Here is a 144,179-nt window from a genome sequence, read left to right as displayed (position 1 = left end):
CTCAGTATTTCATTAATGGTAAAATCAAACACAGCGCTAATTAGCGACATCTTGTGATTTCAGAAGGTATAGGCAGGTTTTGTCTTAGAGGTTCTAGGCAGGTGAATCTTAGAGGTTTATAGGCAGGAATGTATTAAAAGGTTTATTGACAAATTCAACAGTGGGGGCTCATCCGTTTATCACGTTATCTGATACACGGTAACACTCGGTCAGTTCTCTCTCAGCAAAAGGGTGGAGGCGCCTTTTGAGAGACACATTAGTCTTTCATTACCACAGTGTTGCTGAGAGCGTACTGCCGGTTATTGTGTAGAGGAAGCGCTGATCAGAATCCAGGGACAAGAGAGGAAAAAAAAAGTTTTTTTTCTCTGTTGATAGAACCTTACGTTTAAAGGGGTGCCGCAGTATTGAGTATGCGGCTGAGACGCATTTTTGCGTATGCAGTTAAAAAGTCATTATACGCTTGTGTGGTAGTCGCATAATTGTGTATGCGGCCGGTCGCACAATAGCGTATACGCACTTCCGGTTCTGCTGCCACGTGTTTGAACAAAGCCATTAAGGTTTACATTTTTTTCTATCTACCAATATCTGGGTTAAACGTTTATTTTCTGCGCAGAGAAAAAGTGTGTAACAGTGAGTGTATTGTTGGTAGGGGTAATTTATTCCCTAAAGTTAAGGGTACCGTATGATCCTTAAGGGCTAGGTGCAAGGGTTAGCCTAGTCGCTCGGTAAGCAGCTTTACCGTTCTAAACACAGTAGCAGGTGTACATGTTGTCTTTGTTGTATAGAGGTGCGTGAGAGTGGCCGACATATAAACTCTCATAGGTCTGGAAGTTACCTTACTAAAGCTTATCCGGGTCTGGAAGTTGCCTGTTTCAAAACTTATCTAGGCGTGGAAGTTGCCTTATCAAATCTTATCCAGGTGTGTGGACGCCGCCGACTTAAATTGTTCACAGGTAAGTGAAAGTATCTTGATTGTCTTTCACCAGCTTAAGGTAAGTGAAAGTATCTTGATTGTCTTTCACCAGCTTAAATTTTTATTGAAAAGCATAGGAGTTGTCTCAGAATGGGAGCCACGCAAACAATAGAAATGTTAGGCAATGATGCGCTGCTAATGGAGGCGCCGATCAGATCGGCCCGTCATATCATGCATACTAAGTACGGTACTTATGCAATAAGGTATTGTGATATATGGTTTAATATGACGAGAATGAGTGTTAGTCCGTTCCCCAGAATTGGTGGTTTTGATAAAAATGTGTTAGACAATGTCCAGGATCACATCAGTATGGTGCGATCCCGAGAGAAAAAGATTAAGTATTTTGTTTAAAACTGTGGCAGCATGAAGGGGATGTGTGGCTTAACAATGTGCAAACGACGCAAACTAGCGTCGTGAGCACATTACCAGAGAATAAACCCGCAGCGTTGAATTGCAATGCGTGCGAGCTGCGAAATAGTGCGCACATGCGGCACGGTAGCGTTGTGGATGGTAGTACAGATGGTTCACGCGCACCACCACCGTCATATGCGGATGGGGGTGTAGGTACAGTCAATGTGAAAACCCATAAAAATTTAATGAACCACTTATACCCTCTCTTAAGCTAAAAAAAAGAGAGATCCAGAGAGAGGTAGCTTAACTATTGTTTATTTTCTCCCTCCCATACCCCAACTGCCAGTGCCCTCTTGCTTCCATATAAGGGAGAGGTACACTGCACATAGACACAAAAGCCTCAGGGTCCCAGGGACTAACCCAGTATTGTTTGTCAAAGCTTTATAGAACTGTTTAAAATCTTTTCAGCCCGTATGTTTAAATGATATTAAACTGTTGTGCTTTATCTTTCACATACAGGACGCAAGGCTGCCAAAGACATACGACAGCCATACCCGGCTAAGGTTAAGTACTTGAAGTACTGCCCTACCCAGGGGCCAAGGAAACAATAGAACCGTAGACATTTATAACAGAATTTTTTTTATTGCAGGAATTTTTGTATCAATACAGTATCCTTAGAATTAGTGATGGAAGGGATACTCATTTCACAAGTAATATCTTTTACAACATGTGTAAGGTGATAGGTACTAGTATCAAGATCATCCCAGATCACCTGTCTGTCTCCCGTTGAGATACTGTTTGCCAGGTAGCCTCAGGTGAAAATATTATGAGGTTACTGTGCAGGTTCTCATGACAATGTGTAAGAACAACAGGAATTGAAGTGTTATTTACTAACAGGCCTGAAGCAAACTGTAATGATGTTAAACCTGGAGAAAAATTCATTTGATCTAATAATTTCTTGTGTTCAGATTGCCTGATTGATCGGGGGATAGAACCATATCCGACGTGTTAACAAAATTCTACATCCTCAAAGGGTGGCCGACTAAGATACCAGAGTCCATTCCACCAAATACAGGGAGGATTAATCTACCGGGGGAGATACAAGGCGGAGACGAGGCCGATAGCATGGACCTGTCGATCGCGAGCTTGTGCCGGGAAGATTAAAAGGTGATTGTGAGCTATCTGAGCTAAAGAAATTGCAGATCAGTGTTGCAGCAATGGACCAGTCCGCTGTGTTCATTTTTGTATTCTTTTTCAGAGTTTTCACCAACCCCGGTTGCTCGGGGATTCCTGGTTTCGGTGATGGGGGACTGATACAGACAATGGGAGCTGATGTCGGCATTGATGCAGAGGAGTCGAAAGGAGGAGTGCTATACCAAACCAGGGGAGTGCCGGTCCAATTTCAGTACAGTAAATTGTTGTGAAAATATGAATAACAATAATAAGGAAGAACTGTATTACAATCCTGAGTTATGAAGTAGTGTATAACAATGTAACCTGAGTTTGAGTGGTCATGCATGGATATAACGTTTATGTTGTTTTAAGTCATCTTAGGTAATGCAGTCCCAACCCCTTCCAAGGCTCCCCTTATAGGATAGGTGCATCCCCACATCTTTCCCATGATCCCTTAAGGATCCGCGGTGTGCGTATAAGGGCAGTTTTATGTCCCTCCCAGAGACGCATTATCTGAATGGTTCAAATGACCACACTGTGTCATACTATAATAACATTGAACTATATATTCTCATGCATGGCTAAACAGATTCAGAATAGGTTGTGATAGCGCATGATTGGCTATCAAAGGGTGGACTGTCGAAACCGGATAATTGGGTAAGACAGAATCTGTTTGCAATCAGGAAAACCTGCACGACGCCATCTTGTGAATGGCAGCAAGACTCCATTTTAGAAAAGAAAGCTTACACAAGCGCCATTTTGTCAAAAATACATAGTACACAAACCACAGTGCAAAGTTGCTAAAAGTAGCACGAACAGCTTTTTCAGAATACATAAAATAACTTTCCAACACATTAAAATCACCACAGACTTATATTTGAGCAACAGCAAGGCAGTGGTGTTTTCCCCGCATACATACATTTAAAAGCAATGGTCCCGTAACGCAAAAAGGATAATTATTACTTCGTTTAAACGCAATGTCAGTATATAAAGAAATGAATGTTTTCTGTAACTATGGCTTAGTAAATGACAATTGGACTGTGTGTGGAGCCGTACTGATCTACTCTGTTTCCACAGCGTTCCGGTGACATCAATATGAAGATCAGAACATGCGGCTATGAAATATGAATGTTAGAGAGAATAACTATTTGAAATGTTGTTTGCCATAGCAGCTTAGTTTTGCATGTGGGGGATGCAAAGGGAGGTTGGAGACCTTTTGTATCCATTTGGAATTGTCCAATAAATGCCCTGTAACAGATTTCTAACCCTTACCAAAGAACAATGACATTGTGTAGGCTTGTTTACATTTTTGTCCAAAGGACTGGTTATTCCAGTCTAATCAATAGAGATAGCTAACTGGGACTAGGATTTTATTAGCAGTAGTTCAGGTAACCAAAAGGATACTCCCTTTCTGATGACCTCACAGGTAAAAGGGGGCGGGAACATAGCATGCACATCCTGAGAACACACAGCCAGCAGACACACTTGCAGATCTTTGGAAGAGAGAGGTTCGCTCCCTCACAAGACAACGGAAAATGGGTCTCAGTTCCCCTGGGTTATAGCTAAGTATAAATTGTGCAATATTTAGCCTATTTGGGTGTCTGTAGCTATTTTTGGTGTTAATCTGTTATTAGCTTAGCATGGTTTGTGGTTTATAGTTTTCTAAGGATATTCATGAGTCTGTGTTAGCATACAGTGGATGATATGTTATCTAATCTGTACTTTTCATCTACACTGTAGGGTACAATAGTCTGTTATCAGCATGCAGGAAAGGGATTGATTATGGAGTTTTTGTAATATTTGTAAATGATTGATGCTGGTTGATTGAGATCCTCTGGTGAGCTGTGTTAGGGCCTTCCCATGTGCTCTGTGTTAGGGCCTTCCCATGTGCTCTGTGTTAGGGCCTTCCCATGTGCTCTGTGTTAGGGCCTTCCCATGTGCTTGAACAATATCTCTGCTTGGGAGAGATAGGCTTGGTATGTGTTGTGTACTCATGAATGTAATCATAGGGTGGTATCAGTTATATATTATGGAAGTTGAATTAATAACAGCTTTGAATGGTCATAAGTAATTGCCGTGTGGGTCAGATAGGTATATTGTCTGCAGTTTATTAGAGATGGCTACTTCCATGTGGGGTGAACAAAGGAAATTATAATTCTACCCAGTTATGGTGTTGTATGGGTCAGATAGGTATATTGTCTTTATTATAATTGTGGTCATTTATGGATGTATGATTTACAGAGTTACAACTTAATGTGAGTTTTCAAATTGGAGTTTGCCTAGGGATCATGAGGCTTGCAAACAAAGGAAGAGCATGTGCTTCAGCCCTTCCCCCTCCCCACGGTCTAGTGGGTACTGGATGAGGTCTGTTGTAGGATGGTATTGTTGTATATTGGAATCAGCTTGTGTTGTACATGTTGGAATATTAAATGGTGCAGTGTTTGCCTGATGTGTTGGCATATGATATCCAGCTTGCATATTTAATAAACTATGGCATTATGGGAGATTTCAATGAGGTAGCTTCATAATGGAGTTTGTTTGTAGACCATGCGGTTTGAACAATAGGTAGGAAGCATTCCTAAACCCCCCCTCACACACAAACACAAACACACACACACACACACACACCATCACCAGCCATCTTGAACATGTGCTCCCAGCAGACATTGATATCTCTCTCATTGTATTTTGATGTGTCTCTTTTTTCTCTCTTTCTCTCTCTCTCTCTCTGTCTCTCTGTCTCATATTGCTCATTGTATTTTGATCTTTAATAACCGTTTCATGTATTTTAACTGTACCTTATGACCTAATGTTTGTACAATTTATTTGCGCTCATTATTAGATCATAGCATTGTAACATCTGTACTTTTACCTGAATAATAATCTTTAGCGCGTTAGACCGCTATTCAACTGTCTCAGTATTTCATTAATGGTATAATCAAACACAGCGCTAATTAGCCACATCTTGTGGTTTCAGAAGGTATAGGCAGGTTTTGTCTTAGAGGTTCTAGGCAGGTGAATCTTAGAGGTTTATAGGCAGGAATGTATTAAAAGGTTTATTGACAAATTCAACACAGCATGCAGCTGCTTGTGCCAGTGAATTGGAGCGATTTCGAACCCATTAAGCTGTGCCTTGTGGGGTGCAGAAATGACCTAGTCATGTAATGTAACCTGGCTGTGCCAGCCTTAGTGGCACGCCAGTTTCAGCAATGAGAGACTGATAGTGTGTCCAACTGGGTGGCTGGTCATCATCATTCTGTCATAATGATGGCCCTTTTTGTTTTGTGGAAGCCAGTCCCATTCACACCATTCTTAATCCGGCCCTGAGATATAATGCTGACAGTTCTATAACAAGCAGTGACTCTCTCCTTATGTCTCTCTTTCTTTATTTCTATCTCTCTGTCTTTCTCTCTCTACATATACATGTATTTTTATCTATCTAGCTAGCTCTATCTTTATTCATGTCACTATTGCTCTCTATGTATCTCTCTCACTTTCTCTTTATCAATCTCTCTTTATCTTTTGATAACTATATATCAATCTATCTAGTTTTTTTATAAGTCTTTATAAATGTAACATTATTTTCATCTAATAATAGTAATAATCTTTATTTTAAAAAAGTGCTATTCACCGATAGGACTTAAAGCACTTTACCTAGACAACAAAAGAGGCAGCCATCTTTAGAGCACTACAAAGGTTACCCTCGTTGGAATAACCTATATGTGGAGACATCAGGGGCGGGCTGGGCGACATTTGCCCCCCGGGCCGCTACAAGTTTAAAGTTAAGGGGCCGCCGGGTGGCTGCAGCTGCACGCTGCATCACATACTCTGCGGCCGGGAGACAGAGAGAAGATGCTCCCCGACCGCTCCATTTAAGTTATTCACACAGTCAGAGCGGCCGGGGAGCAACTTCTCTCTGTCTCCCGGCCGCCTGTGTCACATACCTGTGATCATAATGCAGCCGCACTGTGTCCGTCAGTATTTGTCAGAATGCTGATTAGTGGATGGCTCTAGTCCCATCCACCAATCACAGTGGTGGGCTGTATTTCCACATTGATTGGTGGATGGCTGGAGCTATCCACCAATCAGAATTCAGAAGGCTGCAGGAGGGCTACGCAGGTAAGAGTGGCTGGGCAGAGTCATTGTCTGTGGGCATAGTGTATGAGTCTCCCCCGGCTGTCGGTCAAAGTGGGGGTTGGTGGGGATGGGATGGTGACTGGGGCACGTTGTTTTTGGACTTATTTTATTCAACTACTGGCAAGAGCGCTGCGCACTTCCTGCATGCATGTACCTCTCCAATCCTGTCCCAAGCATGTGGCCCCACGTTCTGCACAGCTCAGCATGGTGCATGTCACATACATGCAGCAGCTGCTCCCAGTGTCCCATGTGAGCACTGCTGGAATAACTCGGAGAGCAAAATCTATCAGACGATGGTTCGGGGGCTGGGCTGTGATCGGGGGCAGTATATATATATATATATATATATTTTTTTTTTTTTTAATACGTTTAAAAGAAACCGAACTAGGCACTGAAGTGGTTTTGCAATAATCCACTCAAGTACCCCATACCATAATTCTAGCATATTTACTCTGGAGAAGGGGTCACCTTATAATTTGATGCCTGCCCCTGATCTCTTATCATCTACTCCTCCACCAGCCTGTGATGTCCCCTGCTTCTCCTCCCTCCTGCAAGAATACTAAGAACTGAAGGAAAAAAGTATCTTCCTGACCCTTTTTCTTTATCATTCTCCTCTTTGTGTTCCTGTCTATATCAGCATTATGTGCTATGAGGTTGGGAGGACATACAGATTTGTGGTATCATCTTTAATAAAAATGGGGTGTCAATTTTGGAGTATGATTTTTAATGTGAAAGAAGAGACAGAAGTTGGGTCTGTTTTATTTAGTGAGAGTGCTTCAGATATGGGGTATTATTTTCAATAAGATAGGTGTGTGAGTGTATTGAATACGATTTTTAAGAAAGTAGGTTGGAGTCTGTAAAATCTGGGGTCTAATTTAAAAAGGGGGGGAAGATCTGGCATCTGATTTTTAATGAGCAAGGAGAGGCGTCATATTGTGGATCTGATTTTAAGTCTAATTATTCTATATTGGTCACTGTATTCAACAGAGGACACTAATATAGGTTTTTATTTATTACCAGTTATTTATATAGCGCACACATATTCCGCAGCGCTGTACAGAGAATAGTTAGCCATTCACATCTGTCCCTGCCCCAGTGGAGCTTACAATCTAAGTTCCCTATCACATGCTCACACACACACACACACACACACACACACACACACACACACACACACACACTAGGGTTAATTTTTGATGGGAGTCAATTAACCTACCAGTATATTTTTGGAGTGTGGGAGGAAACCGGAGCACATGGAGGAAACCCACGCAAGCACAGGGAGAATATACAAACTCTACACAGTTAGGGTCATAGTGGGAATCGAAACCACGACCTCAGTGCTGTGAGGCAGTAACGCTAACCATTATACGTCTGTGTTTTTGCTTTGTTAGATACGGCTGGTAGGTTATGTGTTTGTTTTTAGCTCTTTGGCATAACAAGAAATTTCTATGATTATTGAAACCACACCCACATTAGATATAGCACGCCGACGAGAAGATTATTATGCTATTTTTTCCATCGCAGTTATTTGGTAGACTATTAAGGGCCACATGCTAGTGTTTGCCCCCCAGGCCTAAAGTTGCCAGCCAGCCCCTGGGAGACATGATCATTCTTTGGGGAGATGCAAAATAAAAAAAACATATATCACCAAAGAAGATACCCACAGAGTCTTCAGTTTTACAGATTGTTTATCCTGCCAATGAAAGTATCTGTTAGGACAGCAATCTTGGATGCACTATATAGGTTACAATGGTTGGTATAAGGAATACCTGGAGATGTGATGCACACTAGGGAAACTTCAAAATTCAGAAAGTGAAATACTAAGTAAAAGATACCCATAGATACATCAGATCCAGGGATTCTTCATCCAATCCACAAATGCATTAGGCAAGACAGCCGTTACAATGTAAGTTAGTAAGTTAAAATGGCTGGCAGAAGCAACAGCTGGAAATGTGATACATATTGGGAAATATAAAATACAGAAAGTGAGATACTGGTTAACATTAAGGCTAAAATAAGTGTAAGTTACTAACAAATACACCTAATAAATGACAGTTCTATACAAAGCAGTAACATTTATACCAAAGCTGAGTGACATCAGGAATGCAGTTTATGATGGTAGAAAGTCACAAGATCAGTCTTCAGAGGTGATAAATCTCAGCCTGCATGCATTAAGCAACTCAGATCTATCTCTCTATCTAAGTGAGAGCTCTATGGGCCTGATTCAGAGCTGAACGCTCTGAATCAGGGCCATCCTACCTTTTTTTGGAGCGTCCTCATGGACGCTCACATAGCTGTGGGTTACCACCCTCAGCTATAGCGAGCGTCTATGATGATGGTTGTGATGGTCTTGACCATCGCGACCATCGGGCTTGCGACAGAGACCCTGCGGTAGGGTCTCGGTGCTGCAAGCCCTGGAGTGATTTTGGCTATATCAGAGCCAAAATCACTCCCACTGACATCACTAGTGATGTCAGTGGGGCCGGCTTCAGACGGTAGGCGTTCCCTTGGGAACGCCTCCGTCTGGCAGGCACGCCCACCAAAGGGGGCGTGCTGTCAATCAACATCGACAGCACGCCCCCTTTGGTGCGAGACCCGGAGCGTCAGCTTGGCTGTCGTAGTCCGGGTCTCGCGCATGCATACGACGGAGCTCCCTCCGTTGTGTGCATGCGCAGTGGAGCAACATCGACCCGTTTGCGAGCGTCCTTTGCTCGCGAACGGGTCTGACTGACCCCCTATGTCCAGCAGTGTCTTTAAACTAAAGCTGAGCAACATCACACAGATGTTTTATGATGGAAGACAGTCAAATTATCAGCCTTTTATCCTGCATGCATCTCACCATTAAGAACTATGGGCCTGACTCAGAGCCGCTCGTAAGCGGCTGCTCGTTCGCTCCGAGCGATGTTCGCACATCTGCGCATGTGTATGGGTCGTAATGCGCATGCGCCAACCAGTCATTGCGGTCAGAAATCGTGTGTTCGCAAAATAGCGAGGGCCTGCTAATTTGAGTGACAGGATGAGGCGTTTGTGGGTGGTAACAGGGGAAGGTGCTTGAAAACGGGGAGTGGAGATCCGAGCGCAGGCGTGCCAAACGGTCAAAACGGGCGTTTTAAGGGTGTGCATAATTAACAAAGCAGCGTCATCGGCCACGTCACTTGGTTGTTTCTTAGCCTGAACTGTTTGCATGATTGCGGTAGGAAAATCCAACCATAAGCACTGCGAGCAGTTCAGACGCCTTTCGATGTACTTGATTAATCTAATAAATAGCGGAGATGACGTATGATGCGAACGGCCAGGGGGCGTTTTTACAAAATAGCGAGCGCATATTTCGTTCGCTCGCTCAGACATAGAGGCGTCAACAGACCGCATAGAGGCAGCTCTCTATTTAAATATCCGGCCCCTTTTTCTGAACGAGCGAGCGCAAATAGCGTCCGGCTCTGAATCAGGCGCTATGGTCGGAATTCAATGCGAATTGAATAGCGCTGGGAGGGAGCTCCCGGAGCTATTCAATTCAGCGCACTGTTATGTCGGAGAATGCTGGTTCTCGCGACTTAACATGAGTGTTTAGGCTCGAGAACCGGCATTCTCTGAATAAAGTGCCGGGCGTGCGGCTGTTAGCGCCGTGCTAAGCAGGAAAACAGCTACGCGCCCGGCACTTTTGGCATTCTCCTCAGATCCCTAGGGGGGTGCGAGAAGAAATCCTTAGCCTGCCCAAATACCGCGTTGAATTAAATAGCTTCGGGAGCTCCCTCCCGCAGCTATTCAACATCGCATTGAATTGAATTCCCCCCTCCTATATAACTACAGTATCTCTATTATAGAAACATAGAATTTGATGGCAGATAAGACCCACTTGGCCCATCTAGTCTGCCTTAAACATGCACACACTTACAAACTGTGGTTACTTTTTTGTTGGGAGCCATTTAACATACTAGAATATTTTTGACTTGTGAGAGGAAATCAGAGTACCCATAGGAAACCCACGCAAGTACGGAGAGAATATACAAACTCCACACTGTTTGGCACATGGTGGGAATCAAACCCATGACATTAGTGCTGTGAAGCAATAATGCTAACCATTACACCATCCGTACTGCCTATCCGCTAACATTATTTTCATACAGTATGGATGGGGCTGAGCTAAATTACATGAAATCGCGTAACTTAACCCCACCCCTTCATCAGGTTCCCGCGATTCGGGGCAATTTGCCGTGACGGGGGCGGGGCCTAATGACTTAGTAAGCCGGCCCAGCCTAAGCGGTCACCAGTGACTGCTTCCCGGGCATCTCCCAGGGAGCAGATAAATAAAGTAGGTAAGTATGGTGTGTATGAGTGTTGGCCAGGGTCGGACTGGCCCACAGGGGTACAGGGGAATCCCCTGGTGGGCCCCACTGTCTGAGGGCCCACCCCCTCCTCTAGGGATCAGGTTCCTGACTGTGCAGTTGAATTATACATATGCTAAAATGTGCTGCACAGGACTTTGGTGTATTTTATACAATGCATTGCTGTTATTAATCTGGTACATTATCATGCATTCAGTATTTACTATATACTGTATATATATTTTTAAAGGGGCCCAGACCATGCACTTTCTAATGGTTAGCCAAGCATCTGTGGAGGCTGGCCACACCCCCTCTGGAGGCTGGCCACACCTCTAAGTATGGGCCCCTATCACTGCATTCCCCTGGCGGGCTCTTCATGCCCCAGTCCGACACTGGTGTTGGCAGAGGGAGTGTGTGTGGGTGGACTAAGGAGACCTGGCAGAGTGAGTGTATTTACTAACCCCATATTCATGCCCTTGGCACTTGCTGATTATCTACAGTATGTTGACCAATTCTATCTGAATACATATGGGATCAGAATGGCCATTTGAACTCGACTATTAGGAGTACATAATTATAAGTAAGGCACTACAGCCTCTGCGACAGTGCACATTTTCTTCTGAATGTAGTGGGTATTAAGAACTCACATATGCTAACTAATATGAAATAAGGGAAACCAACTAACACTAATTGATATATTTTCACCTAGCTGAGTGCATATTTTGCACATGATATTGACATAGGTACTTATTTTTGGACGATTTTTTCCTTCTTTTATACTTTCTACCAGTACACTTAGGATTGTAATTTTTATGGGTATAATATAAGTTCATTTTTATTAATTGTTTATTGATATTAATGTCAAAGAGTGTCCCAGAAACAGTTTTTGTTTGTCTTTCTGCCTCAGCTCACCTATATAGTTCATGTCTACAAAACATCCACTGGCAGGATCCCGATGTCAGAATCCCGACCCGGGACTAAAGATAGGCGTCGAAATCCCGACGCCTACCTTTATCCTGTCGATGAAATCCTGACAGTTGGCATCCTGAACGAAAGTAAGCAGGGCCCTGTAAGCTGTTAGCCGCAGTTTTAGGGGCCCCAAGGGGAGATTAGGGTTAAGGTTAGGCACCCCTGGGGAGGGTTAGGGTTAGAATACAGAAATGGGGGTTACGCTTTGGCATCCCATGGGGGAAGGTTAGGGTTAGGCACCCCCCAGGAGGGTTAGGTTTAGGGTGTGGGAAGGGGGATTTAGGGTTAGGCACCACTGGGGGGAGGCTATGGTTAGGCACCACCGGGGGGAGGTTAGGGTTGGGCACCACTAAGGGAGGTTAGGGAGGGAAAAGGGGTAGTGTTAGCATACTTACCATCCCTGTCGGCATCTTCATCCTTTGGGCTTCCAGCGTCGGGATATGAACTGGCGGCTATTCAGCCGCGGGGACTTCATACCTGTCACGGCCAGGGTTTCTCGGCATGGTGGTCAACGGGTAATACTTGTGAGGTCACTGTGGTGGGGGGTGTCTGGCGGCGGCGCTGGTGTTTGGCGAGGGGCATTGGCTGCGTGTGGTTCTGTGCAGGCACATTGTCACTAGGGGCTGGTGAGGCCTGGCGGTGTTTCTGTTCCGCTCAGCATGGGCACTGCCATCTTGCCTCCGGCCATGTGATTCAGTTGTCCAATCCTGGTGGGTCATGAGCTCTCTCCAGCCAGTCATAGCATGGCACTTGGTATTTAGGAAGGTCCAGAGCCTTCCTTCCTTGCCAGTGCAACATGTTTCTCAGCTACAGCTGAGAGAGAGTACCTGTGCCTTACCTGCCTCCTTGGAAATGCTACCTAGCCTATTACCTTGCCTGCTCCAACCCGCTGGACTTACCCTGCACCCTCCATTAACCATAAATTCTATTTGAACTGTCAGGTTAGTAAAAAATAACAGTTAAGGCCCCCATACATCAGCAATCTAAAAATCACAATTGAACAATTTGAAGATTTATTGCTCGATTTTAGGATTTCCCAATCCAGCAATCTGCACCCATACATTACGGGGTAAATTTACTAAAGTGAGAGTTTTTAGAAGTGAGTTTTAGAAGAGATGTTGCCCATAGCAACCAATCAGATTCTACTTAACATATAACTAGCACCTTCTAGAAGATAATAGCTAGAATCTGATTTGTTGCTATGGGCAACATCTCTTCTAAAACACACTTCTAAAAACTCTCACTTTAGTAAATTTACCCCTACAGATCTGTTTCAGTGATTTGCAGATCGATTACAGCAAATACAGATCTGCCAATCTTGAAAGGCCCATCATTTTAAGGCCCCCATACATCAGAGATTGATTGCAGCAATCGTGCAATTTGCAATCGATTGTGTATAAAAATCTTTCCCTTTTTCAAACGATTGCTGATTGCAGAGATGTCACAATCGATTGAAAAAGGGAAAGATTTTTATATGCAATCGATTGCAAATTGCACGATTGCTCCAATCAATCTCTGATGTATGGGGGCCTTTACTAGTAACGGTCTGCAAATCTGCTGTCCATACACTAGCAATCTACAGCCCCAACTGATCTGTGAAATCCAACATGTTGGACAATCTGATTTAACAATTCCAATCACTTTTTGGTTCAATCTGCGATCTGTTAAGCCCATACATTGCAGATTTTTATACACAATGGATTGCAAATTGCAGAATTGCCACAATCGATTGTTGATGTATGGCCGCAGATTGCTAAATTGGGAAATCCTAAGATCGGGCAAAAAATCTTCTAATTGTTAGATTGTGGTTTTCAGATTGCTGATGTATGGGGGCCTTTAGTATTGATTATAGTAACAAGGCTTATATCCTTTAGAAAAGATGTTACTTCCTTTTTAGAAAGATTTGGGAAACAATCTCAATGTTCCAGTTCAACAACTGTAACAATGTATCCTTGTATTTATACTAGCTCAGGCAGGTATAGTTGGTAAGAACATGTTTGAAAAAGTACACTGCATTTCAATAGCTCAATCAGGCCAAAAAAGAAAAGAAAAAAATCCAGTGTTAAGGTGCCCACACATCTGCGATGGATCGTCGCAACGCAGGACTGCGATCGGAAATTTCCGATCGCCATCGGATATTTCTGATTGCCCACCATCGATGTTCTGCGATCCGTTGCCAGATTGCAGACATTTGACATTATAAATGTCCCCGATTTGACGATTGCGATTATTTTTTTATAATCCACTTGATCAAACGCAAACCCTACTCTTCATTGGTAGCTCACCTCAGATGGGCAACAATTTACGCGTTTCTCTGCCTCTCGGGCCCGTCAGCGGCTTCCTCAAAAGTATGTCATCCGATCGCGTCAGCCTCCATAACTACTGCTGTGCCGGTAATTGGAAACAGCTGTTTTTATCTAGCTCCATATTGCGCACGCGTTTTGCATGTGCGCTACATGCCTCACTCGGGTGATTCTGTATAGATGTCCTAATTTACCTCTATAGTGCCAGCTGATATAATTAGGTTCCACGTTCACTATGCATTAGTCCTGCAACTCACTCTGATTGTTTCATCTTTACTTGTTACAGCTATGTGCCGCTGCCTGTCCGTGACACCTTTCTATCTTACAAAAAGCTATCAATGTTTATTGCTTGTATATATAACCGGATCTTTATCACTAGACCATAGATGAAGAAGAAAAGGATTCTTTAGCTAATAGGATAATCCTACTTACACAAAAGAAAGGTGAAAGATATATATTAGCTATGGGTTACCCTAATTCCGCAAAGAGAAGGTGGAAGCTATATAATGGATATAACTTATCCAATATTATTGAGTTCCACAGTGTCATTAAGACATTGTGGATTCATGGCTTTTAAATGAACGATCCAGTAAGCCTCGCGTTTGCATAAGGCATTAAACCTGTTCCACCCCTCCCCCACCCCCCTTTTGGTTGGTTTGACATATTCTCAAGCTTCTATATAGTGATTCTCCCTGACAGTGGGCTATGTGCTTCAAAAGTGAGTGTGTTCCTAGCTTTTTCAGGATATTTCTCCTGTGCTCCATAAACCAGGCGCGAGCTGCTGGTGCTAACGGAGGTGATGGATAGGCGGATCACCAGCCAGCCTCCACCCATCACCAATCGCGAAAAGCGTTCCGCATATGCAGAGGTACGGGGCCGCCTGCGCTCCTTCGGCTCACGCCGCCAGATCGGGCAGCTGGAGCGCAGGTGGTCGGACCTGCAACGGCGGACGCCCCGCTTGCTGGCATGCTTTCGCATGCAGATCGCTGAAAGTAAGTTTTAGGGACTGTGGTTTTCATGTTTATCTTTGTGGCCCTAACTGCGTGTGCATGTTTTCATGTATGGCATATTGATTAATTGTACTCATATCTGCATGGCCATGTTTTCATGTATGTCATATTTATTCATTGTACTCATATCTGCATGGCCATGTTTTCATGTATGTCATATTTATTCATTGTACTCATATCTGCATGGCCATGTTTTCATGTATGTCATATTTATTCATTGTACTCATATCTGCATGGCCATGTTTTCATGTATGTCATATTTATTCATTGTACTCATATCAGCATGGCCATGTTTTTCGATTTTTTGTGTCATAAAATAGTGTTTTTCTCGGATTTGGGTTGAAACTAACCACAATTTGTTCCACATCTTTTAGGGACCCGGCGAAGACTACGGCGTCATCGTCATCCCAGATGGCGCTCACGCCCACTCTCCCCAACCCCCAGCCAACCCTCCACAACCCCAAATTCCCCTATTTCCCACTCCTCCCCAACCTGCCAAGACCCTGTGGCGGATATTTCGGGGCTCCTTCCCCTCCGTCCCAATTCCCCCTCTCCTCCAACCACCCCTCTTCGAACTACCCCCTCCCCGGATTCTGAAATCACCCCGCCCAGATCGTTGGGGAATGGAGTCACCTCCGAGGAGGACGACGGAGTGCCTTCTGGAGCTGCCGTTTTTTCTAACGGTATGTTTTTGATTTTGTTTTTTTTTCGCCACAAACTGTTTGTATGTAATCATGTGTCGTTCCCTTTTTTTGTGTTTTTTGGTAGACTTTTGGGGAATTTTCGGGTTGCCTTTACCTGTTACTGCTGATTTCACCATACACATATCACACCTGGCGGAATTTGTTTTTTGGACTTGTATTTTTGGGCTACACCATTTTGGGGGGCTGGGTTTTAATGGTGTAATTATGCTTTGTTTCAAAATATTTTTAGTTTTGGTTTGTTTGTTTTGGCTTGTTTTTAATGTGGTTTCATTATTGTTGTATTAATCCCCACACTTTTCTAACCCACAGAGGAACAGAGGCGTAGGGCTGAATTAGCCAGCTGTGTGGCCCGTATGCGGGAACCTATAATCGGTCTGCTGGTGGTCCTTGACCATATGTCGGTCCTCCTTAGGGACTAGTTTTTTTTTGTTTTTTTGCTAAATGTAAATAAATTAATATTTTCAAATTAACGTTCTGTCTCATTCGTTGTTTCAAAATCAGAGATTGTTTACACTGACATAAGTAGACTCTTCCAGCAAGGATTTGCAATTTTTGTCACTAAGATTGTGTGTTGTGTTTTTAAGGAAAACAGGCACAAGAAACACCTAACAGTAACAATCTCATTTCCCTTTTTTGGTGTAGTCAAAATTAGATATTACTACATTTTACAGGTTCCTATTTGGGGTGCAAGCTGCTTAGGCCGATATTACGAAGCCAACTGATTGTACAGGATTCCTTTGGGTGTTGGTTTGGACCCTGAAAACATATTACATTTTAGCTCAACTTGCGTCATTACTGGATTACCCCTTAGGCAAATGTAACGTGTGTGAACCTGGTTACACTTGCTTGTAACGTTCAAAAAAAGGTACCAAATTACACTCTCAAGACATTTATTCACAACATAACTCCAAAATCAAAGTGGTCACTCACAAACAAAACACACAGTGATAATCATAAATACAACACATACCAAAAACTCAAAAAAAACCCACAACAAATCAAGAACTGGTTGACGAAGGACCATGCCAACATGATTCCACAAATATGGCGTTGCAATATGGGTTCCATAATATATCCCCAAAATTGCCACATAAAGGTTTTTTAAGGGTAGCAGGAAGTAGTCATCGTTGGAGTCCCAAAGATTTTTGAAAAAAACAGAAGATGGAGAAAAAAAAAAGAATTAATTAGATGTTCTCAAACAAACCGTACCACATTGGGTATAAACACTGTTGTTTTGACAATAATTACCTAAAATATCTGGCCACCACATCATCGCGTATGGTCCCCCCACATACTGACCTCCGACCAACCTCGGCGGGGCCATCCTCAGGTAAGGCATCCTCTGGCTGCATTGGGACACCACTCCTTATGGCGATGTTGTGAAATATCCCACACAGGACCACAATTTTCGAAACCATATCCGGCAAATACATGAGCTCGCCACCAGAGCGGTGGAGGCATCTGAATCGGCCTTTTAAAAGGCCGATACAGCACTCCACCACTTGCCTGGTGGCTGTAAGTGCGGCATTAAACTCACTTTGTGGCCCTGGTGTGGGAGCCAAATAAGGAGTGAGCAGCCAGGGCGTGCAAGGGTAGCAACTGTCTCCTGTGAAAAAGAATAGACAACATCAGGATCACTCTGTATGAAGCTTAACATTGTTATGTACTAAAGGTCTCCACTTACCCAGAAGCCACGCATCACCAGCTTGTAGGTTGGTTAATTTGTGCCATATCCCTGATTGCCGGATGACGAAGGAGTCATGTGCACTTCCTGGTAATTTTGCATGCAGGGACAGGATCTGGAGGGAGGCATCACATACCACCATTACATTCAGGGAGTGATAGTGTTTCCTGTTTCGAAATATGGCCTCCAGCCGTGCTGGAGGCTGAAGTGGTATGTGAGTACCATCCACAACCCCTATGATGTGTGGGAAGCCAGCTATTTGGTAAAAATTGGCCTTGGCCACACTAAGGGCACCCATATCCAAAGGCATTTGAATAAAATGATGGAGGTGCTTGAAAAGTGAGGTTGGTCGGCTTCCGGGAGCATGGCCAGAACAATCCGACCCAGATCAACCTGAAATGGCAAGATTTGAATGTAAGGCTTTTTAACCCCCCCCCCCAAAAAATAACTTAGCTTGATGATACCATCCATTGATGCTTACATGCCGGGGTATTGTCATGATACGTGCAAACTGGAAATAATCACAAAATAAAAATACATCATTTTATGCTGGGCATTTCTGTTTCCAAATTTTGTGCAAGAAAAAACATAAAAGGGGAGAAACATACATTTGCCCAAAGAGCAAAACGACATTGCGCACACTACGTCAAATTGGGGACAAATGTAAGCAACAAATGCTAAAGGGAAAACACAAACAATTTAACGGGATGAATAAGCATTTCAAAATGCGCTAATTAGTTCGCAAATACAAGTCACAATAGAAACTGATAAAAATGCGCTAATTAGTTCGCAAATAGAAGTCACAATAAAAACTGCTAAAAATGCGCTAATTAGTTCGCAAATACAAGTTAAAAAATACGCAGCTACAAAAAAAATACATTTTTAAAACATTTCTGAGTAAGAAAAACAAAGGCCACACAAAGTTGCGGAAAGACAAACATGAACATTTACAAAACAATTAAACAAATGAACTTACCAAGAGATAATATATAAGATTCCGGATCAAAAGGTCTTTGGGGCAGAGCCAAAAAAAACCTAAGAGAGATGAAATGACACCAAAAAAACGTTAGAAAAATCAGAAACAGAAGGAGACACAAATTGAACCAAAGTTAGACTAACAAAAACTTACCAAAACAAGAAACGCCAAAAAGAAATCCAACAGAAAAAATGCGAACGGAAAAAAAAAATGAAAATATATATAAAAAAAACTACTTCCACCAACGCAAACTCCAAAACCCGCCAACAATCAACTCCGACCAACGTAACCTCCAACAATCCAAAAACGCCACCTCGACTCGAGACGCACCAAGCCATAGTGTTTAGTTTCCCGCACAAATTAAGGAGGAATCATAGGAACGCACAATCAATGATGCGGCCGAAAAATAAGGACGCATGTATAAATACGTCACGAGCCAAACCAAACATTCTGGTGTATTTCTTGTTTGGAGCTCAGACGTGGCTACAGACCAGGGAAACAATGGACAACAGTCTGGCGGTAAGTATTTCAGGCATTTTGACTCAATGATTAATTAGAAACATAATATTGTGCAAGTTGTGAAGTTGACAATTCTCAAAATTTAAACAAATAGGTGAGGAGGATGACATGGAAGAGGCTGCCGGGCCCAGTATTCCGGGCAAAGCTGGCAAAAAGAAAAGGCAGCCACAATTCACAAGAAAGGAGATGGAGGTTTTGATTCAGAAGTGTGTGGACATCCTGCCACAGGCAGACAGGAATATGAGTGCAAGCCAGAAGTGGAGAATGTGGGAAGAGGTAGCCGTTGCTGTCTATAGGGTGGGTGATTATGTCCGTCTAGCCCGGGATGTCAAACGGCGGTAAGTAAACACTTGACCCCCCCTAAAACCAAAACCCATTTTAAACAAAAGGATAATGGTTCCAATTTCACCCACAGATGGGCCGACTTCAAATATCGCCTGAAGCAAAAACTGGCGGACAGGGCTAGGGATGCAAGGGGAACAGGTGGGGGTCCCACCCCTGTGTCATTGGAGTTGAATGATTTAGAAGAGCTGGCACAGGGGTGTGTGCAGCCTGTGGAGGTGTTTGGCGTGTCCAACATGGATACGGACATGCCAGACTTTGCGGCTCCTCATGTTGTCCCAGGTAAATATTGTGATGTCATCAACTCTGAAATGTTATTGTGCCAATATGTAGATTCTAATGTGACTCTTTTCTCATTTTTCCAACAGAGACACAGGCGGATGAGTCTGCTCCAGAGGGGAGCCTTGGCCGCAGAATTTCTGCTGGCTCTGCAGGGGAGGAACCAGTACATCCGGCTGAGGACCCTGCAGAAGCCAGTCCAGGGCAATCCCCCTCGCAGGCAGTGTCCCTCCTCACAGAACTCAATTTTAAATCGGATTTCCATACGGAGATTCTGCAGAGGATGGACGCCAGTCTGGTACGGGTGGCTGAGGCCCTGGAGCAAAATGCTGCGGCCAACGTGACCATTGGTCAGGCCCTGGCGGAAAATACCAGGGCCAACATCCGCATCGCCAATGCCCTGGAGCAGCTCGTTCGCCAGCACATGGTGGAGCCGACCTCCCTTCCTGCCGGAACATCAGGATCCTCCACCTCTGGCACAACATCAGCCAATCCTCCAAATGTGCCTAGTCCAGAGGCCACAACATCTGCCTCTGGACGGGCCAGCCCGATGACATCCCGGACCCGGTCTGGCGCCCTCCCTCCCCCAGCCAAACGGGGGAAAAACCGTTGACAGCATTGGCTACTTTTCCCACACTCCTTCTGTGCTTGCCTCATATTCCTTTCTGGCCAAAACTTCCCTCTCCTTTCTTGTGAATTGTTTTTAATTTTTTGCTTTATGTTTACCAAAAATTTTATGTTTGCACAATTATTAAATATTGTGGAATGAACACTGCAAAAAATGTTTGTGTTAAATATGTGCATGTTTTTTTTTTTGCATAGCAATAAATTTACATAAAATGTACTACTTTGTATTCTGACATTATTGTCAAAATGGGTTACATTTAATCCGGGCCCACAAGGCAACAACGTTCAACAAAAACATTTTACATGGAAAAAAAAGGGCTCTTTAAGGAACGTTTAAAAATTTACCTAAGGATGCAAATTCACGTGGCAAAAACAAAATGGCAAAAAAAACCTAAACATGATGACATTATTGTTACAATAGTCCAAAAACCAAAAATTGAGCCCAAAATAAACCCCCACAAATGCACGCAAATTGATTGTGTAATCCTGACATTAGCAGCTATGATTTCCACCTGCGTTCGGTTTTGTGCTAACCCAAAAAACTGATTTCCAAACACATACCAAGCCGGTTTTCAATCCAACACTAATTGATTTTCTGACAAGCCGTGATTAATCGATGCTACATCGAGGAGTGCCGGGACGGAGGTGAAGGCCATCGCCAATGTGGTAGAGTAATCCAGACCCTAAGCTGTGCGAGCATTTTGAAGGGAAAGAGGATCATCCAGTGACGTATGAGTTGGTACGAACACATTTGACGTTCGCATTTGTTAATGTATGTACGCCCCAAAAACGCCTCGCCACGCCTGCGTTTTTCCATCTCCTCCCCCGTCAACACCCAAAAACGCCCTGTTCTGTCAATCACATTTGACATGTCACTTCCTGTATGCTATTTGACGAACGAGACAAAAAAACTCGCAATCTGCCGTACGCACATGCGCAGTGTAACACCGACGCATGCGCGGTTAGTCAACATCGGAACGCAACGAGCGTTCTGCTGTTAACGAACGGCTCTGAATCAGGGCCAGTATTTGCAGATATTTATGAATCTATTTTTTGGAGATGCACGAATAGGGTCATATGAGTGCAAAAATCTATTAGAGTAGGGTTATTCCCGGTGCAATATATATACAGTCAGGTGCATAAATATTGGGACAGTGACAGAATTTTCAGATTTTGGACTCTACTCACCACCACAATGGCTTTGAAATGAAACAAACAAGATGTGCTTTAAATGCAGACTTTCAGATTTAATTTGAGGGTAATTACATCCAAATCATGTGAACGGTGTAGGAATTACAACGGTTTCTATAAGTGCCTCCCACTTTTTAAGGGGCCAAAAGTAATGGGACTATCAACTCAAAAGCTATTTCATGGACAGATGTGGGCTATTCCCTCATTATTTCATTATCAGTTAAGCAGGTAAAAGGTCTGGAGCAGATTCTAGGTGTGACATTTGCATTTGGAATCAGTTGCTGTCGACTCTCAATATGAGATCCAAAGAGCTGTCACTATCAGTGAAGCAAGCCATCATTAGGCTGAAAAATCGAAACAAACCCATCAGAGAGATAGCAAAAACATTAGGTGTGGCCAAATCAACTGTTTGGAACATTCTTAAATAGAAAGAACGCACCGGAGAGCTCAGAAACACCAAAAGACTCGGAAGACCACGGAAAACAACTGTGGTGGATGACAGAAGAATTATTTCCCTGGTGAAGAAAAACCCCTTCACAACAGTTGGCCAAATCAAGAACACTCTCCAGGAGGTAGGTGTATATGTGCCAGTGTCAACAATCAAGAGAAGACTTCACAAGGGTGAATATAAAGGGTTCACTACAAGATGTAAACCATTGGTGAGCCACAAAAACAGGAAGACCAGATTACAGTTTGCCAAACAACATCTAAAAAAGCCATTACAGTTCTGGAACAACATCCTATGGACAGATGAGACAAAGATCAACTTGTACCAGAGTGATGGGAAGAGAAGAGTATGGAGAAGGAAAGGAACTGCTCATGATCCAAAACATACCACCTTATCAGTGAAGCATGGTGGTGGTAGTGTCATGGCGTGGGTATGTATGGCTGCCAATGGAACTGGTTCCCTTGTATTTATTGATGATGTGACTGCTGACAAAAGCAGCAGAATGAATTCTGAGGTGTTTCGGGCAATATTAGATGCTCATATTCAGTCAAATGCTTCAGAACTCATTGGACGGCGCTTCACAGTGCAGATGGACAATGACCCGAAGCATACTGCAAAAGCAACCAAAGAGTTTTTTAAGGCTAAAAAGTGGAATGTTATGCAATGGCCAAGTCAATCCCCTGACCTGAATACGATTGAGCATGCATTTCACTTGATGAAGACAAAACTGAAGGGAAAATGCCCCAAGAACAAGCAGGAACTGAAGACATTTGCAGTAGAGGCCTGGCAGAGCATCACCAGGGATGAAACCCAGCGTCTGGTGATGTCTATGCGTTCCAGACTTCAGGCTGTAATTGCCTGCAAAGGATTTGCAACAAAGTATTAAAAAGTGAAAGTTAGATTTAGGATTTTTAGTTTGTCCCATTACTTTTCGCCTCTTAAAAAGTGGGAGGCACATATAGAAACCGTTGTAATTCCTACACCGTTCACCTGATTTGGATGTAATTACCCTCAAATTAAATCTGAAAGTCTGCAGTTAAAGCACATCTTGTTTGTTTCATTCCAAAGCCATTGTGGTGGTGAATAGAGGCCAAAATATGAAAATTCTGTCAATGACCCAATATTTATGCACCTGACTGTATATATACATATATATTTCCAGAGAAGCCCGGCTCTCACCAGTCCTTAAATTTTAACAGGCTCCGGTGCCCTCCTAAGGGGTGTTCCTCCCCCACAAATAGTCCACAATTGCAAGAGGCGGCACTCGGAGGTTTCGGTACGAGGTGAACAAAGACCCTCTCCGGGGTAACTTTATTGTGTCATACAAAGTCGATGTTTCGGGGATCGTGTCCCCTTTCTCAAGACAATATATATATATAGATACCCTAGGTTGATTTTATCTATTGTACTGTAGGTTGTTTTTCTGTGTATAGATATGTGAATAAAGTCTGTTTCTTATTGACCAGGGCCACACACACATCTTAGTATGTTTTTGGTTATGATTTTTGGGGCATCCAGTATTCCCTAATTTGTGTAGGGGCAGCTGTCAATTTGATTGTGCCACTTAGCTGTGATAGATATAAGTTATACAAAAGGTCAGCGTATGTGTGTTTTGTGCTTTTTATTGGCTTCAAAAATGCTGGTGTAGTGAGGCTCTGCAAATTCATACGCAGCTGCCGGGGCCCGACGTCTTAGGGGAGATTTACAATGCTGGGACACCATAGGGTTGATCAGATGTTCCATGTGCGACCGATGTTCCCGATATTTCGTCTTTTGCATGCAAGAGGCAGATGTGAGACGCTGGAGGTGGGCGTCTCTGTGCACAGGACATCAGCTAAATCATTAGCATTTTTGAAGCAACACTGCGTATGGAATCACAGTCGCGTCAGCTTTTGTGTACACCTCTGGATCAGGCCATTAGTTATGTGTCTAAAACTGAATAACGTATTGTTGATAGCACTCAAGGCGGATGCTGGTATCAATGGAACAGTTTGTTTAACTAATAGATATTACATCAATGGCAGACTGATGATAGTTTGGGATTAATGTAATACACAATGATTTGTTTCATGTAAACTAGACAACACAGCATTGTTTAGTACAATGACAAACATTAAAACACTGTAGCAATGTTCAGATCTTGATGTCAGTGAATGGTACACCCTGATCCAAATATAATTAAGTCCCTTTGTTGTGTCATGACCAACAAATAGAATCCCTCTTCGGAATATCAACAAAGACGTCATCCATCATTTACAATACCTGTGCACTTTGCTTAGGTTTTTATATTGCAACTTTCTATAACCATTTATTTTATTTCAAATGCTCCTTCAATATAATAAACCATAATATGAACAGTGCAAAATCCAATGTACAGAATAGTGTTTGTGTATGTATATTGTAAATGTATAGTATATATATATATATATATATATAGTGTGTAACTGTTTACTTATACATTGTTTATGCAATATAATCATGTTTAAAAGCACACATAGCCCAAATGTAATAGAGTGCAAGATTTGTAAAGTGCTGAGATTCCACTTATTTAGCACTAAGATTTACAGACACATTTATTAATATTATATTTACTAAACTAATGTGAAAACGGGTGTTTTCACACCCTTTTCACATTATTTTAGTATCACATAAATGTATTAAGGGCTTTTGGAGCAGTTTCCTTAAAAAAAACTACTCCAAGCTCTTATATTTACATTATTTCTTGCAATATTCTTGCAATGGGAAGTGCGTTCTGTTACAGATTTACTAAAATAAAATTGTAAAGAAATAATGGGGGGAGCCCTGTGATAATAACGTCACCTGGAGATGGCTTTATTAGGGCTTTCCTCTGTTTCAACAACTCCTGCAGAGCAGAGCCGGGAGCCAGTACCTGTTATCAGCTTCTAAACAGACCACAAGCTGATTATAGTGAAAAAAACAATATTTAAAGAAAACACAGGGACCGGAGATCGGTGATCCGGTGAGCTCCTCTGTCAGCTGATCGCCGGGCTCCTGCTCTGTGACATCAGTTATCTGATTTGTGCCAGCCACTCAGTTTACAGAACAGAGTAACTGACCAGGGGCCACGGAGCAGGAGCCCGGTGATCAGCTTGCTGGAGTAACAGAGGAGCTCGCCGGGTCATCGATCACCAGTCCCTGGTTGCAGGTAAATGTAAGTCTAGTGGAGGGGAAATCTCACTGCAGTCGCAGGGGTGGTAGCAGGCGACGCATGCGCGGTCACTCACTCAGGGTATTTTTTGTGAAAATTACTTTTAAATTACTTTATATAGTGCCATAATGGCGTTCTATGAAGGGAATCCTTAACTATCACAAAAACTGCAGGGACAGTGTATGCCCATCTCCAACCTCCCAAAATTGTCTAAATGCATTCAAATGTGCACATAGTCTTCATATTAGTCTGTATACATTTATATTTATGTGTTTATATATAAAATATAAAGCCTATGTACACATTTTAATCAATTGAGACAATTTGGGGGGGCTGGAGCTGGACATACACTTGCCGGTCGCCACACTGCAGGGAAGGAGACTATACGCAGTGTGCAGTAAGCACATGACTGACCATACGCAGAACAAGAAAAGGGTTTTTTTTCGGACTTCAGGAACTTAGTGTTAACGCAACTGCTGTCCCTGTGAAGCTTATTGCTGAATAGCAGGGGAAAAAGATGATAATATAAAAATAATCATGTCGATGTTGCCCGAAAATATTTGGGACACCATTGGAACTAACGCTGTATAGACCCACCTGTGTCAGCACATTTTCTCATTACCCTGCCCTGTGCCTGATAACAAATGGTATCGGTATACAAATAATGCACATTTACCTTAGTTACAGCTGATTTAATGGTGTTGTAATCAGGATAAAGTACTGCTTAGTACCAACATAAAATGTAAGCACCATTGTTGGTTTGGAGGATCGATTGCATCAGATGATATCCCATGGGAATGAGCTTATCCCTCTTTCTCATTAAGTAGTCTGTCGACAAACACCTGTCACATTAGCACTGATACACTGTATGAATGCTGGGGCAGTATTCACAGACCGTGTAAGCACTTGCCTGAGCAAACTTGTCGTTTACACTGTTTACAATGTGCAGTCCAATAGCTCGTCTCAGCTCTGAGATATCAGAGTCAAGGTACATGGATACTCAAAATACCCATGAGCCACAGTTATGATGTCGGCATTGTTGAAATGTCGGCATCGACATCTGCTGATTGTCAACAGGTTTGCAATGCCGACATGTGAATTTGGGTTATGCTGCGGAAGGGGAAAGTTGGCTGATAAATGTCAACAAGATCAATTTCGACATGCTGCATGTCAATATTACACCTATGTCGACAGTCTCATGTAGACAAAACACACACAATCCCATTTTCCTAATATTAATTATTGAATCCAGTTTACTGCAATTGAAGAACACACAAAGGACCTCATTCAGTGTCGATCGTTGCGGCCACTCGGTTGTACGCAACCGATGTTCGCTAAACTGCGCATGCGTAAAATTCGCAATGAGCGTGCGCAAACTAGCTGTTACGATCAGAAATTGCTCTCTCCTTGAACACAGCCAGGTCGTTAGTTTGAGTGACAGAATGAGCCGTTTGTGGGTGGTAACAGGGGAAGGTGCTTGTGAACAGGGGTGTGGAGATCCGAACGCAGGCGTGTCTGACTATGCGAGGGGAGTTTAATGGGAGTGCATAATTAACAAAGTAGTGTCATGGCACATGTGACATGGGAGGTTTTTACACTGACTAGATCGTAGTGCTTAAGAGATGGTATGGTCAGCCTTTAGCTCTGCGATCAGCTCCGATGGTCTCGATTAATACTTATATCCCCGGAGATGACGTGTGTTGTGATCGAGAAGGGGGCGTGTATTTAGTCTTACGACCGCTTCTTACCCTCGGTCGTTCAGCTAAGGAACCCATCTTAGCAACACAACTTGCGATCGCTTCATTTGCATGTCCGTCCCCTTTCCCCTACGACCGAGCGGCCGCAACGACCGACTATGAATGAGGTCCAAAGTGCCTTGTGCCTCAATGATGTCATTAATTCCTAATGGGACAGATAGCCTTAATATTACTACACTTCACACACTTGCTACTTTCCACATAAGCAGGTGATGAGTTCACTACAATGAGCACTGCCACTACATCCTTTCATAGATACTGAATCCTGCAGCAGTAGTCCTATCATCTGTAGGATTTATCAGTGGTTTGGTGACTTCTCAGCAGCCTGACAGCAAGTTACTTAGGCCCTGATTCAGAGGTGCTCGCTATTTGTGAGCGCTCGCTCTGGATCAGGGCGGGCCGTTTTTTTTTTTGACCGGCCTCCAGGCCACTGGCATAGCTGTGGGTGACCACCACAGCGTGTGCGGGCGGCCTGGCGATGGTCGCAATTATCGCGACCATCGGGCTTGCAACGAGACCCTTGTGGTAGGGTCTCGTCCACTTTATCTCTCTACAAGGCTTAGTAGCATGGTCTGTTAGCAGGGCCGGATTAAGGCTTGTTGGGGCCCATGGGCAACTAAGTTGTGGGGGCCCCCACCAAGCCAAACGGAGCCTACCCCCCCTCCCCCTCCACACGGAGCCTACCCCTACCCTTCCTGATTACTTACTTTCTGGCTCTGTGTTGTGAATACAGCAGCACACTCAGCGCTGCTGCATAGAGCGCAGAGCGGCTCCTGTCACGTGATGCTGATGAGGGGACTCGGGAGGCGCTCTGCGCTGTATGTGGCAGCGCTGACTGTGCTGCTGCATACAGAACACAGAACAACGGCAGCTCAGCCCCCATCCGGGAACAGGGACCACATACACATACTGTATATACACAAACACATACATACACATATATACACATACATACACATATACACACATAAACACATACATAAACATATATAAACAATAAAACAGTACATATACACTTACATTTTATGCAGCTGCTGTTCCCTTCATTAGGCTCCGCCCTCTCACGCCGTAATTCAGCGATTCGCGGGTCATATGGGGGTGGGGCTTACCGTATTGGCCACGCCCCCACTTCGGCCACAATAGCAGCAGGAGATGTTCCGTAAGCGTGAGCTAGTTGTGGGGGCCCTCAGTGTGTGGGGGTCCTGGGACGACCACCCCTGTGCCCCCCCCCTTAATCCGGCCCTGTCTGTTAGTATGCCTTGAGGACCACGTTTGAGGAACACTAATACCCCTTTTACACCAGAACTAAAACCCGGGTTATTGCAGGGTTAACCCGGGTAGCTCCTTGGTGTAAAAGAGGAAAGTGTTGGATTGCCAGGTCAAGTGACCCGGCAATCCAACCCAGGTAACTAGCAGGGTTTAACAAGGGAATAACCCGTGAAACCCTGCAGTGTAAATGGCGTGATCCGGGTCACAGTGACCTGGATCGTGCCGCATGCCTGCCGATTGGCCGGCCTCAGTGGCACTTGGAGATGATGTCATCCCCAAGCATGCAGACCCGGCTCTGGTGTGAACGGCGCCGGATTGGGAAAATCCTGGGTTGGCGCCACCTAAATTCCGGTTCTGATCATGCGCATGCGCGAGACCCGGCTCCGTCATGCGCATGCGCGAGACCCGGCTAGCGACGGGCACTCCGTCGCTCCGGGGCTCGCACCAAAGGGGGCGAGGTGTTGATGTTGAGTGACAGCTCGCCCCTTTTGGTGGGCGGGCCGGGGCAGTGGTTGCCCAAACTGAGGCGTTCCCATGAGAACAAAAAATAGATATGTAGTTTACAAACTACAATACCTGGCGCTCTGTAGTAATTTATAACATAAATGATACACCTGCTGGCTAGTAGCAATCTTGGTCTAGTTAAGACCAAAAATTGTGACAACCAAAAGACAAACCATGTAGCTACTGCGCAAGGTGGAAAGTGATACTAAAATATCTATATAAAATTGTATATTCTGCTCTCTGATGGAATGTATAGGAGACTTGTTGAATGTAAAATCTCTATTTAATGAACAATAAAACACACATGTATTATAAAACAAAAAAGACCACAATCAGATTAACATGCGATAATTGTAATTATATATCTATATATCAGTATCTGTTAGATACTAAAACTTGTTAACATGTATCACCTGAATTGGGATCACAATTACTGAGTATATATTGAAACAAAAATAAATAAAGAAATATATGAATGCTGAAAAGATGCTGGCGTCCCAGCTCCGATTCATATGAATGTATAGAATAACTCTGTCTCTGAGTAACCAATGTATATAAATACAATGAGCATGGCCACGCTACTAATATACATACGGTCCAGTGGAAAGATGTTAAAAGTCACGGCAGGCAGTTTCCAAGTAGGTATGCACGTGGATATAGCGGGATGCGGTGGTAGCTGCTAACTGTGCAAACCGTGAGTGCTGAGTGGTGAGTTCTCCTATTCCTCCAGCATCAGCTGGGAACAAGCAGCTGATCAGCAAATCACCGCTGAGTGTGTGATGTATAGGGCTTGCTGGGCAATAAGTGCTCCAGTGACTCCTGTCCCAGACACATCTAGGGTGTAGCGGCTCCGGCCGCTGACTGAGTAATGAACAGGGCTAGCTGGGCAAGTTGTGCTTCAGCTTCTCCAGTGGTAAAACTTGCCTTTATTAGCCGTTGCTGCGTCCTCATGTAACAGGACAATTCCCAAGGTGATGAATGGATGAACTTGAGGTATGTCTCCAGTCTTGAAAAAGTCCTAATCAAGTATAAGACAAAACGCGTTGACCAGTGCCTTTTCAGTGCATTCCAGAAGATCCAGGAAATCGTTAATAGATGTACCATCTTTAGCCCAAGTTCATCCATTCATCACCTTGGGAATTGTCCTGTTACATGAGGACACAGCAACGGCTAATAGAGGCAAGTTTTACCACTGGAGAAGCTGAAGCACAACTTGCCCAGCTAGCCCTGTTCATTACTCAGTCAGCGGCCGGAGCCGCTACACCCTAGATGTGTCTGGGACAGGAGTCACTGGAGCACTTATTGCCCAGCAAGCCCTATACATCACACACTCAGCGGTGATTTGCTGATCAGCTGCTCGTCCCCAGCTGATGCTGGAGGAATAGGAGAACTCACCACTCAGCACTCCCGGTTTGCACAGTTAGCAGCCACCACCGCATCCCGCTATATCCACGTGCATACCTACTTGGAAACTGCCTGCCGTGACTTTTAACATCTTTCCACTGGACCGTATGTATATTAGTAGCGTGGCCATGCTCATTGTATTTATATACATTGGTTACTCAGAGACAGAGTTATTCTATACATTCATATGAATCGGAGCTGGGACGCCAGCATCTTTTCAGCATTCATTTATTTCTTTATTTATTTTTGTTTCAATATATACTCAGTAATTGTGATCCCAATTCAGGTGATACATGTTAACAAGTTAAACAAGATATATAGATATATAGTTACAATTATCGCATGTTAATCTGATTGTGGTCATTTTTTGTTTTATAATACATGTGTGTTTTATTGTTCATTAAATAGAGATTTTACATTTTACATTCAACAAGTCTCCTATACATTCCATCAGAGAGCAGAATATACAATTTTATATAGATATTTTAGTATCACTTTCCACCTTGCGCAGTAGCTACATGGTTTGTCTTTTGGTTGTCACAATTTTTGGTCTTAACTAGACCAAGATTGCTACTAGCCAGCAGGTGTATCATTTATGTTATAAATTACTACAGAGCGCCAGGTATTGTAGTTTGATATTTAGTATCAATTTCCACCTTGCGCAGTAGCTACATGGTTTGTCTTTTGGTTCCCATGAGAACGCCTGCCATATGGGGGCGGCTCCACTGACATCACCACAGCTTATGCGAGCGTCCATGATGATGGTCGCGATGGTCAAGACCATCGCGACCATCGGGCTTGCGACGAGACCCTGCGGTAGGGTCTCGGTGACCGCAAGCCCTGGAGTGATTTTGGCTCTATCAGAGCCAAAATCACTCCCACTGACATCAAAATCACTCCCACTGACATCACTAGTGATGTCAGTGGGGCCGGACTCAGCGCTCGCGAGCGGGTCTGAATCAGGCCCTGTGTGTGTGATAGTTGAATAGCAGAGATTTATGCTGGGAATAGCGTGGGTACACATCAGACAATATGACGTCCAATCCCGCGTACCCATGTTGGCATGCTCCTGCCCGTCATCTGTTTACACCTGTTTGTGGAGAGTATCTTACGTGTTTTCACTTTTTGCATATTCCAGAAGCAAGCACACTTGTCACCAAAGAGGCCCCAGCTGGGCTGTAAGTTCAGAGAGTTGGATGGAATCTTTGGCACCAACATTAGGCTGGAGCCAGCACACCCTGACGCTGATAACTATCACACTAAGAGTACGGATAGTGGACGGGTGCACCAAAGAGAAGCGTATGAGTCTTCATACAGGTTACTGTACGCATTTATTACCATGCACACAATGTCATAGCAATGAAAGCTGCCTCGCAGGCAGCACTGCATCAGGCCCTCTGTTGTAACCAATTTGTCCACTACTGCTGAGCAGGGGCGGATTGGGATGGAAAACCAGCCCAGGAAATTTCTGGAAGCAGCCCTAATGACGGCGGGTCTGTTAAGGGGGCGAGTTCTGTTGATGGGGGCGTGATACTCCCTGTCCATAGGGCCTGATTCTGAGTCAGAAGCAGTCGCAGCCTTACTTGTATCTTTTGCTGCAGTTGCGTCTGACTTTATGCTAATGGAGCTACAAAAAGCTGGCATATCAGGGGTAAACAAGCCGGTTAGTAGAAAGCGCTATGCAGGGCCGTAGCTAGGGTAGTGCGGCCGGTGCCATCGCGTCAGGGTGCGCTGTTTGGGCCTGTCAAATTTCTGTTTATTATCATTCTTGCTTGTAGCTTCCTCTTATTTCATCCCCAGCATCTCCTGGCCTCTCCTAACTTTTCCCTGGCCCTTCCCCATGAACCATTCCCCTTTTTTGGGTGCATTATGTCCCTTTGAAAAATGAGGGGGGCGCCAATGCTCTTTCTGACACATTGCACCAAAAAGTCTAGTTATGGCTCTGACGCTATGGCTCCATTTTCAAACCAGGAACCAGCTTTCAATATCCTCTGGATACACTTTTTACTAACTGGCATGTTTGCCCCTGATATGCCAGTTTTTAACTTCTGTGATGTATATGATTTAACCTAAGTAACACATTGTGCTTTTAACATACACTATCTATACTAGATTATGTATTTTTACTGACTGTGTCACTATTAACTGTGTGACACAGTCAGAACAGCTGCCCCTCCTATGTTGCTGCTGATAACGTGAGAAGTGACTCACAGCAGCTTCCCCTTGGGCATTTCACTCATAATGTTCAATGAGGTTCCCGCCCCCATGTCCTTGGCAGGTTGTAGGCTTGCCAAATAATCCAATTAATAAGGGACACATATAAATTATACAGGTGATGTGACTGCTTAAAACCAGGTGAAATGGAGACTTGAAGTCAGCCAATCACAGAATCTGTGTAATTCATATGTTTCCCACCCCTAGGCACAGGCCAGTTGGCTTGAGAGTCAACCTTACCTATATGGTGGTTTCTCTTCTACAGAGTGTCTCTGAAGAAATTGATCCTCTCTGGACAGGTAGTGTCTTGAGTCTGTGAGCACTATTCATATAGAAGATCACATGGTCCGGGAACTGCCTGTTTGAACTGGAATAAAGCCAATGGGACTTATGTAATAGGATATGAGCTTGTGACGCTGCGGGAATACATGCGACTTTTCCCGTAGTTTTAAAGCTGCAATCATTTTACAGGCAAAACCAGCTTGGTTTTGCCTTTAAAATGATTGTTGCTTTAAAAATCCGGAAACACTTGCATGTATTCCCAAAGCGCACAAGCTCACACCCTATTACATAAGTCCCAATGTCATCATCATGCAACAGAGGTTCAACCAGATAATACATGTCTCTCCAGTGCCATCCCCCTGTGTCTCTCCAGTACCATCCCCCTGTGTCTCTCCAGTGCCATCTCCTCTGTCTCCAGCACCATCTCCTCTGTGTCCCCAGCACCATATCCTGTGTCCCCAGCACCATCTCCTCTGTGTCCCCAGCACCATATCCTGTGTCCCCAGCACCATCTCATCTGTGTCCCCAGCACCATCTCCTCTGTGTCCCCAGCACCATATCCTGTGTCCCCAGCACCATCTCCTCTGTGTCCCCAGCACCATCTCCTCTGTGTCCCCAGCACCATATCCTGTGTCCCCAGCACCATCTCCTCTGTGTCCCCAGCACCATATCCTGTGTCCCCAGCACCATCTCCTCTGTGTCCCCAACACCATCTCCTCTGTGTCCCCAGCACCATATGCTATGTTCCCAGCACCATCTCCTCTGAGCCCCCAGTGCGCTATTATATTATACTGTGACCTATAGTCACCTGTCTCTGTCTCACCCTATTATGCAGTAACCTCCCCTGGCTTCACCACAGTATATTAGGTTGTGATTCACAGTAATCTGTCCCTGTATCTCCCTATTATATGACACTGTAACCTTTGGTAACCTGACCCTGTATTACCCCCAGTAAGTGCCCCACATTCACCCACAGTAAGTACCCCTGTGTTACCCATAGTAAGTGCCCTCTGCCCATGTCACCCACAGTAAATGCCTCCTGCCCCTATGGTAGCATCTAAATGCCCTTCACGGAATGAACCCTGACATCATCAGTTACTATCCATGTGGCCATAGAGGGGGAATAGTAACTTGTGGCAAACTAAGCGAGCCACCATGCCTGAAGCGTGGCGAGCCTGCGAGGGTACAAATTTCTACTATCTGTGGCCACATACACCAGCTGAGACTAAATAACAGCGCTGTGAGGGCATGGAACCGCACTTCCGCCCTCTCTCTACATCACGTCTGGGTCCTTAGGATGAAGGTGAAATAGGATCAACCCTGCCCCTATGTCACCCATAGTAAGTGCCCCCTTCCTCTATATTTCCTGCAGTAAGTACTCCTTGCCGCTGTATCAATAGCAGTGGGTCATTACCTCCTCAGGGGTCCGCAGGAGCTGCTTGTTCCAGTTGATGGTGCTGGTGCTCGGGGTACTGAGGAGGTAAAGCAAGATCACAGTCTAGAAGAGCTTGTCCAGCTGGGGCAATTTGAGATTGGTGCAGCTGAGCTGAGTTCCTGCACGCTGGTCCCACAGCTCCTCGCATTGCACTGTGGGAGACGTTGTGACACCGTAATGTCTCAGGGCCTGATTCAGACCCGCTCGCAAGCGCACAGCACTCGCAAGTGGGTTGATGTTTGCTCCCTGCGCCGCATCTGGCATGCGCATGCACAAGCCCCAGCGAGCGACTGAATTTCAGTCGCTCCGGGGCTCGCTACAAGACGGGGCGGATGTTGATTGACAGCCACCCCCCGTTTTGTAGGTGGGTGGGGGAGTGGTTGAGCAAACTCAGGCGTTCCCAAAGGAACGCCTGGCGTTTGCGGGTGGCCCTAATGACATCACTCGTCTATTAGAGCAGGAAGTCCACTCGGGCTTGCGGGAGCCGAGACCCTACCTCAGGATCTCGACCATCTCCAGGCCGCTCGCACAAGCTGTGGGTGGTCACCCACAGCTTAGCGAGCGGGCTGGAGGCGGAAAAAAAAACGCCCTGATTCAGAGCGAGCGCTCGCTAGCAGCGAGTGCCTCTGAATCAGGCCCTCAATACGACTCCGTGAGTTGGGAGGAGCAGTCCGTCCGGGCAGGCAGTATGAGCCGGCCTGGTAGAGAGGGATATATAATCACTCCAGATTAGTTTTTTTACTCTCACAACTATACTTAAAGGCACTAACTAAGGAATGAGGATAATTGAGGACACCGTTTAAGCACTACATATGCATACTTAACATTTTGTTTTTGCAATTTATAAACATAGGAGTTCCTTCAAGACTGAGGAGTGGAGGAGCCATCAATGCGAAAAATAAATCGTTGGGAAAGGCTCTCCTATTAGATGCACAGTCTCGGCATGACTTCAATGGTAAATTGGCCTGTTATTATTACTAGTATGCCCATGGCGAACATTTTTCCAATTTGAACCCAGAACATACGTACGGAAAATGCTTCGCTAGATAATGGCTAAATCATATGTTAATACGATGGAATCGGGTAATAAAAGATGTGTGTGAAACATAACCAGCTAAGCCACACCCTTTAATGGTTTTTGGGATTTTTTTATTATAACATTTTGCCAATTTGTAAGTGTGATGATATATTTGTCCATAGACTCTGAAGCAAAATGGACCCTTTCCAGGGGGTATTGCAAGCTGACCCCCTATAGATGCAAATGATAATGCACTGTTACTCCCAGGGGCAAACGCAGGATTTTTAAGGAGGGGTTTCCATACATTACAGTGTGTATATATATACATATATATATATATATATATATATATATATATATTAGGGGTGAGCGGGTTCGGATTTCTGAAATCCGAACCCCCCCGAGCCCCCCCGATCCGAGTCCGATCCGAGTCAGGCTCGACTTTTCCCGCCTGACTCGGATCTGAAATCGAGGCAAAACGTCATCATCCCGCCTTCCGAGTCTCGCGGGTTTTGGATCCTATATAAGGTACCCGCGTCGGCGCCATTTTCTCACTCGGCTGTGGACAGTGAAGAGGGAGGGTGGGAGTTAGGGCTGTGTAGTGTAGTGTAGTGTAGTGCTGCTGTTGTCCACTACTTCAAAGTCCATAGGGGCTGGCTGTGTTGTGTTGTGCAGTCAGTTCTCCATAGGGGCTGTGTCCACTCCAAAGTCCTGTGCAGTGTCCCAGTCCTAAAGGAGTGCTGTAGTGTTGTCCAGGGGGTGCTCTGTCCATCAGGGGTGCTCCCCCCAAGTGCTAAAAAAATAATATATTTTCTGTGTTTGTGAATTGTGTGCGCAGTAGCCGCACGTGCATCAACAAAGTAGTGCCAAGCGTGCGCCTGTGTCATAAGTAAAGGGCCGGCTGGCTTGACCGTTAAAGGGTGCTGTAACCCCCGAAAGTACACTCCAGTCCAAACCAAAAAAAAATTATTTTCTGTGTTTGTGAATTGTGTGCGCAGTAGCCGCACGTGCATCAACAAAGTAGTGCCAAGCGTGCGCCTGTGTCATAAGTAAAGGGCCGGCTGGCTTGACCGTTAAGGGTGCTGTAACCCCCGAAAGTACACTCCAGTCCAAACCAAAAAAAAATTATTTTCTGTGTTTGTGAATTGTGTGCGCAGTAGCCGCACGTGCATCAACAAAGTAGTGCCAAGCGTGCGCCTGTGTCATAAGTAAAGGGCCGGCTGGCTTGACCGTTAAGGGTGCTGTAACCCCCGAAAGTACACTCCAGTCCAAACCAAAAAAAAAATTATTTTCTGTGTTTGTGAATTGTGTGCGCAGTAGCCGCACGTGCATCAACAAAGTAGTGCCAAGCGTGCGCCTGTGTCATAAGTAAAGGACCGGCTGGCTTGACCGTTAAGGGTGCTGTAACCCCCGAAAGTACACTCCAGTCCAAACCAAAAAAAAAATTATTTTCTGTGTTTGTGAATTGTGTGCGCAGTAGCCGCACGTGCATCAACAAAGTAGTGCCAAGCGTGCGCCTGTGTCATAAGTAAAGGGCCGGCTGGCTTGACCGTTAAGGGTGCTGTAACCCCCGAAAGTACACTCCAGTCCAAACCTAAAAAAAAATTATTTTCTGTGTTTGTGAATTGTGTGCGCAGTAGCCGCACGTGCATCAACAAAGTAGTGCCAAGCGTGCGCCTGTGTCATAAGTAAAGGGCCGGCTGGCTTGACCGTTAAAGGGTGCTGTAACCCCCGAAAGTACACTCCAGTCCAAACCAAAAAAAAATTATTTTCTGTGTTTGTGAATTGTGTGTGCAGTAGCCGCACGTGCATCAACAAAGTAGTGCCAAGCGTGCGCCTGTGTCATAAGTAAAGGGCCGGCTGGCTTGACCGTTAAGGGTGCTGTAACCCCCGAAAGTACACTCCAGTCCAAACCTAAAAAAAAATTTTTTTCTGTGTTTGTGAATTGTGTGCGCAGTAGCCGCACGTGCATCAACAAAGTAGTGCCAAGCGTGCGCCTGTGTCATAAGTAAAGGGCCGGCTGGCTTGACCGTTAAGGGTGCTGTAACCCCCGAAAGTACACTCCAGTCCAAACCAAAAAAAAAATTATTTTCTGTGTTTGTGAATTGTGTGCGCAGTAGCCGCACGTGCATCAACAAAGTAGTGCCAAGCGTGCGCCTGTGTCATAAGTAAAGGGCCGGCTGGCTTGACCGTTAAGGGTGCTGTAACCCCCGAAAGTACACTCCAGTCCAAACCAAAAAAAAAATAATTTTCTGTGTTTGTGAATTGTGTGCGCAGTAGCCGCACGTGCATCAACAAAGTAGTGCCAAGCGTGCGCCTGTGTCATAAGTAAAGGGCCGGCTGGCTTGACCGTTAAGGGTGCTGTAACCCCCGAAAGTACACTCCAGTCCAAACCTAAAAAAAAATTATTTTCTGTGTTTGTGAATTGTGTGCGCAGTAGCCGCACGTGCATCAACAAAGTAGTGCCAAGCGTGCGCCTGTGTCATAAGTAAAGGGCCGGCTGGCTTGACCGTTAAAGGGTGCTGTAACCCCCGAAAGTACACTCCAGTCCAAACCAAAAAAAAATTATTTTCTGTGTTTGTGAATTGTGTGCGCAGTAGCCGCACGTGCATCAACAAAGTAGTGCCAAGCGTGCGCCTGTGTCATAAGTAAAGGGCCGGCTGGCTTGACCGTTAAGGGTGCTGTAACCCCCGAAAGTACACTCCAGTCCAAACCTAAAAAAAAAATATTTTCTGTGTTTGTGAATTGTGTGCGCAGTAGCCGCACGTGCATCAACAAAGTAGTGCCAAGCGTGCGCCTGTGTCATAAGTAAAGGGCCGGCTGGCTTGACCGTTAAGGGTGCTGTAACCCCCGAAAGTACACTCCAGTCCAAACCAAAAAAAAAATTATTTTCTGTGTTTGTGAATTGTGTGCACTGTGGCTGCACGTGCATCAACAAAGGAGCAGCGCCAAGCGTGCGCCTGTGTCCCATAAGTAAAGAGCCGGCTGGCTCATTTCTTAAAGGGTGGTGTAACCCACAAAGTGCACTACTCTCCAGCAAAAATAAAATAATATTTTCTGTGTTTGTGTGCGCTTTAGCCGCACGTATATATATCAATATAACATAAATGGAGGACCAAACTTTCTCCGATAAAAATAAAATAGGGAAAGATCAAGAACCTCTTCCTCCTAGTGCTGTTGCTGCTGCTGGGAGTTGTTCATCATCCCAGAGAGGAAGTAGGAACATCACTACTTTTACTAAACAATTGACCCTCCAACAGTCCCTAGCGATGAGGATGAAGTACGACAGCAGTCATCCTGAAGCAAAACGTATAACTGAGGCCTTGACTGCTATGTTGGTGTTAGACGTGCGTCCGGTATCCGACATTAGTGCAGTGGGATTTAGACAATTGATGGAGGTAGTGTGTCCTCGGTTCCAAATCCCGTCTAGATTCCACCTGCATCCTCAAAGCAGCAGCGACAAGCGTGCGTCTGTCTGTTAAAGGGTGGTGACACCCTCAAAGTGTGCTACACAAACAATTAAAATATTGTTCTTTTTTTTCTGTCTTTGTGAATTGTGTGGGCTGTAGCCGCACCTGCATCCTTAAAGCAGCAGCGACAAGCGTGCGTCTGTCTGTTAAAGGGTGGTGACACCCTCAAAGTGTGCTACACAAACAATTAAAATATTGTTCTTTTTTCTGTCTTTGTGAATTGTGTGGGCTGTAGCCGCACCTGCATCCTTAAAGCAGCAGCGACAAGCGTGCATCTGTCTGTTAAAGGGTGGTGACACCCTCAAAGTGTGCTACACAAACAATTAAAATATTGTTCTTTTTTCTGTCTTTGTGAATTGTGTGGGCTGTAGCCGCACCTGCATCCTTAAAGCAGCAGCGACAAGCGTGCGTCTGTCTGTTAAAGGGTGGTGACACCCTCAAAGTGTGCTACACAAACAATTAAAATATTGTTCTTTTTTTTTTGGTCTTTGTGAAATGTGTGGGCTGTAGCCGCACCTGCATCCTTAAAGCAGCAGCGACAAGCGTGCGTCTGTCTGTTAAAGGGTGGTGACACCCTCAAAGTGTTCTACACAAACAATTAAAATATTGTTCTTTTTTTTTCGGTCTTTGTGAAATGTGTGGGCTGTAGCCGCACCTGCATCCTTAAAGCAGCAGCGACAAGCGTGCGTCTGTCTGTTAAAGGGTGGTGTAACTCTCAAAGTGTTCCAAAAAATAAAAAACTATTTTTTTAATGTGTTTGTGACTTGTGTGCGATGTAGCCACACTTGCATCCTCAAAGCAGCAGCGACAAGCGTGCGTCTGTCTGTTAAAGGGTGGTGACACCCTCAAAGTGTGCTACACAAACAATAAAAATATTGTTCTTTTTTTTTCTGTCTATGTGAATTGTGTGGGCTGTAGCCGCACCTGCATCCTTAAAGCAGCAGCGACAAGCGTGCGTCTGTCTGTTAAAGGGTGATGACACCTCAAAGTGTTCTACACAAACAATTAAAATATTGTTCTTTTTTTTTTCGGTCTTTGTGAAATGTGTGGGCTGTAGCCGCACCTGCATCCTTAAAGCAGCAGCGACAAGCGTGTGTCTGTCTGTTAAAGGGTGGTGACACCTCAAAGTGTTCTACACAAACAATTAAAATATTCTTCTTCTTTTTTCTGTCTTTGTGAATTGTGTGGGCTGTAGCCGCACTTGCATCCTCAAAGCAGCAGCGACAAGCGTGCGTCTGTCTGTTAAAGGGTGGTGTAACCCTCAAAGTGTGCTCCACAAACAATAAAAATATTCTTTTTTTTTTCTGTCTTTGTGAATTGTGTGGGCTGTAGCCGCACTTGAATCCTCAAAGCAGCAGCGACAAGCGTGCGTCTGTCTGTTAAAGGATTACATCGGTGACAGCATCCAAGTAGGCATGTCAGACAGTCCGTACCTGTACTGGCAGGAAAAAGAAGCAATTTGGAGGTCCCTGTACAAACTGGCTCTATTTTACCTGAGTTGCCCCCCCTCCAGTGTGTACTCCGAAAGAGTGTTTAGTGCAGCCGGGAACCTTGTCAGCGAAAGGCGTAGGAGGTTGCTTCCACAAAATGTGGAGAAGATGATGTTCATAAAATGAATTATCAACTCTTCCAGGGAGACCAGCCTCCAGAACGTACAGAGGGACCTGTGGTTCCAGCAGGGACGAATTAATACTGTGAGGATGAGGATGTACACACTGAAGAGGGTGAGGAATCGGTGGATGAGGAGGATGAGGATGACATCTTGCCTCCGTAGAGCCAGTTTGTGCAGGGACACATTAATTGCCAGCTTGTTTTGTGGGGGCCCAAACGAACCAATCATTTCAGCCACAGTTGTGTGGCAGACCCTGGCGCTGAAATGATTGATTTGTTAAAGTGTGCATGTCCTGTTTATACAACATAAGGGTGGGTGGGAGGGCCCAAGGACAATTCCATCTTGCACTTCTTTTTTTTCTTTGCATTATGTACAGTTTGGGGCCTAGTTTTTCTAACTGCCATCCTGTCTGCCACTGCAGTGTCACTCCTAGATGGGTCACGTGTTTGTGCCGCCCACTCGTGTCGCTTAGCATAGTCATCCAGCTACCTCGGTGCAACCTTTTGGACATGAAAACACTATTGTGAGGTGTGAGGTGTTCAGAATAGACTGGAAATGAGTGGAAATTAAGGTTATTGAGGTTAATAATAGCATAGGAGCAGAGAAACCAACAAATTCTGTGATTTTAGCTGTTTTTATGCTTTTTTTAAAAAAAATACAGATCCAAAACACAAAACCCAGAACCCAAAACACGGAAGGGTGGTTTTGGCAAAACCAATCCAGATCCAAAACACGAAGAAAGATCCAGATCCAAAACCAAAACACAAAACACGAAAAGTGGCCGGTGCACACCCCTAATATATACACACACACACACACACACACACACACACACACACACACACACACACACACACACACACACACACACACACACACGCAGATATATATAGGGCTATTTTTCTGGTAAAATACAACACACATATTTTGTTTTACTGTAGTAGATTGAATATGTATTGGGCTGGCACTGCCATTAGTGAACCTAGATGGTTACCTGCTGTGCCTGAGTTTTTTAAAACTCGTAGAGCACCCCTCAGACACGCGCACCACACACAACTCTGCATATAAACACTGCTGACATAATTTTATTAAAGATGCGCCCCCCCCAACACAAATTGTTACCACATAAGAAACAATCACATTTCCCCCCCACATTAAGAAAAACATTGCATTGTCCCCACAGAAGGCAAAACAATACATCCCACATAAAAATAGAACCACACTGGCTATAAGATTTTATATTGGCCCTACCTGTCAGTGGAAGAGAAAGGTGTTTCCTGCAGGTACAGCGGCAGCCTATCATGGAGGACCTCTCACTGCGCAGCAGGGAGCACTGTGCGGGCGTGACGGCGAATCGGCGGGCGTGACCTATGATGTCACGCTGTCACATGTCCACTAGTCATGGCCCGGGCAGCGGCTGAGCCCAGCGCTGCCCGGACCCAAAGTAAGTTGTCATGTGTCCATTAGTTATGGCCCGGGCAGCGGCTGAGCCCAGTGCTGCCCGGACCCAAAGTAAGTTTGTTTACTGCGGGCACAGGATCTCTCCACCTCTTCTCCGGCGGCACACCTGGAAACCTCTCGATATGAGGAGGCAGATGCCGCGCTACTGACACAGCTGTCTCCTCATATCGGTCAGCTGCAGCGATGGATCGGCAAGCAGGGGGGGTTTCTAGGTACTCAGAAACCCCCCCTGCTTGCGCTAGTGACTCCGCTTCACTGTCTCCCAGCCTCCAGCCAATCAGCGGCTGCCGGCAGCACTCGTGGAAAGCAGAGAAAAGAGGCGTTGCTTTTGAGGCGCAAACCCGGTGCTGATTGGCTGGGAGTTGCAAGCCTGGTATCTACGTGTTGGATAAAGTAGGTGAGGGAAGAGCGCCCCCTATGGCAGCAACCTCACGTGTAGTGCCGCCCGCGCACCTTCCCTCATTATGTAATAGCTACGTCACGCAGCCAGGCGGCAAATCAGGAGCTGAACTGGGCAGAGTGTAAACAGCGTCCACACATGGCTAGGGTGCCAGGTCCATGTGAGAGCACAGACCACCAGTAGTGCATGAGAACAGCAGCCGATGGTGGTCACCCCTATACCGCTTCCCCCGGGTCACTGTGCCGGCTCTGTGTTCTGGTAGTTTTCTTGATATTTTAAGGTTAGCTATACCAAAGCTTTTATTATGTTGTTTTTTTGTGTGTTTTTCATAAAGTTTTACTCCAAAGTCTGTAATTTTTTGCTGTTTGAAATCCGTCGCAAAAGAATCAATATTCAAATTCAAAGAGGGTTTCGGACAAAGGGACTAAGCAAATTATATATAAGGAATATCCCTTATTTATTTCGCCTTCAGGTGTCAGCAGCCCCCTAAAGTTAAGACAGCAAATTTCATAAATAATAATCAGGCCACTTAGGGCCTGATTCAGCAAGGAACGCATGGATGCAGAAGCACGCACCCCGGCCACTGCGAGGATATGCTAATGAATGCATACGCATGGCAATCACAGCAGAATAAGCAGACGCCCAGATCTACATATAACCACCCACTTCCCTTTACTTATGTCCTCTATACCTGGCAAGACAGCGGAAACATCGGTAACATCGAGACCCATCGGACCCATATGCACAATAGTGGTTGACCTGACCCTCCCGCAGACATAGCGAGACTTTCTGTGTGCAACTAGACCTCAGGCTGTGTCCGGCGCCGCAAGGGCGTAATTATGTACGCCACTGAAATGCCGACCAAACGCACAGGCACGACTGCGTTTGCCCGACCACTCCCCCGCCACCACCCACAAACTCCACTTTCTGTCAATCACTTGTCCCTGGGGCTGTGGACTCTCTGTGCACGCATACTCCATCGCACTTGCCAGTTTGTGCACGCGCACGGCGATGCGTATGCATGCACAGAGCAAAACCAATGGCCGATTGCGTGCGTCCGCATTCGTGCGTTCCTTGGTGAATCAGGCCCTTAGTTACATAATTGGGAGTAATTCAGATTCCACACCATTCGGGTAATATATTTGCCCTGCACCCTGTCAAAAAAAGGCTCCATTTTGCCACGTTTGCTGTGATAAACCTGTTTAAAACAACAATTATAACATAATGATAACAGATAAAAACTCTTTTTACTGCTGTTGTATTCTTTCTTAAAATCACCCCAAAAAATATTTAAACAATATTTTGTTTGTTCTGTTATACAAAAAATAATAATCTATATAATAAGCGAGAAAGTACAGTATGTGTGTGTCTATCCTTTATGCACGGCCAGCTCCACCACATTTGGCATGGTGGTGTAGTTTGACAAGGATTACGTTTTTGGCTATGTTTGAAGTTTGTCAGGGGCATGGAGTAGGGTCGTAAGTAGGGTGGTGAGACATGTGCCATGGCACAAAGCACTGCAGGGAAGGGGGCACTGATCAAAGACACCTGTCAATTTTCTGTTTTAAATCGATTTCACTTGCAGTGCTTCTGGTAGCTGGCCCCTGCGGAGATCCGTATCTGCCTCTTTTCTTCTATGATCACCGGCATCTCCTCTCGCTGACTAGGTCTGTTCCTGATCTCCCACCGCAGCCCCTTCACACCTACTTCCTGGCCCCCCCTCTCCTTCCCATCTCCTCCCTGACCGACTCCTACTCCATCCCCTCTGCTGCCTTGTTGCGACATTCCCTTCATTCCCCAAGCAAGGCTAACACAGCCATTGCCGGATTAAGGAGGAAAATTAAACTGTACTGAGACTTCCATGTGTCCACTGCTCGTCCCCCATAGCCCCTGTCCCCAGCGCATCCCGTTACTATATCTAAGTGTCTGTGTGCAAAGTGCTGTGGTGGGCAGGATGACCAATATGACAACGTATGAGCCGGACCTTCGCTCCAGAAGAGCGTGCTTTCTGAGTTTGTCCCCAGGCTGAGGGCACAGGGACAACACAGGTGGTGGCTGAGTGGGGATCTCCACACACTCAGGGCAGAGGCTTGGAGCGGGTGCCCCCTGGTACCTCTGAAGTGCCCTGACACATGGCGTTAAGCATAGGGCAGAGTGACTGGTCCCCAGGCATTGGTTCCTGTGCCTCCTTGCATCCACTTGTCAGCACAGACTCCTCTCCTACACTAAAATAAATAAATGCAAAACGAAGGCCTGGTCCTGTAGACAATTGCATATATATGTATATATGGGTTGGGTATGAGATCCCGCTGGTCGGGATGCTGCTTGTCAGAATACCGACAGCGGCATCCCGACAGTCAGAATTCCAACACCCATAAGGAATAAGGTAAGTCTAACCCTTACTCCTAACCCTCCCTCCCCGGTGCCTAACCCTAAACTCCCCCCCTAGTGACTAAAACTAACCTCCCCCTCCCCGCACCATAAACCTAACACTCCCTCCCCAGTGCCTAAACCTAACCTCCCCCTCCCCGCACCCTAAACTAGAGATGAGTGGTTCCGACCCACCCGAACATAGGGGATTCGAGTAGGATCCGAGTCCGCTCAGGTTTTCCGGCCTAACTCTATCCAAAATGAGGCAAAACGTCATCATCCCGCTGTCGGATTCTTGCGGGTTTTGAATTCTATAAAGGTCCTGGTGATCGGCGCCATTTTCACGCTGGCTGTGGAGAGTGTACAGAACAGACGTGCTCTGTACTGCTCTGTCTGTGCACGTGTTCTCAACTTCTCAAGGGTGCAGTGTGGTCAGGCTGGGGCTGCTGTCACTATTGTCCTGTCAATCAAGTGGCTGGGGCTGCAGTACCATCGAGGGGCTGGGGCTGCAGTACATAAAGGGCTGCTGCTGTGTTGTCCATAAAGGGGTTGGGACTGCAGTACATAAAGGGGTGCTGCTGTGTTGTCCATAAAGGGGTTGGGACTGCAGTACAGGGCTGGTGCTGCAGTACATAAAGGGGCACTGCAGTACATAAGGGGGTGCTGCTGTGTTGTCAATAAAGGGGTTGGGACTGCAGTACAGGGCTGGTGCTGCAGTACATAAAGGGGCACTGCAGTACATAAGGGGGTGCTGCTGTGTTGTCCATAAAGGGGCTAGGGCTGCAGTACATAAAAGGGTGCTGTTAATCCAGGAGTGCTCCTCTCCACTACAGAAAGGGATGCTGCTTTGTTGTCCTGTCCATCAAGGGGCTTGGGCTTCAGTACCATCAGGCTGGGGCTGCAGTACATATAGGGGTGCTGCTGTGTTGTCCATAAAGGGGCTGGGGCTGCCTACATAAAGTGGTGCTGTCATCCAGGGGCGCTCTGTCAATCCAGGGGGTGGTAGCGAAGTGTGTTATTCCTTTCTTCTTATTCATAAAAAATATTGTGACACTGTAAATGGCAGCTCAGTGTGTTATTCTCCTTATTCATAAAAAAATATTGTGACACTGTGGCCCTGATTCAGAGCCGGACGCTCTGAAAGAGCGTTCGCTCTGAATCAGGGCGGTTTTTTTTTTTGGAGCAGCCTCCTGTCCGCTCGCATAGCTGTGGGTGACCACCCCCAGCTATTGCAAGCGGCCAGGATGATGATCGCGATGGTCAAGACCATTGCGACCATCGGGCTTGCGACGAGAACCTTGTGGTAGGGTCTCGTGGCCGCATGCCCCAGAGAGCTTTCGGCTCTAACAGAGCCGGAAGCTCTCCACTGACATCACTCGTGATGTCAGTGGGGCCGCCCCCAAATGGCAAGCGTTCCCTCGGGAACGCCTCCGTTTGGGCAGCCACCCCCGGCCTGCCCACCAAACGGGACGAGCTGTCACTCAACATCGACAGCTCGCCCCCTTTGGTGCGAGACCCGGAGCAACGGATTGTGTTGTTCTTTTCTTATTCATAAAAAATATTGTGACACTAAGTTTTAGCACAGTGTTTTACTCATAAAAAATATTATAACACTGTAAGTGGTAGCGAAGTATGTTATTCTTTTCTTGTTCATAAAAAATATTGTGACACTGTAAGTGTTAGCTAAGTGTGCTATTCTTTTCTTCTTATTCATAAAAATACTGTGACACTGTAAGTGGTAGCACAGTGTGTTATTCTTTTCTTATTCATAAAAATATTGTGAAACTGTAGGTCATTGATGTCGCAGTGTAATATTTAAAATTAGTACAAATTGACGTGTGTGCCCCAAATTGTCAGTTCAAGCAGCACGTAATGCAGCGATGGCTCCTCCTTCAGTTTCTCCAGCAAGTGCGGCTGCCAGGAAAAAAACTAAACTTTCCCAAAAAAAGACCCACTGGTGATGAAAATGAGTCAACCCACCCAAGTTTTGACATCTGGTTGGGTCTAAAAGAATTGCCTACAATTAATGAGACCTCTACCATGACTCCATCTGATACGGTCACCATTCAAAGAATGGTTGAGGTCTATTTTAATTATAGCGTCCAAATAGGCATGTCAGACAGTCCGTTTCACTACTGGCAGGAAAAAATGACAATTTGGAGGCCCTTGCACAAACTGTCTTTGCTTTACTTGAGCTGCCCACCCTCCAGTGTGTACTCAGAAAGAGTTTTCAGCACAGCCGGGAAACTTGTCAGGGACTGGTGTAGGAGGCTTCTTCCTCAATATGTGGAAAAGATGATGTTCATCAAAATGAACTACAAATTTCACCATGAAGATCTTTACCACCAATTACATCTAAAAATTACAGAGGCACCAGAGGCTGTAGCCATGGATTCCAGCAGGGACGAATTAATATTGTGAGAAGATGATGTACACACTGATGCGGGTGAGGAATCGGATGATGATGGTGACACACAAGGGTGGTTAAAAACCAAATCCAGATAAAAAACCTTGAAGGAGATACAGATCCAAAACCAAAACACGGGGGGTCGGTGCACATCCCTACCCTAACCCTCGCCTCTAGTGTCTAACCCTAACCCTCATATTGGCTAACTCTAACCCCACAACCTAACCCTCCCCCAAACCCCCAATACATACCTTCGGGATGCCAGCGGTCTGGATTTTGTCCGTCAGCACTCTGCATGCCGGGATGCTGACTACATCCATATATACGGACCGGCACTCTCTCCTTGAATTTTCAACAGCTCCAGTGCCCTCCGCAATAAATTCCACAAATAGCAACAAAAACAGCGGCACTCGGAGACTTCAGTAATTATTCAAAAGAAGCGTTTTTCAACAAAACATCATGAGGCACCAACGTTTTGGGACCACAACGTCCCTTTGTCAAGGTAAGTAACCTATATAGTGAAAAGACTAACCTTATATGCCAAGTGTAGGTCCACCCTGAGGGAGCCGCAACAGGAATCCGGAAGCCCCGAATACCCCTGTGGACACCGAAAGTGACGTCAAGGCGCCGTCTCTGTTCCATTGCCCTAGCAACACGGACTCAGTACGGAAGACCTGGAGGACAAAAAGGTGTGCAGAAATGAAAACATTATCTCCCCCATGTGACATGGAGCAGACATGGGAAACACTAAAGGGAAATAATATCTATAATAACAATATGTTTCAGACCAACAGCCTGGGGATCATGTAATAGAAAACTATTGCCCTATGTGTCTCTAATAGAGGACAGAGTGACAAAGTAGAGAACCATAGAGAAAGGAAAACATATGGAAGTATAAACTACCAAGAGTCATATTATAATTGTACCTATACAGCAGGGGCGTATCTACCCATTGGCCAGGATGGCACTCGCCAGGGGTGCTGGCCAAAGGGGGGCGCCGTACGTCAGTGCCACCAGCAGCCAATGGGTGGACTACCTTAGGGGCTTGAACTAGTCCTGCTAGTCCATCGGGCCCCACAAGTGTAGGGCAGACCACAGTGAGAGCCGTCTGCCCTAAACAGTAACAAACACACACAGCTGCCAGACTCTCATTGGCTGCTGCGTCCACGGAGGGAGCCGGCTGGAGCTCACTCATGAGCTCCGCCTTCTGGCTCCCCCCGCAGCGGGTGATGGGAAAGACGTCATGATGTCTCTCCCATCCCATAGTGCAGAGCGTGAGCGGGCCCGGGGGAGTGGACAGCAGCGGTCGTCGGCAGGAGCGGAGATCAGGTAAGTTGCTTTTTTTTTTCTGTGTGTTTTTTTCTGGCACAGCACAGGGGGGGAGTGTGGCTACTAAGAGGCACTGTATAAGGGGTCCACTACTGGGGGTACATTATGGGGGGGATGGCCGCTACTGGGGGCACTGTATAGGGGGGCTACTACTGGGGGCACTGCATAGAGGGGACTACTTCTGGGGGCACTGCATAGAGGGGATTACTACTGCGGGCACTGCATAGAGGGGACTACTACTGGGAGCACTTCCTGAAATTATGGGGATAGGTGGGTGCCAGTCCATTACCTTGCCAGGGGTGCTCAGATCCCTAGATACACCCCTGCTATACAGTGAAACAAGTTGTCACTCCAATGAAGCGGCAGCTAAAGGAAGAGGCTGGCTGATGAAATGGAGAAAATATGACAAAAATATAAAATGTAAAAAATGGGGGAGAATGAAATCATGTGGTAGAACTCATCCTCCTTAAAAAAGGGACAAATGGCTGACTGTAGGGCAATGTATAAAAAAGTGAAATGGTGATGTGACGTATGACAATGAATGGAAATGTAGATAGTGATGGTGAAAAAAAGTGAGAATGTAAAAGTGAATAAAGTGTAGTAAACCTGAGAAAGAAAAAAGTGCAGGCAAGGACAATAAAAGTGATAAATGAAGAATGACTGTGTAAGAGAAGTGAAGTGAGAATATGTGTATATGAAATCGTGACATGTGTAAGAAAAAAATGTATGACTTGTACTGAATATATGACTAATCAAAAATGTCATGAACCTATGACAAAAAGTATTAAAAAGAAAAAAAATATATGAAATGGAAGATAAAATAAGTCCCTTCAATAGGTCCCTTGGAAAAAACTTAATTTAAAAATACTCCATTGAATCTTCTCATTGAGTGCTCTATTTATTAACATTATTTTTACTAAAATAAAGTGAAAAAGGGTGTTTTCACACCCTTTTCACATTATTTTAGTTTCACCTAAAGTTACTACAGGGCAATTGGAGTAGAATTTGTAAAATTCTACTCCAAGCCCTAAGTATCACTTATTTTTAGTAAGCAGATCACATTTCCCATAATTGTAATGGGAAATGTGATCCGACCAAAGTTACTAAAAATAAATTGTGAAAAAATACCGGAGAAAGCCCTGTGATAATAACGCCACCTGGAGGTGGCGTTATCCAGGGTCTCCCCCGGTTACCGGACTCCTGCTCTGCTCTAACGGGGAGAGCTGAGCCCAGGGCCGGCCCCAGTGATCAGCTGTGTGGTCTAAATAGACCACACGTTGATACACTGTAAAAAAAAGTAAAAAAAAAATTTTACTTACCTGACTCCAGGGACCGGTGGTCAGGGCTCCAGTGATGTCCCCCCTCCAGTCAGCTGGTCTCCCATGCTGCACTGCGGCCCGTTCATCAGGTGATCGGGTCCCAGTGCAGTATGGGATATCACCTGACCGGAGGACATGGAAGACATCAACGGAGCCCAGATCATGCAAATAAGTCTAATTAAGAGAGAGGGGTAGGGGAGGGGGGGTTGCGGGGGTAGGGGGTGCCCGCGATCGCGGGGGGCGGGGCTTAACAACGGTGGCGGGGCTTAGCGCAGGGGGGGTGGCAGTGGTGGCCGGTCAGCGCATGCGCGGTGTACTAGTCACAGTATTTTTTTGTGAAAATACTGTGACTAGTGTGCGGATGGGATTCGCAGGGACAGAGCTTTCTCGCAAGCTCTGTCCTTGCAAGGGATTTGTAGTAAATCCCTGTGATATTGCCTGAATTCGCAATGTGAATTCAGTCAGTAATATCACACTACAATCTGCATTACAAATGCGGATTGTAGTAAATAGAGCCCCGAGTCCCTTAGGGTTAATGGTATTGAGATTGAATATCCATCGAGCTTCTAACCTGTAGTAGCCTGCCGGCACGGTCGCCACCTTTAATATTCCTAGGTAAATGGTCGATGAGTTGATGTTTAAGGTCACTAATTTTGTGATTCTTCTCAGCAAAATGCCTCGCCACTGGTTGCTCTGAACGTTTTCCAGATAACGCAGACTTAATGGCAGATCTATGTAGAGCCATTCTCTCCCTTGCTGTACTTATAAATTTGCCTACATAGGCTAATCCACAGGGGCATGTAATCAAATATACTATATACATAGACTATGGTTAATGTTGTAGTTCCTATCCTTGTGGGGATGTTTGAACGTGTGGCCTACTACCATGTTGTTACATATAGTACAGCCAAGACACTTGTAGCTACCTAGTAATCTACCCAAGAAATTTGATGGTCTAGAGCACAGGTTCTCAAACTCGGTCCTCAGGACCCCACACAGTGCATGTTTTCCAGGTCTTCTCAGAATCACAAGTGAAATAATTAGCTTCACTTGGGGATCTTTTAAAATGTGTCAGTGAGTAATGACTACACCTGTGCACCTGCTAGGAGACCTACAAAATGTGAACTGTGTGGGGTCCTGAGGACCGAGTTTGAGAACCACTGGTCTAGAGATAGGATTAGGGAGATCAAAGCCTGTGATATCGGTGCGAACAACTGTTTCTTTAGTATTTCTCCCTCTAGTGTAACAAGTGAGACGTCTCTTGCGTTTAAAACAAGGTAAATTTTTATCCGTAGAGATAATGGGCCATAGTGCTCGAGTGGCCCTAGGTACAACAGGGCTTGAGGTGTTGTATTTGTTAACAAACGGTATACAAGCATTTTGATTCATTATCTTGGGTTTAAGAAGAGTATTTCTGGGGATTCTCATCACTTCTTTCTTGTGCATGGCTAATAAACGAGGATCATAGCCTCTTTGCCAAAATTTTGTGACCACTTTGTCCAGAGCTGCTTCCACCCCTGAGACGTCACTAGTTATTCTGGCAGCTCTAATCATTCGTAACCTGGGTATGCCATTCTTCAAAGACACTGGACGATGACTATTGGCCCTTAACAACATATTTTTATCAGTGGTTTTGACATACACACTAGTCAATAACCGGTCGATAAATATATATATATATGTATTTTAGTTCATAGGGCCCCCCTTGTCTTAAGTGCCCCGGGCCCCCCGGAGCCTTAATCCGGCTCTGCCAATTCCCGGCCTAGGCGCATTGTTACCAGAACACCTCCTTGAGTAGCCTTCCCTTGCCGGTGAGTTCAGCTGCTGGTGCAGGGTACATACACTACAAGCAATACTATTTCAGTCAGTGATCTACTGAAAACTGTACTGATCTGAAGGCACAGGATGATATGTACCAGTGGGGGGCAGGCAGAGCTGCAACGGAAGAGCAGTGAGTCGGAGGATCAACTGTCAAACTGCACCTGCACTGACAGTTACTAAATACCTCGAAGCACATTTTCATATGCCATGGTCTCCAATGTTGGTCTGCAGAGATTTCTGTTCTGCACTGATTTCTGAAACCACAGTGATCTGGGAAGCTACACTGATTTATGTCCTATAAATCACTCTGCTCCTGATATACCCTATTCCAAACAGTCAGAGATGCCTGTCTACTTCTAAATTGCATTGTAATCCAGGTGTCAATGACTTCTGTGTTCCTTGTTAAAGCACTAAGTTTAGTTCTTTTCACATCTCAGCCTTCAAAAGTGTGGTCTTTTTCAGGACCATTCACTGTTAAAGCACATCCAAAGACTAAGGGGTATATTTACTAATGTTCGATTTTGAAATTAGTGTGATTTGACATTCAATTTTCATTTGATTTCATACAATGTTGCATTTGGAGATTTACTAAAGGCAAAATCGAATGTCAAATTGAACATAAAACCAAATTTCATTCAAATCCCACACAAAATCAAACATCAGAAAAACATTGGTACTTTTACATAGACCAACACACAAATCCCTTATTTACTAATATTCGATTTGAAATCGAACACAAAATCGAATGAGTAGGGATCCCCTGTATTTACCATAACCAGCACTGGACTCTTTCTTGCAGGGGTGTAATGCCACAGCCACGAGAACTCCCCCGGCCAAGGCATTACGCCTGACCGCTAATCAGCTCAGGCCGAGGATCCCTAGGGAGGTGGGGACCCCCCCAATAAAAGGATCCCCATCTCCAGGGCACCCCAGGCATGGCCTGATAGCCCGTGGCTATGCCCGGCAACCCTGGAGGTGGGTGCCGGGTTGATAGTGTAAAGTGTAGTGTAAAAATAGATGTAAAAACATTGGGCCCAATTCAGACCCGGACGCTAAGCCGCGGACGCACGCTATGGGCGATTGTCGCCCGTGTGCGCATGTGTATGCGTCAAAATACGCATGCACGAACCAGCCACTGCGTCCGGGAATCGTGCGCTCTTAGTACACAGACTGGACCCTACTTTGAGTGACAGAATGTGCCGTTTGTGGGTGGTAACAGGGGAAGGTGCTTGTGAATGGGGAGTGGTGATGCGAACATAGGTGTGTCTGGTCGTCAAAACTGAATTTTATGTGTGCATAATTAGCATGGAAGCATCATTGTACACGTCAATTGGTTGAATTTCAGCCTGCAGTAATCGCAGTGCTTGCGGTGGGGTAGGGTCTTCCTCAAGCGCTGTGTGCTGTTCCGATGGTTCTCAACGTTACCGTTTAATCACACACTTCCTGGAGATGACGTGTGTTAAGAAAGAAAGGTGGGCGTCTTTATACTCCGGCGTGCACTCACTGCCGTCGCTCTCTAAGACATAGAGGGCGTCCTTACGCCAGACAGAGCGATCGCGGCATTTGCATACCCGGCCCCTTTTGGATACGAGCGATCTCAGCTTAGCGTCCGGGTCTGAATCCGGCCCATTGTCTTTTACAGTAGAACTATAGGTCCCTGCAAGCCTCCCCCGCATGCTGGTACTTGGAGAACCACAAGTTCCAGAATGAGGGCATTAAGGGCCCGCTGGTACCTCTAGTTCACCTATAAAGAAATGTTAAAATAAAGACAAAACAAGGCATTACAACCCTACTAGAAAGAGTCCGGTCCTGTATTTCTAAAACCAGGACCATCTTGCTTAGCCAAGTGCTGGTTGTACTAAATACAGGGGACCCCTACGTCTTTTGTCCCCTGCATTTTCACAACCAGTACCGGCTCTGAAAAGTCTGGGGCTGGTTGTGCTTTTTTTATTTAACTCTTTCCAAGTTAGTTAAATACATATGCATGCATGAATCTCACTGATCTGTGCATGTGGATGTAGTTATGAGACTCAGTACCGACTTAATACCGATATCCGAATCCCGACAAGGGACTTAAGATAGTCGTTGAAATACAGGCTCCTATCTTAATCCTGATGCCGGAACGCTGAAGGACGCCAGCTGAACGAGGAAAGTCCGGGGTACCCTTAGTATTAGCCGCAGGGGGGAAAAGGGTTAGGTTTTGGGAGAATAGCAGGGTTAGGTTTTGGGGGGGAGGTTAGGGTTAGGCATCCCTAGGGGGTAGGGTTAGGCACCACTGGGGGAGGGTTAGGTTTTGGGTTCTGGTAAAGGGGGGTTAGGGATGGCACCCTGGGGGAGGTTAGGGTTAGGCACCACTAAGGGAGGGTTAGGGAGGGGGGGGAGAGGGGTAGGCATAGGGTACTTGCCTGCCCTGTCGGCATCTTCTTCGGGCTGCCAGTGTTGAGATATGAACCGGCGGGGACTTCATACCCATTCCTGTGCATGCATCTGTGTCAATTAGGCAGGCTCATGCTGAAAACGAAAGCATGAAGAAGATCTATTACTTTGGGGATTTGAGGTTCGACTTTGAGTGGGATTTGGTGTTCGATTTGCACATGGGTATGCAAATCGAACATCAAATCACTGTTCAAAATCGAACCAAATCGAATTCGATTTAGAAAAGCCTTCTAAAATCGAATTTTAGTAAATGTGGGATTTTGACAGATTTGTACATTCGATTTGATTCAATTTGAGGTGAGCTAAATCGAACATCGAATCGAATGTAAAATCAAACTTTGATAAATATACCCCTACATTTCAGAGTAGCCAATACACTAAAAAAAAACTATCCAGTCTGGGGGGTAAATTTACTAATACACTTAGCGATTTAGCCAAGCGATTGCACGATAACGACATTATCGTGCAATCGCTTGCAAATCGCGCATGCATTGTGCATGTTTTGGTCGGAAGTGACCAGCGATGCGCGTGCCCGCTGGTCGCTTCTGACATCCGACATCGCCCGTACATGCTGGTCAACCTGACGATCTTGTCAGGTTCAGCATGTGCGGGGATGAGGGATGTTCCGGGACTGAACTAGTGAACGTTCAGTCTAGGCACATTACTAGCTATACAAACGAGAGCACGATTGCAATGTCGTGATCATGCTGCCGTTTGTATATCTACAAGTGATGGGAGTATATATCTACATAAGATGGGAGTTCTATTTAAGAAGTGATGTTGCCCATAGCAACCAATCAGATTCCAGGTATTATCTTCTAGAAGGTGCTAGATAAATGAGAAGTAGGATCTGATTGGTGGCTATGGGCAACATTACTTCTTAAATAGAACTCCGATCTTAGTAAATTTATCCCTGGGTCTCAGCTCCTCAGCTGCTAGTAGTAAAAGAGAGACAAGACATGAGGAGACCTAGAGGTCCTTTTTAGGGCTAATAGCATGTTAGCAAACACTGGGATCCTTTTCAGGATCAATGGAATGGGGTTATAGGCGAGGACAATGTAAATAATGAACGCTGCAGATGAACTTCAAGGTCCATTCTTCAACCAGGGCAATGCCAGGTATCCCAGCTAGTACTTCATTTATATAAATTAACCTTACAGCATTTGACTGCAGCATCCCTAGGTTCTACATAGTGTTATTATATACAACACTGCCATATGCACTTAGTAGTGGCCAGGTATACACATGTACTGTGTATGTATACAATGAGTAATAAACAAGGGCTAGTGATACATATTAAGTTAACCAGTTACTCTCTGCGTTGTATTGTATGACATCTTCCCATTCATGCTGCTGAATGGAGGTAGTAGTTATAATGAATTGTCAGGGACAGGGTTACTTCCAGCAGTAGTCGCACACCTCCATTGAGGTCCCCGCCCCGGGTGCTGGCTCTGAACCTCCCCCGCTAGGGATTAGGTGGTTGCTGATGATGATGATGACAGAGGGATGGAGAGGGGCGAGTTCATTACTGGCCGATACAAAGGATAGGGGGAGCCAAGGCCCGGGGCTGCTGCTGGGGGTGGCTGCAGGAGAAGAAGAAGGAGTAGCAGGGAGGGAGTGGGGCATCTGCAGACTGAGCAGAGAAGGCGGAGAAAGCCGGGGCAGCAGAGGTGGGAGAGCACCGGGACATCCAGAGGCTCTGCCGGTACCGGTCCGGTGACTGTTGGGATAGCTGAGCTGCGGACAGCGTGCACACCACGGGCTGCGGCTGTATTATGGGTCCCTGAGCCCTGCCATGGAGAAGAAGGCTGGGGAGGATGACTGCGAGGACTCGGGAGCAGAGACCGGGGGGTAGGTACTGTGACTGTGAGACCCGGGCATCTATACTCCGGTCTTATGTCTGTTGGTCACCTCCCCCTCCCCCACCTCAGCCCAGAGCCTGTTGCCAGGGCTGAGGTCAGGGGTGCTGCAACCGGGCAGGAGCACTAGGTCTGCAGCGCAAAAAGTAACTGATGGTGGAATTAAAGTTTCTGCTAACAACCCTGACTACAGGGCTGTGACTTTCCCATGTAAGAATAAGCTAAGCAGTACATGTATGACGCTGACACTGTACATGTATGACGCCGACACTGTACTGACAATTCGTAGTATAACTGTACCGTAGACCTTCTACTATTACTAATCATCCTAAGGTGTGTGTATTATCCATCTGTCTATTTATATCTATCTAAAAATCAGGTAACTCCTAATGATTTAAAAAAAGAGTATTCAGTGTTAAAATCACATTTATCATATCTTTATGAGGGTTTTTTTTTTGTGGGGGCAGGAGGGGGGTAATTTCTTTGGTTTGCACATTTTTCTATGGAATTCTTTAAATCCATTGTCATTGAGCATACACATTCTGCATTTCTTTAGCATCGCTGGAATAATATACGTAAGAACATATATTTCAGACAGGTCGATATCTTTACAGCGTGCTCTATTCCAGGGGCTGAGTGATAAAGTACTTAGTAGAGCTTGTGCACAAGTATACCAAATTACTTCTTATCTTCTTCATCATTTTCTGAGTAAATCTTTTGGTCTGCAAACAAAACATGGACTAGACACCAGTGACATCTTCAGAATATAGAAAGTTACCACCATACTAATATGAATTGAAACAAATCAAAAATATAGGACACTTTCATACAAAGTACAAATGAACCGTATTCATCTGAGCATGTACTGTAGATTATAATCTTTGTATTGTTGGATATACTTTTCACAAGACGGTGAATTGACTGCTTGGGCTGACACCTCCTTGCGATTCCGCACGCACAGAGAACCCATGCGTATAGTGAGTGACAAGTAGTCAGGGTTTGGGGGAGGTAACGGGGGGGGGGTTAGAAAACGCAGGTGTCTCTGGCCGTTTAAACGTCGTTACATGGGCGTGCATAAATTAGCCATTGCGAACACATACACAACATTAGAGATCTCTGGGTGTCAGGAGAGCCGCTGAATTGAGACAGGTCAGAGCTTCCGCAAGGTCTGCATTGCTGGTCGATGTGCATCAACCGATATTTCCGCAGAGACGCATGTCGTACGCAGATGAGAAGGCAGCAGTGGGTATCCCTATGCTGGGGTAAGCTTTGGAACGATTAGCATATTTACGCAGCAGCGTTCCATGCAAAATCGCAGCTGCGATCGCATTACCGTCCATCCCTGACTCAGGCCCTTAGTGTAGTGGTCACTATAATATACTGTAAGTTATGTAACATCTGAAGATAAGTTGATTGCCAAAGCGCTATTTATTAATAAATCACTGCTTATTGAAAAATAACCTTAGATGCTAAGATGATTGCAGTTTGCTCCAAAAAGACTCTTCTCACTTTTTTGTCAATAATTTGGTTAAAAAATAAAAAGTATCCAGCATTTTTTTTCTGGTCTAACTTTTACATTTTATAACTAGTTACAGAGACAAGACGAAATCAGGGAAATCATTTCAGAAATTAATAAAATAATCAGCTGCAGACTTAGGACCTGAATCATGTACGGATGCATTTTCCAATTATAGGAAAACTGCGCATGTGCAGGACCGTTATGCGCATGTGCAGTTCAGGTCCTGCAATCTTGCTCACAGATCCCCCAAGCTACAGCATGATTGACGTTTTGGGGGGTGGAGCGGGGGCGTGGCTGATCTACGTTCCCAGGAGTGATGTGGCCCAGCTCTGCGTTGGTGGATGCAGATTTCCTGGTCTTGCAAGCTACCAGCCTGAGTAAGCTAAAGCTTACTCAGATTGGCCTGAGTTGATCTGATGCAGCGGCTACAGACACTGCATTCGGATCACAGTTGCTGTCAGGAGGGCTCTGCTTCCTATAGACGCCTCCTGCAGTATCTACATATTTGCTGGACGGTATTGCACAGCCGATTCCTTGCGACCGTGCAATACAGTCCACATATGAATCAGGCTCTTATCCAGAATATGTCTATCAGCTTGTATCTACAGGTGATAACCTTTTTTTGAGTGCCGGTACCTTTTTTTGTAGAAAAAAAACTGTGCATATCTGAACTTAAAAAGTTATTTAAGCATCCTTTAAACAAATGAGCCTATTGTAGAATTTATTTTCTATTACCAAAACAATGTGCTGTCAGAAAAGTATTTAGTTATATACTCCTGCATATCTCCCACCAAGTCAGATGTGTGTGTATGGATGGTTGTGTGCATTCCGACAGCCTAATGAACCTAGGATGCAGCTAACATACCACAAACTACTAAGACTAGAGGTTACATAAAATACACTACTGCACAATTGTGTTTTGCTATTGGAGACCAATGATAAAGTAGTGTATAGAACAGTGAGTATACAGATCTGTATGAGTACATCAGACCTAAAAGAGAAGAATTCGGAAGTCTATATGAACAGGGAAATTCAAACACTATACAATACTATATAAACATTTATTAACACAAATATAAATTTGTTTACCTGTCATTGATGAATAGTGGTGAACACTATCTATTACAGTATGAACATATTAATGTGTGTACACAAGCTGGTGTATTCACTTCAAAAGTAAGACTAAAGCTGGGTACACACCATATGATGGTACGAATGTGCGATTTCACGATATAGATTGCGCGTGCCGTACATATGTCTCGATCTGACGCACAATGGCGCGATGTATCGCAACATGCTGCATGCACCGTGTCTAGTGATGTCAGTGGGGCCGCCCTCAAACGGAGGCTTTCACGTGGGAACGCCTCCGTTTTGGCAGCCAAACCCCCGGCCCGCCCACCAAAGGGGGCAAGCTGTCACTCAACATCGACAGCTCGCCCCCTTTGTTGCGAGACCCGGAGCGACGGAGTGCCCGTCGCTATCCGGGTCTCGCACATGCGCACGACGGAGCCGGCTCCATCGTTCGCATGCGCACTGGCACCACCATCGACCTGGTTGCGAGCGCACAGCGCTTGCGACCGGGTCTGAATCAGGCCCACTATACGATGTGTACGATATATCGTACGATACATCGTGTAGTATGAACCCAGTTTAATGCAGTATGGATCTGCTGCGGTACTGTGCAGCTATTCAGCTGTCACTGGTGATGGCGTTTGGTTGATGTTCTGGCGTTATAGGCTCTGTGTGAGCTCAGTTCTATTGTGTGAGTAACATAAATCTTTTTATTTGAATATTAATACAAGTTAGCATTGTTAATCCCTCTCCAACTGTCAACTGTCACACACTGTATTGCTGCCGTAACCATGGGTTTTTCATAACCTTCCCAGAGCATTGTTCCCTGTGGTAATATTCCCTATTGCCTATACACACAGCGAGCCAGAGAATGTAGTGCTTAGTCCTGCATTCATGCAAGACACAACAATGCTGCCTTATCCAGATCACAGTTTCTGCCATTTAATTACAGGGTTTCAAATTAAGAAAATGATCATTTAAAGTGAACAAGGGTAATATAAAATGGATTTTAGTTATTCTTCTTTTCGTTTGTACTCATCAACTGCTCATAGTGAAGATAGCCATTGTGTGGGCTGAACTAATATTCCTGGAATGCAGTGTATCGATTCATTAGGAAGCAGTGACATGGAGAGAGGTACTTTGTGCCTCATGCCTCAGTGATGTCACTAGCTCCTAGTGAATTGAAAGGTAGAATATTGAATGAACCCACAAAATGGCTGCTTGGACAGTGTTTAGGCGACAGTTATAGTGCCCCACCACTACTGACTTTGATGCTAATAAGGAATTCTCTCTTGTCTTCTACTGGACAATGTGATTTCTCAGCCTTTTGGCAATGAGCAAGTGTAGTGTGTGTAATTATATCTGTCCTTACACTGTAAACGGAGTCCGGCTCTACTGGGTAAATGGACAGGTTACATTTGTGCTTTGACCAATGGGCTGGTAGATTGAAAGGGGTGTGGTATACTTTTCGACATTCATAATGTCGACGTGGTTGTAATGTCAACTCGCTCGCAATTCATCATGTTGACAAAACGGCCCTGGTGGTCTAGTGGTACGGCAGCTCCAGCGATGTCTTCCGCAACCGGCGGTCAGCTGACGAGGGCTTCCAGCTAATCCAGCGGCACTTCCGGCAGAGAGTAGCGTAACCCTAACCCCTATCCTTCTCCCTAGCGTCTGACCCCCTCCTGCAGCCTAACCCTAATCCTCAGCAGCCAGTCTGTGCAGAATGTCATTCACATGTCGACACTGCGAATGTTGACATTTTGACTACATCCCATAGAAAGTATGATGGTGATGCCTTTAAAATATTAGGTACTAGTGGACCCTTCACAAGTGTGGCACTTAGCACTGTGGAAACCCCTGCTTCAACTTTTGTTTGTTTTCTGGAGAATTTTGACCCAGCCGACAAAATTTTTTAAATTCCAGCAGGGAAGCTGGTGCATTATTGTGTATATTACTGCACTGTATGTACTCACTGTTTTTGGACTTTTCTTGTTTTCTCCCTCATTTGGTCGGTGGTTTGCTTGTTAGACCTTGATTGCTTTGAGCTCCCTTTGTCTTTGGTGCCCATTTATCAAAGAATATTTGCAGAATATCCCCAGAAAACACCAATTTTTAGGATGTATCCACAAATGATAAGTATCCTCTAAATGTATCTGCGGGGCACCACAGCAGATATGGGGGCTGCCTCGGTAGCTAATGACATCTTCAGATGCTGTCAGCCATTGTAGCCTATAGGTTACACTGCAAAAGGTACCAGGAGAGGGATCCATAGTGTTTCCCTCCCCCCCCCCCAACAGCCTTCTCTGCTCGCACAAGCGCACTGCGTATGCGCAGTAGTGCGTCCGGCCCCATAACCTTAAATTAAAGTGATCTAATTAGTGATCACTGTACTTTTTTACATGGTTTTTTTTTTTTTTTTTTTAATAAATGTCATGTTTTTGCCATAATAAGAAAGTAGAATTATCTGTCTAAAACCCGATAATTATTGGCTATATAGTGCCTACTTCCCCAAAACCCCCCAGTGAGGAACTGAAAACTCAGTCCCTTTGGAGAGTCTCGCCAATCTCAGGGCAATGGGAGTGTAGGCAGGGGGGGGATGGACTACAGCTCCATGAAAATAGGCCCGTCATCATGGCAGCATGATGGTGAACTATCCTTTACCTGGTCTCACAGTTGGCCATAAATCATAGTAGTGTTCAATTTAGGGTTTTGATTGGACAGGTCACATCTGCTCATGCTGAAAAGGGGGCATGGCCTCTCGGGGGGAGGGGCCTTGCCTAATATAGATGCTGGGTTGCCCCCAAGCTCTTCCCACACTGTGACTAGATGCTGTGCGCATCTACTCACCCTCTGCACAGTGCTCCCCCCAACTCCTGGGGTCAGGGAGACTAGCAGTAGCACAGCTGGAGGCGGGGCACCGCGAGCCTGCCGGCATCAGGCTGTGATCAGCAAGGTACCACCATAAGGGCAGGGCACATTCTACATTTTTGAAATCAGGCAGGGAGCGGCGCCCCACTGAAACAGCCTAGCGGAAAAGCTAATAGGTTTTAAAATTGTATTTCTTTACAAAATTCTGCAAGTTTTCTATTTTTATTCATGGAGACAGTGGGGTTGATACTGTAGGGGCCGTACACACCCAAGTGACTCTGGCCACACCCACACAGCACTGGTCTCAGCTCCTCCCCTTCTCAGTATAGACCCTTGAAAATATTTAGCCCCAGTCTCATGTGACCCTTATCATAGGTTGGCTACAGGGGCAGTCACCCAGGGCCCTGAGGGTTGCTCCACAGCCCTGCCACTGGCTAGCAGGGTGCCTGGAAAGGTACCACACCTTTGGGTTTCACTTTGTGACTTTCTGCTGGACAACTGATAGGTGTATGAAAATATAAAAAAATAAGCAAAACCTACAGATTATTATACCTATGAAAACATAAAATCTGTGACTCCTCTTGTATTAAAACGAGGATTGTCCCAAATGAAAGATTGATGACCAAACATGACCCATTTTATACATATATTGTGTGTTTTTAAAGAAACCTGGAGGTGGGCACTGTTGTAATGCCCTGACATAAATCACTGGTATCATGCTGTGAGAGTACAGCAGCCTATAAACACTACTTAGTGGATTGTTTATGTATTGAACAGCGAACAGCCGTGCTCCGCTTGTAGGGATTCAGTAATTACTGGTAAGGGACATGAGTGCAGGAGTGATTGATGGTATAGTCTGCTGGCAGCATATAGGATATCACCATGTGAAATAAAACACATGTACAATGTTACATAGACAGTGGGAAAGGATGAGTTAACACTGTGCATTCTCTTTTTTTTTTTTTTTTATCACAAACATTAGTGAGCTCTGAGCAGGGATAGAATGGGAATGGCCAGGACCACCCTGGTTGTTAATGACAGTGTTTGGGTTTTCCCAAGGAGGGCATGGTAAAGTGTGATACCATGTAATCCAGGATAACGGATGTAAACAGATGTACACTACATTAATATGAGTGATCTTCAAAATATATTTGTCAGCATTCCTTTAACGAGGCAGCTATAAAGCCTTAAACACACACGCGTATACACACACACACACACACACGAATATCAATGCTAATTGTATTGCATGTGTGGTCTGCAGATAATTTGCGTGCCCAAGAATGATCCAGTTGACAATCGTGCTGATTCAGGGATGTGTGCTAACCCAATGATTAGCGTACATCTCCAATTGTGACTCCTCTGCACCAGCGCATGACACGTACTGCACAGGTGCAGTACTGGTCTAAGATCCCACACGTAGTCTGGCAGCAGACTGTCAGTGATTGACAGTCTGCTGCCGTTTCTGGGCGGGGAAGGGGCGGCGACTGCCTCCTTTTCGCAAAACTGAGACGGGTCGCCCCCGTTGGGAGAGAGGGAAGAAGCCAGGATCTCCGTTGGCTGACCGAGATTTCCTGTGCTTAAAGGAAGTTAGGATAGCTACTTGCCAAACAATATATATATATATATATATATATATATAATCAGAAAACCCAGCACTCACCATGTTTAAACACTCACAATGATGTATAAATAAATAAATAAATGGGGATTTGGTTCATGGATTGATCAATGCATTTAAGCCCGCAGACCACATCAAGGGACCCCACTTCTCTGCAGGTCCTACACTATCCGTCACAATGATGGAAACCTGGTGGCTGCCATCACATAGTTTAAACTGAAATTTTTTTTACCTGGTTTAAAGCTCACCTGCCAGCTAATGGCTTTTAAAGGTAAGGCAGTCACCTAACATAGCTTCTATCATACTACCAAAAAGACAGCTGACACAGGTCAATATAAACGAGTTTGCACATGGGGTGCATGAGAAAGCTATGATCACAAAAGGTTAATTAAAAATTAACCGCATAAACAAAGTCAGAAATCCACTGCACTCGCCACTCCCAGATTTGGGGTGCAGACCTGCACTCGCCATTCCCAGGACTGGGGTGCAAGTGGTCTGTGACCACATTGCTTAAATAAATAAAATCAGAAAACCCAGCACTCACCATGTTTAAACACTCACAATGATGTATAAATAAATAAATAAATGGGGATTTGGTTCATGGATTGATCAATGCATTTAAGCCCGGAGGGATGAGAGAAGAAATCATTAGTCGGACTTGGCAGCGCGGTGTATTGAATAGCTCCGGGAGCTCACTCCCGGAGCTATTTACATCGCGTTGAATAGAATTGTGCCCAAGGTCCTGTCAGCCAATGACTGCATCAGCCTGTGAGCAGTTATCATCCATGAACATGAGATCCATTTGTTTCGCCTACATACATAGCAAGTGAATCGGTACAACTGGATATACCTAGTGCTCCCTTTTTGTCCCAACCCGGAATAGTCCTATTTTTACCGCCAAAATCTTTGCCACAATATTTATTTCTCTATAGTTGAAACTCTTGGGGCTCTATTTACTACAATCCGCATTTGTAATGCTGATTGTTGTGTGATATTACCGACTGAATTCGCATTGCGAATTCAGGCAATATCACAGGGATTTACTACAAATCCCTTGCAGGGACAGAGCTTGCGAGGCCCTCCCTTAATTACACTTACCTGCAGTCATCGGTGCTGCCGTGATGTCCTCCGTAGCTCTGGTCAGCTGACATCCCATACTGCACTGGGACTCGGTCAGGTGACGAACGGGCACAAGTGAAGGCTGGGAGACCAGCTGACCGGAGGGAGGACATCACGGGAGCCCCGATCACCGGTCCCTGGACTCAGATATATATATATTTTTTTACTATTTTCTTTTTCTTTTCCTTTTTTTTTTAGCAGAGATCAGCATGTGGTCTGTTTAGACCACACAGCTGATCACTGGGGCCGGCTCCGGGCTCTGCTCTGCCTTTTAGAGCAGAGCAGGAGTCCGGCAACCGGAGGAGACCCTGGATAACGCTACCTCCAGGTGGCGTTATTATCACAGGGCTTTCCCCGGTATTTTTTCACAATTTATTTTTAGTAACTTTGGTCAGATCACATTTCCCATTACAATTATGGGACATGCGATCTGCTTACTAAAAATAAGTGGTAATTAGGGCTTGGAGTAAAATTTTACGAATTCTACTCCAATTGCCCTGTAGTAACTTTAGGTGATACTAAAATAATGTGAAAAGGGTGTGAAAACACCCCTTTTCACTTTATTTTAGTAAAAATAATGGTAATAAATAGAGCCCTTGATGAGCCACAGGACAGGTTGGAATTGGCTCCTATTACTCATACTTACCAACTTTACAAACCTCCTCTCCAGGAGATGCTGCTGACAAGTTCGGGGGGCGGGGCAAGACTGTAGATGTTGTTAGGCCACACCCCTTCATGGGAAATAGCTGCGATTCACAGGCCTGCGAGGAGGGGGCGGGGCTAAATGATGTTATTTGCATCATTTTAGTCCCGCTCCCTCCCTACAGACCTGTAAAATCACCACATCCTGCCCACTTCACTTGGAAGTGGGAGGGATGTGGGAAAACTGCCTACTATTCCGGGGATTGTGGGGGGCTACCCAAAAAATCGTGAGCCTTCCGTAACTTCCAGGGGAGTAGGCTATTACTGTTACACCTTATTTGCAGGGGCGTATTTATAATGGGTGCAAGGTGTGCGGTGCGCCCATATTATACTTACCTCTCCGGAGTCCCACGTCGGGCCGGTGTCAGCGCTGTAAAAATGCCTGGAAAAGGGCCACAATGGCCGCCGCGGCCATTTTCCTGTTGTTTTGCGCATACGCAGTACAAGGAAAATTGCCGCTTTCATTTTCCCGGTGACCTGCACATGCGCTATAGACTCTGGGCACACTCTAGTGCCCAGAGTCTATAAGTGCAGCGCTGGCCGCTCTTCGCTCAGTGCGCTGCTGGCCGCTGGGCTGAGAGGAGGGGGCCCGTGACTGAGACTGCACACGGGCCCCCTCCTATCTTGAAATGACCTGGTTATTTGGGACCTAAAAGGCAATACCGGGTGTATGTTAACGCCTGATTAATTAGAAGTATTTTGGATCTGCCCCTTGCCAGACTGATAGCTGCTGCACGCGCTATCATTTGTAGAATTCCAGATAATTCATAGCTAGAATCTGTTTTGTTGCTATGGGCAAAACCTCCACTAGTATAAACAAGCACTTTAGTAAATTTACCCCTTAGAGTTTTAAAACATACAAATTTCCTCTGATTAGTACATTCTATGGAAGTGGGAAACCTCGCTGAAATTACAGGAACACATTATACAGATTTTTTGGTCCATTGCATCCACTGTTCTGGCCAGCGCACCTATTGGGATTGTTAGTGCTTAGATACAATTACTGTAGTACAAATCCAAAATATATATAAGTAGAGCTTTCTGATCTAAAACTGGAATTTTCCCTTTGTCCAATTGGACTATATATATGATTATCCATGTGATTGTTTGTTGAAAGAGAACCGATGTTTGGATGTACTTTAACCTCAGTTATTCTTTGCGTAGCATCTTTGATCTGGGAATGAGTCACAGATTAAATCACATTTTTTAAAATGAATGGATATTGCTACAAACACATGATTTGGCAATAAAATCTCAGTTTCAGAGATTACAGTTTTTGGAACTTTGGCCCTGATTCAGAGCCGGACGCTCTGACCAGAGCGCTCGCTCTGAATCAGGGCCCACCTCCATTAATATGGAGCGTCCTCCTGGACGCTCGTATAGCTGTGGGTCACCACCCACAGCATATACGAGCGTGCAACAAGATGGTCGCGATGGTCTTGACCATCGCGACCATCGAAACTGCGAGCAAAAGCCTGCGGTTGGGTTTTTCAACCGCAAGGCCAGGAGTGATTTTGGCTCTATCAGAGCCAAAATCACTCCCACTGACATCACTAGTGATGTCAGTGGGGCCCTCCTTCTGGCAGGCACGCCCCCGGTACGCCCACCAAAGGGGGCGTGCTGTCAGTCACCATCGACAGCACGCCCCCTTTGATGAGACACTCCGAGCGAAGGAAAGTCCTTCGCTCGTCGGGTCTCGCGCATGCGCACAACGGAGCTCCCTCCGTCGTGCGCATGCGCAGTGGGGACCATCGACCCACTTGCGAGCGGACAGCCGCTCGCGAGTGGGTCTGAATGAGGGCCTTTAATCCCTGTTTTTTGGAAAGCTGAGGGGTTTCGCAATTTTGAATAATTTAAAAAAAAGGTGTGGAAAATTTTTTTTTTTTTCGTATGTTTCATAAGAGGTTGGCAAACAGTTTACCCTCCAGATAAATACGAGTGTGGCACTGACTTGGTCTCCCCTGAGCCGCCTTCAGTCTGTGTGAGCAGCATAAACACCAATAAATATCTATGCCACACTATTCTGCTTTGGTTTTCTGAAGTTGCATTTATCTTTATTTATTTATTTTGTATGTTAATCCTATAACTTGTTTTAATTGTCAAAAAGTTCTTTATAGAATTCAATGGAAGAAAACCACTACCTATCTTATGTCATTTATCTTCCCCTTGTAATAATAACTTGACAAATGCACTGTCCAGCAGTCAAAGGCCACGATTCAATTCAACGCGATGCTGAATAGCCTGGAGCTATTCAATTCAGCGCGATGTTTGGTCCAACTAAAGGATTTCTTCTCGTACCCTCCTGAGGGTGCGACGAGAAAACCGCCAAAAGTGTCGGCTGTGCTGTTTGCTGGCTTAGCGCGTCACTAACAGCCACGCGGCTGGCACTTTAGTCGGAGAATGCCGGTTCTCGCCACTAAACACTTAGGTTAAGTCGCGAGATCCGGCATTCTCCAAGTTTAACAGCGCACTGAATTGAATAGCTCCGGGAGAGCCTTCCCGGGTTCAATTCAGCACCGCGTTGAATTGAATCGCGGCCAAAGACTTTAAACATAATAAAATGGCACTCTTCGTTCTCTACGTCAGAATATATGTTAAGTTTGAGTTTCCCCCCCTAAGTTGTAGTTTGTATTCGCCTTTGCAAGAGTCTGTTCACAACTTTTCCATCCGGTGTTTATTTTGCTACCCTCCAGGAGAGCTGTCCCTGCTACTTCTCACTGTACATGACAGTATTTATATATAGACAGATGAAAGCAAACGGTGGCTCTCCAGATGTCGTCGCACTACAAGTGCTAGAAGGACGGCATGCTGGGTCTTGAAGTTTTTCTCCAATTGCCTACACCCAATTTAGATGATTGCGGATATAGTACTTTATAATGACCGTTATACACTAAAACACAATTGTAATCCTTGTGTCTTATAATGGCCACAATTTGCTGAGTCTGCTGATCAGTGTCAAATAATGTGTATAAGTGTCAAGTGTTTTCATGTTAGTTTGAAGGGTGCTATACAAAACTCTGCTTCATTTTAAACATAGTTTTACATTTATATATATCTTTAATTTTTGCTACTCACTAAAACAAATATATTTGGTTTATATGCCATATACTTTAGATATAATTTTTCTGTGTGTTGTTTAAAAACATAAAACCTATGTTGCTGTTTTCATTTGATTGCACACTACTTCATTCATCTCGTGTAAAGAGCGATTTAATCCTAGCAATTACTCAGCGTCAATGATTAATTTAAATGCAAAGTCCCTTATTCTGTATTCACTATAAATTACTGAAGCTGCCACATGTCCTTCAACTGGTGAAACCTACAGGCAGATTACTGGACGAAAATAGTGTCCGAATAATGAGAGAATGCTCTAAGTCCAGTGACAAAGAGGTACAAATAAGCCAATTAGCTTACATCGCTCAGCATTGCACATTCAGCTTCCAGGAAAACACATGGTAGATTTATTATCACTTAGTGATCTCATTTATGGAAAATAGAGAGCTGGTTATTGTCTTAGACTTCTACTTTTTTTAAAGATTGCTATATTAGTATGTATAAGTTACATTTATATGGCGCTCATATATTACATTTTTCATTCAGCTCAATCATATTGTAAGTCATCAAAGTGTTGGATGATGGTGTAATGGAACAAGGTTGCGGTCACTGTATTGTCCATACTATGGCATCCTTATGTAGGGTTGTCCCAAGACCCAGGTCACCCTAGAACCCTTGGCTTCCACGTGTATGGTTACTACCTATTGCTGACATGCATTTCATAACTAAAGCCCATTTGAAGTGAAAATAGTGTGAAAGAGAAATGTAATACAAGTGATATGAAATTAAAAAATAGAGGGAAATCAGGTCTTAAGCCAAAAAGCGAGCCTGCCGCTATCATATGTGGTTGTGATCTAGGTCATCTGCCATAGTGGGGTCTTTTAGCACAATAATGGAGAAACAAGGGCCCTCATTCAGAGCCGTACGCTCTGAGCAGAGCGCACGCTCTGAATGAGGGCCGTCCTCCATAATTATGGAGCGTCCTCCTGGACGCTCGTATAGCTGTGGGTCACCACCCACAGCTCATACGAGCGTGCAGGTTGATGGCCGCGATGGTCTTGATCATCGCGACCATCGCCACTGCGAGCCGGAGCCTGCGGTTGAGTTTCTCAACCGCAAGGCCCGGAGTGATTTGGGCTCTATCAGAGCCAAAATCACTCCCACTGACATCACTAGTGATGTCAGTGGGCCAGCTTCTGACGGTAGGCGTTCCCTTAGGAACGCCCCCGTCAGGGAGGCACGCCCACCAACGGGGGCGTGCTGTCAATCAACATCGACAGCACGCCCCCTTTGATCAGACACAACGAGCGAAGGAAAGTCCTTCGCTCGTCGCGTCTCGCGCATGCGCACCATCGACCCACTTGCGAGCAGACAGCCGCTCGCGAGTGGGTCTGAATCAGGCCCAAGGTCTTCAATACTGTCCAGGAATGTGGTTATAAAGAATAATAATATTGGGCCCCTTATGGAGCATCTTGCGTTTCAGGACCTTGAGGTCTGCAGGACTATCTTTTAATTTGGTTAGAAAGTGTATTAATAACAGGTGCCCTATGGAGCATCTAATGGTTTGGACTGGATGCAATGATTGCATTCAGGAATTGTGTATTTCCAGTGAATATTGTCACCCTTTGTATTCACCATTCATGTAATCTGCGGAGTCAGAGCCATATCACCAGTGTGGGGGGCACTGTGCTATATGCAAACTGGGGTTTCTGTGTGGCATAATGTGAACTGGGGGGTACTACAGTGTGTTTAACATGTTTGTGGTGATGGGAGTATTTACACATTATACTTTTTAATAACATTGGCAGCTTATCTTATTGACCATTTTATTGGTAGGAGCCCCCATAAGTTAGTTGTCCTGGGGACCACACAAAACCTTAGTCCGGCTCTGCTCTGAGATGTATATTTGTGTATTACACTCAGCTTATATTAGGTTTTTTTGGACTCATGTAATACATTTACTTATTATAAAGATATTGGTAAAAAAAAATAACAGTATGAAACCCTATGTGGTAATAAGACATTACATGTTTGAATGTGCTGAAAGCTACAGTGTTATTCCAAAATCTTTATTGACTCAGAACACCGTAGGGGTCTATAAGACTGTTTTTAAGCCTTTCCATTATTAAAACACACAGGAGCTGATTCAGACCCGCTCGCTATGATGCGAATGCTCGTAGCTGGCCGATCTGCGTATGCGTATGCATCGCAATGCGCATGTGCGAACCACAGCAAGAGATCGGCAAGCGTACGCTTGCCCAGCATAGACAGCCCAGCTGAAGGAGTGACAGGAGAAGCTGTTTGTGGGTGGTGACAGGGGCAGGCCACTAGAAACGGGGGAGTGGAGGTGCGAACGCAGGCCTGAGTGTCCCAACGCCGTTACAGAGGCGTGCATAATTAACATGCAGCGTCATTGTACACGCCACCTGGTTGAAATACACACTGAAGTGATCGCAGTGCTAGCGGCAGGGTATGGTCAACCCTAAGGGCTGCGATCGCATCCGATGGTGCTCGATGTACCAATGGTTTCAGCACTTCCAGGAGATGACGTGCGCAAGTAGGCTTCTTATGAATGGCTGGTGGGCGTCTGCATACACAGTGATCGCACGCCAAGAAATAGTGGGCGTGCTAATGCCTTGCCGTGCGATCGCCTGCCTTGAGTTCGCATCTAGCGAGAGGGTCTGAATGAGCTCCACAGTCCCTTCACAGGATTCACTGCATAAAGGTTTAAAGAGCAACAGTTTGTTCAAGTTTCTTTTATATGTGCAAAAAGTACCTGAGTTAACTGATATTTGAAGTGGTACTTTATGCTTAACAGCTGATGTCATGATGTCGGCATTATCAAATGAGAGCACGATGAGCCAAGTCAGCTAGAGATGACTGAGGATCTGAAATGTATTTTTGGGAGAGCCATTGTTGTTATTGTAAACCTAAAACTAATGAGCCAACAGACAGCAATTCAAAGTGAAATACATTCACACAAGTTGCATTTCCTGAGGTGAAGTACAGTGACTACTGAGCAGTACAAAACCAGGATTATGGCTCTGTGAGTCTCCCTCTGAATGCATTAAAGCTGACTGGTCCTGTTTCAGCAATGGAGCTACAGATCCTCTACTTAAGGGGCCTATCCATTAGCAGATCTTTCTGAAAGACAAAAGATTTATCTTTTGAAAATTCCTGGGGCTGCTGTGACAGATATCTGTCATGTACATGGCAGATTTTTTCGAACGACGAACGATATTACATGACATCATTCTGGGAGTGGATTTTTTTTATTTTTCTATTCATTTTCATAAAAAAAATGTTCGTCGTTTACCGCGACAGATATTTCTAATATCTGTCAGCGATAAACGATAATTGACCAACATGTTGGAAAGACAAAAGACCCAAATGGTCCGCCGCGGGAGTGCGCATTTGTATCGTTCAGAGCCTATCCATTGGCAGATAAATTGAACGACTGAATGATAAATTGTTCATCGTTCAAATTTATCTGCTAATGGATAGGCCCCTTTATTAGTCAATCTGAGCACAAAATGGACATTTATATTAAAGCACATGTAATAGGCATCTTCTGTAGAAATATACAATAGTCTGGTTTAGGGCTGTTTTTGTTTTTTTATCAGTCTTATTTTCTTAGTCTCATACTTGCAAACACACCTGGAATATCTGGGAGACTCCCGAATTTCTGATTGCTCACCCAGACACCCGTAAAAGAGGTAAAGTTTCACAGAAGCCGCCCGCCTTCCTGACATGATTGGCATGATTCAAGTCCTCGTGGCCCCACCTCCCGATTTACAATGCGGATAATCGCGATGTATAGCGGGGACGTGCTCATGATTACTCTAGCATTCCCACTATGCTGTTTTAGCGGGGTGCCCTGTCTTGCCCAATTTCAAAAGGGCAAAATGCACTCTGCCCATTTGGCGGTGCCCCGCTAAAACAACATTCTGGATGCCGTCCCCACCTGCGGGCCGCAGTGTCCCGCGGGTGTGAAAAATTGTGGTGCAGTGATCACCGCCGGTGGGTACATGCGCACGGCATCTATACACAGAGTGGGGATATCTTTCTAGCAGCCTGGCGTGTCTGTAAGTGCTGGGCACTCCCCCAAGAGTGATGAGAAGGGGGTGCGTCTTAAAGACATGCCCTGATCTCTCAAAGACACGCTCTATAGTGCCCTTTCTATGGTTCGGGCGCCCTGCCCCGCGCCGGACCTAGAATGAACACTATACTCGATTACGATGAGACGCTTGTTATGATTGAGAAGTTTAAACCTTGTTTAAGTGCATTAAGGGGCCCATTTATCAACAAGTATTATCATATGCAACGTGTTTTAAACTCATTGTGTATGATAATGGTTAGAGATGAGCGGTCCGAACAGCGGGAATCCGAGCTTACCCGAGCTGCGCCTTTTCACTGCACACTGCTGTATGCTGCGCATACTCTGCTGTGTTTGGGGCTGTTTTAAACTTCAGGAAGGCTGTGTATAGGAGGTACCAGGGCCGGCTCGAGGCATGTTCGATCAATGCGGTGGAACAGGGGCGACACCCCATAGAGGGCGCACCCCTCCCAACTGTCCCGATCTCAGCGGGATAGTCCCATTTTTTGGGCACTGCGCCGCTGTTCCACCCGCGGGCCAAAGTGTCCCGCAGGTGGTCGGGAGGTTGGGAACCCCCACCGCCGCGACCGGTGGTGCTGGCCCCGAAGAAGAGGTATGGATTCCATGCGCATGGCATCCATTTACTGCAGAGAGAGGGCTGGGGGCAGCCCAGCTACTAACGGACTTGCCCCCAGCCTGACGTTAAATGAGAGGCATGCCATATGGGCATGCCCCCTAATAGTGTCATTTAGGGGGCATGGCCTATGGAAATTAGACCACGCCCCTTTTCGGAAGCATGTTGCAGGGTTGTCACGCGCATGTTGCAGGGGTGTCGGATTCCATGGCTGCACAGGGCACCACTCCTCCTGGAGCCGGCCCTGGGAGGCACGCTACTGTTTGCTGCTCTGATTCTGCATATAACGTTTAACAACTGCTTTGTCCAGAGTTTCACAAGGGGTTGTGCTGTAGCCAGTGTGTATAAGGAGCATGCTGCTGTACGTTGTTCTGACTCTGCTATAAATATTAATATAATAACTGCTGTGTCCAGAGAACCCCACTGTGTATATAAGTACTGTGACTCTGCTGGGCGTACCCCACTGTGTATACAAGCAATGCGACTCCTTGGGCCATAGTCCACTGTGTGTTCATAGCACACAAGTACTGTGACAAGTTAACACAAGAAAAGTAAAAAAAAAATAATTAAAGTTTAAAAACATAAAAAAACCCTGTTATTTTGTGCTGTACCCTACTGTGTACGGGATCAGTATGATTTACCGCTATCCCGACGCTGGAAGACCGGCAGTGAAGATCCCGACAAGGTTAGTAAATTAACTATTTCTAACCCTCTCCCTCCCCCTAACCCTCCTTTAGGGGTGCCTAACCCTAACCTCCCCCCCCTAGTGCCTAACCCTAACCTCCCCCCTGTAAGTGCCTAAACCTAACTACCCCTCCCCACAGCCTAACTTAACCCTTCCGGTGGATGCCTAACCCTAAGTCCCCCCCGGGAGCCCCTAACCTCCCCCCCCCCCGCGCGGCTGTCCGCGCCCACTGCCCAGCTTACCATCGTTCGGTATGCCGGGCATCAGGCTCCTGGCGTAGGGGTAATTTTAGGCGTCAGGATTTCGATGCTTATCATTAGAATCCTGCTGGGATTTGACAGTCGGGAAGCCGGCGGTCGGCATTTTGACCGTCTGCTTCCTAACTACATCCCCTGTGTACATCAAACTAGTAAATAGTTTTTGTACAACGTGAGTGTTTTCATCAATATGGATCACGACAACCAACCGAGAGAAGAGCAGAAGCAGAAAGCAAATGATAGCACTGCAGCAGTTGAAACCAGTCATGATAAAGATACTAGTCCTTCCCTATCATCTAAAGCTGATGCTCAAGGGTGTAGAGGCTTTAAAAAAATCAGGGTACCTGAAATACATTTTTTTTTAGATTTTACAGGGGTAAAGACAAAAACACCTAAAGGTTAGTGCAGAAAAACAGAAAATTGGCAACATACCACATGCAGGGCAAGGAAAGACTCAGACTTTTTCCTTTATTTATGAGGGGTGGTTCTGCAATTGTCAGTGAGGCATCTTCTGCCTCTCATGACATTGAAAGACCTTTTTATTCAGACTTTAGAAGAAGTGTAAAAAAACGGAAAACCACTAAGGCAGTAGATCAAACTGTGCGTTCAGAAACATAAATGTCACAAATCCCTGAGGAGAGTCTAAGGCCCTCATTCAGAGGCACTAGCAAAATGCGAGCAGTCGCTCTGAATGAGGGCGGCCACTTGGGTTTTGAAGTGCGGCCTCCTGGCCGCTAGCTAAGCTGTGGGTTACCACCCACAGCTTTAGCGACCGACCAGGTTGATGGTCGCGATGGTCAAGACCATCGCGACCATCGGCGCTTGCGACGAAACCCTAAGGTTGGGTCTCGGCAACCGCAAGCCCCAGGGAGCTTCCTGCTCTGATCGAGCAGGAAGCTCCCCACTGACATCACTGCTGATGTCAGTGCGGCCGCCCACAAAACGGCAGGCGTTTCCTTAAGGAACGCCTCCGTTTGTGAAACCACCCTCCCGCCACGCCTACAAAACGGGTCGAGCTGTCGATCAACATCGACAGCCGCCCATTTTGTAGTGAGCTCCGGAGCGAGAGAATTTCTCTCTCGCCCCGGGGCTTGCGCACGCGCAGTGCAGCCGCTGCGCGTGCGCAGGGCCTAAACATCGACCCGCTTGCTAATGCTCAGCACTTGCGAGTGGGTCTGAATGAGGTCCTAAGTGTGTCCACGAGTGCTATGTGTGAGCCTGACCTTTCAGAGAAGCCGCCTTCCACCGTTTCTGTTCCCTCTGTATTTGTGTGGTTGCGCAGCATAAGTATTGCTGATGACATAGAAATTGAGGATGCCACCGTTGAATTGCAAGAGGATGAGGGGGATATTCGTGTAGCGGACGCTAGCACTAATGAGGATGAGGATGTTGTTTGTGTAAGTCAGGCACCAGTGGAAGCAGCTCTTGGCCATGATAAGAAGAAGGCCATTGTCATGCCTGGGAATAGGACCAACAAATCCACCTCTTATGTGTGATTTTTTTTTTTTTTTACCCAAATCCTGACAACATTTATCAAGCCATCTGTAGCCGTTGTGGAACTACAGTAAGTAAAGGTAGGGACGTTAAGCATCTAGGAACCTCCATGCTATTACATCATCTGCAGCGAGCTCATACGTGTATTTGATAACATCAGAAACTGGTGCTAAAAAATAACAACAAGCAGTCCAGTATCAGCTGGCTCCCTTCTCTCTACTAGATCCCAGCACCTGCAATCTCCACCGCCAACACCTTCATCCTCAGATATTATCAGAGGTAGTCCAGCATCCAATTTGTTATTGCTAGGTGACTCCTCCCCTTTCCAGGACTCCTCAGAAGAATCCTTGAGTGCTAGGCCTGCGACTGGTGGTGGATCTTCATCCCAGAAGTAGACCAAGAAGACTACTAGAAGTAGTTTAACAAATTAACTTAAACAATCCTTTGCATTGGAAGCAAGTATGACGGTTGTCACCCAGTCGCACAGCGGATCACTGATGCCATGACGGCTATGCTAGTATTAGATCTGCATCCAATATCCACAATTAATGCAGTGGGTTTTACACAGTTGATTGACTGTGTTCCCGGTACCAAATTCCATCTCTGTTTAATTTTACCCAAAAATCCATTCCTTGGCTGTACCAGGACGTAAATAAAACAAAACCCTAATTATTGGCTTACAAAATGCCATTGTACCCTCTGTCCACTTAACCACAGATATGTGGACAAGCAGTAGTGGGCAAACTAAAGATTACATGACTGTGACAGCCCACTGGGTGGGTGAATCGCCTTCAACAGCAGAAACAAATAATGCTAGCTCATTCAGAGGCAGGCTACTCTGTGTATCACCGGATTCAATAAGAGGCATACCGCTGACAACCGCTTAGAAATACTAAAAGATGTCATCGAAACATGGGTTACCCACTTCGACTCTCCTCAGGATTTGTGACTTCTGATATGCCACAAATATTGTGAAAGCATTACAGCTGGGTGAATTTCATCATATCCCCTGTTTTGCTCACATGATCAACTTAGTGGTGCAGGGTGTTTTTTAAAATGACCAGTGTACAGGAGATGCTGACTGTGTCCCGAAAAATTTTGGGACATTTTCGGCATTCAGCAACAGCATGCAGGAGATTGTAGCACCTGCAAGAACAGTTTAATTTGCCCTGCCATCAGCTGAAGCAAGAGGTGGTAACAAGGTGGAACTCCACCCTTTATATGCTTCAGCGGATGGAGGAACAGCAAAAAGCCATCCATAGCTATACAACAAACCATGACATTGGGAGAGGAGGGGGAATGTACCTTAGCCCAGCACAGTGGAGAGTACTTTCTGTCTTCTGCAAGGTGCTCAAACCATTTGAAGTAGCCACATGTAAAGTGTGTGCTGACACTGCTAGCTAGAGTAAGGTGTTTCCCCTAATTAGGCTTTTGGAAAATCAGCTGGAGAAATTGAAGGAGGAGATTAAACAAAGCGAATCCACAAAGTATGCCAGACTTGTAGATCAAGTCCTTTATTCGCTTTGCCAGGAAGCACAGGTGGGCAATATCTTGAAATCTGATCACTACATATTAGCAACTGTGCTTGATCCTAGGTTTAAGTCATATCCTGTGTCTTTCTTTCCAGCTGAACAAGATCTTAAAACATGCAAAGAGTTCCTGGTGAGCAAGTTGGCAGCTTAAGTGACACATGTCACTATGACGTCTCCTCATTCAGTTTTTTCAGCAGCAGCCAGAAAAAAAATCAGCTTTCCCAAAAGACCCAGTGGTGATACAGATAAGTCAACCCAACATTTTGACATCTGGTCGGGTCTAAAAGAATTGCCCAACATTAGTGACACCTACCGTAACTCCATCTGATACGATCACCATCCAAAGAATGGTGGAGGATTATTTTCATGACACCGTACAAATAGACATGTCACAGACTCCCTTTGAGTACGGAAAAAAAGACTTTCCTTTGAGGAAGGAAAAAAAGGCAATTTGGAGGCCCTTGTACAAACTGACTTTGCATTACTTAAGCTGCCCACCCTCCATTGTGTACACGGAGAGAGTTTTCAGCACAGCCGGGAACCTTGTGAGCAAACGGAGTAGGAGGCTACTTCTTCAAAATATGGAAAAGATGATCATCAAAATGAACTGGAAATTCCACGAGGAAGACCTTTCCCGGCAATTACGTCACAGTACAGAGACTTCTGTAATGGTGGATTCCAACAGGGATGAATTAATATTGTGTGAGGATGATGTACACACTGATGAGGGTGAGGATGACAATGACTGTGACATCTTGCCACTGTAGAGGGGCCCAAACAAACCAAGCACTTCAGTCCCTGTCCATGTCACTGAAGTGCTTGGTTTGTTAAAGTGTGCATGTCCTTTTTAATATCCAACATAAGGGTGGGTGGGAGGACCCAAGGACAATTCCATCTTTCATTTCTGCCACTGCTGTGGGGCAATGTTTCATAGATGTTCTTTAAACTGTGGTGTCTGTGCCATTGCTCTGTCGCTTAGTAAACCAGCCAGCTCACTGCATCCTTTGGCAGGGCCAAAACTAGGATCTGTCACCCGGGGCAAGGCAGTAATTTTGCGCCCCCTTCCTTCCCGTACCTGGATTTTGTCCTTGCTCCTCCATAAGACAGTGCACTAGTCAGATGTCCCTGGTATAGTGACTTACATTATTCCACACACCATAATGCCCATTATACATTATGCCACATACTGTAATGCCTTTTACCAAAGTGCCACTTACATATTTGCCCCTGACACCATTTTATGCCCCACAGTAAGGCTTCTAATTACTTTTAAATTACCTGCTCGTTGCCAGGGGTTTCATGCTAGTTGCCAGGGGTTTCATGCTAGTTGCCAGGGGTTTCATGCTAGGTGCCAGGGGTCTCATGCTAGGTGCCAGGGGTCTCATGCTCGTTGCCAGGGGTCTCATGCTCTGGGTCTCATGCTCGTTGCCAGGGGTCTCATGCTCTGGGTTTCATGCTCGTTGCCAGGGGTTTCATGCTTGTTGCCAGGGATTTCATGGTTGTTGTCAGGTGTTCCTTGCTCGTTGTTAGGGACTTCACGCTCGTTATCAGTGGTTTCATGCTCGTTGCCAGGGGTTTCACAGGAGAAGATGCAGCTTTCTGCATCTTCTCCCGGCAGCACCAGCATTCCCAGCACTTCCAGGGAACGCTATGTGCTATGCACTGGCCTAACAGACACTAGAGGTCCAGTAGGACTTCTGTCACCTCCTAGGCGGCAGCCATTTTTGGAGGGCAGTTTTCAGCAGATTCCAAGCGGACGGCTAGTCCGCATGGACCCTGCAGCCCCCGAGTCACCGTGGGGGCTGAGTCAGCCCTTCAGCACTCCCTGAAATCCGGTGCACGTGCTCCTCTAGCCCCCCCCCCCCCCCCTATTTGCGGCCCTGCCTTTGGCCAATAATGGTGAAAACAATATTAAGAGATGGTCTAAATTGACTGTAAATGAATGGAAATTAATGTTATTGAGGTTAATAATACTCTAGGAAGAAAATAAAATCCCAAATTATGTGATTTTTAGCTTTTTTTGTAAATTGTCCTGCGCACGTTTCTAATAATGGTGTAATATGACAGTTGGGAGCTGTTTGGCTTGAGCACCATTTAACATACGCAACGAGTTTTAAAACTTGTTGCATATGATAAAACTCGTTGATAAATGGACCCCCAAATTTAGAAAATGTTCATTCACTGCTATTGTTCATTTGCTGGTTGATTCACCCTTATTTATGTATTTTTTACTTTCTATTTTATTTTAATGTATTTTCAGTTTTGGAGATAGGACATCCAGGACTGCAGTTACCTATAAAGCTTTAATATAACCTTCCTCTTACAGCTACTAGTAACTCTTCATTTACATCCAAGTATATTTCCAGTTTTTTTCCACTGCTTGTGACTACACTACATTCTCTGCAACTGTAACTGCAAGGGCAAATCTTCTCTAGTGATGTTAAAAATACCATGTATTCTATATTCTGCTTTTGGATATATTTGTGTACTACCTACATTATTTTACATTTTGATGGTGTTACCCTATACCCATCTATTGGGAACTTGCATAGTCAGATAAGCTGTGCAACACCCCCTCTGGTCAAAGCACAATGCGCATAGGACTCTGCTGGCTGCGTTAAACTACTGACAAGGAGGAGAAGCCCTCACATTGTAGCTATAAAGTGTAACAGCAAACGAGCATATCTGTGCAAATAATAAGCGGGTAATATATCACTTCTGCAGGCTCATTTATTGCTGACTTGATGATGTTTGTCAAACTGTGAGCTACTATTATAGACCATACCTTCAGGTACAGTGAAGATATAAAAAGAAGAGCTAGGAGTAACGATAATATCTGCAACAGGACCCTATATTTAGCTAATTCCATCTTTACTGGGGTTTTTTCTCAATGGTGTCAACTGATCAAGGGGCCTGATTCAGCTTGGATCGTAGTTGCTAATACGCACGCAATCGGTCGATTGTTGCGTTCTGTGCATGCATCGCAGTGCACGAACTAGCTATTGCGATCGGGACTGCGATCACAGAGGCTATGCAGACCCCTCGCAGAGTGATTGACAGGAAGCACCATTCGTGGGTGGTGAGGGGGGGTTGTCGGAAACACAGGCGTGCCAGTGCGTTTGCACACCTTTGCAGGGGCGTTCATAAGTTAGCTATAGCGATGCCATACGCAGTATGAGGCCTCATAGTGTGCGTGGAAGTTAGCAATTTCTGAGTAAGGTCAGGGCTTGTACAAGTGTCTGCGTGAGGCTGTGATGGTTCTCGATTGTACCGATGGTTTTGCAGTCTTGCTAAACATTACGGATGTGTGTAAGGTAAAGTGGGCGTCCTTATGTTGAGTTTGCATTGCGATTGCAATGGATTAGCTTGCTATCGCAGTTGAACTGAGTGCGTACGCAATATTGCCATCCGTAGTGAATCAGGCCCAAGGTTTGGGTCTAAGGACAGGGCTTACAGGTCTTTGGGGAACCAAGGGCTATATATTTATGGTAGAAAACAAAATAAAGGCTGATATCGTCAGAGGGGTTGGATGATGTGAATAGTCTAACAGACAGAATATGTTAGATAATCGTTATTACAGTATCATGGGGGTAATAGGGCAACACCGGCCCCATAGCCAAATTTTGGTATTGGACTATAGTCTTCTGGGCACCCCTGCTCTGGAAGGACCAGAAAAGGCGGACCTCTTATTTATATACACGGTTTTGGGGCCTAGGGAGAAGCGCAGATGAGGGGGCAATCCGTCTTTGTTAAGCCCCATAGCAGCCACAGCCCCTGCCCCCATGGTAGATCTGCCATTGAGCATTATCAGTGTATTGGTTATACAGACAGAATCTATGAACATAAAGGAACACAATTTTGACCTTAATTTACACATAGAAGAGCCCAGGAATAACCTTTATTTTCCTTTGTGGACACTCTGCATATGAGATGCGGATTGGAGAATCATTTAATTAATAGAAAGCTGTAGAGCTGAAAACTCTGCGGTTAGAGGATGCAATAAAATCTTCCAATGTAGGAATGAGAATTCCTGATTTATTGTAATGTTATTCTAAGCTGTTTTAGCAATCAGTATTCTTTTCACTAGACCCTGTGTGGTAAGTAATTTTGAGCACTAGGTAGGCTACACACTAAAGTATGTCCATCAGTCACCTGTACTGTCACTTGAAATTCTCACTTACAATGGTGTAAAAGAATAAGGGGTCTATTTACTAATCAGTGTTTTACTAATCAGTGTTAGGAGACTGAGTGAAAAGTGAAAAGGTACCAGCCAATCAGCTCCTAACTGCCATCTCACAGGCTGTGTTTGAAAAATGGCAGTTGGGGCTGATTGGCTGGCACCTTATCACTTTTCACTCTGTCTCCTAACACTGCTTAGTAAATAGACCCCTAAATAACTTTTTATCTTCCTTGATTCTTATTTTTTGATCCCCTGTATGTTAGATTTTAGCTACAGTGTCTTGGGCAAATTACTAATGTAAGTGAGAGGATGGCGACTGTAATTTGATGTGTAAATGAAGGTACAGTGCATTTCTCTCTTTATGAGCGAAGGTGTGGCCAGCTGGGCGGCTGATCCTTATCATGCTGTCATGAGATGGACCTATATTTATGTTGCGGCCCCAATGTTAATCTGGCCCTGATAACATTATGCAACACATTTTTTGACCTTGGGTAGTAAGTCCTGTTTCTTACTTGCTTACTGTATGTCTCAAAAGTACAGAAAATGGTATTTATTCCTCTCAAGCTTTGCTTTTGTGACCAGGACATTTTATATGTTGAAATTTACCTATTTCAGATGAGAAAAGGGTGAATTTGCTTTTTCTTATACACAATGGGAGAAAAAAATCAACATATAAAGTTGTCCAAACATGACCACAAAAGAAATAAGAAGTGAGTAGCTTTTCAAGATTTACGATTATACAGTACATCAACTACACAAATCAGCCCCCAGATGTAGTCTCCCATCATGTTCTCGTTATAATCTGCCCTCCCGAACCACTGTGATAAAGTTGGTCCAAGCAGCTTCCTCCTTCTGAGTGAGCATCTTTGGGAATTCCTTGCACTGCAGGATCTTCTTAATCTGTAGTCCCACAAAAACAAAGGCTTTGACCTTTGCCTCAGACAGTTTAGGGAAGAAGTCTTGGGGGTATCCAATTAGCCGCGAACAACGAAAAAAGGGGATTTTTCGTAGATTTTTTTTCTCAGGACGCATCAGGTCCTGAAAAAAAGCAATGTTCAGGGTTAATTGGATACCGCCCTTGAAGGTACTTGAAGGCTGCCGAAACCTTATCTAGATCTCTAACAAATTATTTTATAAGGCTAAACTTCATGTGTAGTGAAAGTATTGGCACATTCCTGGAGTCCACCAGTGGCTCCCACTTTACATTATTCGTCCCCAAACAGAACTCTAGGCCTGATTCAGAGTTGGGAATAGAGAGAGATCCCTCTCTCAACTGATCATCTTGGTGAAACCATGCTGCACTGCAGGTGGGGAAGATTTAAAATGTGCAGAGAGATTTAGATTTGGGAGGGAGGTGTCCAAACTGACATCTAAAGTGCAGTGTAATAATAAAGCTGTGCAGTATTTGTGAGCTACATGCAAAAGCAGCTAGTATTTACCCTACATGCAACATTTTTTTTGTATTTACACCCCTTGCATTGCACCATGGTTTGCCCAGGTACACAGTTAAGTGCTATCTCTCTATATTCCCAACTCTGAATCAGGCCCTCTGTCCGCTGTGGCCAGTGTCGTCTGTTGTGGTGTCTCTGCTGTCCTAAAGGCAAAGAAAGCAGGATAGCTTGGTAAAACCGCTTTGGAGACCCATTAGGAATCCCACCATTTTGAAGACAGCTGATCCCCGGTGAACTTACCTTTCCCAAAGACTCCCAGCAATAAGAAGCAGCATTTGGATGTACAGTCAGTGTTATTGGGCTCCCCTCTGGCAGAGTTGGACCGCTCTGCAGCCCATGAGTTGCGACTGGAAAATAAGAAAATTTCTCTGACCAGGTCACAAAAGCATAGTTTCTGGGGAATAATTAGCATTTTCTATACTCTTGGGGAATATGCAAGTAGGAAATAACACTTCAAACACAAGGACAACCAAAGAAAATAAAATGATCGTTATCGTCATTTTCATTAGAATGGAGACAGGGACACAGCAGGGCACAAATGCGCCCTGTGCCAGTCCTGCCCCCTCTTAGTATGATGTCGCACGCATGACATCGCACAAAAGGGGTGGGGCCGGCAGCTCTTATAAGCTCAGTGATGACAGAGTATCCTGAGGATACCTGGTTGGCTGCACAGATTGCAGTGTACAGCACTGCACAAGCAACACTGATTGCTAGCCAGAAGTAAGGGCCTTGGGGCAGCAACAGTACAGCCCACAGAGCCCTTGCGCTCTCTGCGGTGGCACTGGTTGCACACACCAAGTTACAGCATTGTATGGAGCATATCCATTCACTAGAAAACCTAGAGGCATGTGGCATTCTCCTACACAAATATTCCTGAGAAAGAGTAGTAGTAGTACCTAATCATTCATAAGCTGCATATTACAGAATATTCAATAAGACTGCTGTATACATGCTCCAACTGGCTGTAAGCTGCAGCAATTTTATTTCTTTTTTAAACTGGTAAATACACATGTCATTATTTGTTCATTTGACATTCTTATGGTGCATACACACGGTCAGATTTTTCCTTCAGATATGAATGATAACGATTTAAAAATCGTTCAGTCGTTCATATCTGAAGGAAAATCGTTCATATCTGACATGCCTGAACTACGGACGATCAACGATGCGCGTTCCCGTTTGTCAGATAACGATATTTGACATCTGATGGGTTTGCAGTCAGACTTGGACGATTCCATTCATTTTAATGCAGTCAAAAATCGTTCAATCGTTCAAATCGTTCAAAACTTTGGTAAAATCGTTCAAATCGTTCAGTCGTTCAGTCGTTCATCTGACAAATCTGACAAGTCTGACAAATCTGACCGTGTGTATGCTCCATAAAGCTGCATACACACAACGATTTTTTGACCGATAATCGTTAAACGATATCGTTTAACGATAATCGTTTGAAAAAATCGTTCACTTTCTGAGTCAAATGATGAACGATTATCGTTCATGCGCGTTCACGTTTGTAGTTTGTAGTTCAGTCAGACTTGTCAACTGAACGATTTTCATTAAGGGAATATGCAAAAATCGTTTGTAGTTCATAAAAATCGTTCATTACACTTTAAAATATCTGACAGGTAATCTGACAGAAAATCGTTCATAAAAATCGTTGGTAACAAAATCGTTGTGTGTGTATGCAGCTTTACTAGTGGTTTTAATATCATTTAATAGTGAAATTGCAGAGTCCAGGTGCATTTACCTAAACAAACGACAGTGGGTATGGTGACTCTGGAAACAAAGGACCTCATTCAGACCCGCTCGCTATATGCGATCGCTCGCATCCAGAGTATGCAAATTTGTCAAAGTGACGACATGGGAAGCGAACGCACGCCAAGGCATAAGCACACCCACTTTGGCTGTGTGAGTGATCGCTCTGTGTATGCAGACACCCATTAGCGTATGTTGAGATGCCCACTAGCGCACTTCATCTCCAGGAAGTGTATTAAAACATTGGTACATCGAGCACCATCTGTAGCGATCGCTCTGTGTATGCAGACACCCACTAGCGCACTTCATCTCCAGGAAGTGTATTAAAACATTGGTACATCGAGCACCATCGGTAGCGATCGCTCTGTGTATGCAGACACCCATTAGCGTATGTTGAGACACCCACTAGCGCACTTCATCTCCAGGAAGTGTATTAAAACATTGGTACATCGAGCACCATCGGTAGCGATCGCAGCGCTTGTGGTTGCCTTACCCTGCCGCAAGCACTGCGAGGACTTCAGTGTAAAAAACAGGCATGTGATGTGTACTATGACGCTGCCTGTTAATATGCACGCCTTAAAAATGACGTTGAAACACTGAGACACGCCTGCGTTCGCACCTCCACAACCCCGTTATTAGTGTCCTGCCCCTGTTACTACTACCCACAAACAGCCTCTCCTGTCACTCATTACACTGGGCTGCCTTTGCTGGGCGAGCGAGCGGGATGCGATCGCACAGAGCAGTTCGCACAGAGCAGAACGAAGTATGCGCATGCACGTTCGCATGAGGTCCAAAATGTTCTAATGAAGAGCCATACACCCATTGTGCTGGTGTTATAAAGGCTATTAGTCACATTTTAAAACCACCAGCGGGCATGTGAAAGTTGACTGTTTTGCACTTATAGTAAATTCCCCTATCTCTCTCCCACTCCCCCTAGATTGTAAGCACTCATGAGCAGAGCCCTCTTCCCTCGTGTTCTTTTCCTCACTTAAACCAGCATCTCCTTCCCACTGCCAACAGCTGCACCAAGGGTTTGGCCACCCCAATGCTTATTTAGTTATTGGAACTGCTGCAGAAATGTCTATAAACCCTGTTTTGTAATGTAAGTCACTTTTTTCTTGTGCTGTTCTTACAGTCTCTGGTTACGTACTCTGTAAGGCGCTGCAGACCCCTTGTGGTGCTTTATAAGTAAAGGATAATAAAAATATAATTTCACAGTATTAATGAGTTTAGCAGAATGTGAATAATTAAATGTTAATTTACAGTATTTGTTTGTTTTGCAGGTCAGACTACAGCCGCATGTCCTCCACAAGTAGTAAGTATACCTGATAGTACAGTATATATTTCTATAAATCTGAGACTGTAACAATGTTTGGGGGTTTTTTACACTTGGTTGACTTCAGTAATCTATATGGAAACCTTATTTAACCTGCTGTGTCCTCCAATATTATTACTGGTGTTTAGAGGATGGACCATCCACATAATAATAATAATAATAATATTTTTACTATTATTTATTCTTATCTGTGCATTGACCACTGTGGGTATGAAGAGGGACCTTAGTATGTTATAAAGTACTCAACTAATAGTATCATAATAGTAGTGATATTAGGAGCTCTTTGTATAAAGGGCCTGATTCAGCAAGGAATGCATTTGCCAATACGCACGCAATCAGCCGATTGTTGTGTTCTGTGCATTGATATGCATTACAGAGCACATGCGCGAACCAGCCACTGCGATCGGGACCACGCAGACCCATCACAGAGTGATTGACAGAAATGCCGTTTGTGGGAGGTGACGGGGGGTGGTCGGGGGAAACGCAGGCGTCTCGGTGTGTTGGAGCGCCGTTGCAGGGGCGTGCATAAATTATCCACTGCGATGGCCTACGCAGCCTGATGCCTCATAGCGTGCGATGAAGTTAGCAATATCTGAGCAAGTGTGCGTGAGGCTGCGATGGTACTCGATTGTTCCGATGTTTTCACAGTCCTGCTAAACATTACGAATGTGTGTAAAGTAAAGTGGGCGTCCCTATGTAGTGCTGTGGCGGCATTGTGATCTCAATGAATAAGCATACTACCGCAGTTGAACTGCGTGCGTAATCGCTATTGCATTCGCAGTTGTATTCCGTAATGAATCAGGCCCAAAGTTCCTTGTCAGTTCTCTTTATATGCTGCGGTTTATCTTGCTTAATCAAGTGTACATTTGCAGCTAGTTTATTTGTTTTCAAATATGTGAACAGGCTGCCACCCCTAAATGTTTGTATCTGACAGCAGAACATCAGTAACTCATATCTGTATATGTCAGGCAATTAACAGGTAGGTGATCCCCTACATTTCTAATTATGAACCCTGAATGACCATGGGCGGGATGTACTAAGCATCGCATCCGCTATGCAGTACATACCGGCGATAATATCACTGGTATGTACCTAGAAGATCACAAAGGACAGCTCTCCCAGTAAGAGCTGTTTTTTGCGATAGAGGGATTTCTGGGTTTATGTGCATGTGCAGAAGAATGTACGCACTGCGGGGGGAGTTGGGAGGGATCCAGGGGGCAACCCTAAAAGAAGCCCATAGGCTTCTATGGGGTAACATCCTCTAAAGATGGTGTTACCCACTGGGTCTATGCATTCCGGTGCTTAGTATATATGAGAAATGTGGTATAACCCCCGAAAACTGCATTTGCGGGTGTTTTGCCGCATTTCTGCCCTTAGCACATCCCGCCCCATATATTAAAAAAAAAAATGGCCTTACACATGTGTACTCAAACTACTGACGGATCTTGTTGTTCAGCATTGGGGCAAATGGCCCATTCAGTTTAATTATAGTTTTGCTTCAGCTTTTGGTTACAATTGGGCAGATGTATGAAGCTCTGAAAAGTGATAAACTGGAGAGTGATAAACCACCAGCCAATCAGCTCCCAACTGTCATTTTTCAAACACAGCCTGGAACATGACAGTTGGGAGCTGAGTGGCTTGTGGTCTATCACACTACAGTTTATCACTTTCCAGAGCTTAGTACATCTGCCCCATTGAGTGTTGTTTACAATTTTTTTTGGATGCGCAGCCAATGTACGAAAAAAAGGGTAAAATTTCATCATGTGTATGTGGAGAGGCGTCCAGCATAAAAGCAGGATTAGTTACACCTGGTGCGCGTCATTCGTGTACAGAGGTGCGTGGACAGTGTCAGGAAATGTGAAAGTTGCATCAACCTGTTAGTACACAAACTAATAATGTAGTGAAGTGTCATATACTCAAAAGAGAATAGTGTTTTCACATTTATTAATAAATGCGAAAGTCCCATTTTCAAATGGTTATGAAGTGCAAAGACCTACACAGCCACAGTTCACCCCTTTAAAAACCCAATTGCAATCAACTTTCCCACAGATGTCTAAATGGAAATGACACATAAATGATGCAAATAGGGTTATTTTGATATGATATTGTCAAAATGCCAACAATGAAATCCTGTCATATGGAAAGGTCACTATGGAGCCTGTTGTAAGCAGCTAGATCAGTGGTCAGGGAACAGGGGTAAATTACCCCACATGGGGTAAAAATGAAATTCCTGGGGGTAATGGACGGACAGCCGGGCATGCATATGAATCATTCTATAATAGAATGATTCATATGCATGCCCAGCTGTGCCGCAGGGAGGCTTGAAGCTGGACGCCCGCTGAGATGTTATTACCAGCGGGCGCCCGGCTCCTTCCATGCAGCGCCGCATTAGCCGGAGGCTGGAGTTCTCTTCTGAACTCCAGCTTCCGCCTCTCTCAATGCGCACTATGGGAGAGACGTCATGACGTCTCTCCCATAGTTCCGAGGAGCAGCCGGGCGGTCAGGATGGCGGCGGATGCAGGAGCGGGGATTAAGGTAAGTGGGGTTTTTTTTGGACAAGCGGCACTACAGGGGCATTATATGGGGGTACTGCTACAGGGGCATTATATGGGGGCACTACTACAGGGGCATAACTATGGGGGCACTACTACAGGGGCATAACTATGGGGGCACTACTATATGATTTCCTTCCTTTCAAATCAAGGGGGTAATGTCGGCATATCTAAATATATTTTGGGGTAAAAGGTAAAAACGTTCCCTGACCCCTGAGCTAGATAGTACTTCTGCTGCTGATTATCATCATTGTGTATCTCTGCACCTGCCCTACAGCACCCACAAGGTATATGGCTCCTAAGAGACATATATGGGGATACATCAACCACTAGATATGTGGCTCTTATTTGAAAATGTCCTTTTTGTACTCGCCTTACATATTCCCCTTCCTACCCCCCTGTCCTTGCCTGGTTTAAGCACCCATATGTCAAACTGTACAGTTACTAGACAGATATATTAATGCTCTGCATGCACGGTACGGAAATGTGCATGAGATACAAAAACCCATTATAGTATGGCCAACTGTAAATGAGGCTTATTGTGCATAAGTTTGTTAACATATTGTGATTAGGGAAACCAATCCCGGGATCGGGATCAGCGGGATCCCAGGATTTAGGGCAAAAAATTTCAGGATTAAAATACATGGCTTGGTGCTGCTTGTCTTCAGCCCGAGGGCAGCGCTGAGCACTAGTTCCGTCGGCTCAGCTGCTGCCCCCCAGCCTGGCCCTTGTACAGCTGCGCCCGCCGGCATTCTGTGTGCTTTGGGCAGCCCGGCATTGAGATTTTTTCAATCCCGAGTTCCGGGATTGAAAAAATGAGCCTGGATTGGCCTCCCTAATTGTGATGCAGTCACAGAGCCCTAACGTATACACAATTGGGCTGACCAAATCCTTCTTTTTTTTAAATTGTTTATTTTTGGAAGTTTCCAATTTAAACCCGCAATAACAAAGTAAGCATGAGACATGACAAACATGCACATTTTGAAAAAAAAATCATGTAGAACATTATTCTGGCATAAATGAGGACAGGAATACAAAGGAAAGTAAATATTAAACAGAAGTTATGAGACCACATAAAAACATAATGTATAAAATTGTGCACACTTAAAGGAGAGACTAAGGCAGCCATACCACAGACACTCAAGAATCGGCAAGTAATAATATACACATAGCCCACAAGTACCTAAATCCCTTATGGCATAATAGCGACAAGACAGGTCCCTGAAGGTGCCATTCAGACCCCTGCGACAGACAAATACAAGTAGATTGAAAAAAGAGCTCCAGCCTGTAAAGAAGATAAAAGTAATTTTTATAGAAATGAGAGATGGCTTTAATGGAAAATGCCTCCGGTGCCAATACAAGACTAGGCCACGCAGACATCAACCCGCCTCAATTAAGCGTTCAGAAAGTAGCCAAGGACCAGACCTTTAAAAAATAAAGTAATTAAAACATACATCAGCCAATGGCTCTAAAGCTTGACAACAACTTAAGAACATCCTTGTCCCAGAACCCCCCACCCTGTATGACCACACCCCCAATTTATGGCATCCCTGGATCCCCTAACCAACCCCCACCACAACTACCGTAAACTACCTATCCCCCCCCCCCCCCCCCCCCCCACCAATAAGATCAGGGCAACTACATCCATGTACCTTGAGGTCATGGAGCATCCAGCCCAGGTGTAAAGGGCATATAATGAGATTTTCAAATATAGCAAGCAAAAATAAAAGTAACCCAGCCGGATAAAAGATATAGACAAATAACAAACCGCACACAGGAGAAAGAGAGCAGAGGTAATTGAGTAGTAACGAATGAAGAAAAGGCAAATACAGGAGATATAAGTACCAAACAGACAAACATAATTTAAAAGAAATGGAAAATGAAGCATTAATAAAGCATTCGTAAACCAGGCAGACAGAATCAAACAAGTATGATAACTCAGGGACACTAAAGTCATTTAAGGAGGGTCATCCGAGTCCGAGACCCGCAGTCCAAGCCAGGCCACAGCATCCCTGGAAAAATCAAAGAAACAATAATGGCCCCTGGAGCAGAGGTGGTGACACCCGCACCTACTCACACCTCGAGCAGGGGGTGCCAGTGAGGCCACACCCCCTTAGTGTTCTCATTACAGGGGCATGACTGCGTGTCATGCCCCTCTGTTGTCGTCATGCTGAGGGCTTGCCCAGGGCTCCGGGAGATGTTGGGAAGCCCCCAGCCTCTCTGGCTACAGGGGGTATATCTCCGATGCTAGCCGCCCAGTGATGACATCCAAGGGGGTGACACCCAAATAGCAGAGCAGCTCTGCTCTTTGGGTGTTACATGGTGTTTGCCAGCACCCCTGTTAGTGACGGCTTTGGAGCTGCACGTAGGTGAATAGGAAACAACATGGATCAGGAGAGCTATCTATAAAGCAGACAGTCCCGTACTTGTGACTTGTGCAGAATGACGAGTGCCCCCCCCCCCTCCCCCTCGAGATGCCAAGGAGGTCAGCCCAACACTGGCAAAAGCATTACAGGCCACAAGGGAGGAATCACAATTTTCAGTCTCAACAGATGGAACCTGTATAACTTGCAGATCCTGACATATAAGAGACGTCAGCATGCTGTACCTCCACACGAACTGCCATCCTCCGTCCCAAGGCGATAATGGTATGAAGAAGTTGTTCCATAATGCCCAGGGAAGGTTAAGTCACAACAGGGGGGGGGGAACCAGAACAGAAGGTAAGTATCAGAGAAAATAATTCTAGAGGGTAGCACTGCACAGAAGACCAGGGCTGCAAGGTTGCACTCAACTGAAGACCGAGGATATAATAAAAGCAGCAGGGAAAGTCAGTATATCACATTATGGCTAACAATGCAGGTTAATACTTGCTGATTAATATTAAGGAGCCACTGGCGACTCTGGGCCTGATTCAGACCCGGTCGCAAGCGCTGAGCGCTCGCAACCGGGTCGATGGTGGCCCAGAGCGCTTGCGCACGACGGAGCTGAGCCTCCACTGTCATACTCCCTCCCCTATCATAATCCCTGTCATGCTCCAGAGTTTTGATACATGTGTGCCTCACCGCACGTCACTGGAAAATAACAATCCCAAATGTGTCCTTACATATTTGGGCAAGTGGGGGGAGGTAGGTGACTGAAAAAGCTGACCAGTGTGGGCTTTTAGCAGGTGGGGAGAGGGTGCGCACAGGCTGGAGGTGCTGGCAGAAAGCAGATGGCATGCTTGACCTAGCATATGGCATTACCCAGAGTGCTCCATGGCAGATGAACCATTATAATCCCCATTTTGTGTAAGTAGAAAAGTAGGACTTATCGTTTTCACTTGCTAATTCCTAATGCTATCTGTGAGTTAACGAGTGAAGGTAGGCAAATCTACTTAATGGGAATTCATTAAAAAAAAAAAAAATTCTAATTAAGCAGAGTCTTGATATTTGTAGCCAGTCATGAAGTAGGACTGTTGTGACATCTTACTAATGATTTCTCTATTTTTTTTTTTTTTTGTAAAACTTTATTCTGCACTATCATATGATGGGAGAGAGCCACAATAAATAACAATGCAGAATAAAATCCAACACAAATTGGATAAGTTACTTGCTAACATAGGGCTCACATCTAAGACACAAGAGTTGGCATACATATGAATGTTTTGGGACCTTAAAGGTGTAGTAATCTAAATATTGGATGAACCATATCCATGCCACATTAATATTCTCAGATAGGAGAACATCAATGCGCGGTATCATCCGTCACATACAGGGCCAGCGCTAGGCTGTGCTGCGCCCAGCGCCGTCCTGTGTTGCCGCCCCTTTCCTCCTCCGCTCCCTCCCCGTGAGCTTAAATATGTCCTATAGCGCTGGGAGGGAGGTGGGCGTTTCCTGCGCCCTCCGGAAACAGTAGCGCTCCGGGCGACGGATCTGCTTGCCCGTGCCTGGAGCCGCTACTGGTCACATATCATTCTACTGGGTGCATAGATAATATTCCTGTTTTTCAACAGTGGACAACTACACGGTACATTTCACACACAAACACAGCACATATATAATAAATATATATATATATATATATATATTAGTTTAAAGGACCTTGATCACCTCCTGCACGGCCCCGCCCCCTCTTTGCTGTCCTCCCCCTCTCCCGTGGCTTTGTCCCGATCCAGTCACTGGCCTGTGACGACCTCCCCCAACTCCCATACTTACCTCAGCGGCCGATTCTCCTTTCCTATAGTCATGTCTCCCTCGCAGCAGGAGGCTTTGTGGCTCGCACATTGAGGAGACAGGACAGCCTTACACGATTATTATCATTGCTGACATGCTTCAGCTCACAAGCAAAATGTCCCTGATAATTGTTCTAAAGTATTGCCAGTTCTGTTTAATACCTGTCTATAACTATCGGAGGATCTTTGAAGACTTTTGTAGTTCCTTGAGAACAACAGTATACTGTAATGTATGACATATTTTTTGTATGGAACCTGGCTTATGTACCTATATTCAGTAATATCATAATTGTTCTCAGAAATGTAGTTTATAATGGCTCCTGGGAACTCTTCATGTTTTGGGCTCCATTTTTGTGCAGAGCGGCACCATATGTAATATTTAGTGGTTACATATAACGCAATTATGCTCAAAAACAGCAAAGCTGATCACCTCAGTATATTTGAGTGCATAGAGGGGGGAGATGGTGCTATGCACCACGGTTGATACTTAGGGGTAAATTTACTAAAGTGAGAGCTTTTAGAAGTGCGTTTTAGAAGTGATGTTGCCCATAGCAACCAATCAGATTCTAGCTATTATCTTCTAGAAGGTGCTAGTTAAATGTTAAATAGAATCTGATTGGTTGCTATGGGCAACATCTCTTCTAAAACTCACTTGTAAAAACTCTCACTTTAGTAAATGTACCCCTTAATCTCATTACCAACCATGTAAACTCTCGGCAACCTTTATGCAGGCCTGCCAAGAACCACACCAGGCCCCGGGTTAAAGGGGGCGTGACCTAATTGTGGGAGGCGTGACCATGCCCCCTTAGGTGGGGGGGAGAAAAGTTTTGTAGCACCGCGCGCTGGCGAGGGGGGCACAGTGAGCCGCCTCAGCCCGGTGCATAACCAGTAGGGGGCGCAATCAGCTTGATTGCTCCCCCCACAGGCATAGGAGACTGCTGTGGTTGCTTCTTAGCAGCCGCGAGCAGTCTCCCAGTGCAGCCCAGCACACAGCAGCATGTGCTGGGTTGCTGTGATGTAAGAGAGGGGGAGCGGTGCCGAACCCGGGCCCAGGTAAATAGTACCCGCCCCCCCCCTCACGGCGCCCCTACTCTTATGAGCAGGCTCCTCATCGCTGGCAGTGCCCAACAGGAGGAGGAACAAGTGGGAGTATGTGAGAGGGTGCAATGCACTGCACAATATGAGCAATGACACAGTGTGGAGGTAGTATGATGTCATTTAGTGCAAATCACCTCCTTAAACTCATAGATCGCCCACTTCCCTGGAGATGCAGGAGCTGGTCAGCCCAGGAGTCTCCCGGATTCCTGGGATGAACAGCAGTTTTGTGTTAATATATCTATTAGTGAGACATTCCCGAATCATGGATCATGTAAGGGGCAGGTTTACATGTAAATCTGTGGCATTTCCGTCAAAATAAGGAACAATCACACAAATGTATGCACCGTCTTTACTCGCGGTTCTCATTTGTAAAATCACATCCATTTTAAATGTGATCCTGTATACGAAGGTGCCCAGTGGTCGTCATGCTTCAGATGAGACTTTGCAGATAAAATAATCTATCTACACATTTGTATCCTGAATAATATGGTACATTGTATTTGTTAGAGGGCCTGGTTTAACTAATTGTGTAAATGTTGTTGCAACCGCTAGGACAACAAAAATGGTAATTATGTTAAAAAAACATTTTCATTAGATCAGACACAGATTCACATATTTAAAGTAAAGGGGAAGGGATTCGGAGATAGATTTAGTGCACTGGATTAATAAAGTAATCACTGAAAATAAATGTAGAAATAGCAACAATATTATAATGCTAGCTGGATATGAAATTCCTTAGGGCTCTATTTACTACAATCCACATTTTGAATGCAGATTGTAATATGATATTACCGACTGATTTCGCATTGCGAGTTCAGGCAATATAACAGGGATTTACTAAAAATCCCTTGCAGGGGCAGAGCTTGTGATAAATCTCTGTCCCTGCGAATCCCCTCCGCACACTTATCGCGGTATTTTCGCAAAAAATACCATGACAAGCGCCCGAGCATGCGCTGACCATCCGCCATTAAGCCCCGTCCCCCACCGCTAAGCCCCACGATTGCGACCCCCCCCCCTCCCTTAATTACACTTATCTCCAGTGATCGGTGCTCTGGTGATGTCCTCCATGGCTCCGGTCAGCTGACATCCCATCCTGCACTGGGACCCAGTCAGGTGACGTCCGGGCCCCAGTGCAGGATGGGAGACCAGCTGACCGTAGGGAGGACATCACCGGAGCACTGATCACTGGCCCTGGTCTCTGGAAGTTTGTTTTTTTTTACTAACTTTTTTCTTTTCTTTACAGTGTATCAGTGTGTGGTCTGTTTATACCACACAGCTGATCACTGGGGTCGGCTCCGGGCTCTGCTCTGCCTGTTAGAGCGGAGCAGGAGTCCGGTAACCGGCGGAGACCCTGGATAACGCCACCTCCAGGTGGTGTTATTATCACAGGGCTTTCCCCTGTATTTTTTCACAATTTATTTTTAGTAACTTTGGCCAGATCACATTTCCCATTACAATTATGGGAAATGCTATCTGCTTACTAAAAATAAGTGATAATTAGGGCTTGGAGTAGAATTTTACGAATTCTACTCCAATTGCCCTTTAGTAACTTTAGGTGATACTAATATAATGTGAAAAGGGTGTGAAAACACCCCTTTTCACTTTATTTTAGTAAAAATAATGTTAATAAATAGAGCCCTTAGAGAGAATACTATGTTGGTGGTGCACCCAGGAATAAATACAATACTATATTTTGTTTGGTTTTGCACAGGCAAAAAGAAAATTTCATTTTTTTATCACTCTTTATGTAGATAAATCTATGATATGGTTGTAGATTTTAAAACATACCTTTTATTTACATTTGTTTAGAAAAATAAGTGATGGGAAATCCCGTCAATACATATATAGACAAACTATTATAAGGCAAATATATATAAAAAACAGAATGAGATAAGAAAAAAAGTACACTCAATTCAGTTACAGTTGTGTGTTAATAATTATCACCCGGGGAAAAGAAAGATTATCAATCAATATTGTTCGATCAGATCAATCTGTTATCTATATTCGTCAGGTAAGGGAGAGGGGGAAACATAACCCTCTCACGACATTAGTTACACACAACTGTAACTGAATTGAGTGTACTTTTTTCTTATCTCCTGTTTTTTATATATATTCGCCTTATAATTGTTTGTCTATTTATGTATTGACACGATTTCCTGTCACTTATTTTTCTAAACAAAGTTAAATATAAGGTATGTTTTAAAATCTACAACCATATCATAGATTTATCTACATAAAGAGGACAGATTCATAAATGTCTGAAATATAATGAACCTTTAAGTTTCATTGTCACCATGGATACACTCATTTAAAACTATGTTTATTTTTAGTTATGGACAGGATCAAATTACCCCCAAGGCAACCTGTTGGTCAAAATAGGCAATTGCACTTTAGAGGACACTTAAGCTGGCCCACACACTAGACCAACTTACATCCAACCAGCCAACTAGTTGATTGGTTGGAATGAAAACTGGTAAGGTATGAAAGCAAATGACAATCAGCAATTTGCTTCCAAACGCTGGAAAATGGACAAAAACTGTTGTGTGAACAAATTGTTTAGATCAAACATTTAACAAACTTGTCTGACGACCATTTTCATCTGTTTTCTGGCATTTAGGAGCAAATTGCTGATCATCATTTACTCCCATATGTTACCAGATTTTCATTCCAACCAATCAACTAGTTGGATGGTTGGATGAAAGTTGGTCTAGTGTGTGGCCAGCTTTAGGCCCGTATTCAATTTAAGCATTCAAAAAAACACCTGGGGCATACTTGGGGACCCCCCAAGAGTCAAGTTCGCTAGTTTTTAAGTTTGTACCCCAATATTTTTTTTTTTCGCCCCCTTTTTCAAAGTAAATTTTTGGGGTGTCCTTAGGTTTGTTTTGTTTTTTTTGACACAGATTACCTTTGGGGGACTGTCTGAAGGCTGCATGGGGGTTCCCAAAACTTTGCACCCCAAAACCCCAATTCTACACTTTTTTCCGCCTGCCATTCATAGGCGATACTTTACCGCCTATTACATTGCATTGACTTTCTACCTAGGCGGAAAGTCTTTCAAATTGAATATGGGGTAAAACCAAAACAGGCGATAATGACGTCATCGGCGGTAACTTAACGCGGATCCGGACTTAACGCTTCAAATTGAATACGGGCCTTAGTTTTGTGGGCGAAGTGAATTCTCATAGTTTTGTTGTTGGGCTGATACTCATCTATCATAACCAAAACCATGAAATCTATTAAGACAATAGAATTAGGGGATGATTGAAACTAGACATACATATACAGTTATACATATGCCAATCGTTCACCTGTGACAAAAGACCAACATTGCCAACCAAAATAGACACACATATAGGGTCTATTTACTAAGCCTTGGATGGCGATAAAGTGAACGGAGAAAAGGTACTAGCCAATCAGCTCCTAACTGTCAGTTGGCTGGTACTTTATCTCCGTTCATTTTATCTCCATCCAAGGCTTAGTAAATAGACCCCAAAATGACTAAATTTAGCTTGTTTGGTTAGTAATCAATTTAAAGGGAAAATTAATCTTCAGAGAATCCATTTTCGGATGTATTTCTTCATTTTTGTTGCACATGAATACATAGCACCCAACATTCTGTGATTATTAATCAAGAAGTAACTTAGGTTGGTGTCACCCAATGGCTATCGATGGTAACAACCATCGATGGGTAACCACTGATAGCCAGTCCAATGGTCCTCCGCCATTGATGTCACAGAGACCTGCAATGTTTTGTTTTTTAACACTGGCATCGGGACACAAAGATTAGCTTCGTCCAACTGGTGTGACCAACAAAGCCTCGCCCCCACCTCTGATTGAATCGGTGAGTAATAGAGCCGGAATGACAATCGTTGGGCAAAACCATCAATGGTTCCCTGTCAATGGCTACATACCTTCGAGATTAATCACCAATGGTTCCATTGATATTGACCATCTATGGTTAACCCACCAATGGCCATCTCTACAGTCTGCTACTGCAGACTGCTCACACGTGCCAAAGGGGCATGGCCTTGTGTCTGCAATGCCACGCCCTCTGGTGTATGACGTTCTTGTTACTCTGGTGGCTTGCCCAGCACTCTGAGAAGCTACTGGGTAGCCACCAGCTTCTCCCGACTCCTTCACCACTGCTCGTTGACACCACCTGACAGGGTGACACCAAAACAGCAGAGCAGCTCTACTATTTTGGAGTCATCCCCTCAATTGTCACCCGGTGCAGTCCACATCCCCCTAGTGACACTGATGATGATAATCTATGAGAGAGGATTGGTATGAGGGGCCATGTGCCTGCTTCATGGAGGTGGTGTGACCATACTCCTGGAAATGTATCTACCACTGTCCCTTATACCCCTCCGTTCCCTTTCAATCACATTGTACCTGGCACCCATTTATTCCTGCTCTGTTACCTCTCAACTACCAGGCAGGTGAAGTGCAGCATTTCCGATTGTGCCAGCAGGAAAAAGCTCTCAAATTTGGACTGTCTTGCGGAAATAGGGATAATTATGAGATAATTGAATATGTCAACGCATAAGTTATGATATGTGCTTTGAATAGTATTGAATCTATATATATTCCACCTATTATACAGTGAATGTGTATGTGTATATATATATATATATATATATATATATATGTGTGTGTATGTATGTGTATATATATGCCTGCTGCTCGTCTGTAACTTAACTGTCTGCCTGTGCTGTGGCTGCCAGCTCCCTGCTCTTCACAGGAATAAACAAGAAAGCCAGACGAAGTCCGGCTATTTGAGCGCAGAGGACGAAACGCGTTGAGGAAAGGGCTACCTATGCTTACTGACTTTGGCCAGTTACCAGATAAGCTTTCTGAAAATCTTTTTTAATGTAATTGTTTCTATATATGTGTGCTTACGTGTGTATAATAAAATTGTGTTTACTATTACACTATGAGAGTGTTCTTTCTCTCTGCCTATATATGCTGGGTTTGGTGAGACACTGTGGATTTAATTATATTGATCTGCTTGGGGGACCAGAAGTGACATCCCGAAAAAAACCACAGACTATAGGCCTGTATTTAAAGGCAGCACGGTACGCATAATATATATGTGTGTTGCGTGATACCGACTTCCATAAAAACTTTATTACACTATGAGGCGCTTGTTTCCATCTTTTCATATTTTTTAAGAATCTTTGAGGACTGCACAACAAAGGCCACAACTGGGAAACTCTGAGCAGCCACCTTCTGAACTGGGAATAGTGTCATAAAGTGGAGTTGTAACTCAGAGACGTATCTCTGGGACTAAATATCTGTTTTGTGTAGCGCTGTGATCAGTATCTATATCATATATAATAAATATATATATATATATATATATATATATATAAAATTGTATTTCTTTTCCACCTGCAAAACCCGCGATGTAGGTGAAAAGTCCGGGAGGCGAAAAAGTATCGCGGCTCAGCTCAAATTGAATACGGCCATTAAGTTCTAGCCCCACCTTAAACTGAGTGCAAACTAGGTCGACAGGTTGATCCACTGACCTATCTGACAATTTGTAAGTGTATACACACTTACCAATTGTCTGCCCGATGTGCTGCGCATGACAGCCCCACCGGGGCAGGCATTTAAATTTGCCCACCCAGTTGAGCGGTCCCTGCAGTATGTGTACGAGCGATCGCAGGTTGCCTGTACACACCAGCAGATGACCGATATACAAGGGCTGATTGAAAAGTAATGAGACTACCTCTGTTTTTCTGTCCCATAGGTAGACTTGGCAATGCTAAGCTGGTTATTGTGAAGCTCATACTTCGATGTGTCTGAACCTGCATTTGGACTGCCATAGTCTTCTTTGTTTGGTCACAGCGATTGGAAGATCTTTGTACGTTTCATCATGGCGAATGAGGAAGATGTGTCTGTGAGATTGCGTCAGAGATGTGTGATTGAATGTTGAGTTACACTTGGAAAATGCTGAAATGAAGCTAATGAAATGTTACTGCAAGCATACGTTGGAGAAACAATTAGCCATGCTGCAGTATTTCGGTGGTGGAAGCACTTCAAAGAGGGTAATACACGAGTGACTAACGAAGCGCATTCTGGGAGACCATCCACCACCGTTACAGATGCCAACATTGCCAAAGCTGTGGAGATGTTGCAAAATGACAGAAGGTAACTTACACAAACTTTCGGCTTCACTTGGCATCTCATTCCAACGGGTTCAGCATATTGTGACAAAGGAACTGAAAATGCATCGCGTGTGTGCCAGGTGGGTACCCAGAAATCTCACAGAAGAGCAGATGTGACGACGAGTTGAATCGTGCAAGAACACGATTCGAATGTCAGAGACATTTCCTGACATCGATTGTGACGTGTGACGAATCGTGGATTTGTCATTATGATCCGGAATCCAACAGTCCAGTGAAATACGCATATTTGCCTCCACCCAAAAAATTCAGTGTGATTCCTTCGGCGTGTAAAGTCATGCTTCTGCTGTCCTTTGATGTGCACGGTATGATCCTACAGCACTGGGTTACCTGTGGACAGACAATGATGAGTACTATGCAAACATCCTGAAAACCCATTTGCATGGAGCCATGAGGAAGAAAAGACCACATTTGATGAAGAAACAGTGGTTTTTGCTTCAAGACAATGCCCGACCACATGTTGCTGCTGTTGCATTGGCAGCACTGACTGAAATTAATGGGACATCACTGGTACACCCTCCATATGTTCAGATCCTGTTGAGTCATCTGATTCTGAATCAGCCCTTGTATCTTTCAGATATACAGATGTGTCCTCATACAGGTAGCCTCCTTGCGCGTTTAACAGCCCTTCCAGTCACATGCCGTGGCGTGATTCGGTAGCGCCGCACGTCTTTTCATGTGACTTTTTCCCTTCAAATGCGTTTTATTCGCACAACGATATGAATATGACACACAAGCAGCTTCTGCTGATTACAATGATATGCGGCATGCCTATATTCTGTATGTGACTGCGGGTGCATCTGCATGCAAAATGCTATGTTATAGTGTCAGAGCCACCCCAGAATGCACTAAGATATATCACCAGTTCAATGGGTAAAGATGTCTCAATGTCCAGCAATGTATGAAGGTAGCTCCTTGAAATAGTCTCCGCTGGCCATCGATCGTCAACTGACGCGTTTCACTGCTGATGTGCAGTTTTATCAAAAGTCTTCGATTAAAGCTGAACATCGGCAGTGAAACGCGTCAAACAGGATTGCTGGTTTGAACTGTCCTTACGATTCCCATCTATGGGAGCTTTTTATATGTTTGCTCCAGAGTCTTGCACAGTCGTGACTGACCCGTGAATGCTTTTAAGATTTTACCTTAATGCCACTATTAGGTATATATTATGTCTTCATTTATATACATAATTAAATAATGTAATTTATTAACTAGTTGCTCCATTTACATGATTTGTTTAGCGCTGTATACAATATATATGATTTAGATCAGCCTCACTTCATTTTAGCCGCAGAAGAGAATGTACCAGCGCTTGGATCCAGTATGGTTTCCCAGCGCTGGAATGGCGGCGGCAATCTGTAGAGATGTGTCCCGCAGGGGACACATCTTGATCGGCTGAGGCGCTGGCATGTAGCCGGGACAGAGCATCGGGTCCCGGCTGCACTGTCCTGCGGGGCTCGCTGACCGCCAGCCAATGAAAAGCTGCCAAGTGGCAGCTTTTCATTGGCTCACAGCGGCGCCGGATTAGTGTAAACCGCAGTGCACTACTGCAGCAGCAGCCAAGAAGACCCGATGCTCCCGGCGGCGACATTCCAGCAACGCATGTCAGAGCAGAGACAATTAGAGAGAGGGGAATAGAGAGAGGGGCAGACAGATGGCAGCAGGCAGTTAGTATTGTAGGGGGTGGAAGAGAGAGTGAATCAGCTAGTGAGAACGGCAGGGTGTGAGAGAGGGGAGCAGGCAGGGAGTGTGGGGAGTGAGAAGTACAATGGAGTGATATGGAAGCAGGGGCCGAAGGGGGGGGGGGATTCAATCGCCATACCCCCACCACTGAATTCAAACTTTGAGCACTGGTTTAGATATATATGATGTAGTATGGAAAACCATGTGCAAAGGATGCCTACTTTATAAAACAATAATAAAAGTTCTTCAAGGAATCTAACACACTCCAAGTAATCCCTCTGGGTTCATCAATGATCAACCACTCAATGAAAGATTATAACCTCAAAGAACTAAATAGATGGCAAATAGTGTAACACAGTAAAACACATCAATTTAATGCCCTAAAATAAAACATATTAAATTGCCTGTACATAAAGAAAAGATAGCTTATCTGTTAGATCACACAGGAAAAAACTCTATCCAAAGGTGCTGTATGGGATAAATGGAGACTGAAAGGAGACTTTCCAGGGAAGTTGCAACGCGTTTTGTCTTAAAGACTGGAGAGACAACTTACACCGTCTTTATTAATTTGTGTTTTGCATGTCGGTACTTTAGCACAGGAAGTTAGTGCTGAACATGAAGCACATATTACCATACTTTTAGAAAGGTCTTAAGGTGCCTACACACTTGGCGATTTTTTACACGATTTGCCTGATTTCAGCGAATTGTGACGACAAATCGTGTAAAATATTGCCAAATTGTGAGTTTGCACTCATGATGCGGGTACCGCTGGTCGTACATCGCATTTTCAGATATGCCGCGCTGGAATGCAGATTTGCCAATCTGGGACACGATGTGGTGCAGATCCTGAGTACTTTCTTACGATCTATCGCACGATTCATCGTACATTGCGGAATTTGACTGACAGGACCCTGTAGATGCCAAATCGCCATCTTGTGCAGCATCATGGGTTGAAGGAGAAGGACGCGATTCAGCCTGCACACCTGAAGTCTGGACTCTTGCTTTGGTGAGTTTATTGCTTGCTACTGTATTGATGCAACCCCACTGCCCACCAATGTGTGCCACCCACCAATGTGAGCCAACCACCTATAAATGCATGACCCTGCCACTGCCCGCCTATATGGCTGGGTCATGCATTATACTCCCACCTACCCACCAATGTGCGCCACCAACCTACCCACCAATGTCAGCCACCCACCTATAAATGCATGACCCAGCCACCGCCCGCCTATATGAGGCGGGCGGTGGCTGGGTCATGCATTATACTCCCATGCCCACCAATGTCATGGCCCACCTAATAAATACTTTGAAAATATGAAAAAACCACACACTTATTAAAACAACATAAACAAATATATTACAGCAAAATAAACATATATATTACAGCAACATAAACATATATATTACAACAACATAAACAAATATATTAGAGCAACATAAACAAATATATTACAACACCATAAACAAACATATTAAAATCCTGTAAGAAAAAAACATTAAAATACCATACCAAATATATTAAAATCCTGTAAGAAAAACATATTAAAATACAGTTAGAAAAAAAAAACATTAGAACAACATAACATGAATAAACACTTTAAAAATGTACCTAAAAATTTTAAAATCAACATTACAAATCACAAACTATTTACAGTTATTGCCAAAACTTTATATGTCCATATTTTTATCCTTCCTAGGAATGTCTATGGATAGCGAGCGAGAATTTGTAACTGGATTCCTTGAGATCCTGCAGTCCAAAGAATGTCTGCGGCAGATAAGCTGTAGACGATACTATAATAAGTCCCAAAAATTGGCAGCGTTGGAGGTGTTGGAGTACACCAAAAAGTTTGTTTCGGATGCTACCCTGAAAACAGTCCCGTCAGAAAATCCAGAACTTGTGTACGGTGTACATCAAGGAGAATAAGAAAGTGGACGATTCCAAGCAGTCCGGAGCGGCACTGACGACCTCTATCATCCAATGCTGTGGTACTATAACATGATCAGCTTCATCAGCGACCAGGAGCCACAACGCCAGTCTGTTGTCCTGATGGTGGAGCGAGAGGGAGAAGAGGCGGCAGAAGTGAACGGACCGTCTGAGGAAGTGTTGGTAAGTAGAGACACAGGCCCTGATTCAGAGCCGGACGCTCTGACCAGAGCGCTCGCTCTGAATCAGGGCCCACCTCCATTAAAATGGAGCGTCCTCCTGGACGCTCGTATAGCTGTGGGTCACCACCCACAGCATATACGAGCATCCAACAAGATGGTCGCAATGGTCTTGACCATCGCGACCATCGGACTTGTGAGAGAAACCCTGTGGTCGGGTTTCTCAACCGCAAGGCCAGGAGTGATTTTGGCTCTATCAGAGCCAAAATCACTCCCACTGACATTACTAGTGATGTCAGTGGGGCCGGCTTGAGACGGTAGGCGTTCCCATAGGAACGCCTCCGTCTGGCAGGCACGCCCCCGGAACGCCCACCAAAGGGGGCCTGCTGTCAATCAACATCGGCAGCAAGCCCCCTTTGGTGCGAGACCCGGAGCGATGGAAAGTCCTTCGCTCGCCGGGTCTCACGCATGCGCACGACGGAGCTCCCTCCGTCGTGCGCATGCGCAGTGGGGAACATCGACCCACTTGCGAGCGGACTGCTGCTCGCGAGTGGGTCTGAATGACCCCCACAGTTCATAAACCAAAACTTTTTTTTTTTTAAACAAAACATTTTAGATCAATCCCAAATGTCCATTATAGTTAGTTATCTCACAGACCAGGTTCGTTGAAATAGGCCATATACTCCTCCCTCACTTCTTTGGCACGTGCGGTCGATGTTGTTGGAATTGGAGGTGCAGACACTGATGTAAACTGGGAAATCTCCTCCAGATGTCCTGTATCTTCTGGTCTAGCTGTGACTGGTCTTCGTTGTGTAGTTTTCCTTTGCAAAAAGTTATGCAGCACACAGCACGCCATCACGACCCAGTCTATCTTGTCCACACATAGGTTTATGGTGGTGTGGAAAATGCGGAACCGGTTACTCAGTATTCCAAACACATTTTCCACAATGCACTGTGCCCGGGATAGACGATAGTTGTAGATCCTCTTCTCTCTGGTCAGGCCCCTGTGTGCAAATGGCTTCATCACATGTTCATGTAAAGCAAAAGCCTCATTTGCGACGAAAACATAATTTAGGCCGTGCTTTGTCTCGTCCAGTGACGGCAAGTTGAGGGTTTTGTTGGTCTCTGGTAGAATGCCATCTGTTTGAAGGACCCACCATCTGAAGCACAGCCATTCTTGCCAACATCCAAAATTCGTAGTTGGCATTCACCACTGCCATGAGAACGATGCTGAAGAAGCCTTTATAGTTGTAGTAATATGATAGGGTGTTGGCTGGTGGGTTGATGCATATATGTTTTATATCGATGGCTCCGCCGCAGTTAGGGAAATTCCAACATTGTTCAAACTCTTCAGCGATGGTCTTCCACTTCTCCACGGTGTTTGGAAACTAGAAAAATAGTAAAAATTGGTTTATAACATGACTATAATATTTATTTTTTTCTCCATTTTTTTCCAACATAGACTCACACCCAATAGCCTGATATGTCCTCAACACCGGACATCAGTCTGATCGGGGACAGCGAGGTGAATACTTCATCCCCATGCCCACCGACCATTCGACCCCCCCGAACATCTTCTGCACCTCCCCAAAGGAAAAAGAAAAGGCAGGGGAAAAAGCAGCAGCAATACATAGGGCATGAGGACATATTCTGCAACAAGCGGAACGAATCCTGCAAAAACAGCCAGACGACATAGATGAGTTCACAGCACATATCAATAGCACAATACGTAAAATGAATGACCAAACAAAGAAGGATTTCCAGAGGCTGGTGTATAAGCTCTTAATAAGGTCTCTTAATTCACATTTGCATGGGTCAATATACATAGCAGACCCACTTCTGTACTCACCTGCCCCAATCACCTCTGTGAGCCCCCCCCAGCTCAGTTGGAGGCTACTCCCCCACCCAGTACCCCATCCACAAGCCAGGCTATTTACTCTGCTCTGCTGGAGGCAGAGGATGATTTGCCCCATATTTAGAAAATGTAATCTCTTTTTTTTTGTATTATTGTTACCTGTACTATCATCAAATTTTATCACTCCCAATAGGTACTGTATGGTAAATGGTGGTGATGACGCTGATTGGACAAGGTCAGTACACACATGGCGCAAGTACAGATTGATGGAAGCCGGAGCCACAATCTGTACTTGTGCCATGTGTGTATTGGCCTGTTCAATCTGGAATCTCACCCACCGTATAGCATACAGCAGCCTACCTATCGGGAATGATAACATTTGGTGATAATGATGTTGTCTACATTTTTGATGTATAATTTAAAATATATATATTAAAAAAAATACCCCCAAAAATTTACTACTGTGCAGTGTTGTTAATGAATCCTTTTTTGGTTGACAATACAGTTATAAACAGTAAAGAAAAAAAAACAACATTTTTGTTTCACAAGAAACAAATGTGTGCTGTTTTTTTTTTCTTACCTTGCAATACTGGTACTGCAGCACTTTAACTATAGCCTTGCAGGTCTCTGGGATGATGACACCCAAGGACTGAGGGGAGATGAGGGTCCCAAACTTAAGGTCTTTCAGTGACCTTCCTGTAGCCAGGTTCCTCAGGGTAGCTACCAGCCTCTCTTCAGCAGGGATTCGCGTCCGCAGCCTTGTGTCCTGCCTCCGGATGTGGGGGGTCACTATACTCAGCAACGCTTGGAAAGTGTTGTCATTCATGCGCCGGTAGTTGCGGTAGTCCTCCGGGTTGTAGTCCTTGATCTCCATCAGCAGGGACATGTGAGAGCGAGTATCCCTTTGCAGCAGCCACTCCTTGGTCCAGCATGCTCTCCTCCTTCGCTGGGCCCTCTCCTTCATCACCTTGACCAACACTCTATACCGATAGGGATCCATCAGCACAGAATTCAGGAACAAGATAGAATGCAGGGAGCACACACTTGCAGGTAGAACACACTTTGTAAAAGGCAAGCCAGACACAAAGCAGAGCACAGTAGCAATGTACAGCGTTCAGCAGGTATTCACCTAGCCTCACTAGTAGCAGAGCAGAATGTGCAAAGGGTTAAAATGGCGTCTGCTTTTTATACCTCCTAGCTAACCCCGTCCATTAATTAAATTTCCAACCAATTGTTAAGATCCTCGTGTGTTGTTTGGTAAACTCACGATCTATCGTGTACGATCTCAGGATTTGGACATCCGACAAGATGCACGATAGATCATGAGATCGTGAATCAAATTGGCAGCTTTTTAGACCTAATCGTGACCACGACTGCCGGGGAGCCCCCGGGGAGAGTTCAGGGGAAATCGTACACAATGTCGGATCGTGAGCACATCGCCAAGTGTGTAGGCACCTTTAGGTTAAGGGTTTGTGAGTAAAATACCACTTGTCTATGTTTATAGCCATTTGGAAGCTTTATTCAAATAAAAACATGCTTAGGGTATAACTCATTTTTATTGAGGTGTGGATACTGTTGAAATAAATGTTTCATTTCATACTTGACAGTGTAATAAAGCCTTAGGGCAAATCACTGCATCAAGGGGCAGGGCCACAATGTCGCATTTCTCCACAAATTGTCTCATCGAGCCCCCAAACTGCCCACTTCACCAAACAAATCTTCCTGGTAGTATTAACAATCTATATGAGATTTATTTACTTTTATATAGGACATAGCAACAATTTAAGAACATGCTGACACAATGTCTGTGCTATTGATGAGAATTTAGGGAAGCCGTGAAGTTTTTTATGTTGATATTGTTTTTATTGGCTAGTGTTATGTCCCTACTATAAAATTACTGATATATTTGTTTCATTTATAAAATGTTTGATGTTTTTCTGTGATGTTGAATTTCATAGTGACGTCTTTGCTACATTATTATATTTCTATTGGGGAATTGATTTGAGTGTATTTTTTTGTAAGCAACAACCGGAATCCTGTGCGTTTGTGATTGGTGATATCACTGGCTTTGAGCAACTGGCCTTATATCCTAATTATTTATTTCTTCTAATGTATTACCCTTACGTTGGTATACTGTGTGGTCCTTTGTTCACTGCCTTCCAGTCTTCAGTATATATTCTTCCTGCTGTGTGTCCTGCAGGTAAGTAACCTGCCATACTATTTGTGTCCTGATAACAGACTACACTATTACTGGTATATTTCTCTATGGTTTGTGCCTGGTTTGACATGAATACAAATGATTACATGGACATGATGCTTGAAGCTGACAGGCGCCATTCCGTGACACTGTTGCTGTGCTGACCCCACTACATTTTGGACAGCAGGGATTATCTCGCTGCTTCCAGACCACATCGCTTGTCAGGAATACAGAGCAGTCTCTCTGTAGAACCTTAGCTGGCAGGTTTCAAATGGATCCCTGTAATGTGGCTGCACTGCTCACTGACTGAAACAAAACAAACACTATTAAATGACCACTAGAAAATTATTAATAAAACATTCTGAATGGGAACACTAGGGGTCATATTATAAGGTTTGTACAATGTTTTGCTGTAGTTGTTTCAGTGATTTTATATATGGGGGAGGTTTATGTCTCTTATAGAATCTGATCAAGTTGTGTTTACCATACACCATGACAGCTGCCAGACACAAGCAGACGGGGAAACTAACTGGGAATGTCAGCGGCTAATCCTAAAGAGTGTAGTCACATTTACCTACTCTTCCTCCGAAATGCCTGAAAGTGGTGGCCCGGGGGCTAGCGGTGAATCACATCACCGTACCCTCACTCTCTATCCCATGCTTGTTTTATTCCAAGAATCACAGCATTGTACAGCAGGTTGCCATGATAATATTCATAGCGCCATGCCCCCACACACCCCTATTACTTGGGCAGCAAGCAAAAGCTCAGTCATGTATGGTGTAGATTCCTATAATTTCCCAGGAGACCAATAATACTAGGAACATATATATATATATATATATATATATATATATATATACATATACATATATACAAGTATTTACAGCACTTGTCTTCAAATGTCTCCAAATGTCTCTTCTGGAAGAGTATTGCACACTATCTTTATGGAGATGCAATAGATCATGAAATCCCTATTGCAGCTACATTACTTGTCCCTACTTTTGAGGACAGGGCATCGGCATGAAGCACAAGCTGTGTGAATTCGTTCTGCTGTAACAAGTTCCAAATATGGGAAATGATGAGAAGCCTCATAAAGGCCACAATTGCAGTCAGTGTACTCCAGTTTGCCCACTGTTGGCCTAAGCAACCTAGAGATGTTTTAAGAATCTTAAATCAAAAGCAGAAGTAGATTTATCACTATAGTTTTAGCAGACTGAAGTGACAATTGTTTTGCCGGGTTGGGTACGGGATGCCGGCCCTCAGAATCCCGGCTGTCAGAATCCCAACAGGGTTAGGATACCTGTCGGTAAGTATCCAATCCCCACCACTAAACCTAATCCTCCCTCTTCGCAGCCTAAACACCTCCCCCCCCCCCCCCCACTGCAGCCTGACCATAATCCTGCCCCCCTGCAGCCTAACCCTAGTGCCTAGCCCCAATCCTACCTCTGACCTCAATACTTACCACCAGAATTCTGACTGGTATTGGGATTTAAACTACATCCTGTTTTACTGCTACATGAGGCCTGAGGGCATGTTTGAAACCTACAAGCCTATGGAAATTTCCTTCAAGCATTGAATACAAGATCAAAACTTCATCCAAAATCTCAGCTCGGAGGAATCCATTAAAAGGTCTCCATAAGATGCTTGAAAGGTTTATTGAAAGTTGCACATTAAAGTTGCTCATTTGCATATGTATAAAATGCCTATACACACTTGTATTTTTATTTTGAATAGCTCGCATCTTAAGGTGTGAGCGCAACCTTATATCTAGTATATAGATACATCCGGAACAAATATCCATCAGTCAGTTATCATCACCACTAAATCCAACAAGTATGGATTGGCGCAATACTTTCAGTTAGGGGAGAATAGATGTCAAGGGTACGTGTAGGTGAAATTTAGCCTCCCTGTAATGAGGCGTGCTTTGTTATGTGTGCATTATCTTACTGTACTGCACTAGCATGTAAACTCCCCTGATCAGCCACTCTAATGGAGCCTATCCATTACACGACTTTTTGAACGATCCGACCAAAACCAGGAGGTTTTGGTCGCATTGTTCAGAAAGTCATGTAATGGATAGCCGGCAAGGACCAGCGATACGCGTGCACGCTTGGTCCTTGCCGTCCTCGACTATCCACATGTTCCCAGATAGGAGGTCGGGATCCTGCACTGAATGACGTTCAGTGAACGCTGTTCAGTGTGCGCACCCGGCGAACTGAAGGACTGAACGCTAATCATTCAGTTTTTCAGGTTGCGTAATGGATAGGCCCCTTAAGAGGGAGTGTCAGATATGTGCAGCCCAAATTACTGTTGCAAGTAATATGCCCACACAGCGCAAGAAATACTGTACAAAATGTATATTTACACAGCGCAACTCTGTATCGTCCCCTCTGTGAGGAGCCAGCCAAATAAATACAAAGACACCATTGAATTAACTGTGCAAATAAAATTAATTGATGACTGCAGGGGGTCACATGTTAAGTTAAATTAAGACATTGTAGACTTCTAAGCAATAAATATATCTACTTCAGTTCCGACACAAAGGGAAAAGGCTAACAAATGGACTGTCTTGGTCAGTTTAAATAGCACTCTCCACAATGGCATGCTACTTGTTTTCTTAATGGGCACAGTCCCTTTGCCAGCGGGTGTAACAGTGCGTTAATCATGTATTTGTCTATAACACTGCTGTACATTGCACAGATAAGAGACTCTGTTCCATCACCTCAGGCAATTAGTCACTTTCCCACAGAGCTCAAATGGATCAAGTTTTCACTTGCTGTGTCTAAAACTGGGTACACACTGACAGATACATTGGCTGATCAATTGATCGGCCAATGTATCTGCTGCCCGTCAGGCAGTGTGTACCCGTGACATGTCGGTGAACATCGGCTTTCACCAACATATCGCATTGGCTGTGCTGCACAGTCGATGGACAGATATGTCTGCAGACATATATGTCCATCTGCAGGTGTGTATGAGCGGTCTGCAGACCGTCCGTACACACAGAGCAGCAGCCACGAGGAGGGGGCGGGACACGCCCACCAGGACACGCCCCCTAGCCTCCGGGACTCGCAGATGATGGCCGTTCGGTGTGTATGAACGACCATCATCTGCAGATATATCTGTCAGGTGTGTACCCACCATTAGTCATTTGGAAGTGTATTAACAGTGGCAATATACTGGATTATTATTATTATCATTTATTTATATGGCGCCACAAGTGTTATTACATTACCCTGTTTATTCACAATATAAAATAAAAAAATAATGTAATTAGGTGTCCTATGCGTGAAAGAGAATAGCGTCTTGACCGTTATTAAAAAATGGGAACGTCCCATATATATTAGAAATTGTGAGAGATGTATATACAGTACTTCTGTGTTCAAGTATGCTTCAGTCACAATGACATGGTTACAGTCTTATTTTACCCAGCCTACTCTCGTCCGCAAGATGCCACAAAACCTGCATATGTACTTATGTGTCTTTGGTCTGCATGCGCAGAATGGAATTGCGTGCAATTCAATATGACACCCTTGTGTAGTCCAAATGTCTGTCAATACTATATCAAGAATCTTATTAAAGCACCTGGAAACCTATAATAGAAGTTGATATGACATAAGATGTCTTTTATAATTCACAATTTTATATGCATTCGTTCCCATACTTATCATGAAATGTTGGACATTGAATGTATATTTGCTATACGGGATGGGTACGGTAAGAGGGTGCTCGGAATCACGGTGGTCAGAATCCCGACGCCGGCATGCCGACCAGGTTACAATCTTGACGGCTCTAGGTAAGTAACCCTAACCTAACCCCTAACCCTCCCTCCCCGGTGCCTAAATCTAACCTCCCCCCATAGTGCCTAAACCTAACCTCCCCCGCTCCCTAAACCTAACCCTCCCCCCTTAGTTCCTAACCCATCCCCCTCTTGCCTAACCTTAACCCTCCCACTAACCCAGCTACATACCTTTGGGATCCCGGCGGGCGGGATGCCGTTGCCGGTATTCTGCTAAGTGTTGGGATTCCGGTGTCTGCATTCTGAACACCGGAATCCCCGCTGTCCCGATTCTGAACCTGTCCCTGCTTTACAGCTAAGCTCAACTATTGAGAATGTTTTTAAAATTTGTTAAATCTTTCATATCTGGCAATTAATATTCAAATCAATTTGAATCAGGAATTATTATTTTTAATGCAAATTAAGTTGCTTTGAAACTTTTTATTTTCTAATTTGCTTATTGACCCTGCTCCAAAGATCCTCTCAGCCATCACAAAAAGTTTTTTTGCACCTATTTGTCTGGCTGCCGCTCCTGTGCACCAGCATTAAGCCTCTGGGTTTTAGAAAGCAGGAAGGAGTTAATAATATAATTATTTTACATTGTGTATTCAGGACATTGCAGGTGAAAAGTAATTTTACATTTGCCGTGACTGACTGTCCCTAGTGCATTCTTCTTTTTATTCCCCTTTTTGCATCTATGTCTATTATAAGAACATTCCGTAATGACCAATGAACTGCTAGCATGAAAGATTTTTCATCACTCTGGACCTTTGATACCAAATCCTATTACAGTCTACATCATACAAATCCTATTGCTCCAGTAAACCATTCCCCGGTGTGCTATTTGGCACCGCTAGTATAATATAGAAAATATATCTCAGTTCTGGAGTTTTTTAACATATGTTTTAGGTATAGATCATTCATTTTCCTCTGTTTAAGTGTTACATTTGGTTGTCGCCTTAAGGAAATATCTACAGTATTGAAAATCCAGTTTAAGCTAGTGACAATGGATGGATATATCCTCAGGAAGTTGAGGGCGGTTGAGTCTTTGATGTTAAATATGAATGTTCCATCATTCCATTCCATCAATCTTTTTACCAGTTCCCTGCTATAATCAAGAGTCGGAAATGCTGCTAGTCCTTTCGCTTTACCAGTCTTCTAATTAGTTTCCAAAATAATACCTTGATATTTTATTTCCAGATATCAAGAGGCAGAGGCAAATGATTGGGCTTATTGTGTACTTTTCCAGTGTTGCTTAGTTTGAGTAATGAACGGGCTGTATATTTGCATATTAGACACAAAGAAAACATTTTAAAAACTCCTGTTGGTAATTACCACGGAACCTTCTGTGTTTTTTTGTTTTGTTTTTATTTTTTTGGGGGGGGAGGGGGGGTGTATTTGTATAGTATTAAAGCTGGGCATACACTCCACAATTATCTGGTAATATATGGGAGCAAAAGACAATCGACCATATGGTCTTAAACACTGGAAAACGGACAAAAAACAATTGTTCAAATTGGTTAAATTCATTTGATTTAACCCGTTTGTCTGAACGACCATTTTTGTCTTGTTTTCCAGTGTTTGTGAGAAAATAGTTGATTGTCATTTGCTCCCATACATTACCAGATTTTCATTCCAACCAGCCAGATTGGACAGATATCTGATAATTGCATAGTGTATGCCCAGCATAACTCTAATGGGGCACATCCTCTAGCAGACTGTGAAGAGACTGCACGATTACGACATTGTAATCAGTCGTTTCACAGTCTGTGCTGTGCGTACACTGAACGATCGGTCGTTCAGAGCAGGCACCCTGCCGCATCCCAGAACATGGACAATCTGTTGTTATCGGCAGATTGACTAGCATGTTCAGGCGATGATAGATGTCGACCAGCGGGAGCACGCATCACTGGTCGTTTTCGATTTGTTGACGATATCGTTATTGTTCATTCACTCATTTTAATCGGGTAATGGATACCCGCCTTAAGTTATATCAACTGATCTTAGTACATTAAGTGCCACTCTGTGGGTTAATTTCTGAGTGTATATACTGTAATATGATGTGCAACAATAAGACAAAGGAAGAATGAAAGAACACTTTAATTAATTTCCTGGCATCAGTTGTATTAGGAACTGTGTTCTATTTATTTTCTGGTGTGAGGGTGGTTGAATTGTATTTGGGTTATTTACGAATGGCAAACATCACGGAGCTGTTTCGCCCTTTCATCTGTGCAAATGCACCTCTGTGTCTGCCAAGCATATTCCGAAGTGCAAGCTCCCTGCTGGATGTGCCCTGTAATGGGAATGATCCTACTTTGGTGGCTCAGGGAACTCCCCTTGAATCGAGCATGGCGGATATCATGAAAAGATCGCCTGAATGTCCAGCATGCTATTATTTTAGGATACCCCTTCAGTCATCTCTACATCTGTTTCTCTCCTAAACAGGGCTCTGTTTAGCCTTGTTTAAATCTTAAATGACTCATCAACATGGGAGGTCACAGGGGCGGGATGCATCAAGCATCACATTTTAAATGCAATGCATCCCGCCACTGACCCCATGCATAGCAGCGTTTAGTAACGCTATATGCATGTAGTTTTGCGATTAAAACAGCAAAGGACAGGTCTTCCAATAAGAGCTGTCCTTGGCTGTGTGAGGACTTCTGGGAGTCCTCCTGCACATGTGCGAGCCACGGGGGACACTTGGAGGGATCAGATTTTATCCCTCTCAGGGGAGTGATGCAGTAAGAAGCTCACAGGCTTCTATTAAGCATTGCCGCCTATGGGGTAGAAGCTTCAGAAAGTATTGATTTCCTGAGCTTGGTGCATATGGGAAATGCGGTAGTTTTCCGAGTTTTGACGGCATTTTGGGCTCGATGCTGCCCGCCCAGGAGCTCTGTTACATGTGTCACTTCTTTTTCTGCATTTGAATGTTTTTATGGCATTAGTCGAAGTGCGCCTAGAAATATGCTTTCATATAATGATGCAATTGAAAGGTTCAAAATGCGTCCACTCAAATATAGGATGAAGCCCAATCTCTGACAACTGTCTCTGTACAGTAAAACAAATCCTGTGCCCCGTCCTGAAAAATTGGAAACACCCCACTAATCTAGTCCACCCCTTTATCTGTTATAAATCTTGTCCACAGAATAAAATCTGTGAGCACATTCATGAGATAATCTGCATTCCGCAAGGAGTGCCCCATTCTGCCAAGTCCTCCCATCACAATGTGTTTGGCCTGCTAATCCATGACTTTACCTTTGAACAACAGGTAAATGTGTGTTAAATTAAGTGTATGACATCACAACACAGCATTTTCACTTTAGGGAATGAGCCTTACTGGTGGTTAGCTGGACTATCGAGCATCAGTAGTAGACCCCTAAGGGGCAGATGTACTAAGCCTTGGAGAGAGCTGATTGGTTGGTACTTTCTTCACTTTATCTCTCTCAAATGTACCAACCAATCAGCTCCTGTTATTTTTCAAACACCATCTGTACCATGGCATTTAGGAGCTGATTAGCTGGTACTTTATCTCTCTCCTCTTTAACACTCTCCAAATCTTAGTACATCTCCCCTTTAGAAAATAATATTACATTTAATAAATCATGGACTACTGCTTGTGGACTACATTGTGAGGACAGCGTTTAGGATTGTCATAGAGCTTAAAAGTCTTCTACCATCAGTGAGAGAATAGCTTCTAGCCGAGACTCGTCATGCTGAATGAAGTGCGGTTCGGTGACTGTGAATTTAAAGATAAAAAACAGTTCACTGTATTAAGGGAATTGATCTAGAACGGTGATGAAAAGTCAAACTAATCAGACAGAAGGCATTATGTCAGCAGATTTCAAAGCCTTCTGAACAACAATAAATTTGTCAGCATCAAGTACACAGGACATGAATACCCCGGCCCATGCCCCTTATCACAGCTCACACACTATAGAACAAAGCAGGGAAAAGTCACTTAATTGCAGGTGGGAAAATAAAACACAAGAGGAGCTGCTGTAATATTCTGGAGTGTACAGTACTCCACTTAAGAAGCTGATTAGCTATGCCACTGCTTTTCCTTGGCGCTGGGTCTAGCTTTGCCAGGGCTGAACAAAAGCAGATTTTCTCTGCTGTCTATGTAACTCTAGCTCCTAATGATGGCTTTGTACAGTTCTCCGGTGGTCCTCTGAAGCTATTTGTTTTACCATCGAGCCCTGATGACACAATCAGACGTTCCCCCTGAATACTAATGCCAATGACGGATCTCACAAAGCTCCGGGATTTTTTTTTTTAACTGTCCTTTAGACTTTTAATTAGCCCATGGCAGATGACACTGAGAATACAGAGAGTGAGCTCACATTTTCAGTCATGTGTGTGCCGTATACATTTCATTTTTCTTCCGAAGCTTTCTTGGGTTTTGAGTCCTCTCAATTTAAAGGACAGCTATCGAAATAATATGTTAAATATATCAATAAGGTTTGCAGTGTATTTCATTCTAGCTTCTGTTATGTTTGCCATTTGTGTCAAGACAGGGTGGCTTGTATTGCACTTCAGAGCTAATGCTGCTTGTGTTTAGTATAGAGGATGAGGGTTACTTTTTTAGCTGATGAATACTAAAAGCAGGGATAACGTAACAATAATCTGTGGTTGGTAAAAACAAATGTACTACTTACATTTGTGAGCTACATAAAATAAGCAATGTTCAACTATTACGGAATAAAATAATGTAATTTATTAACTGGTAAACAACAAACCAAAAATAAAGAATAATACAATTGTATCGTGCTGGAGATACGTAATAATAAATACGAAATAATCTAGGTGTTGAAGACAATAAAAATAACATAGGCCAATTAAAATATAATAGTAAAATAAAATAAAAAATATGTAAGCATTGTCACATGGTAAGAATAAGACTAAAATTTAAGACAAAATGAAAAAATAAAGCATAAAAGTAAAAAAAATCTCACTTATGTTCTGTTGTTTTGTTTTTTACCATGGATAACAAAAAGTGAGTGTAACTTACAGCTTGGAGACATTGCCATGATAAATGGGCATATGGTTCTGCTTCTTCCAGTAGGGCATTGGAAGTCAGGAGTGTGGCCGAGTTGAATCATTTTGCATGGCCAGGATATCCAGATTTTTACATATTTTTTAAAATTGCTAGACTTTTTTTTTTGTCTTTTACCTGTGTGCTTAAATTAAAAGAAGGTAACTCTGTGCCACTTCTACAATTTTGTACTTTTGGTTTTATGAAAAATCTTTGAGATAGATGTACAGTGTTTAGGGCCTCATTTACTAACGAGTTTTATCACTAAAACGAGTGATAGATATCACTGCATGATAAACGGCGCTTCAGCCAATCAGCTCCCAACTGTCAACTGGTAGAAAAATGACAGTTGGGAGCTGATTGGCTGGAGCACCATTTATCATACACAGTGAAATTCATCACTCGTTTCGGTGATAAAACTCGTTAATAAATGGGGGCCTATGTTTTAAATCATATGAGACAAAGAAAATGTAAATATGTAGTAAATATGATCCCGTTTTCTACATCTGTTGTTAGTTTGAAACTGATAAATCTAATGTTTTATGTTTTATCTTTATAGGTGAGCTTTCGGTAGATGATGCCCAGGACCCATTCCTTGTCAGCATCCATATTATTGCAGACCCTGGTGAGTCCAGATCTCTTCAAGGTGCCATTGATAAACTCCTGGCATGGATCCACCCTGATCTGCAGCTGTTCCGTGTCTCAGAAAGACGGATTTCCAAGAAAAAGAAGCTGAATAAGGCCTTTGCCGCCCAGCCTGCCCTCGCAGTCATTTTATTTTTGCAAGAAGAGTATGGGGAAGAGCAGATCTTGCACCTCTATGACTGCTTCCGGAAACCCCCCTGGCAGTTCCATCACACAGAGCGGGTCCTCGGTAAATTCCTCCCTTATATGCCCTGTAACCAAGACTTCTTCACCTTGACAAACGGAACCCCGTTGTGGGCCATTCGACAGGTGCATTACGGGAAGGAAATTATCCGCTTTACCATATATTGCAGTTATGAGAACTTTGAAGACATGATGAAAATGTATGAACTTATCCTGAAAAAAACTCTATGGAAGAAAAAGGCTGATTTTTGTGTGTTTCCAATATACTCCAATATGGATATAGATATTGAGTTTTCCTTAAAGAGACTCCTTAAAGGTCAACCCCCAGTGGCTCTGGAGTCCTCATTGCTGGAGTTTAGAGTAAAAGACTTCGGACAACTTATTCCTCTCTTGCCCAACCAGTGTAGCCCAATCAGTGAAGGTAGATGGCAGACTGAAGACCATGATGGCAATAAAATACTGTTGCAGGTAAATATTGATCCACACCCATACTGCTGGTTAGGAATCTGCTATCCAAGGCATAGCAGGATAGTCAGTGGTGCTCACACTAATATCGATTTGGGTTGGGTACGGGATGCCGGTGCTCGGGATCCCGGCGGTCAGAATCCCGGCCAGGTTAGAATGCTGACGCCCCCAGGTAAGTAAGCCTAACCTCTAACCCTCCCTCCCCGATGCCTAAACCTAACCTCCACCTAGTGCCTAACCCCTTACCCTAACCCTCCCACCAACCACAGTACTTACTTCGGGATGCTGGTGCCGGTATTCTGACAATTGTCGGGATTCTGGCTTCTGCATTCTGACCGCCGTAATCCCAGCGGTCGGCATTCTGACCGTATCCCTATCGATTTACCATGGTTAGCTTGGGATATATCAATAATTGACTTTAACTGTACACACTTGCTAATGCTTATCTGGCAAGGGAAATCGAAAAAAGACACAAATAGCAAACACAGAATAGAGGTACGCCTGGTACAGTGACAGACCGAGTTCAAGAACCCGCAGGACAAAACCAGGGGCCATTAGATGCTCATGTTAAATCCCTCCACTCCTCCAGTGCCATATCTACTAAGTACTTACTCAGCTACATATTCCTATAATTAATTTAAAACCACATAATAAAATTAATATTCTCTGTGAAAAATAGCTTACTTGCTGTACCCATAAGTGGCCAGTAATACCTGTGGACAGAGTGGTCTGTTTACTGATTTCCCTCCCCTGCAGTGATTGACTGAATGACCGTCTCATTGCCATTGCTGTTTACTTACAACCAGCTGATGATGCTGGGGAGGGAGCTATTTTCTACTTATCCACACTTGTTACTGGCAGCTATTGACCAAAACTGAAGACCAGAGAGTCATTACATGGACAGAGGACAATTGGCGTATCTAAAAACTAGTTACAGCAAAATAAGTCGTTTTTTAGTGTATAAGTTATTTTTTATTTAGTTAGTGTTTGCTCTTTCATTATTGTAAAAAGGGGATTTAGGGGTCTATTTACTAAGCCTTGGATAGAGATAAAGTGAACACAGATAAAGGGCCAGATGTAATAGGGTGAGAGTTTAGCAGTAACCTCTCACATTGGTCGAGTTTTATCTTCAAACTGAGAAAATATCTGGATGAGGCTGTAAATCGTGAGAGTCATTTTAGTCTAAAAACATGTGAGTTTCCCTGTTCTCCCGACTCTATTACATTGGCCAATTTTAAAAAGTGTGAGAGCATCCTGCTAAACTCTCACATTTTCTAAACTCTCACCTGTTACATTTGGCCCAAAGTCCCAGCCAATCAGCTCCTAACTGTCATTTTTCAAACACAGCCTGTGACATGGCAGTTAGGAGCTGATTGGCTGGTACCTTATCACAGTTTAACTCCTAACAAAGCTTAGTAAATAGACCCCTTAGTCTTTAAAATAAATTGAGTTGCGCTGCAAAGCACCTTGGTTTTGTGATGTGTTTGGGTGGTCTGCCCTGTGATGTTGAAGCACACTGTGTAAACATTTAAACAACACCTTAAAGACTCAGGAGCTCATTCAGAGTCAGTCGTGAGCACTGAGCACGCACAACCGACTCGATGTTGCCCCCACAGCGCATGCGCATGACGGAGCCGGCTCCGTCGTGCACACGCGCGAGACCCGGCTAACGACGGCCGCGCTCCGTCATTAGGCGTCTCGTAGCAGACGGGGCGAGCTGTCGATGTTGAGTGACAGCTGGCCCCGTTTGCTGGGCGGGCCGGGGGCGTGCCCGGCCAAACGGAGGCGTTCCAGTCGGAATGCTTACCGTTTGGGGGCGGCCCTACTGACATCACTGCTGATGTCAGTGGGGTACTTCCTGCTCGAACAGAGTAGGAAGCTCCCTGGGGCTTACGAGTGCCCAGACACTACCCTAGGGTCTGGTCGTAAGCTCCGATGGTCGCGATGGTCTTGACCATCGCGACCATCACCCATGTCAGTCGTTAGAGCTGTGTGTATTAACCCACAGCTTAACGATCGATAAGGAGGCGGCCGTTCAGGATGCAAGCGGCCACCCTGATTCAGAGCAACCGCTTGCATCTAACGACCGCCTCTGAATGAGGCCCTCACTTCCTACCACTATAGAATCATCATCCCTTTCAAGTAATGAATTGATCTATCGAAAGGGAATGCAGGTACTAGACGACATTGAACATGCCCAGATATTGGAGCAGGTGCTTGTACAGTATGTGTGTGTTTTTTCACTTTCGCTAAACTGCAAGTGACTTTCCGTCTGTTTGTAATCAAATTTCCTGCAACCTGATTCAGTGGTGAACTGCATCCTGCTGCAAAGCAGTACTCCAAATCACCTTTATCCATCAGGTGCCTCATCTCTTGTCCACATGTAGGAATTGGAAAGTACAAGAGCCTATAATAGGATCCTTCATGCTGAAGCCAGCTCGTAGCGCATTAGCAGTCTGAGATTGGATGATGACATACTCGTCTCCTCCTCACATTTCTGCCAGGAATAATCCGGCTGTGTAGCAAATCACCTTGCTTTATTGTCAGCTCTGCACTTCAGTTACAGTACAGTGATATTGTTTCTGTAGTGTGTTTTCTTCCCTCGCTATAGTTACAGGTGCGGTTGGCCAAAGGTGACCTGATATTTTAAAATATGTAGGGAGGCTGGAGGAGTAAGTATTGGCATTTGTGCTGAAATCCTCCTATAGATTCAATTGCAGGCCATTTTTTTAAATGGTAACACAAAATACTGAACATTTTTTAGTTCATAAGTTTCATTTACCTGAAAACACAAAGGGCTCTATTTACTACAATTCGCATTTTGAATGCAAACTTGAATGTATTGCGAATTCAGGCAATATCACAGGGATTTACTAAAAATCCCTTGCAGGGACAGAACTTGCGATAAAGCTCTGTCCCTGTGAATCCCCTCCGTAGCTTTATCACTGTACTTTCGCAAAAAATACTTTGACAAGTGCCCGAGCACTTACTATTTTTTTTTCTTTTTTTCAGTGTATCAGCGTGTGGTCTGTTTAGACCACACAGCTGATCACTGGGGCCGGCTCCGGGCTCTGCTCTGCCCGTTAGAGCAGAGCAGGAGTCCGGTAACCGAGGGAGACCCTGGATAACGCCACCTCCAGGTGGCATTATTATCACAGGGTTTCCCCGGTATTTTTTCACAATTTATATTTAGTAACTTTGGCCAGATCACATTTCCCATTACAATTATGGGAAATGCGATCTGCTTACTAAAAATAAATGATAATTAGGACTTGGAGTAGAATTTTACGAACTCTACTCCAATTGCCCTGTAATAACTATAGGTGATAGTAAAAATAATGTTAATAAATAGAGTCCAAAACAATCGATTACAAAAAGGCATCTTGTGACATTGTCAAGCATAAAGTTAGAATTAGTTATACGTTAGAAAGTATTATGTAGGAAATTGTATATACATTGTTATCTCAGTGAAATACCTGCTTTCTATGCTCTTCCACGAATGGCTCGGAAAGGTTTTCCTGCCATGTTTTTTTTTTTTTTAAAGAAAGAAAATGTTAAAAATAAAAAGCAGTACTTGGTAGTTTTGTGACTGCTGATATTAGCAACACATAGGCACTTTGAGCCCTGGGAACCCAGCAGGTACATGACCACTGATCAGCTATATACAGATTGTATATTCCGTGGGGCTGAAATACGCTGGAGCAGTGAGACACGGGCTCAGTTAGCGGCAGTGTGCGGTCACTATAGTCAGCTGTGCCTCAACATCGCAGATTTGTTTCTCTGAGCACATCTATTGAGCAAGAGGAAATAAACTACCGTGTTGGTGGTTCGCAAGGTGCTGAAGACGCTGACACTTGGCGGCCAATTGAATGTTCTCTTCGGAATCTCATTCCGTAGATGGAATTATATGAAAGTGTTTTTGTATGCAGCTTTCAAACTGCCATACATCTGAGGGTAATAATGTGATTTGTGCCATAAAGCTATGCTCAAAGCAGCGTAATGATGTATTTACACCATCGTGCTGTGGTGTACGGGACATTAACTGCCGCTCCCTACTTTATGGAAATCCCTTTTTTGTTTCCCTAAAGTGAGCTCTGACTAATCAGCAACTATGAATAAACCGCATCACTGGTCTAAGCATAACCTCATCAGGAGCCAAGGGTCAGAATTGCCATTTTTCAAAGCCACAGCGTCAAAGGCGATTTTGGCCACTGGATTTAAAGGGGCAGTAATATTAAATACAAAACAGATAGTCGTTTGTATTATTGCCTTATTAAATCCAACGGCCGAAATTGCTGAAAACGAGACTACTTTGAAAAGCGCTGTTTAGTATATTAAGCCTTGAAACAAAGGGCCTGATTCACTACGGAACGCAACTGCGAATGCAATAGCGATTACACACGCAGTTCAGCTGCGATAGTATGCTAATCCATTGCAATTGCAATGCTGCCGCTGGACTAAACACTTTACCTTACACACATCCGTAATGTTTAGCAATACTGCGAAAACATCGGTACAGTCGAGTACCATCACAGCCTCATGCACACTTGCACAAGCCCTGACCTTACTCAGAAATTGCTAACTTCCTCTCTGAGCCCTCAGGCTGCGTAGGGCATCGCAGTGGATAATTCATGCACGCTCCTGTAATGGCGTACAAACGCACTAGTATGCCTACGTTCGGCCGACCATCCCCCGTCACCATCCACAAATGGCACTTCCTTTCAATCACTTTGCAATTGCTCTGCATGGTCACTGCGATCGCAGTGGATGGTTCACGCACTGCGATGCATGCGCAGTATGCAACAGTCGGCCGATTGCGTGCATATTAGCAACTGCGTTCCTTGCTGAATTAGGCCCAAAGACAGCAGTGCTAGTGATAGAAGTAGTGTACATAGGCCCTGATTCAGAGCCGGACACTCTGACAGAGCCGGACGCTCTGAATCAGGGCGTCTTTGTTTGTTTTTTTTGTTTTTTTATGGAGTGGCCTCCTGGCTGCTCGCATTGCTGTTGCCACCCACAGCTAATGCGAGCGGCCAGGATGATGGTCGCGATGGTCAAGATCATCGCGAGCATTGGGCTTGCGACGAGACCCTTCTGGTAGGGTCTTGTGGCTGCAAGCCCCAGAGAGCTTTCGGCTCAAATAGAGCCGAACGCTGTCCCACTGACATCACTTGTGATGTCAGTGGGGCCGCCCCCAAACGGTAGGCGTTCTCATGGGAACGTCTGGGCAGCCACCCCCCAGCCCGCCCACCAAAGGGGGCGTGCTGTCACTCAACATCGACAGCACGCCCCCTTTGGTGCGAGACCCGGAGCGACGGATTGCCCGTCGCTATCCAGGTCTCGCGCATGCGCACGATGGAGCCGGCTCCGTCGTACGCATGCGCTCTGGGCCACCATCGACCCAGTTGCGAGCGCTCAGCGCTTGCGACCGGGTCTGAATCAGGCCCATAGTACATTGATTTGTACTGGTTTGGAAAACATTTTTACAATATTAAACAACTGACAAATACATGGGGTAAATATTTTTCTTCCTTAGTGCAGTCAGCTGATTTCGGTCACTTGCTCAAACACACAATATTTGCAAACTTAGTGAAATCTATATACATATTTAATTTGCAGGCATTTTGTAAAATAAGCCCGCCTGCGGAATATATTATTCAGGAAATTGTGTGACTATTAAAATGATTTTTTTATATGAGAGCTGGTATTGAAATTACCCTCCAGGTTCAGAGGATATCTAGAATGTGCTAAATATATTGACAGCCCACTGCTTGGAAAAATAATCACTATTCCTAGTAAGCATGTAAGTCATATCCTGTATGTTACTGCAACTGAATTTGGCTGCAAATTTTTATATTACTAAGTGAGCTTTGTAAGTTTTATACACTTTTTTTACATTTCCATTAAAGTATAACACCACTCAAATGTAATAACTTAGCTTTGGGTCGAGCACATTTATCATAAGTATAATTTTGTCTTCTCTAATTAATATAAATATATATATATATATATATATCCCCAGCCTCCTGGATCCTGCCCACTACTCTGGGGAAGGGGTACCGCTGCAGCCGATGATAGAATAGTTTGTGCTATCAGTAAGATTTGTTTGCATGGTGCAGCCTGTTTAATAAGATTTGCTGCGGTACTTGTACTGCCTTTATATGTGTTCCACTGCAGGATGGGCATATGAAAATCAGGATGGGTACGGGATGCCGGCGCTCGGGATCCCAGTGGTCAGAATCCCGATGCCGGCATCCTGACCACGTTACAATCCCGACGCCTCCAGGTAAGTAAGCCTAACTTAACCCCTATCCCTAACCCTCCCTCCCCTCAGCCTAAACCTAACCTCCCCCCTAGTGCCTAAACCTAACCCTCCCTTCCCGCAGCCTAAACCTAACCCTCCCCCTAGTTCCTAACCCTGACTCTCCCCCTAACTCCAGTACTTACCTTCAGGATCCCAGCAGTTGGAATGCCGGCGCTGGTATTCTGATAAGTGTTGGGATTCCGGCGTCAGCATTCTGAACGCCAGAATCCCCGCGGTCGGAATTATGATAGCATCCCATTAAAAATGCATTTATTTAAATTCAGTAATATTTACCAATGTTTTACCAAACTTATAATGTTGACATGTTTAACACTAATCCTAATTGAATCCTAACCCTAAATTCATGTGTTGACATTTTGGCTGTCAACATCAACATTGTGAATGTCGACATGTTGTATGGCCACATCTTGAGCGTCAACATTTAGATTCCGGCAACATGGTGACTGCATGCCGTTTAGATAACATTTGGATCTTTATACAGTGTCCTGAGTAAATTGTCCTATCCATGATGATTACTGTGTCACTAGTTGTCCTTGAATCATCCAAATATATGTGTCCTACTTTAAAGGGAATCTCTTGTGGATACATTTTTGTTACTGTAACTCATGGCTTTTTTACATGTTTTTTTATGTCTTGTTTTTCTGATTGTACTTTATATATGGTGATAATGCCACTAGAGGGCACTGTGTATCTATGGAAAGCCTATAAACTATACCAGTGGTTCTCAAACTCGGTCCTCAGGACCCCACACAGGTCACGTTTTCCAGGTCACCCAGCAGGTGCACAGGTGTACTCATTACTCCCTGACTTTTTTTTAAAAGAGCCAATTATTTCACTTGTGATTCTGGTTCTGATTCAGAGCCGGACACTATTTGCGCTCGCTCGTTCAGAAAAAAGGGGTGGCTATTCAAATGAACCGTTCGCTCTTTGCGGTCTGTTCACGCCTCTAGTTCTGAACGAGCAAACAGAACTTGCGGTCGTTTTTTGGAAAACTACGCCCCCTGGCCGCTCGCATCCTACATCATGTCCGCTATTTATTAGATTAATCGAGTACATCGACCAGCGTATGAACTGCTCGCTATTCTTGTGGTTGGTTTTTCCTACCACAATCTTGCGAGCAGTTCTGACTATAAAATAACCCAGTGACGTGGTCAATGACGCTGCTGTATTAATTATGCACACCCATAAAACGCCCGTTTTGACCTTTAAGCACGCCTGCGTTCTGATCTCCACTCCCCGTTTTCAAGCGCCTTCCCCTGTTACCACCCACATACGCCTCCTCATGTCACTCAAAATAGCAGGCATTCGCTATTTAGCGAACAAACGATTTTCGGCCGCACTGACTGGTTCGCGCATGCGTATTACGATCCGTACGCATGCGCAGTTGTGCAAACATCGCTCGGAACGAACGAGCGGCCGCTTACGAGCGGCTCTGAATCAGGCCCTCTGTGAGGAGAACCTGTGTACTATACCAGTGTGCACACTAACATCATGGACAGCTATTTCTGTACATGTTATACAACTTCTATAGGCGTAATTGTCAATGTGACGGGAAAGATAAAACTCAATGCAGAGCTTCACAGAATAGACAAGAGCTGTAAATGGCACCAGAAACCTTTTATTATTACATCTGCAATCTTTGGATAACTACCTTACAATCTTTGGGGTCTATTTACTAAGCAGTGTTAGGAGACAGAATGAAAAGTGATAAGAAAGTGATAAGGTGCCAGCCAATCAGCTCCCAACTGTAGTTTTTCAAACACAGCCTGTGAGATGATAGTTATCACTTTCTTATCACTTTTCACTCTGTCTCCTAACACTGCTTAGTAAATAGACCCCTTTATCTGTTACATGCATGTATTGAAGGAGTGGGTACGTTCCATTTCATCATATGGACGCTTCAGTTTCCCTTCTCTGTCTGCATTACCTGGCTATTGGATAAATTAGGACCAGTCACACATGAGTAATAAACAGGTGCCGCCTACACGGATGGCATTTAATTACTGATCTTGTATAAGACTGTGACATGTGTTTGGTAGCATATTGATTTGGGAATCTGCATGAAAAGTGGTGGTTGCATAATTTATATAGCATTTTGATGCCTTGCCAGTATTGCTTGAAAATAACAATGTAATAATGTAGTCTATTGTCTATTGGCTTTATTTAATTTTCTTAAAAGCCAAATATAAATGATTTTTCTTGATTAGCAATAGTTTTTCCCCAGCTAATTTATACAGATCTGTCACACGCTGCTTGCAGCTTTTCTTAACAACTTGCCTGGCGATGCCCTATGTGATGCGATGGCAGGTCCGCTTTCCCTGCTGCCAATCACATCCCATGTCACTGCAGGCGTTGATGCTCTCCGGCACCCTGTAAGAGGAAATACTTTCCTCTCCCTGAAGGGGCCAGGCTGTGACGTCGTCGGTCACTGACCGCTGACATCACATGCTTTCTGTGCGTTCCAGATTGCCTTGCAATTGGCACTGCCACTGCCTCCCACTACCGCTATCTCACATCCGTAATACTTGCAACCCTTCATAAACATCGGTGACATCGAGTACCATCGGTCCCTCACGGAGAATTACAGCAGCCCTGACCTAACTTCGTTGCACTCAGTGAGTACTCAAGCCACGTATACAATCGTAATGACTAATTTATGCACACCCATGCAACGGCGTTCAAACAGTCACCACCCCCAAACGCTCACTGCCTGTCAATCACTCTGCGATGGCTCTGCGTGGTCTCTGTGTGATGAGCGATTCTTGATTTGGGGTGGGATTTGATTTTACAGTGGGGGCCTATGGATCTATATATATATATATGTATAGAGTACAGAATCTGCGGCACTCAAGCGGGTTTCACAACAATAATAACAATGACACCAAATCAATCTTCAACGTTTCGGAGTTTAATCCGTCATCAGGAAGAATATGAGAAATACAAAAGCATCACTTACCTAAATACATGTTTTCAAACTCTGAACCCATCACCGATCGCGCGCCATGCTCGGGCGCCGGGCGGGACCATCCTCCAGCCACGACGTCACTCCCGGAAGTGAACAGCCAGGGTCCGGCCCCCACCAGCGTCTGTAACCATGGTAATCCGCGATACACCGCTACGTGTCTAATATAAGCAAAGTGTACAGAGGACAGTCAGATGGTCACTAAGATAATAATATCATTGTAAAAATACAATGTATCATCACATAACTTAAGAACTATATTTTAAATTGATGTTATAATGTAACTACCTCTTGGCTTGGTCTTAGGAAATAACAATATTTCTATATTCATACATTCAATAAAAAGCATATCGCTAGCACTGACAAACCCATGTATGGTGCTGCTGTAGACATATCCCCATACAAAATAAGAGAATATCTATAAGTATATCTATCACAAATATATTAAGAGACTACCTATATCTTATGCCTCTCAATAATTAAATCCACAAGTAGCAAATCCAATCCCCCACCATTAAATATGGGAGATAATGAGTTAATATAACATCGTAACTACAGGAAAGCACTATATGTTAAATATTCATTGAGGCCCCGTGGAGATACCGTGTCGAGTCTGTGAATCCACTGGGTCTCTAATTGAAGCAATCTCTTGCCTCTGTCTCCCCCTCGTATATCCTCCGGCACGTGATCAATGATCACATATTTCAACGTAGATAGACTATGTTTAGCTAACAAGAAATGTCTTGCTACTGGCTGGTCTATATCTTTTTTGTTACTGTTATTAAGTGCTGCCCGGATGGCCGATCTATGGAGGGCCATCCTTTCTTTAAAAGAGCGGATCGTTTTACCCACGTAGCATAAGCCACATGGGCACTTGATCAGATAGACCACATAGCTACTAGAGCATGTTAAGGGATAACGAATTGAAAACTTGACACCATACATGCTACACTTAATTAAATTTAAAAAAAAAATCTGACCCTTTTTGTGTGAAAAAAAAATTATCAATTAAGTGGTTACAAAAATAAAATTTGGAATAGTTGTGCCTGAGAATTGCACTTACCTTCACTACTACAGTGGACTTAAAGATGTATTTATTATTGTTATTGGTTTTCATTTTTATAGTTGGAGTGGTATAAAACATTAAATAGCCATTTGACACAATTTAAAAACCCAAAATACTTTTATTAGGTCCACTAATACATTTCTAGATTGATTTCCTATGTCAGTTAGGTTTCTTATGTGGTACAGTCTGATTTCCCCAAAATGTGCTGTACTTTTTCGCTAATTTCACCATGCGCAGGTTTCACATGAATGCGTTTTCACGTCTTTTGCAATACGATGATGCGAAAAACAGGAGCACGCATAGACAAAAGACATGAAAATATTGCACCAAAATTGTGTGAAAACTTGCCCGACGTTACCTTCACTACTACAGTGGACTTAAAGATGTATTTATTATTGTTATTGGTTTTCATTTTTATAGTTGGAGTGGTATAAAACATTAAATAGCCATTTGACACAATTTAAAAACCCAAAATACTTTTATTAGGTCCACTAATACATTTCTATATTGATTTCCTATGTCAGTTAGGTTTCTTATGTGGTACAGTCTGATTTCCCCAAAACGTGCTGTACTTTTTCGCTAATTTCACCATGCGCAGGTTTCACATGAATGCGTTTTCACGTCTTTTGCAATACGATGATGCGAAAAACAGGAGCACGCATAGACAAAAGACATGAAAATATCGCACCAAAATTGTGTGAAAACTTGCCCGACGTTAAGTTTTCACTTTTTCGCGTCTAATTGAATTCCCCCTAAGTCTTTGAAAACAGTAGCACATACCTGAACCCAATACAAATATTGATTATACTAAAGTATAGTACTGCATTCTACAGTAATTAGCTCCTGCAGGCCACACATGAATATTATAACATGCACATGGCCTGCACTCTAAGGGGTCAATTCAATTAGACGCGAGGGGGGCGAGTTGCCATTGTAACAGCATGTTAACGCTGCCCATGGCCCCACAACTTGTCCTTCCTCGGTCCGATCTCGCCCCAGGCTTGTTGATTTTTGTATCCAGCTCTATGGGGCTGCAAATGAAAATCAACGAGTCAGGTAGTGCTGTGAGTTTCGCGTCTAATTGAATCGACCTCTAACTAGCAACAGAAAATACTAGTTAATACACCAGCTACTGAGAAAATTCTGTCTTTTTGAATATTGTTCTAGTTCGTGATAAGTGAATTTATATTGCAATGTGTTTATATTGCATTGAAATCTGCTGGCTCTATATAAGTAATTGTACATAATAATTGTGTTAGGCTATTTCTTCTCCTCAATGTGTGAACCCCAACCTCTACCATTTCAAGTGAGACGGGACAGCCTTTGGAAAGGAGGACTGGTCATGGGAAGCGGGGGTTTGGGATGGAGCCATGGGAAGGGGGGGGTCGAGATGGGTCAGAGATGTGATGGGATAAGGGGGAGAAACAAAAAATGGCAGCTGCTCAATCAATCTGGCAGTACTTTTCAGGTGCATGAAAGGGAGGGGTCATACCAAGTAGAAAAAAAAGGGGGGGTTTAGCCCCTATTGTTCCTCAGCACACTGAATAATACTTGCAACAATATATGAAGACTATATGTTAATAGAAATTCAGAGATATTAGTTGCATGCATTTGCAAATACATGGGAAGCTGCTAGGCCACGTCACGGCTTCTCTGTCACTAGCAGTCCCTAACACTAAGGGGTTCACGTCCGGGGCGCTGAGCACCCCAAAAAACGTCCAGCCCAGGACCCTCCCAGGGCATCACACGAAAAATGGAAAAAGAGTAACAGTGCAGTGTAAAGTATAGATGTGTGCGAGTAGTTAATAAGTGTTGAAAAAGGGGTTAAAAATATATGTGAAAAAATTACATGAACAAAAAACAAACATAAAAGGTGATGTGAAAAGTAACTATGTGTATTAAGTGGTGATGCCCTGAGGAGGCCCAGCCAGAGCAGCCCCTGGGACCCTACGCCCAAACACTCAGGAGTAGTACAGAAGAGAGTGGTGGGGCAGCCAGAAAGGGGGCGGGCCGAGCGGGGTTGGATAGTGAGGTGACTTGGCATATGCCAGGTCCGTTAAACTAGTAAGTAATCTTTGTTTGAATTTTTCTCATAGCAGGTTCACCGCTTGACCAGGAAATCAGTATGGAAACATCAAAGTTATTTATCTAGAAACATGGCTGGGACTCCAACCTTTAGCCGAATTCCTCACAGTCATAGAGACAAATGCGACCAGAAGAAGAGGCACCTCAGCATTGGTCAGCTCCCAGGATTTGGTGTCTCTCAGCAGGACTTCTCCAAAATCCGTGTGGAAAGTACCCATTGTTCAATCCAGGGCACCGCGGCGCAGTGGTTTCAGCGAAGCAAGTCCCTGTTGTGCTTGCCAACCCTGAGCTCTTTCCCATCATGTGAATCTTTCCCCTTCAGTGAGCCCCAACACTTTTATAAACATGAGCCCCGGGTGTTCCAAGCGCCGATATGGCGAAGCAGCCCTCGTATCAACATCGATGACCTGGAGGGAGTCCAAGAGACCGATGTGGACACAGGCATGAAGCTTTCCAGCTCAGACCTATCAGTGGTGTCTGCTTATTCACCTCTGGATGGGTTGTCCACTGACTTACAAGCTTCTCTTCCTTCACGCGGAGAAGCAGACTCCCAAAACGACACATTCGCTTCAAAGAATAAGCTCCGTGAGCTTTCATATGAGTCATGCAATTCGGTTTCTGGAAGGTCTTCCTGCTCTTTCATATCCTCCATATTCCCCGATATATCTGGCTCTGGTTTGCTGACTGAGTCACAGAAAGACGTTGACAGCCATTACCAGAAATCTGCAGAGGTCACCACAGATCTGACAGAGACCGTAGGCACCGAAGAGGAAGAATTTTTTATCTGATCTCTCACTTGGCCAAGTTCCTCTGTAGCATATGTGTATAAATATACATCTCGTGACAAGTCCGATCATAACATCCTAAATCTGTAATGTTTTTCCTAATACTATTTCTAAGTATATGCTTAGCTCAAGGAGATAATATTGTACTATAGAGAGGGTTTTCTTCGTTAACAGTACACAATGTTTGTGCTGTTCAGTGTAAATATAACATGAAAACTCAGTATATTTAGTAACGAGCTATCTATGCGGAATTTAAATTATTTGGACAATTTTCACCATGTGAGCTGCTAATAGCACTGATAGCAAAGTGGGTAACAGACCAGTGACCTGTTATAGGGATTGTGCCTTATTGTGTTACGCTAATTGTAGAATTTAAACGTAAAAGGGATTTATCTTTAAATTAATGTTTTTAGTACATAGCAACAAAATAGAAAATTTCTGCTATGTATCCCTATATTCTATGCACAGCGGAAGGGGGGGGATTCTTTCCTTTTTTTTTTTTAACTGTTGAAAAGCCTGGACGCAGAGAGATGCAATATAATACTTACTAACCATATAGAATACATGAACTTTGTTTCATATATGATCATTTTACAGAAATGTTTTTCAATATGCAGCAAAATTTATATCTGGAATGAAGATAGGAGGACATTCCAATTTTACATGACAATAGAGTGTCATCACCTGTTGGATTATTTCCCAGGTCTGCGATGTCTGTCTGTTCCCACATCTGACCTGTGCTTGCAGTTTAGGATGATTCCATTTATTCATATAAGGGCCAGCTTCTAAGTCGTACCAAGTGCAAAAGTCTGCAGATGCTAAAGCGGGCATCTGCCTGTCTATGCTAGTACCCATGCACTGCCCACTGTTTTTTCGTCCATCCTCATTCATATAGGCCCTTGCACTTCCCTGTGATGGGAGCAATAGAGCATCTGAAACAGGCGTCCCATCTGTGTCTGCCTGCTACAATCACACTCAGGACAATCCTACAAATGTAATTTCCGTGCACCCGCCCAGAAATGTCCATTTCATGGTCCACTTGAAATCAAACTGGTAACACTGCGGACACTTTTTGTGACACCTGCAGGCCGCGTGTGCTGCTCCTGATGCTTGCGCAGTGCGCGGAAAATCACGAGATGCGTCCAGTTTGCTCTTGTGTCCGGCTCAGAAGCAGGTCCAGACTCAGTATCAAAAACACACGTGCACCTACCAAGGCTCCATTTATTTCTCTGCCTGCAGCGATCTCCCTTTCTGTACACAATGTCTTCCTAATTGTTACCTTTCTGTCTTCATCCCTCCTATTTCATCATGTCACCTCATTCTAGAAGCCCTCGTAGCTGTAGAAATGCTGCCACCCAGCTCTCTGTGGATATATGTGATCTATCTGTGGGGCTGATTCGGGCACAGCAGCCCTGTGTGTCTGCATCTTTCGGCGGTTGCCTGTTTGTGGCTTTGTGCAAATGCTGTGATAAGGCACTACCCTGGTGTACATCCGTGCGTCCAAATCCGCCAGGACTGAGACGCCCACTGTCAGCGTTCACAGATGCTGAAATGTGGACGGGTGTAGCTTTAGACGCCACCATCGGTCGCACAATTGAAACTTGCAGCCACCCTATGGCACGTGCAGTTTCTTCGACCGAGTATGGCCTCATGTGAGCGGCTGAGCACCCCTGTACGCAACTGCTATCACCCACACGCCCATAAGATGGACCATCTCCATGTGTCCACTTAGCCACCTCCCTGTCACCACCAAGGACTGCCCAATACATTTCCAACACAATTCTGAGACAGCGTGTCTCAATCACAACTGCGCACACACGCTATCTGGGCGCATGCAAAGTGCAACATAGATACATGCGCAGAAGGAAACAATTGCTTCACTGCGTCTGACATCGGCAGTGCGTGCGACTCAGGGTCTCTGTCTCTTGCCCCCTCTGTCTTTTGCCCCCTCTGTCTTTTGCCCCCTCTGTCTCTTGCCCCCTCTCATTTGTGCATGGTCAGATCTGATAAGATTTTCACCATTTCATTCATGTTTCTTAGATACAGGGCTTCCAGTACACAGTACCTTAAATGTAGATGTTACTACTAACATATAAAGTATTACTATAACCTCCCTCATCCTGGTACTATTACTACTTCCCAAACAACATCCTCTCCATGGCCTGACGTTCGCACGTTCTTTGTGGACGCAGAGTTTAAAGTGGGGATACATAGATATCAATGGCCTGAGAATGAAGTAAGATGTAATATACATGTAAAATAATAGATATTGACAGGTTCACTGTAACTGCACAACAATTCAGCAATTGAAAGTGGCTTCGTACATTAAAGATTCATCTCTTATACAGTAATTTATTTATGTCTGCCTCTCTGATCAAAGTACAAGTTATATAGCACATTATCCTTGATATTTCAGGTTAATAGGTTTTTATTATTTGGTTTTTTTATGAACGCTTAGGGGTAAATTTACTAAAGTGTGAGTTATTGGAAGTGGAGATGTTGCCCATAGCAACCAATCAGATTCTAACTATTCTCTTCTAGAAGGTGCTAGATAAATGCTAAGTAGAATCTGATTGGTTGTAATGCTCAACATCTCCACTTCTTAGTAAATATACCCCTTAGAGTACACGAGTTGGTGTATTTTATGATGGGCATCAAATGAAAGCAGTCCACACATAGAAATGATTCTGAATAAGCAAAAAAGAGCAAGTTACTGTGCACCTTGGTAAAACCATGCTGCACTGCAGGTGGGGCAGAGAGATTTAAATGTGAGAGGGGCTGTCCAGTATATGTGGGCTACATGCAAAAGTAGCCATTATTTACCCTGCAGGCAAAAATAATAAATGTATTTCCACCCCTTGCATTGCAACATGGTTTGTTCCAGATACAAAGTTTCTTTTTTATTTGCCCCAACCCATGGAGTGATCTGGTCAGTCTATATGAGAGTTTTCTATGTCTGTAATTTGGATACCAGAACTAATGCTAGAATCCCTTTAGCACTTAACAGGGAGAAAATACTATTGCCTTATTGAAAATAAACTATGTTTAACCCTTTGCAAAGCATGGTGCCTTTGTTTACAGAAGGGTTATGCATTTATGCAATTAACATGATGTAAAGAACTAAAAGATATTAGCAGCATACTGATAGGTGAGTGTACTTCCATGTGCTGTAACACTGCTGCTCCATAGCGGGTATTGCTCTAGTAGAAGGAACTCTAACCGCTCTGTGACGTTTGCCGTCACCCATTGAGTAGTTGCAGCAACCAAAAATGTTTACTAATAAAAGTATAAGTGATATTTTTTTCCGCTTTGTTTCTTCTTTTATGTGTCCTTTATTATAATAAAGTTTATGCCTCTTAGAAATATACAGAACATACAAGCGAGACACAACAGAGGCCACTCTCAAAATGGCTGAACATTGCATATATTTTACATTGAAGATTTTGTTTATTCTTTCAACGTGTTCACACCTGGATATGTCAGTAGTTTATTTTGTACTAATTAGTGTGGGTGTACTCTTCTCCATGGTTATCCTGTCATGGGATCGGTATGACAGGAGAAGCCCGACAGTAGGAGATCCTGATGCCGGCTGGTAAATACCCTAACCCTCCCCTTGTCCCCCCCTAACCCTCCCTTAGGGGTGCCTAACCCTAAAACTCCCAGAGTGGTGCCTAACCCTAAGTCCCCCCCGGGGGTGCCTAAACCTAAGCCCCCTTCCCAAACTCTAAACCTAACCCTAGGGGGGGGTGCCTAACCCTCCCCCATAGGGGTGGTCAACCCTAACCTCCCCCCCAAAACCTAGCCCTGCTACATTTCCTAAACCCCCCCCCCCTCCCCCACGCGGCTAATGCTATGGACGCCCCAGACTTAGCTCGTTCGGGCTTTTGTCCTTCGGTGTCGGGATTAAGTTAGGTGTGGGTATTTCGATGCCTATCTTAAGTCCCCCGTCGGGCTTCTCCTGTCGGGATATAGACCGGCAACATTTAGTCCGCCGGTCTATGAACTTCATTCCTCTGTCATGGCTGGTAGTTACTCGTCGTGGTTACTATACAGGAGTACCTTTATATAAATTTCTCACCTGCGACACGTACCAGTATTCTATGCTCACCGTCTATAGCAGACTGTAGTCACAGTCAGCGTAGGGCTGGGGCACAAAGGGCCCACTGGGGGAATACAGAGGCAGGGCCTCATATTTAAGGGGTGTGGGAAACCCCCACACTGGCTTGGCTAACATTGGAGAGTGCATGGCCTGGGCCCCTTTTTAAATAGAAATACTAATAGTACATGCATGATAATGTACCACATTGATGAACAATGCACTGTAGTAGTCCTGGGAGTGCAGTATAATGTAACATATGTATAATAATAACGCACATAATGGTGATCATGTCTACAGAAAAGACATGAATGTACTGTTCATGTAATAGTGGACTCCTAGAGGAGGGGGTGGGTCTGGGCCCACCGGGGATTTCCCTTGTACCCGCGTGGGCCAGCCTGACCCTGGTCACAGTGAGAGTAAGGAGATGATTCATCCAGCGTTATGGGGAGTTCTGGTATCAGCACATTATGTGTGCTGATACCGCTTCTCCCTCATGTATTAATGTAGGGTTGGCCCCTGTCATTATCGGTGCTGATATCTATAAGATAGCACATCTATGTGCTGCCCGATGTATGAACGGTCAGTGGCACTGACCATTCCGACAGCTGCAGCTGTCGTTCCCCTACACCACAGCAGGGAGTGTACTCTCCCAGGCTGCAGCGGCTGTCAGCTCCGGGCTACACATGAGATCTCGTGACGTTTCCTGCGCTTGCCCATTGGAGCCGGCTGGGAATGGAGACACAGTGCGTCAGCACTAGGCTGATGCGCTGTGGGAGAAAAAAAGTGTTATGGAGTCCGCACTAGTAAATCTAAATAGTTATGCAGAGTAGAAGTAAATAATCAAACCAACGTCTTGGTCTTAACCAATACAACTTTGTAAGACACTTTGTTGGTGGTGTTACCAGACAACATTTGTGAAAGACACAATCATACCATAGTTGCAAAGGAGCAGAAGAACAAAATAGTCTTTCTGGTGCACTCTTGAATGTGTATAGTAAATAGTCAAAGAAAGTATAATTATGGAAACACAATATTTAACCTTTATTAATTAACCTATATTAATAAAGGGTGTATTAGAGATACACTCCTTGTTACCTAGGTTCAAAAAAGGACAATAGTAATAATAAAATTGTTATATATACATCACTATAATTAGTTTACATAATGTATTTATGGATTTATCGCATAAAGATGGTACTGTAATAGTTATTGTGGCGAAAATATGTCACTCAAACAGATTCCCTATTGTACTCATTCATTATCATTACATTGTTTATTAATAGGGAAGTGGAGTAGATATCCACCTTATTTTGATGTGTAAAATACACAGATTTAATTCTTTGAATTGGTATTCAAACACATCAATATCAAAGCAGTCCTATCTTTTTGCTAATCATTTATTCACATAATTGATAACGATAGAACTAAAAAAAGGGATAAAACATAAGCATAAAGAACATCATACCCTTATTTATTTGTCCAATCGGTATCAAACCTGAAATTTCATTCTTTAAGAAGTTGCTTCTCAAAAACATTTTGCACATAATTGGTAACAGAGGTAATATGATAGGTGAATGAATATGTGAATGTACTGGTTATATCAAACAAAGGGTACACCAGTTTGAATACACATCAGGTTAATAGCATATTATAAATGGACATAGGATAACCTGAATGATTAGTTCACACATTAGTATGAATGAATATGACGGAATCAGTATGATTCAAATCCCTGCAGCGGCAGCCCGACACAGGTGGAAATTCCGAATGTCGGAAGGTAAGTATAAACTGACCTACCCCCTAACCCTCCCTTAGGGGTGCCTAACCCTAACCTCCCCCCCAAGTGCCTAACCCTAAGTGCCCCCCTGGAGCCCTAAGCCTAACCCTCCCCGCGGCTGTCCGTGCCCGGCATCCCTTCAATCTGTTTCCCGGCGTAGGTAAAATGACAGGCGTCGAGATATCGACACCTGTCATTTAACCCTTGCCGGGATTAAGCAGTCGGTAAACTGGCGGTCCCGAAAATGACCTATATGAGCTTTATACAGAATGCTCAAATACATACACGAAAAATACACAAAATATCTAGATAACTATTACTTAAGAGAGCATATATTCTCCTGTAAGTTTCTACAGGGCTATCCATGCAGAAAGCCTTGGTCTGCATATCAAGCGGATACAATTACCATCAATCACACATTGCTTATTGGTCTCAGGACATATGGATAGCCCTGTAGAGAATAGCCTTTATCAACCTTAGTAAGTCACAGCATTAAGGAAAGCCCAGGGAAAAAGATATATTACACAACTTCTGCTTTCCCTTGTCTAAATATATCGAACAAGGGATGTGAGAGAGGTGAACATAATCCCCAGGGTAACAACAGATAGAGCGCTTCTGCTGTCCCCACTCCTGACAGTATCTTCCCCCTGTGACTGATTGAGCATTGCAGAGGGAGAGTCTTAGTCCGGCTGGGAGGTATACAATCGGGAAGCCGGCTGCCTTAATACCGGCAGCCGGCTTCCCGACTGTCATATCCCGGCGAGGGTGAAATGCCGGGCGTTTAGATGTAGACGCCTGACATTTCCCCGACGCCGGGAAACCAGCGCCGGCATCCCGATTGAAGGGATGCCGTGCGCCGCGAGCGGACAGCCACAGGGGGGGGAGGGTTAGGTTTAGGACACCCGGGAGGGACTTAGGGTCAGGCATCCCCCCAGGAGGGTTAGGCCCAGGGGACTTAGGGTTAGGCACCCCCCGGGGGACTTAGGTTTAGGCAGCGGGGAGGGGGGGATTTGGGTTAGGCACTTGGGGGGGAGGATAGGGTTAGGCACCCCTAAGGAGGGTTAGGGGGTTAGGTTAGTCAATACTTACCCATCGACAATCGGGATTTCCAGCGCTGTCGGGCTTCCGCTGCCGGGAACTCTGCTTTGGTCGGCCAGGCGCTGCCAGGAATCGAGCGGCCGGCGGTATTTCATACCGATTCCAGCTGGGATGATAGAGTGCTGTGGAGCAAAAGTGAGAAAAGATACCTCATTTTAGTGTGAAGTCCGGAGTGCGACTGATGTTATCAGCTGGGCTGCTATGTACAAGCAGACACGCCGGGTGGACGCGCATTTCACCTCTATAGGCTTGGTCACCTGACCATTCCGAAAGCTGCAGCTGTCGTACCCCTACACCACAGTACTGTCGCTGGCTGCAGTGGCTGTTGGCTCCAGGCTGCACATGAGACCTTGTGATGCTTGTGAGATCCCGCACTTGCCCATCGGAGCCGGCCGGGAAGGGAGAGAGCACTAGGCTGATGCGCTGTGGGCTCTGGCAGGGATTGCCAGAGAGGGTAGTTTACATCCCCCACTCCAGCAGATCAAGATGTTTATACATCTCGTCGGTACTACTTCATGCTTTGCCTCAGTATAGAGGTGAAGCAGGAAGAGTTATAGTCACACGATATGTGCCACTATAATACGTCTCCCCCAGAATGCTGTAACATGTTACAGATGGGGTAGATCAGTGGTCGCCAACTTTAATTGGGGTGTGAGCTACTCAAGAAAAATTAAACCTGAAGAGCTGCTAAAAAAATAAAAATCTGGTTAATAACCGAAAAATTGAAAAATCATTTAATGAAAATGAAAAAAATGTTTCATAGAAAACAAGAATGAATTTAATTAATACAGTGATATCGTTGCACATTTCACTTTTAATTACCGGCTCCAAGAAGGTAAGCGCAATAGAGGAGCAAAAGATAAAGGCAGGGCTGCTGTGTGATTTACCAGCAGGGCTGGGCGGCAGTCACTTACCCCAAATGATGTCCAGACGGTGTCCATCATGTATCTCCCCAGTGTTTACCACACCACAGCACTGTCCACTCTCTTCAGCTCTCACCCCACAACAGCGCTGCCCCCCCACCCTCCCACCCCCAAGCTCTTGCCACAGATCAGCACTGTCCCCTCCCCAGCTCTCATCTCGAGCGGCTCGGTAATGGTTTCCTAGTGTCTGCAGAAGATAATGTGACTGAGCTGGGAGGGCGCTACACAGATCGGTGACTCCGATCCCGTCACTAGGAACAGCTGCTGCTCAGGAACTGCAACCTTAGGGATGAGTTCTGGTGTCCATCACGTATTGTGCCACCCTACAGCAATCACCTGTTTCGCTTTCCTTTGACTCCACTCACGGCTTTCCTCCTAGATTATTCATCAGTACTGCAGCAAGGTGAGCTACCCAAATCACGGGCGCGAGCTACAGGTTGGCCACCACTGGGTTAGGTATTTGTTGGCCTGTTCACTGTTGACAATGTTCATTCATGTTTCTGCATTTGCACAATTGAAGTTATTACTCTGTAAAATATTGTTTCAGTTGTTTAAAAAAAAAAATGAGGAACATTGTTATCCATTTTACCAGAAAAGGGGAGAGGGAGAGGGAGAGAGGGAGAGAGAAAATGGATTTGTTCTATATGCACAGCCAGAGTTTTGTACCTAGCTCCACCAAACTTGGCATGGTGGTGTAGTTTGACCAGGATTAGGTTTTTGCCTAGGTTTGAAGTTCATCAGTGCCATGGAGGACTACATGGAGCCCACCAAGTAGGAGTCTCTGATTTGAAACTTTGGTTTGAGCAAGTTTGCTCAGGATGTCTTCCAGTGTGTACCCGCTATGTCGCTGACAACGCGAGCTACCGAGATTCGGCAGTATGGCCCCCACCATCATGCTGTGGCTCCTGGCATCGGCAAGTGCGTACACACTTGTGACCGGGACCCACCGCACGACACATTGGCTAGGTACACAAGTGTGTACCCAGCATAAAACTGCACTGATCTGAAGGCACAGATATGTACCAATGGGGGGCAGGCAGAGCTCCAACGGAAGAGCAGTGAGAACTGCTCCTGCACTGACAGGTACTAATTAAGCACATTTTCATATGCCATGGTCTGTAATATTGGTCTACAATGTAAAAATGAAGGCTGCAGATGTAATTCGAGGTCCAGTCTTCAACCTGGGCAACACCAGGTATCTCAACTAGATGTAAATAGAACCTAAAAGCTTATACACACTAGACGATGTGCTGTATGAACGATACTGGTAAAAGATTTCCCTTGAACTTTCTGTAGTGCAGGAAAAACGATATTGGTGGTACACACTGATAGATATCTTTTAGTGAAGTCATCCTGCCACATCTCTGAACAGGCAATTCTTGGCGATATCATCAGATTGGGCTGCATGTACGGACAAAAAAAGACATCGTTAACGACCCACGGGAGCGCGCATCGTTGGTCGTTCACTGCGTACACAGTACACACTGAACGATATATATTGCTGAATGATATCGTTATCGTCCATATCGTTCATAAAGGTCGTCTAGTGCACAGGTTCTCAAACTCGGTCCTCAGGACTCCACACAGTACATGTTTTCTAGGTCTCCCCACAGAATCGCAAGTGAAATAATTAGCTCCACCTTTGGATCTTTTAAAAAGTGTCAGTGAGTAATGAATACACCTGTGCATCTGCTGGGTGACCTGGAAAACGTGAACTGTGTGAGTTTGAGAACTACTGGTGTAGTGTGTATGCAGCTTTATTAAGCAGAGCTACTGTAGTTGATAACGGTCTCTGATTTTCATGGGCAGACCTGTATCTGGCAGTTTTGTCCCTACAAAATACATGTTCCTTACATAATCACTGCAAGATGTAGTCTTTAATGTCTGTTCTTATCATTGTAAATAGTAGAAACCCGTCGAAATCGACGGTTAAATTCTATTTTTTAAATTAATAAACTCATATCAAGCAACTAATGTAAACCTTATTTGATTGACAAAAAAAATGTTATCCAGGTGTGTCTTCGTGAGTGATCTTTACTGCAACAGAATCCTTTGATCTTGCTCACGATGGGGCAACGTAGAGCATACCATTGAGTACATTTACTAAAGTGAGAGTTTTTAGGAGTGGAGATGTTGCCCATAGCAACCAATCAGATTCTAGCTATTATCTTCTAGGTTGTGGTAGTTAGATCATACTTGCCGACAATCAGCTCCAGCCTTCCGGGAGGGAGCTGATTGTCGGCTAACAGCGGGGGGCGGGGGCGGTGATTGACATGACATTGTGGGCGGGACCGGCCATTGCTGTCACATTGGGGGGCGGAGCTGCGTGATCGCATCATCATGGCCCCGCCCCCTCTTCACAATACCATTATTTTCGGCATTGTTAAGCAGGGGGTGGGGCCACGATGACGTGATTCAGCACTTCTAGTTTTTTCATAGGGAGTCGGGAGGTTCGCAGGCTTCCGGGAGGTTTGCCTGCCTTTCTGGGGGGCCGGGAGCGGCACCTGAAAATCGGGAGGCTCCCAGCCAAATTGGGAGGGTAGGCAAGCCTGAGTTAAATGTTAAGTAGAATCTGATTGGTAAATATACCAACAAGTGAGAAGACTGGTTCTGGCAGGTATATTCCGACTCTGAACATAAAAGCTCAAATCAATTTGGCAATACTCTTCAGGTGCATGAAAAGGAGGCGGCATACTAAACAGAAAAACAGATCCCCTAGATCACAGGTTCTCAAACTCGGTCCTCAGGACCCCAAACAGTGCATGTTTTCCAGGTCTCCTCACAGAATCACAAGTGAAATAATTAGCTGCACCTGTGGATCTTTGAAAATGTGTCAGTGAGTAATGAGTACACCTGTGCTCCTGCTGGGTGACCTGGAACAAATGACCTGTGTGGGGTCCTGAAGACTGAGTTTGAGAACCACTACCCTAGATATTCTCCAGCATACTAAATTGTACCTGCAACAATACATGAAAACTATTAGGGGTATTCAATATGGAGCTAAAACGCCGTTTCTGCAAGGTTTTCGCTCGGATGACGTCATTTTCGACGCTTTTACTTTTACACCGTATTCAATTTGAAAGCTTTTCGCCAGTGCGAAAAGTATATTGCATTCTACCCTGCGAAAAAGTATCACCAAGGAATGGGTGGCGAAAAAAAGTGCAGAATTGGGGTTTTGGGGTGCAACATTTCGGAAACCACCCTGCAACCTTCAGACAGTCCCCGAAAGGTAAACTGTGTCAAAAAAAAAAAAAAACCTCAGAAGACCCCAAAAAAGCACTTTCATTTTGGCGGCGAAAAAAAAATTGGGGGGTACAAACTAGCGAACTACAATCTAGGGGGGTCCCCAAGTATGCTCCAGGTGTTTCTTTCATTGCAGGTGTTTGCAGCAGGTGGATTTTTCACGTTTTTTTAAAACCTCACTTTAGCAACTTTTAAATATGCTCACCCCCATTTTCAAGTACCCAAAATTTGCTGGGACTACTTATTTTCTGCAAAAAAAACTTCTAAATACTATTCTTCACCACCTTCCCAAATCCCCAAAATAGCAGCTATGGAGCCCGTTTAAAGACCCCAAAAACCTTCAGCAGGGCTAATCGGGGGTATCCAGAGTGATCCCCCCTGTCAGAGCATCTTTTTGGGGGTGTTAGGGTCATTTCCCAAAAAATCAGCGAAGTTTTCGCTGATTTCACATTCGCCGGGTGCCATTTTCGACGATTTCATATTGAATACGGGTATAATCGGGGGCGCGCGCGATACTTTTTCGCCGGCAAAAGCTCCGATGTGCGGCGAAAAACTTCGACTTGCATAGACGGCAAAGTTTACGTTTCGTATTGAATACCCCTGTATATGGTAATAGAAATTCAGAGATATTTGTTGCATGCATTTATAAGTACATGGTAAGCTGCCAGGCCACTCCACGGCTTCTCTGATAACCGGCAGTTCCTACACTACATGATAATAGTGCCCACTCTGGGCCGTGTAATTATCTATTGTAAGGACTCATGATAAAGGCACATACAGAAATACATCCAAATTGGGAGCCAGCTTACCTGGGAGTCACCCCTGGGAACTCCAGTTAGCTCTTGTATTGTTGCTTTCCCTTCATGTCCCAGTGAACGTCACATTTGTTATATTACTCACTTTGGGACGTAATTGTTTATCCCTTCACTCCATCCTACAGAGACCTCAGACACCCTCTGCCTCTCCCAGTCAACCTCTGCTTTTACCCTTCACTCTCTGCCTGTCACCCACTGCTTCTCCATGTAATCCTCTTTCTGTTGCACTCTCCCTGTCACCTACTGGTTCTCCGTCACCCCCTGCTTATCCTCCTCTCTCTCTCCCCATCATCCACTGCCTCTTTCTGTCATCCTCTACCTCTACCCCTGTCAGCCACTACCGTGTGGCATATTGTGTACTTGGGGTGTGGTGGAGGAGGGGGACTCAAAGCATATTTTTGCACCTGGACCCACCACTCCCAAGTTCCTCCACTGGGTTTGAGGTATAGTGTATATTTTAATAAAATTACAGGATGTGCTGGAGTGTTGGGACATGAAGGTCACTGCGGCCACGGGCCCCATCCAACAGGAACCGCAGCAGAGTGGATTACATCTGGAAGAGACCTCCAGGTACAGATACCATTCTGGGGCATGCATGGCAGGGCAGGGCATACTAAACTCATAACCTAGATCCAGTAAATCTATTATATCATACCCTCCAACATTTCACAGGAAAAACCCTGTACAGGGGCGTGTCCACATACAAAAGGGGAGTGATTACAGATAAAGGGGCGTGTCCATGGGTACTGTACTTGGGGGCTAGAGGCAGCTGGCGCTGGCTGGTTTAACAGTCTGACTTCTGTACATCGGCATTGGCATGATTACGCCAGTGTCAGTGCTGACTGCACTTCAGAGAACCACGAAGGACGGAGTGGAGCCACCTGTCACTCAGCAGTGCTGCGGGAGTCCTGTGTCCCAGCAGAGCTGCTAAAGAATTCGGGAGATTGTACCCACCCGGTACAAAACGGTACAGCCCGTTTGCCAGTACAGACCTTTAAAAAATGGTACTGTACCGGCTAAATTGGTATAGTTGGAGTGTATGTTATATGTGTCCCAGATTTCAGAATGAATTGGTCACTGTCATGCTGCTGGTGTGAAATGCACTGCAGCAGTGCAAACTACACTGAAAGAAAGAGAGTGTATGTGTGTGTCACCCCACTTTATATGTTCACTTCACTCTGCACAATGAATGTGATCACGCTTATCTAATTACCCTGCTCCCACTGCACCACCCATCCCCATTGTGTGTTACCCAGCTCCCAGTGCCCCCCCATCTCCACTGTGTGTCACCCAGCTCCCACTGCGCCACCCTTCCCCACTATGTGTCACCCTGCTCCCACTGCGCCACCCTTCCCCACTGTGTGTCACCCAGCTCCCACTGCCCCATCTTCACTTTGTGGCACCCTGCTCCCACTGCCCCCCCATCTCCACTGTGTGTCACCCTGCTCCCACTGCCCCCCCATCTCCACTGTGTGTCACCCAGTTCCCACTGCCCCCCATCTCCACTGTGTGTCACCCAACTCCCACTGCCCCCCAATCTCCACTGTGTGTCACCCAGCTCCCACTGCCCCCCATCTCCACTGTCTGTCACCCTGCTCCCACTGCCCCCCCATCTCCACTGTGTATCACCCTGCTCCCACTGCCCCCCCATCCCCACTGTATGTGATCACCCTGCTCCCACTGACCCCCCATCCCCACTGTATGTGATCACCCTGCTCCCACTGGCCCCCCATCCCCACTGTATGTGATCACCCTGCTCCCACTGCCCCCCATCCCCACTGTATGTGATCACCCTACTCCCACTGCCCCCACATCCCCACTGTGTGATCACCCTGCTCCCACTGCCCCCCCACCCCCACTGTATGTGATCACCCTGCTCCCACTGCCCCCCCATCCCCACTATGTGTCACCCAGCTCCCACAGCCCCCCCATCTCCACTGTGTGTCACCCAGCTCCCACTGCCCCCCCATCCCCACTATGTGTCACCCAGCTCCCACTGCCCCCCCATCCCCACTGTGTGATCACCCTGCTCCCACTGGCCCCCATCCCCACTATGTGTCACCCAGCTTCCACTACCCCCCCATCCCCACTACA

At 44.7% G+C, this 144,179-nt stretch overlaps 1 protein-coding gene across 1 annotated transcript; it reads left to right on the top strand.

Moving 5' to 3' along the window:
• Nucleotides 1–55,309: 55,309 nt before the first annotated feature.
• Nucleotides 55,310–133,338, top strand: FAM124A (family with sequence similarity 124 member A). Its single transcript, XM_088469236.1, has 4 exons — nt 55,310–55,536; nt 84,866–84,897; nt 116,174–116,910; nt 129,357–133,338. Exons 1-4 carry the CDS (start codon nt 55,481–55,483, stop codon nt 130,131–130,133), a joined length of 1,602 nt encoding a protein of 533 aa, XP_088325362.1. The 5' UTR covers nt 55,310–55,480; the 3' UTR covers nt 130,134–133,338.
• Nucleotides 133,339–144,179: the final 10,841 nt, after the last annotated feature.

This window comes from Taudactylus pleione, unplaced genomic scaffold (assembly GCF_031769625.1).
Source record: "Taudactylus pleione unplaced genomic scaffold, aTauple2 ptg000089l, whole genome shotgun sequence".
NCBI classification, from domain to species: domain Eukaryota; kingdom Metazoa; phylum Chordata; class Amphibia; order Anura; family Myobatrachidae; genus Taudactylus; species Taudactylus pleione.
Note: the sequence above shows the minus strand (reverse complement) of the source record. Positions and strands in the feature narration are given on the sequence as shown.

Coding starts and splice junctions, on each gene's coding strand:
- FAM124A (XM_088469236.1), top strand. CDS start 55,481: ATGGAGAAGAAGGCTGGGGAGGATGACTGCGAGGACTCGGGAGCAGAG. Junction 84,898..116,173: donor CCGCATGTCCTCCACAAGTA/GTAAGTATACCT, acceptor TTATCTTTATAG/GTGAGCTTTCGGTAGATGAT. Junction 116,911..129,356: donor GCAATAAAATACTGTTGCAG/GTAAATATTGAT, acceptor TTTTTCTCATAG/CAGGTTCACCGCTTGACCAG.